This window comes from Balaenoptera musculus, chromosome 19 (assembly GCF_009873245.2).
Source record: "Balaenoptera musculus isolate JJ_BM4_2016_0621 chromosome 19, mBalMus1.pri.v3, whole genome shotgun sequence".
NCBI lineage: Eukaryota > Metazoa > Chordata > Mammalia > Artiodactyla > Balaenopteridae > Balaenoptera > Balaenoptera musculus.
In genome coordinates this window covers 40,990,716-41,131,905 of record NC_045803.1, presented here as the reverse complement: position 1 = coordinate 41,131,905, position 141,190 = coordinate 40,990,716, and the positions used below count along the sequence as shown (strand labels likewise).

The window sequence follows — 141,190 nt, the reverse complement described above, 5'->3', positions numbered from 1 at the left end:
GGCCCTATTTTTAGGAGATAATCTCTTCACTCCTGGCAGATTCTGTGGGATGGAGGCCAAGCTCAGCCAAGAGAGATGGGGCAGGCATCCTGGCTGGCCTGGGGGAGCGTGGGAAACTCAGCCTGGATCCCCAGCCCAGGGAGAGACCCTGAGGCTGATCCCAGCCGCTCTGGGCCCAGGTCCCCTCTCCCCACCCACAACCCGATCCGCCACGGGAGGCTCTGCTGACTACTGTGGTCCAAGCAGAGCTTCCTGCCCCTCTCCTAGGATCCTCTGCTTGGCCTGTACCCACTCAGAAGTCTTCAGGGTGCAAAGTTCTTCGAAAGCAGATCTCATCTAATCTTTCCGTCAACCTACGAGGGTAGGCTTATTGGCCCCATTTTCCAGTGAAGGATCTTGAAGGTCAGGGAGATTAAGGGCTGCAGCTGGGAGTCCTAGAAGCGGGGCACAAGATGAGACTGTCTGGTCAAGGTTTATCTTACCTCTCCAGCAGTGTCCACAGCCTTCAGCTGGGCTCTGCTCCCACAAGATCCCCCAGAAGGGCCTTAGAGATCACCCAGGCCAGCAACTTCTAATCAAGTTGGAAAAGTGAATCACAAAGAGGTGGGGAGACCTTCCCAAGTTCATCCAGCCGGTGGGATGCAGCACCTGAGCTGGAACCCTGGAATCATCTGCTTTCTGGGTCCTTGTTCTAGATAGATAGATAGGCTGATAGGTGGGTGAGTGGATGCATGGATGGATGGGTGGGTTGGTGGATGATGGATGGGTAGATGGGTAGATGGATGGATAGGTTGGGGGGGGTAAGTGGATGGATGTATGGATTGGTAAGCAGGTAGGTGGAACCCCAGCAAAGGAAAGGATGGATGACAGGATACCAGGGCATATTAAGGCATCTGTCCCAATTTGAGGGTTCCTTTCTTAAGCCTCCAGACCTCAGAATACTTTCTGCTTGTGGGGCTGACAACAGGGTCCATAATCCCCAGTTTTCCTGAGCATTTGTGGACATAAGCCTCTCCTGCAATCCTCAGCCCCTTCTATAGAGGAAAGTGAGGGTCATAGAGGGGCGTGGCTTCTCCTGGGTCTCAGAGGGAGAGAAACAAGAAGGTGGTGCTTGTTTGTGGGCTTGGCGGTAGGTCAGCAAGTGCTTGTTCAGATTCGCGCTAGTGAGGCGGGCCTCACTCTGCAGGCGGCGGGGCCTGGACCCTGCGAGGGCAAAGTGGGGGATAACTGGTGGCTCGGTGTGGGCAGAAGAACACGTGATTCATGCTCTGCCTCATCCTTGCTGTGTGTTCCCAGGTGAGTCTCTTTACCTCTCTGAGCCTCGGTTTACTTGTTGATAAAATGGGCCCGGCTCAGATGGAGTTGTTGAGAGGACTACGCGAGATAATCCCCCAAAAGTGTGTAGCACAATGCCGGGCACACAGCAGGAGCTCAGTCAACATGGCTTTCCCTGGTCCATGGACTGTGGGGAGGACTTACCTCAGATGCCTATAGCCACAGGCTCTCACACACTCCCCATGGGCCCCGTGGGCCCAGGCCTTTGCAGGGCGGAGTGTGGAGAGGGGCCCCAACTCCAGCTCTCACACGGCCCTGGACAAGACATCTGCCTCCAGCCTTGGCTCCTTGCCAGCTCCAAGGCTCTCTCTGGGTGACGCTGAGGGTTCTCATGGGGTTCAGACTGGTCTGGAGGCTCCCCTGGTGGGGAGCTCATGGTCTCCCTCTCCCAGACTCCTTCCAGAGGCACAGGGCCAGATCAAAGGGACCCAGCGCTGAGGATTGGGAGGCGGGCTTGGAAAGAATGTAAACATGAGGATATTTTTAAACTTTTTCCAGCTCCAGAGATTAGGGCTCTTGAAGCAAGAGGCCCAGAGGTCAGTCCGGCCCTTGCTCACAAAGGAAGAAACAGTCTTGGGACCTCAGAGACCCCCACCCCACTCACATCCACCAATACCCCTCCTAAGACTCTAGCTTGGGCCTCAAGGCAGGAGTTCTTCCTCTGATCTCACCTCCAGACGTCCTGCTGCTGCGGGGTAACGTGTTTCTAATGAGGGGGCCTCGGGGACATGTGAGGACCCAAAGGGTTGAGGGGTTTTGGGGGCCTACCTGAGAGCTAGTGCTAAGAGACTGAGCCTGGAGACCCCATGGCAGCCCTGTCTCTCCATCAGGTGTGCGTGTGTGCCTGTGTGCACACGCATGTGTCTATGGGTGTGTAAGTGTGCGTTAATCTCTAATCTGCGTGATGTAAGCATGCGAGGAACCCATCCCAGCCCCTTCCTTCTTCCCCCTCCCTAGCAACCCTGGCCCCTTCCCCCTGGGACTCCTTGGGTCAGTGGGGGACATGGGGGGGCGGGCAGGAAGTAAGCTTGAGGGCCAAGGAGAAGAGAACAGGGAAGATGAGGAGAGCAAGCGTGCTGGGAGGGGTGAGGAGGCTGGGGGAGGAGCTGGGTCCAGGTCTGAGCCATGCAGTGAGTCAGGCTGTGAGAGCTTCAGGGACCACTGAACTGGGGACTGGAGAACTCAGCCTCATCTCCCTTAATTACCCCCAGGTGTCACAGTGACTCAGGAACTTAGATGCAAGCCTCCTTAGATCTCCCTGCTTCAGATGTCGTGGTGACGCTCATCCTGGGTTCCATGACAACAGCCTCTTCCCTCAGAGTGATGCAGCCACCCTTGCACACCCATGTGACGCAGTGGAGCACACACAGGAGTGTCACAGGGAGACTCATACAGGGGACTCAGCCACAACATGTGCCATATCCCAGGGACTCCCATACCCTTACCCCATCCACATCCCCACTGACCAGGAAGTCAAAGGGTCAGAGTTCACATGGGCACTCAGGAGACGCCAGGCAGCAGGTAGAAGGACAAGGGCCCCTAGCATGTGGAGAGGCCTTGCTGGCCATTTTCCATGCTTCAGGGGGCTGCTGTGCTACCTTACCCTGCTTAGCGGCCCAGAGAGGGACAGTGTCCGGCTCCAGGTCACACAGCTCGTCAGTGGAGGACAGGGCTCAGGCCCCAGGCCAGGATCCACAAGGCAGTGTGCTTCCCTCCATGTCCCTTCCACTGAGGCAGCAGGGGAAGAGGATGAGGCTTGGTGCTTTATCATAAGGTGTGGTGGGACTTAAGGACAATGGATGGGAGGTGGCAAATGAGTCTGATGGGAAGAGGGACCTGGAGACTTGTCCTCAATCTGAGGGCCAGAGCTGCCTGCCTGAAGCTGTTGCTGTGTTGTCCCTGTGTACATGCCCACTCAGCAGGGCTGTTGCTATTCTTACCCATTTGGTGGTGGCAGCAGGGTCAGAGATAGTGGCTAGGTGGGAGCGAGTCATGAGCACCAGTCCCTTATCGGACACGTTCCCTGGAAACTTGGCAGGGGCTGCCAGGCTCTGGGAGCCTGGGCAGGGCAGGTGAGGTGGTCACAGGGACAGGGTGGGGGGATGGGCTCACTCGGAACAAGGTCCTGTGCCAGTTCAGCTGTCTCTCCTACAGCTAGGCAAGTTCCTATCAGAACTGGCCAGGGGTTTCCAGTGGAATTTCTTCCCATGTGGTCATTAAGACCCTCAAGTCTTCCTTAGCTTCCTACCCAGTCCACCCCAGAATGGACCACCTCTGAGCTTTCAATGCCCGAGAAGGTAAGGTGTTGGTTTCCCCAGCGAGGCTGTAGGCAGGGGCCACATTTACAGGGAGAGCACTGTACTGTGAGCCACAGGGGCCCAGGCTGACCGCTGTCCTGCCCACTTTCTAGCTGTGTGACCTTGGGTAAGTCACTTCCCTTCTCTGAGCTTCTGTTTCCTTACCATTTCCGGGGCTGTTGTAGGGATGACAAAGTCCAACAGTCCGGAAGGTGGACTGAGGGCTGCAAATACGTGTGTGTCTCTGAACACGGCCAGGATGGGGAGAGGGAGACACGTGGGTTCCCCACCTTGGAGACTCCCGCCCCATGGATTTTCCACTGGCACGTCGGCACCCTCTCCCCAAAATAGTCCCTACGAGCCGTATGCGACAGAGCCCAGACTGAGGGGACTTTTTTTAGCTGCCCTTTGATTGTCAGCTCTCGAGCGGCCGCTATTTTGAGCCCCAACGCCTGAAGGAGTAGGGCCAAGTGAGGGCTGGGGTCAGCTCAGTGGGTCTGGCTGGCTCCCGGAAGGCATCCCCGAGGGGGCCAGCCATGCCCTCTCAGGCCCAGCACTGCTGGCAAGGAGAGCACAGCATCCCCTGTGTATTGGGCCTGAGGGCTCAGTAGTCCACCTCCAGGGAAGCTGCAGACCTGGCAAAAACCATCCTCATTTATGGCGCTCACCCCACAGGCCACTGGCCATGGCCCCCAAGAGAAGAGCACGTTGCGGGGATTAACTGAGATAACACAAGCAAAACCCTTACTTAGCACAGGAGCTGACACATAATTGGCCCTCAAAAAATGGGAATAGCTAGTATTATTATTGTCATCACAGCTACAGTCGTTCTTGGTTTTGTTGTTACAGTAACATTTTTATCAGGTTTCCTTCTAGCCTTTTTTCTGTGCATTTATCTTATGTCACTGAGTTCAGGTCACAAAACTCCTCCCCCCTCCACACACTTGATTTCAGCAGAAAGGAGCCCTTAAGTCTGCTGGGGTACCTCTCTCTGCATCTCTGGGCCCCACTCCCAGGGATCACCCCTCTATAAATAGCCTTTGGGGTCCATGACCCCTAAGACTGTACTTGACCTTCCAGAGTGTCTATGGTATGCCCACAGCTTCTGTCATCTCCTCAAATGTCTGCCCCATAGGATTCCAGGGCTCCAGAATCTGAAAGTTGAGTTTAGGAGCTGGTTTCCCAGATGGCCCCTGCACCTGGATTCTAGAACTCTCTGGCTAACACCTAAGGAAATGGGGCTTGTTTCCACAGATAGATGTGAGAAAGAATTTTCTGGCTGTTCAGGTGCATAAGATTAAGCAATGGATCATGAGGACAAATGATCCATTTGTCAGTTTCCTAGTCTTTGTCTGGGTCGGGGGAGGGTGTGGGCTGCCAGGAAGAAAGGATGGGGGTAGGAAGCCAGATTCCGGAATGTGGCTGGGCAGGGCAAGAAAGGGAGCGTGGCTGAGCCAGGCCTCCGCCTTCCCCACTGGGGTCATTTCCCAGCAGGGAGCAAGGTCAGCTGGGACTGGGGAGTCATACGTTTTATCCTCACCCCAAGGGGTTACTGCACAAGGTGAGACTTCCTTGTTACCCGAAGGACACAAATAGATCCCAGGTGATGGTCAGTGATCCATGCCCAGAACCACCAAGGTTACCCTGAGAGTGGCAGCACAGGGCCAGCCCAGCCTCGGTCAAGTGGGACTGAGCTGGAAGTGGCATCGTCAGCCTGCAGGCCATCCCTGCCACTTTGGGAATCCTGAATGGGGTGGGAGGACTGGAGCCATAAGCAGGCCGACCCTCAATAGGTGGGCCTAGATAGAATTCTGACTTGGCCATGTGACCTTGGGCAAGCCACTTGGTATCTCCCAGCATCGGCTTCCTCGTCAAACGATGGGGACCTTGATCCCTGCTTCTCAGGGTGGCTGAGAGAACCCTGTGAAGCTGACAGATGGTGCTCAATAAATGCATGAATCTCCACTTCATCTGTCCTAGAATCCAGAGACGGGACTTCCCTGGCGGTCCGGTGGTTAGGACTCCGCACTTCTACTGCAGGGGGCATGAGTTCGATCCCTGGTCGGGGAACTAAGATCCCACATGCCATGTGGCGCGGCTAAAAAAAAAAAAAAAGAATCCAGTGAAGACAAGGGCCTTGCCTGTGTAACTCCGCCACCAAAATGCCCCTTCCCCGCCAATCTGAAGGAACCGGAGTCAGGCACAAAAGCACGTTTCTGGAAGGGCCAGTGGGGATTTTCCAGGAACAACTCCATCCAGCTGGAGAATTCCATTTCTGGCCCTGCTGCCCAGGGCTCAGGCTAAGGAGGGGATGCTCTGGCTCATTCCAGTTCTGCCCAGTTCCTGCTCCTCGCCTGCAAAGCCCAGATCAGGATGTCCCACACTGTATTCTCTTGCTGTTGGCTCTGGAGTGTGAGGGGCCTGAGGTTCTGAGGTCCCCCTTGGAGCCCTGACACAGAACAGTGCTGGGCATGCAACTGGTCCTCTCCTGACCCCCCACCCCTTCCTGGGGTCCTCCCTTTCCTTCATCCAACACGTCTTAGCGTTTTCCATGGAGCCAGCCCCTGACCTCGGGGTCACCCCCGATGAACACGGACAAGCCAATACGATGGACACTGACCTGGGGGACAGATGGCACCTGACCCAGCTCAGGGGTGGAGGTGACCCAGGCAGCTGGAGTGGGGAAGTGTAGCCAGTTTGGGACAGCTGCCTGGGCAGAGGCTCAGAGGGTTAAGACTTACTGGGATGTTTCCGTGAAGCATGTTTCCGTGAAGGAGAACAGGTTTGAGGGAGTCTCGTGGGCATTGAGGTCCAGGTGGAAGCTGAACTGAACTCATTTATTTACTGAGCTGGAACGGGACCCCAGTCCCCTTCCCAGTCCAGGCCTCTCCCCTCCACAGCTACCCGCACGAGGGTTTTCCCTGGGTTTGGTGAGAAACGGGGGGAGTCCTCTCAGGGGAAGGCCAGACTGGCAAGTAGGAATCTCAAGACATAACAGGGCATTAGAGCTGGGCCTAAGGGGACACAGCTCAGCTCACCACAAGGGATATTCCACCCTCTAGGATATTCCTGCACCCACAAAATGCACTTTCTGCCCACAAAGGTCCCTGTGGAGTGACAGGACACTCAGATCTGCTGGGATCAAAGCTCTTGTAGGGTCCCAACTGGGCCTCATGGACCCCTAGACCCATTCTGCCATTTTATCGCAACTTCAGCCCAGCACCTGTGCCGTATCCAGCTTCGGCCACCGCTCCGCCCCTCGGGACGGGACGGGGAACACGGCCCCCCTCCACCCTGTAGGCTGGCGCCAAGGTTTATGATCCAGCACAAAAGACGCTGAGAGCCACAAGGGTGGAAAAAGTTAGCCGATTCTAAATCAGCCAGTCTTTGGGTGATCTCATCCCCTTCCCAATATAGCCGCAGTCCCCTCCCCCATGGACCAGCCCCTGGCCAATGCAGTTAGTCACAAGGGAGCTGGTGGAGGGGCAGACAGCGTGTGTGTGTGTGTGTGTGTGTGTGTGTGTGTGTGTGTGTGTGTGTGTGTGTGAGTTCTGGGGGGAGGGATTTCAACTTGGGGTTGTACTGTACATTCTGTTTTGCAATCTGATTTCCTGCCCCCTCATTTACAGAATTTACATTTAGTAGTTTTCCTGTCAAATAATAAAGATCTTCCATCATCACTTTCACTTTTAAAGTCCACCAGGATGGATGTGCTAGAATCTCTTTGTCCAGTATGTAGAGAAAGGACATGTCAGCGGTGTCCAGTTTCTCTTTCTTACAAATACCAGTGCTATGACCATTTTTGTTCACACCCCTTTGTACAGTTGCCTGATCCTCCCTCCCTCTCTCCCTCCCTCCCTCCCTCCCTCCCTCCCTCTCTGTCTGTCTGTCTCTCTCTTTCGGATAAATTCTAACAGGTGCTGGGTGAGAGAACAGGCTTCACTGTATGACTGATGAGTTCTGAGCCCTCCCCTAAGCCAGAGGTGCCAGGCCCAGGGCAGGGAGGGGATCCAAGACCAGTCCAGGGCCACGGGGTCAGGGGAACAGGGCAGGCTGTGGTCTGCTGGTCCCTCCTGCTGCTCAAGGCCAGCCTCCACCCCTAGCTTCCACCTGCTCTTGCCTTCCCAACCCCATAGGCCAGACTGACTGGGGACGCAGGGAAAAGCCATATACGAGGTCTGTCCTGTGTTGTATTCACATAGTCCCACCCCAGGCACAAGAGGACCCCACAGTCCATCCAGTTCTCGTCTTGCCGAGTACTCCCCGCAGCTTCTGCTAGAATGCTTCCACGGGCCAAGAGCTTAGTCCATCCTGCCAGGCTTTTGGGGAGCAGACAGGGCATTTTTAAAAAAATCAGATGAGTAGATATTCAACAGAATTGCATGATCTCTTAGCAAATGCACGAAAGCTACAAGGAAGCTTTGGAGACAAGCACCAGGGTTTGAAACTCAGCTCTGCATTTACTAGTTTTATGACCTTGGGCACATAATTTTACCCCTCCAGGTTCAGTTTCATCATCTGTAAAATGGGTTCATAATACTTGCTTCATATGGTTGCGAGGACAAGGGATTGGCTCTTATGATTATGGAGGTTAAGTCCCACCATCTGCTGTGCAAGCTGGAGGCTCAGGAAAGCCAGTGGTGTGGTTCCAGTCCAAATCCAAAGGCCTACGAACCAGAGGAGCCAAGGATATAAGTCCCAGTCAGAGTCCAAAGGCCTGCGATGTCCGAGGTCAGAAGATGGATGTCCCAGCTCAACAGAGAGCAACTTTCCTCTTCCTTCCACGTTTTTGTTCTATCCCAGCCCTCAATGGATTGGATGATGTCTACCCACTTCTTTACTCAGTCTACTGATTAAAATGCTAATCTCTTCTGGAAACACCCTCACAGATGTGGGCCTTAAAACCCTTACCTTAAACCACAGCCAGGAATAAGAGGTGGAGGGTTCCAGGCTATATCCCAGAGGTGACAGGGCGCTGGCCTGACCCTTAGAAGAGGTGACTCCAGCTTGTGGGGTAAGACAAAGACCGCTTTCTCTTTTCTCAGTCCTTCCTCTATGTGTGACTGTCGTGCCCGCACACCTGGGGAGGAGGATTCTGAGCTTTCCCCCAAGGGTGATGGTTTGGAGCAGAGAAGTGACACGGTCAGATTTGAGTCTGACCAAGACGGCTCTGATAGCTGTATGCTGGGAGGAGTTGACCAGAGGGGGCATCTATTGTTTGGGAGTGGAGGAGGGTAAAGGTGGTTTGGACCATTCTTGGGGCTGGGACAGGTGGTGGGCAGGAGGGAGTGAACCCCAGAGCTGCTGGGGGGCACTGTGGGACTGGCTGCAGGGAGCGGAGTGTGGAGGTGGGAAGGGTTCAGAGGTGTGGGGCAGTCCCCAGAAAGGAGCACCCACACTGGGGGAGACCAGAAAAGGTGGCAGCCACCCCCTCGCCTCTCTTGGGATCCCTGCAGCACCTTCCCCACAAGGCACGGTTGAGTGACCGCAGGCCAGGGTCCTTCCCCTCCTACCACCCACTCGTTCAAGCCCCAAGGACATCCAGGGTCAGGTGAGGCTCCCGGAAGGGTGTTCCAGGCTGCAGTCCCCGGAGACCCTGCTCCACCTGGGCGTGAGCCTCAGGGCCTCGTTTTCTCTGGAACACTTTCCTCCCACTCCTGCTGCAGCTGACACCAACGTGGCTCGATGGTGACATCTAGAGGCAGCCACCCGCCTCATGTTGCTTGACCACAGCATCCCACAGCAAAGGCCTGTGCCACCAGGGCTCCACGCTGGTGTTCCTGTGATGCCATCCTCAGATTTAGAGACCAAGCCACCAGGCAGAGCTCTGAAGAGGTCCAGCTCCTCCACCTTTCCCTGCCAAAGCCCAGTGTGTGGTCAGCAGGGCCCCTGGAACCCCAAGTCAGCCCGTGGACACCCTCCCCTTCCACAACCAAGGAGCATCTTGGCTTATTGATGACATTCCCCTGTCCCCCCACCCACTGCTCTGCTTTGTTTCAGAGGAAGGGTCATCCCAGCAGCTCAGCTCTCACAAAGCCAACTTCTCATCTCTACCTCACTGTCTAGGCCCATCTTGTGTCCTGAGTCCCACGTGAGAATACCCAATGGCCCTCATCTTTCCTTAGTGATCTTTTTAGCTAATTGTTCATTTTCATCCATCCACGCCCACGGTCTTTTCTGGGTCTGGACACTCCTCACCCGCCTCTCCTCACTTCTATGCCACCCACTCATAGTTTTCCTCCTACTTCTCTGGTCTCTCTTTTGCTGGTTCCTCTCTATCTGCTCCTCCCTTGATCATCCATTCATCCATCCATCCAGTCATCCATCCATCCATCCATCCATCCATCCACCCATCCATCCACCCATCTGCCCCCCATCCCTCCTTATTCATTGTACAATCAGTAGGACAGGGGGCTAAGCCTGACATTACAGGGATGAGTGGGGAGGAGAAAAACAAGGACAAATGCCCAGCAGCACCTGGTGGTAACACCGCACGGAAAGTGGGGGAATTGAGGTGAGACTTTCTGCGTTGCCCCCACCCCACTCCGTGCTGATGAAGAGCAAGCCATGTCCTCTCTGAGGTCGCTGCGTGGCCTTGTCCACTCCCCCATCCCCAGAGATCACCTGAGGGGCTCCTTCTTGCCCACTCAGCCACTTTTGGCCAGCTCCCCCTCAACCTTCACTACAACTCTTGCCCCTACTTCCACAATATCCCCAGAGCCCGTCCCAGACCCCCAGGCTGGCCCTTCCCCGTCCCCATTGTGCCCAGAGTCATGAGCCAATCCCTGGACAGCTCAGCATGCCTGGCGCCGGGGCCACACAAGGTGTTTGCAGGTGGATTGGACAGAGCAGCAGCTCATGGCAGACATTCCTTCTATTGATCTGCTGCAAGGAGAATGGCGCTGTGAAGCCGCACACCTCAGATGGGACTCGCTCCCACGATCTTCCAACTGAAAACCACAACTCGTCTCAGGACTTAATGGAACTCAGGTTCTTTATGTCTCGGCGCAGAAGTAATTCAGCAAGAGGCAAAGTGACAGGTAAGAAGTAAATTTATTAATATCCTTTGTAAAGAGGTTGCAGGAAGATGGGGCCTGAGAGGATGGTCACGTCCCAGGTCTCTGTCGAGTTCCTGGGACGGGCTGCCAAGTGAGGGTCCTTGGCTTCATGCGGGAGAGAATTCAAGAGCTAGCGAGCCATAGTAAAGTGAAAGCAGAGATACACATTTCCATAGGCAGAGGTGAGGGGGTCCCGAAATATGGGGTGGTTAGTTGTTTGGGTTTTGGTTTTTTTTAATTTATTTTATTTATTATTTATTTTTGGCTGCGTTGGGTCTTCGTTGCTGCGCGCGGGCTTTCTCTAGTTGCCGTGAGCAGGGGCTTCTCTTCACTGCGGTGCGCAGGCTGCTCATTGCGGTGGCTTCTCTTGTTGCCGAGCACAGGCTCTAGGCGCGTGGGCTTCAGTAGTTGCGGCACGCGGGCTCAGTAGTTGTGGCTCGCGGGCTCCAGAGTTCAGGCTCAGTAGTTGTGGCGCACGGGCTTAGTTGCTCCACGGCATGTGGGATCTTCCCGGACCAGGGTTCAAACCCATGTCCCCTACATTGGTGGGCAGATTCTTAACCACTGTACCACCAGGGAAGTCCCTAGGTGGTTAGTTTTTATGGGCTGGGTAATTTCATAGGCTAATAAGTGGGAGGATTATTCCAACTATTTTGGGGAAAGGGCAGGGATTTCCAGGGTGATGTCTTGGTAATCTCAATCATCCGCCTTCTGGTTCCAACCAGTCTGAGGTCCACAGTGCGTGTGGTCAGCACGCAGTCACCGTCGTCCACCTGGGCTTGGGGGGTGGGGTTTAGTTCCTTCAGAGCAACTCAAAGCTAAGTGTCAGATTGTTATGCATTCCCCTTGAGGAGGAACTGTTTTATCCATGAGCTATTGTCATTACTTTTCTTGTTTAACTGCTTTTCCTTTGTTTCTGAATTCCCTCACTTCCCTAATTAGTAACTCTTGTGCTGGCTCTTTGGAACTCTGGGAAAGCCTAGGGCCTTTTCTACAAATAAAAAACAGGAGACAGGAGGGGGGGGAGGGGGGGCAGCTTTTGTATCCAGGAGGGCCCCACAGGGTCCTGTTCAGTTTCACTTATTCCCTCGCCAGTGAAAGTCGAAAGTGGAACTCTGGCCCCCTTAATCCCCGCTTGCTCCTCCCAGCCAGGAACAGGTAAGGTCAGGGGTCAATGGAACAAAGACACTATGACCGATGGAGGTCCAGTAGAGGTTCACCCATCCATCCCAGAGGGAGCTGCTTGGAGTGCCAGCTACCCAGATACAGAGGGTCACTAGCCTGGGAACTACTTAAGGCCATTGAGTAGCATCAAGTAAAATGGAAGCAAAAACTCTAGAGGTGAAAAGAACAGTATAAATTGACTTCCCCCTCTAGTTAAAGAGCTCAAAGTTTAAAATTTAATTCTCCCTGTTTCCCCTCTATTTTTATCAAGTTCCAAATGATGGGATATTGGAATGCATGGGTTATCCATCTAGCTTCTGGTCAGCACGCCCTACTTCTCCACCCACCCACCCTGTGCCAAAAATGGGCCATGAGATTTTTCCTGCATTATTATCCCTTTCTGAAAGCCCAGTATTGGGACATGTGCACAGCACAGTGGACTTGGTTCAAATTCCTGCCCTACTACAGTGTCAGGGGCAAGTTTTCAAGCCTCTGGGCCTGCTTTTACCATGTTATAAAGAAGGAAACAGCTCCTCCATTACGCTTAGCACACCTCAGACAGTCCCTTTTCCACCTTTCCCTCCCCCAAATCTGCTCCTCAAGGCCCAGTTTAACGACCCTAGCCCATACTAAATTTAAAAACTTAATAGTTGTATTTGCATTTTAAGAAGCACCCATTGGAGCTGTCCTTATGAGGGGTATCACTCAGAGGCAATGAGATAAAACTCAGTCAGTGGGGGTGGGATGGAGTGGGGTCTTCAACTCTATCTAGGTAGCTGCCTAGACATTTTCCCCAAAGCTGGCTCTGAATTTAAGATGAACAAAGAAGCTGGTTTTACAAGGCCAGTTAAATAATGTGAAATCCCAGCAGGCCTTGGCCTTGAGTGTGTGGAGACCCTCACAACAAAAGCCTTCACACTTCCTTTTCATTCTTTTCAGCTTCCCACACACTGTTAACATTAAGCAAGGACTTCCTGTGTGCTCAGCAGTCACCGAAAAATTGCAAAGAAAATTTCTCTTTTGGGTGGACTATTGAACAGACCAGATAAAGGTGGTGAAACAAAGGCTGGCCTAATCTAGTACCCTAAGGACCTTAAAAATATGAATATTCAAAAACAAAAGAAACCAAATCTCATTTTTCCTCTTTTATTTACAAGTTTCATTTAAATATCTCTCATGGTTAGAAAATCAATGTCAAAAAAACATTGGTATACAGTTTACAGTACAAATGTCAGTAAATATTAAAGAACATGGTTAATAATTTTTCCAAGTAAATGTTTGATAAATATTTTCCAGGAGGCCAGTTAAACTAAACGTCAGGTGCCCAAGGCATCGGGAACAGAGCCTCAGCCTGCTCAGGAGACGGTCGCACTGCAGTCCCTGTGTGTTTTCCACTTGTTAACACACGTGGCAACTCACAGGAAAAAGCGGTGCCACCAGCCTTTATTCCCCAGCCTCAAAGCCACACCAAGGTGTTCTCCGCTATGGGAGTCATGTTCAGAGACAAATGAACCACTAACAATGAAACTAGGATAGCTCAGTTCCAGGATATCCTGATTTAACCTGGGAAGTTAAGGTTTCCCCAAAATTGTCAAACGAAAAATAGGTCACTAGGGGCTGATGGATGAAAGAGTCAAGCTAGACTCATTCTGAATACATTGTCGTGTTCTATACAATGAATTATTCTATTCTTTAATTCAAGTTTGAGCTGTTTCTATTTCCCTCATATAAAAGGTGTCAGCTCAGTTGTGTCTAACCTAAGTCTTAACCCACTCGATCTTTTAGGCCAATCGTACTTCTGGGAAAAATATGTTTATATATTAACATACCTCAAAGTTTACACTTTCATTATAATAAATTAGTTTTAATGTTACAAATAACATCTCAGAAAACTGAATAAGTAACTTGACCTAGCATACTAACTTGAATTTAGAACTTCTCTATCCATTTTGACCAATCCCCAGAATCAGCAGAACTGTATTATTTACATATAAAACAATATCTAAAATATGCCAATATTACCATTTCTTACCTAAAACAGTAAATATGCTGTTTACAGCACCAAAGCGTACTTTAGTCAAAAGTGACATCCTAAACATTAAAGATTCAATCTCATTTTTTTAGTTCATTTCAGAAGTCTCAGTATCAGAATCTTTACATAAAAGGAATGATAAGTGTTTCGGAAGACCTGACAAGTACCACCAACCCCCTCTCAAATCCCAGTGTCCTCAAGTGGTAGCCCATGTGCCTCAGGAAGGTCAGTGACAGCAGAACTGTGGTCAGGGAATCAGACATGCTGGGGTTTAACCAGGAGGTGCTCCTTGGAGCATTCATGGCAAGAGCAGACAGAGTTCACAATGGAAAAAGGCAGACAAGAAACCAGCCTTTCCTCTCTCTCAATATACCAATTAGAAAGCAGGAAATCTATTAGGCTGAGAAAAAACACAGATACCCTTGAAGGAACAGGTGGGAAGTCTGTATTCTCTCAGCTGTCCCACAGGTTACTTAATCAGATATATTTACGACCCAAGCTAGGCTCCAAAACAGGATTCAGACACTGTAATCCAGGTAAATGAGAGAGTGCACCAGGGTTTAGCTGGCATAAAGAACAAGGATGTCAGACAGGCAGTCTTCGGCTCTAGTAACAAACTGTCATGCAAGCTGAATGATAGGGATTCACATTTTATTTCTGAGTTAAGATCTAGGAGATCAGAAGGAATATTAATAGTTTCAGAATAAAAGGACCAAGGCTTAAGCACTCAAAGGAGAATTTCTTAGATGAAGCCGTATCAGTAAACGTACAGGGAAATATCCGCAGGCTAGAAGTTTCTCAACACTTGAATGTCCTGAATGTGAACAAAAATGTGGAAGTCAAACCTAGCTATTTGCTTTCCTTTCATTACGAAAGGGGGTGAGGAAAGCAATCAATGAAGATAGTGCAGGAACATAAAAAGTGTCAGTTTTGTGGGATTATATTTGTGTTTCCATTTAGGGACACATTTCCTGCTGTTTAAATGCTACAGCAATTCAGAACATGAAATTCATCCCCCCAGAAAGGATCTACATGGTTTAATTTCCAAATAAACACAAACTGTGCAGCCCACAGAAGCCAGTACAGGTTACATATGTTTTTGCCCCAACTCCTGTACTAAATAAGGCCTAGTTCCTGAGGAGTAGCAATGACCATTTACCCCACAGCCTACGGGCGAGTGTCCCATCTGAAAAATCTCACTCCTCCCTCTTCCCCACTGCCCCTCGGGATGCAGCTAGGGAGACTTACTGACTGTTCTCAGGTCCTTCATGTTTTTACCTCTCCAGATTCAGGCTGAATTTTAAGTCTAGAATCCACTGTATAAGCAGTCCTGCCTAAACTGTCTGTCACAATTACCACATGCAATCTTGAATTTTCTCCTTCCCTGCAACCATGTGAAGTGGGAGCATTCTTTCTAGACAGTATTGCACAGTCAGCAGCAGGGTGAGGGAGTTCAGCATAGCAGAGGGGGAAGGAACATCAGGTGGAATTAGAAGAATGTTTGAGGGGTATAATCAGAAAGGAAAAGTGCTATGAGTAAATCTGCAGAGATTTACTAAACCCTGGAGGAAATTTTATTAATGCAGGAAAGGAGTTAAGGCTCAGACAGAAGTAACCTCCTAGCATGGCTCAAAGGTTCAGGGGGTGGGACTCAGTGGAAAGGCCCGAAAGCTGCACAGATAAATTCAGCTGGTCCAGAGGCCTGGCCACCTTCACCCTCAGCTGAAAACCAAGAAAACTCATTCCAAGCATGCTCGCTTAGAGCAGGCCTGTTTGCAAGTTTGAGGACTCAATTTTAAAATAAACTAAATCGGAACTTGAATGCAGCATTACAAAATGTTTTCACAAGTAAAATCACACACACAAAAATGTTAGAATATTGCATAGAAAAGTGTCCTGTAATATGCTTTGTAAACCTAGGTCTTTAGGAACTTCAAAATAAAAAACAAACAAAACCTCCCTTCATAGTCTAGAAGGCCATGATTACGAATTGAGAATTACCAATTTTGCAGATTTTGTATCAAGACCTCAGAAGATCCTGAACTTCTTCATATTCTTAGAATCATGATTAATTTTACCCTTCGCAGGCTCAGGCTGACACAGTTTAACAACAGTGTCTTTATAAAAGGACTTGGGTTACACGAGCCCCAGCCAAGTCTACGGTCTCTGTGTTCCACCCTTTCTGCGTAGAAGAGGTGAGCAAAACATGCAGGGGCATAAAATCACTACTATTGTTTTTAATCCTAGGCTGTTTTTTCTCTCACGTTAGTCTATTATTAAGCAAGCTACATCTGCCTGCCCTTTAACAACAAGGTCTAAATAGTCAGTTTAAGAGTAAGTGAAAATGTCTTAGAAGAGCATTTAAGTTAACCTTGGCAACAGGATGGGAGACTCTTAACTCCCCTTGTAAGATGCACCAATCGAGTCTGAGTTAAAATACACCACAGTGACAGAGATATCATCCCTGTACATCCTTGCCAAGTCCTCCGGCAACGTCAGCATCGCCGACAGCCGCTCGGGCTCCATCTCCCCGTACTCGTTGTTCCCTATGGCGTATCTGATCAGACGTGTGGCTGCGTTTTGGTCGGTGGCGTGGAGCCCCTGGGCTTTCCTCTGCAGCAGCAGGCTCTGCATGAGTCCCAGGTTGGCAGGTCTCTGGGCCAGGTCTGGCTTGTGCCGACACACTTCAGCCAGGTGCTCCACCACCAGCCTCACCACATCCTCATTGCCCAGCACATCCCACAGGCCGTCAGAGGCCAGCACAAGGAACTTATCCTGGGGCCTCAGCCTGTGGTATGTGACCTCAGGCCTGGCTGTCAGGTAAGGTGGAGTGTAGTAGTTTGGGGGGGTGAACTGGTAAATGTTGAGGGCCTCGGTGTCAAAGCCCCGCTCCAGGACACTGCGCTGCAGCTCTTTACTCCACTTCAGCTGGACGTCCCCGAAGGCCCTGCAGGGCATGAGGACACCCAGCAGCCTGTTGTCCATGATGACTGTCCTGTGCTCTGACTCAGGATGCTCCCTCGTTAGCCGTGACAGCTCGGTTGGGTTCCAGGCATTGTGGTCCCGGGTGAGGGGCAGACAAGACCACATGCCATTGTCTTCCTGGACACCAAGGATGGCCCGGCAGTCACCAGCGTTTGCCACATGCAAGTGAACTCCATCGACATGGGCCATGCAAGCTGTTGCCCCTGAGAAAGCAACCTGGAGTGAAAGGTTCCTGGTCATCTCATCTTCCAGGGCGGCCTGGATCTCTAGCGAGATGTCAGAATCCAGCCTCTGGAAGGAGTACATTAATGCTTCCTCAATGTTCAGCCCCATTTCCATGTGCAGGTTCAGCAGCTCCTGCCAGTAGACACGGAGGTGATCAAGGTGCACTGACGTGACATCCTTGTAGATACTGTCCCCTGGGTGCTTGAGCCACTGCAGAATGGGCAGCAGGGGCTTCATGCTTTCCATCGCCCCCTCCATCTGCTCCAGCGTCTGCTGGGACATCAGTGACACTGCCACATAGTAGAAGAGCCTCTCGCTCACTGCTTGAGCACATGCGTGGCCACCATGTCCATCGAAGACACCAAACATCAGCCCATTGGTCTGCAGGCAGGCGGCTACACCTCCCCGGTCCTCCACTGGGAAATTGGCAGCCAGCTGGTTGCTCTCAAACCGCAACACCGAACTTGGGACTCCACTGACAAGGTCAAGAATCTTGTGGGCCGACTCACCGGCTCGCAGCACTTCATTTACCTGCTCAGGGCTGAGTGGCAAGTGGAAATCATCTTCCTCTGTTGATGTGTGTCTATAGGCTTTCTGCAGAGCAATGCCACCACATGAGGCATTGTTTTTTAGGGTGACTGGCCCCTGGGGAAAGAGCCTCCATTTTGATTTAATCCTATTTGAGGCATACCTTGAATATAAACGTTGTCCCCCTTGTAATGTGGCAATGCTGTTTCTTGCAGAATTGAAAATCCAGTAGGACACAGTACTTGACATTCTGAAACTGTATGAGCAAATGTGTTCCTTCAGCAAAAAGGGTTTTTTTTAAACCTGAAAATTTACGAGTTTAAGAAAGTTTTAAATTTAATTTTTTAAAAATGACTTCTGAAAACAATCTCAAAATACTTAAGCAAGTCTCCATACCTCCCATTATAATATATAATCACATTTCAGAAAATGGGTTTTTAAACACTCTCTGATCTTAAAGAGTCACTGAAGGCTACCCCGAGGGGCCACCTTTTCCTCCTTCCCAAATCCTTTCCCTTGCCAGGGCCCAGTGCCCAGCTCCCATGTTCACTCTCCCCAGTAGGCTTTAAGTGTTCATTTAAATATAAGCTCTTTCTTGCTCCCCAGCTATCTTGGTGGCTGCTCTCTGTTGGACGGCATCCAGCACCTAAACCAGGAAGATGGTGGCAGCAAAGAAGACGGAAAAGTCCCCGGAGTCAGATCAATTCTAGGCTCCAGCTGGTTATGGTAAGTGGAAAGCATGTGCTGGGGTACAAGCAGACTCTGAAGATGATCAGACAAGGCAAAGTGAACCTGGTCCTCCTCGCCAACAACGGCCCAGCCTTGAGGAAATCTGAACTAGAGTACTACACCATGTTGGCCAAAACTGGTGTCCGTCACTACAGCGGCAATAATATTGAATTGGGCACAGTGTGAGGAAAATACTACAGAGTATGCACACTGATCCAGGTGATGATTAGAAGCAAGACAGAAGAAACTGGTGAAAAGTAAATCATGCAAAATTTTTCTTTAATAAAACTGGCCAGAGCTTGTTCTACATGTATATAAATGAATGCCTCAAACATTGGCTAAACATGGCAATTTCAGAGGCCCAAAAGCACACTAGGTATGATACTAGCTGTCTAGCAGCAGACACACTACTTCACTTGCCTGAGTTCCAGTTGTCCATCGTGGAATGGAAATACTAGTTTCATAAGGTTTTGTGACAGTTTAAAGAAATATAACCCTTTGGCTCCAAAAAAGGTATTATTACTTTTATCATTAGGTGTATCATTGGGGATTAGAGGTTGTTTCCACAGTCTCTCTACTGATAAAATACCAAACTGCAATGCCTAACACCTCAACCTTTCCCCTACTTAGGTTTTAACCTACTTATTTCCCAAGGCTGGCATCAGTAGGTCAAAGGGTGGAGACTCATATTGCCAAACTGAGTTCCAAAAGGTTCACATCTGCCTCCACAAGGGCATGAAGGAAGCAGTTTCCTAGCACTTTCAACAGCCTCTGGTGGTATTTTTCCTCAGACAAAAAAAAAGCTGCTCTATTTTCTATTTTCTCTGGTGACCCGGGAGGAGAGTTTCCACGTGTTTTCAGATTTCGTTTCTTAATCCTGCCCTCCTCAAGTTTGTCTGTTGGGGTGTGGAGAGCGCCCACACTTGAGGACCGCCCCCTCTCCCCAGCCCACCCCGCCGAACTACGGACTGGAGCGGTCGGGCAGGGCGCGCAGAGGGCGCCTCCCCGCGCCCCCCATCCCCACCCCCAGCCCTGCAGAGAAGCCAGGCGGCGATGCCCGACGCAAGGCGATCTGCCGCAGACCGGACCCAAACAATTTCGCGTATCTAAAGAAAACAGATCCCAAAGTCAAGCCTCACAGATAAGAAAGAGCGCGGCCTCCGAAGTCCAACAAGCCCTATCTCCCTCAAACCCTGGCGCGGCCACGTCCCTGAGCCCCAGCTTCCGGGTCTATATAAAAGGGGAATTCAGTTGAGATGCTGAGCTCACAGAGGGTACTCCGAGGGCTAAAACAGCTACTGCGGAAGTCCCGGTACGCAGCCAAAGGCCCTGCGCAAGGCCGCGAGCCCACGTGGCGCGTGCGCGCGAGAGGGGTGACCGTAGCTGTGACCAAGACTCTTCCCCGTCCGCCGCGGGCCCGCCCCCTCACCTCACCTCACCTCCACTCTCCGCCCCATCACGTGAGCCGATGCTGCGGGCCGGAGCGGACCCGGCGAGGTTAGAGGCTTTCACATCCCGGGCTCACCCCCTTCCCTCCATCGCACCCTGGTCCTCCTCTCACCCGCTTGCGCCAAAGCCGCCGGGTCCGTCAGTCAATTCTGCGCCAGCCTACGGTGCCGCGGCTGCCCCCACCCCGGACTCACCTCCCTGAAGGGACCTCTTGTGCTGATCCAGCTAGAGAAGGAAGTAGCCTCTCGCCACCCTTTATTGGTTCATCTGTGGAGGCGGGCTCCTGACGGACAGCGTAATTGCCCAATGGCTGAGGAGGGCGAGGGGGCGGGATCCAGAGGGGCCCAATCCAGTTCCTCCCCCTCCCCCGCCCATCCTACCCAACCTTTACCCCCACCTCCCTCAGGGTCTGACCTTGGGTAGGCTCGGCGCTGGGCTTTGGGACCAGGCAGTCTTGTGGCTGAGCACCCCCACCAGGTGACAACCCCCCTCCCCGTTCTGCGCACCCCAAACCGAGCAACCTCTCCCATTCCTCACTGTTGTTAATAATACCCCAACGGCTTCCTCTCCATTTCTGTGCTGACCAGTTCAGACCCCTCTCCCAGGCGCCACACCCTTCTATGTCCACTTGGAGGCCTCCCTCTGGAGGCCCTATGTACACGTTAAACATAGCTTGTCTGGAACTCATCTTTCTGCCAGACCTGCTCTTCCTCTCCTCCCCTAACCCAGTAACGGCCCCATCATCTGCTCAGAGACCCAAGCCCCAAGCCTGGGAGTCATTTTGACTCCTCCTCCCTCACCCCGACCCGTCTCCTGTCAGTTATCTAATCCTGTTCATCTCACCTCCTAAATATCTCTCCAATCCAAATATTTGCCTCCAGCTACCCTCCCACTCCACTGCAACCTTCTCATCTGGTCTCCCTACCTGTGACTTCAACTTAGCCCTAGTTGCTCTGCTTCTACAGATCAGGTAGGGTGACCCTTCTACAGCTCAAATTGCTGCTGTAAAGTCTTCATTGGCTCCCCACCAACCACTGGGCCTTGGACTGACAATTACATTGGCATGGCCACGGATGGTTACCACAATAGTTAGTGGTTGGTAGGTTGAGAAAGGCTGAGAACCAGGACACCAGATATTTCCTCAGTCCCTTCCATTGTGGAATTCCAGTTATGGCCTGCTGGAATTGCTTTAATAGAACTCGTCTATTACCTCTGATAAGTCAAGGGCACTCTTGCCTGGAGGCAGAGAAAAATAGGAGACGACCACAAAAGGCCACTTAGAGCCCTGAAAAGGTGGTGTTCTGGAAGGAAGACACACTGGCTTACCTGGGGAGCCTGGCCAGCCCACCTGGATCCAAGGACATGGCTGCCATAAAACAGCTCCTGTCAGACTTGCCTCTGATATGATATTCATACCGCCACTCACCCTTGGCCCTTTCCGGAAGTTCTACCAGTAAGTCAGAATTTGCAATATCTCTCTTCCTGGATATTAAGACAGCTGTTTCGGACTTAAACTAAAAATAACTCCAAGGGATTCTAAATAAATGGGTACAATTATGATTATTTTGTATAGATAGTCCATTTGGGGTTATAGAGGGTTATCCTTCAGGACAGAGGCAGCACAGCTTATGGGTGCCTGCGATATGTCAGGCCCTGGGCCGACTACAGGGGACACACAGATGGCTGCCCTCACCACACTTTCCTGAGAATATTACATCACTCTGCTGTCTGAAACCGCTGAGTTTCTAAGTTACCACACACACACCACTTCCAAAGTAAAAATGCACCCTTGAGGATTTTGTGTGCACTGGAACTTTTGTTTAAAGGCTATAACCAGCTCAGTTACCCTATACATGATGGCTAGCCCAAGGACCCTATCCAGTCTCCCAAGGCTTCCTTGTCACAAGGTCTTATTAGAAAAAAAATGAAGGAAAAGGACTTATCTCTGCCTTGAGAAAGGGAAAGCAGCTCAGCTGTCATTTTCCAAGAAAATATGTAAAAATACTCTGTCTCACTCAAAACCAAGCAAATGTGAATTAAAATGAGATACTGATTTTTGTCAGTCAACCTGACAAACATTAAAACATGATTAATACCTAATGTTGGTGAGTGGGCATTGCCATCTTGGCAGGTGGGAGTGTAATTTGAGGCTGTCCAAGGGACAGATCTTTGACCCACTAATTCTACTTCTTCTAATTTATCCTACAGAGGCAGTCAAAAGCAAACCTTACAAATTTTCTACAATAAATGCACATTACCCCATCTGTATAATATCTTGTATAATCAGAAAAAAAAAAGGAGCAAAATTGCATTTTAAAAACAGAGGAGTGGCGGGGGTAGGGAGATAGATTTCTTAGATGATTCTGGCCAAGTCCCCTGATTCCTTAGCAATGCAGATAGGACCATCTATGGAATGTTAGGAAAGCTGGATTTGAGCATGATCTTGTGTCAGGAGGAATTGAGATGGTGGCAGAAGGTTTTTGTCTAACTGTCAAAACCATATCTGGCCTGATATCTGGGAGAGTTTATAAAAAACCTCAGATGTCTTCTTTGCCAACATGAGCTTGCCCTTGCAATGTTTCTGTGGCATCATTGCTGCCCAAGGTAGCTGAATAAGCCCAGAAAAGCCTTCTTGCTCATCTGAGCACATTTGTGCTCTGAGACAATTGTCCCAGAGACCAGTGCCATCCTAAATCAAGTGATTTAACCTCACCACCTTTTAACCAAGCAGGTGGCGTTCCCCGGCACTGTCCTCTCCCAAACTGATCACACACGGGCACATACACACATACACACACACACACACACACACACACACACACACCCCACCTCCCTTTCCTTTAGAGGGAATGGTTACCAATCCCTGCAGAGCAGCAAACTCAGGGACATATTTAGCAAGTCTTGAGGATGCTCGTGACAAAGGCTTGGGAATTTTTGAAAAATACAAGTCCTGCCTCAGCCCTCTTAAACCTGTTCTGAAGCAACAGCACTGACAGACTTGCCAGGTTACCAGGAGGCCTCAAAATGGTTATGTTAGGCTCCTAGCTTCTAGAGGCAAGCTAAGATTGCCCTTCAGTAGAAGATGGGCAGAGCCTTTGAGGGGAAATACGACCTGTGTTTCTGTCTCTTTAAGGCTTCTCCAAACACAAGTCAATCTTTTTCAGCTGCCTGATGGAACAGCTGCAGCCAGGGCTGTGATGACCTAGACCAGGGGGCAGCTTCTTCTGTGACACTCAACTAATCATTCCCTTTGCCACCATCATCCCACACCCATTCTCACTCAGGCCATATTAACTGGCAAGCTCAGAATTTTCCATCACCCTGGAGTCCCAAGCCTGAGGCCCAGCTCTGCCACCTACTTGCTATGTGATCCTGGGCCAGTCATTTCCTCTCTTGGAGTCTCTGTAGAACTACTTGGAGAGGGCAGTTGTGTGGCCCTTGGAGTTGTCATTTGTACTCTAGGTTGCCAATGACGTATCCCTTCTTGAAAGTAAATCTGGAGAGGAGTAGAAGAACAGCAATAGGGGCCTAGTGTGGGGAAGAGGAAGCAAGAGGAAGTTGGGAGACGACCTGGAGCCCCCCAGAAGCACACTTCCTGTTCTTTCCCTTGCAGCCTTGCTACCCTGTGAAACAATAGTCCTCCGGGCAACTTTGAATTCTCTCTCGCCACTTCTGTGGAGGCCACGCCCTGAGCTCCCAGGGCGCCCCTTTCAGGCAGGGTCGGAGGTGGAATGTCAGCACCTTGGCCTGAGCATGCCCCCAGCGCCCAACAGGAAGCCAAGAGTCAGGTTGGAAAGTCCAGGAGGGAGCTATTGACCAGGACAGAACTCAGATGGAAAAACCAGATTACAACAAAGAAGAGAAGGCATTTGATAGTAACAGCAATTATTTCTGCGTCTCTCCCCACCCCCGCTTTCTCTTCGCACATGCCTTTGCGGGCAAAGAAAAGATTAGTAGGACACATGCCAGAAGTTAACAATGCTTATCTCTGTAGGAACTTTGACATTCTTTGCCAGTCCATTTATTTCTTTATTTCCTTTTTAAAAAATGTTTTTAACAGGCAGCATGTATTTAGTAATCAGAAAAACCCCAATAATGTCTATCCTAGATAATTACACATGGGAGTGGGAAGGAAGAAGGCACAGCACAGGCTGGGTAGGGGCTGTTCAGGGGCAAGAGAGGCAGCTGGGGATAGGACAGGGTCCTGGAGGAGCCTGATGTTTTAGATGGGGAATCAGGAAGCTTTATCTGATAAGATAAGCTTTGGACAGACATCTGAAGGAAGTTAGGGAGTGAGGCTGGCAGTATCTGGGAGAAAGCATTTGATGGAGAGAAAATAGCAGGGACAAAGGTCCTGGCCTTGCCAACTAAGGGAAGGGCTTGAATTTTATGGCCAGGGCTTCCTGTCTCATCTCCAGCCCTTTGGCCAGGGCTGGGAAGAACGTGAAGGAGCATCTCACCCATGCTCTCCTAAAGTGTGCTCCATGGAACATAGTCCCAGAAAATATTCTGAGAGAAAAGGACCACATCCATACTACCCTGCACTGGAAGAGATTTCACAGTGAACAATGGCTTAGCCAAGGCGCTGAAAAATTGTGCAGTAAAAGTAATTCATCCAACTTCATAGCAGCAATTCAAAACAGTTCACCATGAGCCTCCTTTTTGCTGTAAAATCTAGTCATGTCTGGCAGAACCCATATACTTTGTGAGATGCCCGTATATCCATTCTTGGAAGAGCAAAATAGAGTCCGAAGACCTGAACTGACTTCCCCAGGTTCTCCTTTAAGCTTGTGGCTGAGAGGAGTCTGGGCCTTGCTCTCTGAACTCTCAGCCAAGCCACATTCCTAGAAGTTTCTTATCTATATTTGATAGCCTGAGGGACCAGTTTAGGCTTCTCCAAAGCCAGAGGGAGAGCCCCTGTACACTGTACAGGGTACCCTCTCACCATGCTGTGTTTTTGTTTAGCCATCTTTAGGTAAAGACTATAACTTAATAGGAACTTCATCTTCATGGATGCTAACAATGTATGCGTCTTTTCTGAACCTGGTCCTCCAGTGGGCAATGCAGGGCTGGTGCATTTCAATCACACTCATGAAAAATCAAATATAATTTAATCAGGCAATAGCGACAATTGAAGCCTCTATCTGAACACCCCACTTCTTGTAGAAGGCTGGGAGTCTGTGGACTGGGTTTTTTTTTTTTTTTTTCTATAGGATTTTTTAAAAATTGAAGAATAGAAAAAAAAAAATGAAGAATAGTTGATTTACCATGTTGTGTTAATTTCTGCTGTAAAGCAAAGTGATTCAGTTATACATATATATCCATTCTTTTTTAATATTCTTTTCTATTACGGTTTATCATAGGGTATTGAATATATTTAGTTCTCTGTGCTATACAGTAGGACCTTGTTGTTTATCCATTCTATATATAATAGCTTACATCTGCTAACCTCAACCTCCCACTCCATCCCTCCTCCAACCCTCTCCCCCTTGGCAACCACAGGTCTGTTCTCTATGTCCATGAGTCTGTTTCTGTTTTGTAGATAGGTTCATTTGTGTCATATTTTAAATTACACTATAAATGATATCATATGGTATTTGTCTTTCTCTTTCTGACTTACTTCACTTAGTATGATAATCTCTAGTTGCATCCATGTTGCTGCAAATGGCATTATTTTGTTCTTTTTTATGGTTGAGTAGTATTCCATTGTATATCTGTACCACATCTTCTTTATCCATTCACTTATTGATGGACATTTAGGTTGTTTCCATCTCTTGGCTATTGTGAATGGGGTGCATGTATCTTTTTTTTTTTAATTTTAAATTTTATTTATTTTTTATACAGCAGGTTCTTATTAGTTATCTATTTTATACATATTAGTGTATACATGTCAATCCCAATCTCCCAATTCATCCCACCACCACCACCACCCCCCTGCCACTTTCCCCCCTTGGTGTCCATACGTTTGTTCTCTACATCTGTGTCTCTATTTGTGCCCTGCAAACCGGTTCATCTGCACTATTTTTCTAGGTTCCACATATATGCGTTAATATACGATATTTGTTCTTCTCTTTCTGACTTACTTCACTCTGTATGACAGTCTCTAGGTCCATCCACGTCTCTACAAATGACCCAATTTCGTTCCTTTTTATGGCTGAGTAATATTCCATTGTACATATATACCACATCTTCTTTACCCATTTGTCTGTTGATGGACATTTAGGTTGCTTCCATGACCTGGCTATTGTAAATAGTGCTGCAGTGAACATTGGGGTACATGTGTCTTTTTGAATTGTGGTTTTCTCTGGGTGTATGCCCAGTGGTGGGATTGCTGGGTCATATTGTATCTTTTTGAATTAGAGTTTTGTCTGGATACATGCCCAGGAGTGGGATTGCTGGATCATATGGTAATTCTATTTTTAGTTTTCTGAGGAACCTCCATACTGTCTTCCATAGTGGCTGCACCAACTTACATTACTTACTTACCAACAGTGCCGTGGACTGGGTATTTTTTCTTCCCTGCTGAGAACCAGTGTGGCACTGTGGCCTTGGGACTCATTTATGAAGTGCCAAGCCCCTCAGTACTTTTTACACCTGCCTTCCCAGAAGACAAGAGCCTCTTTTGCCTCTGAAAGGGCACCCTGTGTAATGTGGTTTCAGAGGCTGGGCCTAGGGTTGGGCAGACACGAGAACCCCAGCTCTGCCATTGACTGGATACATGACTTGGGTAAGGGGCCTCGGGTGAATTTCGAGCCTCTGTTTAGAGGCTCAGCCATCTGCTGAACAGGGGCAGCCATTCCCATGTATGTTGTCGGGGTGACCCCCCCAGGTGTGTTGTGACTACAGAATGGGGGCAGGGGACAGTATGGCGGGGTGTTGAAGCAGAGCTGTCCTCCTTTTCTTGGCTCTGGAAATATTTCTGTCTAAAGAACTAGGACCTGTCACTGTAATCAGGGCACCCCCGCCCCCAGACTCTGCTGGAGACTGGGTCAAATTTAATTCAGCTTTTTTCCATGCTCACCTTCAGTTCCATGTAACTACCTCCAGGCCTTTGTCCCTATTGTTCCCCTGCCTAGAATGCCCTCCTCTATCCTCCATACCTTTGGGGAACAGTGGGGCCACTGTCTCAGACTTTCACGCATGCCCTCTCCCCAGTAGCCCAGTGGTCTCGGGGGCACTGACCAGCTGCCTACTCCACCCAGGGCTGGACCCCCTGGGCAGCAGAGGAAGCAAGAGCTTAGGATGCTAGTGAAGCAGGAGCACAAACAACAGCAAAAAATATTTTAAATATTTTGACAAGTAGTAACCTGCTGGGCAAGGTTGTTTCCCAGCACAGCTGGGCTGGGCCCCCGCTAGTGATCACTGGCTGGGATGGAGCAAAGACCAAGCTACACATGGCCACCAGGGGGCGTAAACACACTGCGGGAAGCACCTGAGAGTGTGTGTGTGTGTGTGTACATCCCTTCACAGTGCTTAGTGCCAGGAACTGACAGTCAGTGGTGGAGAGGCTGAATGCCTTTTAAGGGGCTTGGAGAGTGGTGGCTCAGTCTTGGCTCTGAATGTTATCCAATGCTGGTCCCAGCAATGCCCGCTCTGTGACCCAGAGCAAGTGTCTTAGTCAGTCTTATCCTCAATATCTCATCTGCCAAATGGGAATAAGAATGGTGCCCACCTCAAAAGGTATTGGGTTTAATTAAATGAGTCAGTCCATGGATTGTGTTCACTGGTTGGTCATACCGCAGGCTCATGGAGCACGTTCTCAGGGTCACCAAAGGAAGGTGCTTTAAAATAATTTTTTATTTAATATTTTATTAAAATAAAAACATAATGGGAGAAATCAGAACTATGTTTAACTTCTTTATAGTTACCTGTCAGTTTAGTATCATATTGTATTGTTTTTATATCTGATTACACAGGTGAGGGTCCTATAATCCTTTTGGTGTTTGGCTTGACTGGCTTTTCAGCCCAGAGAGGTCCCCAGAGGAGCTACAGATGATGGGGCCCCCTATGTCTGTTGGGGATGCACTTCCTGAGAGATCCAGAGCAGTTGAGCAGATGTCCATGCAGGGCCCAGGAAAGTAGGTCCTGGTGGCATCCTCTGAGGGAGGAGTTGGGGGATGGGTAGCAAGGTCCACATAGGGTCCCCAATCCTCCAGGCCCAGAGACCAGCCTGCTACCCAGGAGCTGGCCATGGGGAGGCCCCACCTTAGAAACCCCATCAGTGCTCTCATCCACGCCCCCTCCTCCTTCAGGTCATGCCCAACCTTCTACCCTACGCCCCCCCAGGTGCCCCCCCTGTGGTTCTCTGACCCCCAGATGACCTCCCCATTTGTCCCCTAGACTTGTGGTACCACCTCAGAAAGCATTTGGAGAATCTGGGGTCAGTTGTCACATGGCTGAGGAGACCCTGGCATTTGGGGTGGTCAGGGTGCTAGGAGTCCTACAGGATAGATTCACACAACAGAGGATTGTCTGAGTCCTGCCCCACCTTCAGACATCTCACCTGGATGTTCAGACAGGTGAAGAATCTGTTTATCTCCATGGGAGTCTACAACCTTGTTCCATTTTATTTGGAAGCACAAAGTAATGCCTGCACAGGTTTAATATGTAGCAAATTATCATACTTTGTGTCATTTGGAATTTTACCAGGAGTTGTTCACCAAATAGGAAAGTCTCACCATGATGGCAACAATACTCGTGCTCCTCTGCCTGGAATGCATTCGTAGCTGCCATGTTATGGGACTTCTGAGTATGGGCGCAAACACAGGAAGACTTCATTACATCCTTGCGCCCCAGCATTTACATACTGCCACACATATCACTTTATTGAAAATAACATTATTTTTATATATAAATATACCTTATTTTGCATTATAAATGACTGTCCTTTATATTACAACTAAAGTGTTACACTGATTTTTTGAAATTATGTGTCGAGATAAGTTATATTTTCCTCAGTTTTCATTGTAGGCTCATAATGGGAGGTATGGCGTTTATTATTATAAAAAGGAGGCTCTGAGAATCTCACAAACATACTATGAGCAAAAAATCCAGAAACCAAGGATGTTTCTGAAATAAATACTTTCATTTAGTTGAAGTTCGAAACCAGACAAATGTAATTTATGCTATTAAAAGTCAGGTCAGTGGTTACTTTGGGGAGGTAGGAACGTAATGAGGACTTGGGGGGTATGGAGTGCTGGAAACATGCTTTTGGTGATCTGGGTGCTGGTTGCACATGTGGGTTCAGATTGTGAAAGTTCATTGGCTATGTGTACTTTTCTGTATATATGTTATGCTTCCATTTAAAAACAACAACAAAAAACAAAGTTAACATCACCAGTAATGGGGCAAATCAATATCATGTGCTGAAGACAACATGGGATTGTTTTGTGATATTCCCACAAAAAGTACATAACCTGAGTCTCTTCATGAGAAAACACCTGACAAACCCAATTGAGGGACATCCTACTACATCACTGGCCTGTGCTCTCCAACCATATCAAGGCTGTGAAAGACAAAGACACACTGAGGAACTGTCTAGAGAAAAGGAGACTTAAGGGACTGGACAACTGAATGCAGTGCATGGTCTGGGAATTTTGGGGGTTTACAGAGACACTATGGGGACAGTAAGCAAAATCTGAATAAGGTACATTGATTAGATAATAGCAATGTAACAACGTTAATTTCCTGATTTTGATTCTTTTTTTTTTTTTTTTTTTTCTATTTTTTTAAATTAATTTATTTGTTTATGGCTGTGTTAGGTCTTCACTTCTGTGCGAGGGCTTTCTCCAGCTGCGGCAAGCGGGGGCCACTCTTCATCGCGGTGCGCAGGCCTCTCACTATCGCGGCCCCTCCCGCTGCGGAGCACAGGCTCCAGACGCGCAGGCTCAGCAATTGCGGCTCACGAGCCCAGCTGCTCCGTGGCATGCGGGATCCTCCCAGACCAGGGCTCGAACCCGTGTCCCCTGCATTGGCAGGCAGACTCTCAACCACTGCGCCACCAGGGAAGCCCCTGATTTTGATTCTTGTACTGTGGTTATGTAAGAGAATGTCTTTGTTTTTAGGAAAAACCACTGAAGTATTTAGAGGTGAAAGGGTATCATGGCTGCAACTTATTCTCAAAGAGTTAAAAAAAATGTATATATGAAGAAAGAGAATGGAAGAGAGCAAAAGTGATAAAATGGGGAGCCTGGGTGGCCAGTCTATGGGTATTCATTGTATTTTTTCAACTTTTCCATAAATCTTAAAATATGCTATAGTAAAACATTGGGATTTAGGGGCTCCGGGTCTGATAGTGGAACCCTAAACGTTGGCTCTTCCTTTTTCTGTTCCCACGGCCACAACCCCAGTTCTCCTGGGTGTCAGTGTGAAGAGGGACAGGAAAAGAAGGAAGTAAAGCCTGGCATTTCCTGACATGGTGGCAAGGTCTTGTGTGGGCACTGAGGGCCCATCTCTAAGCGTCTTTTTTTTTTTTTTTTTTTTTTGTCCGAGGTTTATTGAAAATATTACAGCACAGCAGAAAGATTCAAACGGCTCCACGTGGTGTTTTGAAATTCATCCCAACTGTAGGCTGAGTGACCTGCAGCTTGGACAGACTGCCAAAGTCCAAGAGCTTCAGCATTTCCTTAGTGTCAGGATCTACTTCAATGATTTCCTGATCCAGGGCTGAGACCTCAGGCACGTAATTATCTCTCCTCTCTCTCTCCTCCTCCTGCAGCTTGATGGAGATACCTCTCACTGGGCCTCTCTGAATCCGCTTCATCAGATGTGTGACATAGCCTGCGATCTTGTTGCGGAGCTTCTTGCTGGGAATGATGGCGATCTCCTCGCACATGCGCTTGTTGGTGTGGAAGTCGTTGCCCAGGCGCGTGTAGTACTTCTCAGTGATGACCCGGGCTGCCTTCTTCACGGTTTTGGTGCGAACGCGGCCCATGTCAGCGGGTCCTTGGTAAAAGAGCTAAGCGTCTTAACTTACAGCAAGGCTTAGTGAAGTTGGCTGGGGTTGGTAGCTCTTGCCAGCTGCCTGACACCTGACTTTCTTTCCTCAGCATGACCTCTGACCTCAGGCAGCACTGGGATCAAAGCAGGTGCCGCAAAGACTGTAGAGCTGGCTGCTGTGTCCTGACCCGGGCTCCCAGAGTTGCCGGAACTGCCACTGGCGCCAGCTAAAGCAACCAGTTTGGTGCTTAGCGTTCCACCCCCAGCCCAGGGTCAAAGGACGCATGTGAGCAACTCTGTACCTGGCTGATCTGAGCTGCAAGGGGTAAGGGCCCCCCCAGTCCCCTCTGCTGCCCCCAGAAACCACAGGCTTCTGGATTTAGTGCTGGGGCCAAGGCTTTGAAGGCTTGGCTGCCCCCAAAATATCTTTTCAGTTCACCTGCCCCTGCCTGAAATTATGCCATTTGAGCTCTTCTCTCCTAGGAGAGACCATTTCCAAACACTGAGTTCTCCTAAAGTACAGACCTCGTGTTGCAGGGGTCATAGTTCATGGACTTGGGTAAACATATTAAATGCCTTCATTTTCTGTAAATCAGTTGAATCTAGCTCTGAGCCCCCATTACATTGGGCTGGGAGGAAATTCATCCCAGGTATTCTCCCGTCACATTGATGGGCAAGGTCCTGGGGGTCATGGGAGGCTGTTCTGGTCATCTGTCCCTGCAGTTTTTTTTTTTGTTTATTTTGTTTTTTTAAATTTATTTATTTTTATTTTTGGCTGCGTTGGGTCTTCATTGCTGCATGCGGCTTTCTCTAGTTGCAGCAAGCGGGGGCTACTCTTCGTTGTGGTGTGCAGGCTTATCATTGCGGTGGCTTCTCTTGTTGCGGAGCACGGGCTCAGGTGCGTGGGCTTCAGTAGTTGTGGCACATGGGCTCAGTAGTGGTGGCTCGCAGGCTCTAGAGCACAGGCTCAGGAGTTGTGGCGCACGGGCTTAGTTGCTCCGTGGCATGTGGGATCTTCCTGGCCCAGGGAACGAACCTGTGTCCCCTGCATTGGCAGGTGGATTCTTAACCACTGCGCCACCAGACTTTGCTCTGGGCCTACAGGCCTGGGGCGCCTGTGTCCCCATGCCTTCCCTGCAATTCCTGTCCCAGGAGGGCAGCTCAGTGGGAATAAAGAGCCACCAGCTCACCCTCACATGCCCCTGAAGACAGCATTTGGGTTGCAGCTGGAGGGATTTAGATTAGACTCACAGACTGCCAAACCAGGAACTGCCAGGGCACGGGCATGAGTCCATTCAGCGGGGCCAGGGAGGGGCAGCAGGAGGAGCTTATGAACTGCACCTGCCAAAATTTGCACTTGAGCCCCAAGTTAGAAGGTGAATTCAGGCCAAGATGCCCAGCACTTTCTGAGCCTCAGGGAGAGTTTTCTTCCTCCAATCTGGGAGGCTTTTAGCCCCTGCTCTAGTCCTCCAGTGGCTCCTCATGGTCCCTGGATGTACAGGCAAACTCCTGCCTGGCATTTGAGGCCTCCAGAGCCTGGGGACCCCTGTGTCCCCAGCCACACATCTCCTCTTTGTCGATACATGCTGAGCAAGAGCCAGGCCTCCCTCCTCTCTGTCTGGTAAATGTTCACTGCTGCTGAGGCTTTTGTGCCTCCGCTGGGTTGCCAACGACTTTGCTCTGGGCCCCTCTTCCAGAAAGACCTCCCAGATTAGTCAATTCTCCTCAACCAAGCCAGGATCCTTCTCAGGGACACTACCACCTCCCCCAACTCTTGACAGTCTCTTGCGATCAGTTCCTTCCTGAGGGTCTTGGCCTTTTTCCCAGTGGAACAGCAAAGGTCCTTCAGGGTGGCCTGGGACAGGGCCAGCCAGGCTGGAGGAAGGTGGGGAGTAGGGAGGTTTCCTGGAGGAGGGAGGCCCTGACAGAGGGAGCCAAGTTGGTATCAAATGTTCTGAGACTGCCCTTGTCGAAGACAGAGGCTTGAAGCAGATCTGACTCATTCCTGCCATCGCGTTGTCTGGTTCTGGGCCTGGCCAGAGGGCCTGCTTGGACCCCTCGCTAGCAGATGGCCTTGCAAAGAGTGACATCCGTTTTGGGCTATGCTGTCCAATACGGTAGCCACTGGCCACATGTGTTCTTGGGCACTTGAAATGTGGCTAATTTGAGTTGAGATGTGCAGTGAGCGTGAAATACTCACTGGATTTCAAAAATTTAGCCCCCAAAATAATGTAAAATATCTCATTAATTTTTCATATTGATGATATGTTAAAATGGTAAGATATTTTGGATATAATTGAGTCAACTAAAATATATTCTTCAAATGAAATATACTTTTTTCTTTTATATAAAATTTTTATTATTTTTAAATTTTATTTTTGTTTTTTTCTTCCAGTTTTATTGAGCTATAATTGACATACAGCACTGTATAAATTTAAGAGGTACAGCATAATGATTTGACTTAACATACATCATGAAATGATTGTCACAATAAGTCTAGTGAACAGCCATCATCCTGTATGGATAAGAAATTAAAGAAATAGAAAAATTTTCCTTGTGACGAGAACTCTTAGGATTTACCCCTTAACAACTTTCATGTATAACTTACAGCAGTGTTCATTATATTTATCATGTTGTACATTACATCCCTAGTACTAATTTATCTTATAACTGGTTTGTGCCTTTTGACTGCCTTCATCCAATCCCCCCTACCCACACACCCCCGCCTCTGGTAACTACAAATTTGATTTCTTTTTCTATGAGCTTGTTTGTTTGTTTTTGAAGTATGATTGACCTACATCACTATGTTAGTTTCTGGCACACAACATAGTGATTCGATATCTCTATACATTTCAAAATGATCCCTGCTCTAAGTCTAGTTACAGTCTGTCACCATACAAAGATATTACATAATTCTTGACTATGTTCTTCACATTGTACATCTCGTACCTGTGATTCATTTATTTTGCAACTGGAACTTTGTACCTCTTGATCTCCCACATCTATTAATTTCCTCCACCACCCCTTCCCCTGGGCCCTCCAGTCCAGATCTCTTAGAGGGTCACCTGGCTGCCCTGGGAGGGCCTCTCTGGGATCTTGGGAGCGAGCAGAGCCCACCTTGTCTTGGGTACCCCAAATGTGCCCAGCATTGGCTCCAGGAAGCAATCTTGCCATGGATGAGGATTCAGGACCCAGTCCTGGGTCCCTTGAGGTTGGCCATCCCTATTGGATGTAATAGGGTCAAACCTTGCACTGTACTTATAAGAGAAGGAGGCCACTGTGGTTTTAAAATAGTTTTAAAATTTAAAAAATGGGGCTTCCCTGGTGGCGCAGTGGTTAAGAATCCGCCTGCCAATGCAGGGGACACGGGTTCGAGCCCTGGTCCGGGAAGATCCCACATGCCGCGGAGCAACTAAGCCCATGAGCCACAACTACTGAGCCCGTGTGCCACAACCAATGAAGCCCACGAACCTGGGGCCCGTGCTCCACAACAGGAGAAGCCACCGCAACGAGAGGCCCACACACTGCAGTGAAGAGTGGCCCCCACTCGCTGCAACTAGAGAAAGCCCGTGCGTAGCAACGAAGACCCAAGGCAGCCAAAGATAATAAATAAATAAATAAATAAAATTAAAAACAAAACAATAAATGAATTAAGTGGAAGGATGTAAGGAATGAGGAATCTTGGCAGCCTTGGGATAATTATTTTAAAATCAGCTCCCATTTCTCAAGTCCTCTGCAGCTCCAGGACTGTGGTGCCACCATCCCTGGGAGGTGGCGGTGGGGTGCTAAGATCCCTGGCAGGGCCAGTAGTATTAGGCCTATTTGGTCACCACTATGCTCAGTGCTCTGGCGTAGAGCAGGAGAGTTAGCAGACAGATCCAGCTTCAAATTTTGCTTGGCCATTTGCCTATTTAACCTCCCCCAGCCTCATCTTCCTCATCTGTAACATGGGGGTGATGACAGTTCTTAGATCATAGGGAGAGAGTCAGACATCTGCCCCAGGCCCTTTACCTGCCGTCAGGGGCAGCATTACTAGCGTTGCTTCCCTGCGGCCACCTGCCCCCAGGCTGAGCAAACACTGTCCTCCAGACGCTATCCTTTTCACCATCTCCTGAAACATGGAGAGAGAAAATGGCCCCCAGATTGGGCCAGGGGTGCCAGCCGGGCTGAAACTGTCTGGCCCTGTGCTGGAGCAGCACTTGATGAGGGGCCCTGCCCCTCCTGTGCCCCAATGCACTCTGGGGACAGGTTTGCCCTGAGCATGAGAATGGAAGGGGGGAGTCAACAGAGCAAGCCTCTCCCTTACCTGCCTCCCTGGTCTCGAAGCTAGAAGTCTAAGGCCTAATTCTACCCTCTCCTCATGGCCTCACCCAAAACCCAGAAGTATCCCATGACCCTGGAGTGCCCTTCTGGTATAGTGACTATGACAGGAGCTGTGGCCAAAGTGAGTAGACCGATGTGCCCCCAGCCCCGCTGGGACCTGCAGCTTGGCCTCCTTCCCAAGGATGTTCAGACACGCCATCGGCCCCATCTTTCCAAAAGCCTCGACCCTGTGCCCCCTCAGCTATCACTTTCTTCCCCTTCACAACCACACGTATACATTTGCTGTCCCGGTTTCACTTCCCCTCACTCCTCAGCCCCCTCACTGTCCACCATCTGCCCCTGTCCTGGCTCGTGGGGCACAGTGATGGCTGGGTCTCTAAACCTTCTGGACTTGGGCTGGGACTAGGGTGAGTCCAGCGAGGCACTTACAGTGCACATTTAAGGAGACACGCACTCTCAGCGTCATACAAGTGCAGGCTCGGGGCCTGAGGGTGTGTGCCTCCTTAAATTTTGCACCCTGAGAGATCACTTGCCTCACCCCAGCCCCAGCCCTGCCTCAGACTCCTCAGCAGCCCCCAATGCCCCTTTCCAAACTCTCTCACCTAGGTATCTCGGACCCCACTCTGTGGCTTTCCCTCTCAGCAGCCCCTCCTCAGGGTTGTGCGCTGGTTCTGTGCTAGATCCTGGGTCCCTTCTCTCGCTGAGCACCCTCCCCCTCCCTCCCCTCGGCCTCACCCACCACCTTGAGTGAAGATGCTCCAAAGCAGCCCCCTCTACCCTCCACCTCTCTCCTCGGCTCAGACCCCAACACCCCAGCGCTTCCTAGCACTCCTCTCAGGGCCCCACAAACGCTGTGTGTCCATCCTGGTCTGCTGCTGCCCAGGCTTTCCTGTCCTCTCTCTCCACCCAGGGACACACCCTGCACTCCCCTCCACCCTCACAGATAGCCAAATGCTACCTTTGGGCTCCACCTCCTAAATCGCTCTCATCCAGCCCCCTGCTCCCGGCCTCCACCACCCTGTATTCTTTCTCCTGGCCGCTGGCCACGACCTTCTCCTGCTGCCAGTCCTGCCTGCCCGCTCACACTCCACAGGGATCTCCCAGCCTTTGCACATCTGCCCCTGCCCCTCCTCTACTCCAGATCCTTCCTGACTCCCATTAGCCTTGGGAGAGAGTCCCAGGCCCTCCCCCAGGGCTCCAGCCCCACTCGTTCTTCTCTGTTCCACAAACACCCTGGGTTCTCACCTGGGAGCTGGCACACCTGCTCTTCCCTGAGCTCAAACATGCTGCTCCCTTCTCTCTGCCTTGGAATACTGGTTGGAATTTAATTTCTTCACCAGATGAAGACATCACAGTGTGAGCTCAGGGTGGGGGAAGTAGGTTCCCCCTTTTCTCTGCCTCCATGGCCCCTGCCCTGCCCTCTGTATCACCCTCACCTGTTCGGTGCCCATGGCCCTCTCAACATCCTGTGCTTGACTTATCACCATGGCCTCCCCGATGCCTGGAACAGCACTTGACAGAACACAGGCACTCAACGGGTATTTGTTGCATGAATGAATGAATTTATTAATCAGTGCATGGATGGATTGTCATGTAGGTGGCTTTGGTGGCTGGGTGGGGATGAAGGGAGATACTACATAAGCTGTAGCCAGTGCCTGCCTATGGCAGCAGGTGGCTGGAGGGAGAAGGCCATGTCACCTCCAGCAGGCTGGGTCCTGACTTTAATGGCCTGGCAGTGAGGTGCGTGCATGGCGGAGGCCTGCAGAAGAGGTAACACCGAGAGGGCAGCTCTGCCCACTTCTAATTATTGCTTGAGTCTTTCTGGCAACACCAGCTGCCTGCCCTGGAGAGTTTGGTCTCATCCATCACAGTGTGAGCTCAGGGTGGGGCTGCTGCCATTGCCAGTGGGGAAGACAAGAGGAGGTTCCCAGGGGCCTTTGGGTCTTGGAGAGCAGAGGCAGCGTTAGGCTCGGACCGTGCTCAGCTTCTGTCCTTCCTGTCCCCAGGGCAGCTGAAAGGTGTCCCCCGACTTGAGGGTCCCATCGAGAAGCCTCCAGGTGGCCAAGGAGCAAGCCAGCTGAAGTGGGGTCCACAGCAGCCCTAGGCAGGGAGCCTTGGATGGTTTGGTGTCTGCTGACATGGAAGCCCTTGGGAAGATGGTGCTTCAGTGGCCGGCTGGGCAGGTAGGTAGCTCAGGCCCTGAAGGAGGCCTTGACCACACGGCCCTTCAGTGGCTGTGGCGGCCGGAAGTTGTTCACCATGTGGATCCTCTCATCATCCTCTGCGGTGAAAAGCAGGCTCCGGAATTTCTCCATCTTAAGGCAGAAGAGATACTCAGGGCAGAATGGGGGCGTTGTGGTCCTCTCTGATCCCAGACACGACATCTGGCATACCCTGCCCAGCCAGTTCTGCCCCTCTCTCCTCTTGCCCCTAGGGCTTGTCCCTACTTCTCCCCACTCATTTCCTCTTTGGGAGCCCAACCTCAGTTACTTACTCACTAAAGATCCTCTGAACCTGGACCCTGCTCCACCTAGTTCCAGTTCCTGTCTAGCTAAGAATCATCAGCAAATGCAGCATTCAGATTCTAGCACGCTAGGGGTGGTCCCAGGATCCAGGGGGCTCCCCTTCTAGTCTGTGTCCAGGTCCTAATAACTAACAACCAAGCTGACTCCCACCCAAGAATGTAAACATTTATTAGCGAAAGACGGGAGCCTTGATGGTGGGACCACCGGCTGTGGGCTGCTGGTTGGGAGAGTCACACTGCCCGGGTGTGCCTGAGTGCCGCATCCTTCCATCTGGTACTCTGGGAGGACTCACCTGCCTCTCAGAGATGCTGATGGGCTCCCGGAGCACAATCCAGGTGACGCTCTCGCTCAGTGGGGGTGTTGTCAGGGAGCCGGGGTAGGTCCAGTAGTGCTGGCTGGCAGGCAGGAGGTACTTGGGGTTGAAGCAGCTGAACTGGGCCTTGGTGCCCTGGGGCAGGGTGAGGGACCCAGGAGTCAGCAAAGACCTCCCAACAGGATGAGACCAACACCCTCCCCACCCATTTCTGTCAATAGGATTTAGGCTTCTCCTTGGCCCACTGATGCAGATTGTGGCCAAATGTCTGTGATCCCAGAGGCTATTTTCCAGCCTGGCCGGCCCTCTCCACCCATTCCCTTGTATGTAAAAGCTGTGGTTCCTAAAGCTCTTTTGGGCACCATGTTCTCTCCCTTGCCTTCAACAGAACTTAATGGCGCTGCTGGTCAGAGTACCATTAATGTGACAGGCATCTTATCAATCCTATGCCCAACCAGACTTCACACTGGGCATTCAGTGGGGCCATGGACCCTGATGGCGAGGAGTCAGTTGCAGGGCACCACAGGTGCTGACCTGCACCCTTCACCTCTGCCAGGATTTGCTGCCAGGATGGAGGAGTGGATGGGCCCACTCCATGATCTGGCCTCTTCCTTCCTCCCCACCAGGCTGCTGTGGATCAAGAGCACGGACCCCTGGTCTCACCTTAAACCGAACCATGTAGAGTGCATCTGTCAGACGGTTCATGCTGGGGTGCTCGTCCCCCGTCTGTCAGGGAGAAGTAGTGTGAGCCCAGATCTCACTGTGTTCTGGAACTAGGGGTGGTACCAGGCCTCCCACGGCCTTCTGGGCCCAGGTAACCCCCTCACCTCCAGGAAGACACCAACCACAGCCAGGCCATCGGGTGCTGAGGCCGCCTCCCCAAAGGTGCTGTACTTCTTGGCATTCCAATGAACCAGGTGCAGCTACAGGGGCAACGACAGGCCAGGCCAGTGCTTAGTGCCTCCCAGGGGCCATGGGAGCTCGGAGCCAGGCTTCCCTCACTCCCACCGGACTCCTGGCCCCTCTGCAGGAGGGGCGGGCCACAGATAGCATTTACCCTGTTCTGGGCCTGACCCTTTCCTGAGCCCCAAGGGACCAAAGAGATCAGGCCCTGCCCTCCGTGAACTGTGAAACAGATAATGACTATCCAGTGTGACACCTCCCTGAAGAAGTGAAGCCTGCAGCTGAGTCCAAAGAATAAGAAGGGGGTTACAGGATGGAACTCTTGGGGCAAGGTATTCCAGGCAGAGAGAACAGCAGCCTGGAGATATGACAGAGCCAACTGTGGGCAGGGGATTCATCACATGCAGGTCAGTATGGGAAGAGGTCAAGGGAGATGAGGCCAGGCAAGGCCAGTTCATGCAGGGCCTTGAATGCCAGGCTTAACCCTTGAAGGGTTGTTAGTAAGGCTGTGGTGGGACTGGATTTGGCCATCATAAAATTCCTTCTGGACACACAGATCGGGACAACAGTAGGCAGAGTTCAGGTGGAAGACCTGAACTTCAGGTGAAGGGCGTCTCTCCCAAAGGTCCCTGAGTGACCTCACTCTCTCCAGTGCCTCACACCAGGCACCTGTCAAGACCCTGACTCCCCAGTCCCCAACTCCTTCCCCAAGTGGTAAAGGGATTCAGGTAGAGGAGGGTCTTACTTCGCTGGGGAATGACTTGCCATCCACCGTGTGCTCTGAGCCCTCACTGTGCTTCTTGCCCCAGTGGAAATGGAGCTGCTTGAGCCGGTAGGGCCCATCCAGGGGGCCCCCAGTCACCACTGCGGGGAGAAGGGGTGTGTGTAGCAATTGCTGTGAAAGAGCCCACACCGCCTGCAGGCAGCAGTGCCAGTATCAGGGCAGTGCTCAGGAGAGGGATAAACTTTTCATTTGCAACATTCCTTGTGCTAAGTGGACTTGGATCAGTCCCCGCCCAGTTCCCTATGCCCTTAGCTGGGCCAGGGCAGAAACCCTGGAGCCCTGTATGTGACAGAGGAGTCTGGTACAGAGTGGGTATATTTCTCCATCTGGATCCTCCCCACTCTTGCCCAGTTTCGAGTGGAAGCTGGGACTTGCCTCTCACGCCCCGATTATCACTAACAATAGACCTCCCATGTCTGGAGGAGCCCTGACCCAGAGCTGGGTCAGAAAGATTCTTTTCTTTAGTCCTCATAGTAGCTCATGAAAATCAAAACCTATTATTATTTCTATTTTATAAAGGAGGAACAGAGAGGGCAAGGCATTTGCCCAAGGTCACACAGCAAGGCACTGAGCTAGGATATAAGCCTGCATCTACTTCATATAAGTCCAGAGCCCAAAGCCCTAATCACCAGGCCATGCTGCCTCCCCAGAACCTGGAGGCTCCCCAGGACCTGATGTCTGAGGCCAGCTCCTAAGGGTCCCCACTCTGATGGTCAGTCCCAGGTACCTCCAATGTCCCTCCTTCACGCCCTCTTTGGCAGGCCCCACTTATGCTGGTTTTGTGAATTTCCCACTCTGATACCTGGAGAGCTGGGGCCACTCACAAGGCCTCCTGGGACTGATTGAATTTCCAGCTGAAAGAGATCTGGCAGTGGAGGGAGCCCCAGCCAGGCCAGAATGTGAGCTCCTGGATCAGGTGACGGCCCTGGGCTCAGAGTTCCACTAGGCCCCTCCAGGACCGGTGACCAGGGCAGGGCCTTGCCCCATGTGGGCCCTTCAAGGAGGAGGACCATGGGACAGCCCAGAGGCCCCTTCTTGCTGTCCTGCCTCATCTGAGGAGCAGGGCCTGTCCGTGGCAATGCTGGGTGGTTGACTGAGCCTGGGGGTGATGGCTGTGGGCCAGGGCCCAGTCAGGCTGCTCCATCCTGGGGAGGCAGGAATAGCCAGGCCTGCAGGCTGAGCTCCCTGATATGGGCTGGGAGGGCCCACTCTTCTGAGCATGACCCACCTGGGACTCCACAGTGCAGTCTCTTAGGGAGTGAACTGCCTCCCTAACCCTTGAGCTTGGCTCCCTTAGCCTCCTCTCTCCATCCTGACCATAGAACACACTGCCATTCACTGTGTACTTCCTATGTGTTCAGCAGTCTGCAGACATTAATCCCCACAGTGACCTAGAGGGGGACACATTGTTACCCCCTTGGCCAGACGTGGGACTGAGGCTCAGAAAGGTAGGTATCCTGCCCAAGGTCACACAGCTGGGGAGTGGCAGAGACCCAACTGTCTCACTCCCAAGCCTACTTTCTTCCCACTGGTCCCCTACCCCTCAGGCCTGGGCATTCTGATAGGGGAGGGAACCCAAACCAGGCCGGAAAGTGAGCCCCTGGATCAGTGGTCCAGAGGAATGTTCCCTTGGGCCTTTCCCTGCCAAGAGTGGCCTTCACTGAGCTACTGATGTCTGAATTGAGCCCTCAGTGCCCTCTGAAGGCTGTTTAGAAGATCCAACCATTTGAAAACTGCTCCTTCATAAACTGTGATCTAAGGTCATCAGGAGCTCCATGTCCCTCCCCAAAGTTCTGGGTGGGAGGCTTTTCTTAGAATTCAGTACCAAGAATGCTGTGTCTCTCTTCTGAGGATCTGTTGGATTTCCTACCTTCTGCAACAAGAACTATAACTGATCCTCTTTCCCTTTTTCCCTAGCCTACCAGGGAACTCAGAGTTAAGCAACTAAGATGATTCCTATCTGGCTTTCCTCCTCTTCTCTGCCCTTTGATTTTCTATTTGAAACTTAAGTTTCCCTGAGTGCTTTCATTGTGCGTATGGGGGGTTGGGGGAGGCGACAGAGGGGCAAAGTACCAGTCACTTCCTTACATAAGAAACTTTAGCAGGTTCCCTCCTTACCCCACTTCATCCCTCACAGGCCTGGTCATAAGGACAAAAATCCCTTTACTAAGGAGCACTCCCGAGGCTTCTGTCCAAGAATTTATCATGAAGGAACCCGAACTCTAATCCCAGGGCAAAGAGACCTTGGAAGGAGCTGTTACAAGTTCCCACTGGCCTCTCTTTGGCCCAGGATGGTTGGGATCTTGAGGCTGTAGGTGGGTTGGAGAAAAGACCTTTGGAGTGGGACCAGGCTGGTTCTGGCCCTCCCCAGCTCACTGAGTCTCTACTTGCCCATCTTAGAGGTAGGTTCTTGAGAAGAATAAAAGAACTGCCTGTGACCTTAGCAAGGGGTATGGCACGCAGAACATTTTAGCTCCGTTCTCTCTGCTGGGCTTGGCCAGATCACACAGAGAGGAGGGTTTGGCCTTAGGCCACACAGCAGCTCAGTGATGGGGCAGGGAGTGAAAACAAACCTGACCTAAAGCACTAACTGAAAGAGAAGAAAGAGAATTAGCGTTTCTTGAGCATCTGCTATATGCCAGCACTACAAACATCACTTCAGTTTTTCATTTCTCCTCTCTATGACCCTAGGGAGGAAAATAGGGTCTTAATGCTCCCATCGTATGCATCAGGAGACTGAGGCTCAGCCTAAGGCTTCACAGCTGGTGAGAAGTGGAGCCTTCCTTCCCTACCACAGCATGCTGCCCCTCCTGAGCCTGCCCAAAACAGGTTAGGATCCCAGGGGGAAGGGTACCAGGGTCCGGCAGGGCCACTTACCAGTTCGGTCATCACTGTCATTGAAGTCCACTTGGACAGAGTGGCCATTGTTGGCGATGCTGAGGGACATGCAGGACTCATAGGAAAGCTCTAGTGGCTTCAGGCTGGGCGAGTACACGGCCTGGCTGGATACAATATTGATTGGTGACTGGCGGTCTCCCTGGGCAATGGGATACAGCTTGTGCCAGTGTGAGGGGCCTGCAGACGGGGAGAGGGCAAGGACTCAGGCCAGCCTGAATCTCTGGGCTGCAGACTGAGGGCACCTGCAGGGGATGGTCTCCGTGCTATCCTTTCAGAGATTAGCCCCTGCTTTGGAGCCATGAAGTCTGGAGCTCCAATCCCAGCTCTGTCACTTCCCCTCTCAGCCTCCATTTCCTTGTCTGCGAAATGGCCTCACTAAAACTCTCCACCCAGAGCTGATAGGAGGCCCAGAGAGGTAATGCATGGAAGGGAGCACAAAAAAGCTACAGGCTCAGGGGCAGTTTGGGGTCGTGGGTCCTCCCCAACAGGCAGTATTGCTTAGAGGGGTCCCCGGGCTCCCGAACTCCCTGACCTGACCCTACCAGGTATCTGGCCTCTTCCTGCACTTTGGCCAAGTTCGAGTTGGTGTTTGTGATAATGATAACAAAAGTCCACATCAACCTCGCTTTGGCTCTGTGACATGAATTTGCTCCTCATACCAGCCTCGTGAAGTAGAAACGAGCATGATCCCCATTTCACAGATGAAGGAACTGAGGGCCGCTTGCACATGTGCGCGCACACACTTGGGCACTGGTATAAATACACAGTGTGTGCATGCATTGCCCCCAGCTGCCCTCCCCAGGCATGTGCAGGTCCGGAGAGATTTTCACGTGCGCACACATATATGCACAGTGACCTGAGCTCACTGCACCCAGAGCCGTCAGGCCCAGTAACACATGTGTACAAACACATAGCCCTGCCAACTACCTCTGATACACACATATGCACCCTCACACACAGCCATCCCCTGTTGCAAACCCAGGTCTGCACTAAGAGACTACAGCAAAACACATGCTCGTGCACACGCACACACACCTGCATGCACACCCACGAGCACCCACCACCTGCCTCCCAGAGACTCCATCTGCAGCCGAGAGGCTCGGCATCTCCCCGGGGAACATCCTGAGATGCAGCCTATTTTTAGAGCTATTGCCGGCTGGTGCTTCTCCCCGTTTTTGGCTTCTTAAGTTTTCCTGAGAAAACAGCAGCAGGTGCTGACAAAGCTGTGTCCCCAGTGGATGACTCAGAATCGTGGCCCAGACCCACTGGGTTATTTTTGAAGTCCTGTGAGCATGCTGCATGCCGGCACCTCCATCCTCTGTCTTTCCCTCCCTAATTGCACCTAGACTGGATGGCCCAGGACTGGGCGAGGGGCAGCAGCTTCAGGGTGGCCAGCTATGGGGCAGGCCTATTGGGATACTGGACACAGTGCTGGTGGGCAGGACCAGCAAGAAGGCTGGAGTCAGGGGGAAGCACCCTGAAGCTGGTTGGGAGCAGGTGCTCTGGGGGAAGAGGATCTTCTACAGGTCGTGTCAACCTGCCCCTTCTCTGCCTCTCTCTACATCTCTGCTGATCTCTGTTGCCTTTTTCTGAAAGTCTCTTTCTAGCTTTTGCATGTCCAGATTTGGGGTTCTCCCCTCCAAAATATTCTCCTGTGTGCTTGGGGTCCCAGAGGGGCCAGAGACACCACAGCACCTCCCTAACTCTTTCTGGCCCATTGTAACCTCCAAACCCCCAGACTTTGTAGCCTAGGACCCCCGCCCACCCTCACAGAGTGCCTGTCTCTCCTCAGATGAGTGGGAACGGGGGTGCTCCTCCCACCAGCACTTCCCCTTCTCCCCACTCCCACCTGCCTTGCCTGGGTTTCGTCTTGGCAGCCTGGATCTTGGCTCCTCATTGTTCCTCTCGGGAAAAGCAAGAAACCCTTATCCCACACCCCGACCCCAATTTGGTAAGAAATAGCCCAAAAGGAACTGACTTGCCCCAGTCCCACACTCAAGCCTTCTGGCTCTCACCGTCTGCCTCTTCTCCCTTCCTCTGCATCTTAAGGAAGCTGAGTTAGGACCGAGGAGCTATTCTCCCGGTCAGACCAGGAGGCTGCTGTGGGCCACGGGCTCCCATGCCTCACACCTGGACCTGCTCAAACACCCTGCCCGAGGCAGACACCCAGACACGTCCGTGACCCCCAGATGCTCCCTTCCTTCACATACCTGCCGACTCGAAAGCTCGGGCGCTTCGACGGGGAAACTCTGCGCAGGACACCGCGCCCTTGCCCACGGGGAGCCCAGCTCGCCGGAGGTCCCGGCACACACGCGTGCGCGCTCCCCGCACAGACACCGCGCACAGCGCTCCGCCGGGACCGCCCCCCGCTGCCCTGGGCTACCTTCACCCGCTGCGCACTCCGACGATAAGTGAGTGTCCCGGCCCGGGTCAGAGCGAGCGGGGCCGTCAGGGACTGCGCGGAGGAGGCGGCTGGACGCGCTCGGCCGCGGGGTGGCTCGCTGGCGGCGGGGCCGGCCGGGGTGCAGCGCGGACTTTGCGCCAGGTGCGGGGGGAGCCAGGGCTCGGGCCGGGCGGGTGGGCCGGGTTCTGGGGGACGGATGGGAGAGGGATCCCGGTCCGCCTAGAGGATAGGGGGCTTGAGGGTCCCGCAAACCCGGCTGGGCGCGAGGGTCAGGAGCGAGTCCCAGCGGGTGGGGGCCGGCTGGGGTCTGCGCCTACCGTCGTTGTGGCCGTAGCCCCAGCCGTGGTGGCCGGTCATGCTGTTGCAGTCCCCGCAGCCGTGCACCTGCCTGCTCGGCTCAGTTCTGCTCGCTCGGACTGCGGCTCCGGCCCCGCTCGCTGCCGCGGAGCAGCCTCTTAAAGCGGCGGCAGGCAGGAGGAGCAGTTCCCAGGCGACCCGCCCCCCACCCCCCCAGCAGGGCGAGAGGGGCCGGCCCTGCCCCGCCCTCGCCCACCCGCCCTCAGGCCAGTTGAGCCCCGAGTTGAGGTGCGAGATGCGGGGGGTGGGTGGGGGGCGGTCAAGGGGACCTAAACCCCAGCCCCATCCCCACCCTGGCCCTGGCCGGAGCACTCTCCCTCCTTCCCTCCAGCACGTGTACAGGCTCTGGGGCAGGAGAAACGGCCAATGCTGAGGGCGGCCTCTGTTTCTCCACGTCCTGTCTATTCCCCAGGCTTGTCACTGGGCAGTAAATCCCACCACCGGAGACCTGGGCTCTGGGCCCTGAGTCCTCTTGGACTGGGACCCTTTTAAACTGCAGATTGCACTGACCCTCAGGTGTCCAGAACTGGAGCTTCCCCTGTTTGCCAGACGCTGGCAGGTTCTGGGCCAAGCTTTGGGTCCTTCCTGTCATCTAACCCTCTCAGCTTCCCTACAACAATGGGTGGTCCTTCCATTAGCCCTATTTCACAGAACAGGAGACTGAGGCCCAGAGAGGTGAAGTGACTTGCCCGAGGTCATCTAGCCAGAGAGTGAGGGATTTACTCTTAGTTTGTCTCACTCCTAGGCTCTTGTGCTCTTTACTACTTCCCCTTGGTGCTGGGGGCAAAGGGGTCCTGTGGTTGTGGGGATCTGGGAGCCCTGGGCTAGGAGGAGGCCTCAGGCAGAACCAGAGCCTCACAGGGGGAGTGGGGAGTTTGGGCTCTAACCACTGGGCATTAAGACAGACAGACCCACAGACACCAGCTGGCTTTCCCATGGAACTAAGTCTGAGGCCTTGCCTCCACCCTCTCCTTCTCTTCCTGGCTTCCTCCTCTGTCCGGGTCTCTTTGCCTATTCCTCTACAGCCTGCTGTTTGTCCCTCCTTTCCTTGCCTCTCCATGACCTTTAGCACACCTGCTGGGAGCTCAGGGCCTCCACCCCGCACTCAATCTCAGTATCTGCCTTGGCCCAACATTTTCCTACCCACAAGGCCTGGTCCTTGCTGTGCCCTCCACCTGGGACGTCCTCTGTCTTCCACCCACTGGCTCCAGCCGGCCCAATCCGACTCATCTGAGGATGTGGCCTTATGCCAAGGATAGGGCTTGTCTCTGGCTAGGCCGCAGCAGGCAGTTTTGGGAAGACAAACAGATGAGTGGATAGAAGGACAGACAACTGATCCCACCCAGGGGCTTGTACCCAACCAGAGTTGAAGGGCCATTTGTGGAATGTCTGCTGGTCTGACCTCTACCAGAGGAGACTATTTTAGGCCCTGTTGTTGGCTGACCTTGTGAAGGAATCTGCCATCTTGTCTGCCAGGCTCCCCTATATCTGTGTGGCTGTCTTGGTTTCCCTCTCCCAGGCCCTGAACCCCTCAGGTCCCCAAGTAGAGTTGTGGAGATCAAGGGACAACTGGTTGGCTGGGCCAAGGTCAGTCAGTGACTTCCCAACACTGCCTAGATGCTCCTCCCTGACCCAAGAGCTGGAAGGGGCCCTTAATAGAAATCTGACCCTAGGGCAGGGGGGCAGGGCATCATAATAAACATGTAGAGGGTGGCCCCCAAGACTGGCATGTGACAGGGAATGCAACCTTGTCAAGGTCCCAGGTCTCCAAACCAGAAATGTCATCTTTAGACCAAGAAGACAAAGACTAGCTTCAGAGTGAGGACTGCAGCCTCTGTTCATCTCCCAGAAGAGCCAGCCACTCTTCTCCTGGGGGAGTTGCAACACTTTCAGGGCCTGGGGATGGGCCCAAATGTGTCTACTTCATTGACCTACTTCCCCCTCACTGTGACCCAGAAGACACTTCCATGTTTATTTATAGTGCTAAAAAAGTTGGAATTACTTAGTTTTGAATCCAGTTTCATCCACACAGCAACCCCACTTTACAGATGAGGAAAGCAAGGCTCAGAGAAGTTGAGTTAGGCTGTACAGTGAGCAACTGAGCAAGAATGAAAACCCAGGGCTGCTGAGTCCCTTATTCAGCATGTCTAAAATCACCAGGAGTGGGGAGGAAGTGGATTTTAAATTTGATTGTCATTTGTGTATATATGCAAGACTCTCTTCACAATGACTTAAGAGAAGCTAGGGAGAGTGTTTGCCTCCAGGGTGGAGACTGGGAGCCCGGAAGGGTGGGGGAGGGTGCGGAATGGGGGTGGGAGGGACACTCTTTACTGCCTACTCCTTTTGAAAGAATTAAAGTATTGCCTCTTTAACAACCAAATAAAAGTTGATCCAGTTCTTTCCTTCCTCTATCCTGTCTTTGGCAATTTTCTCTGGGTGCTGGAAAACTGGGAACTCAGGTAGGTAAGAGGAGCCAATGGAGTCTGCCTGTCTCAGGTGAAGCTCCAGTTTCCCTGCAGCCCACTCAGGTCGACTTGGGAAAGACTGTGCCCCCATTCAGGCACCTCCTGTCTCAATTACGTGCCGTCTTTAAAGCTGAATTGATTTCACTGTTCTGGAGTTTACTCTTTGGTCTCACTGGCATCAGTGGCCTCCTGGATTTTGCTGTTTCTGGCGGAGAGGGAGGGTAGGGATGTGTGAGCTATGAGGAAGGGCTGGGGAAGGAGGGCAGGAGCAGATTGCACAGCCACACCTCGTTCATTGCGACCTTGACCGGATCTCACTTCCTTGACCGGATCTCACTTCCCCTCTCAAAGTTACAAGTCTCTCTTCTCTATAACAATGAGGTGATTAGGGCATCATCCCAGCCCTGACCACCTCATGGGATCCCTGTGAACATTGGTCGAGACAACAGTTGTCCAGTGCTGCACCAACAGGCAGAATCATGCCTGCTCTTCACTGTGTGTTGTGCACAGGGCCAACGGGCCAGACCGAAGACTTAGAGACTCTAAGATCAAAATTACAGCTTATTGTGGGTGTTTGTTTTTTTAATTAATTAATTAATTTATTTTTGGCTGCATTGGGTCTTCATTGCTGCACGTGGGCTTTCTCTAGCTGTGGAGAGCAGGGGCTACTCTTCATTGGGGTGCACGGGCTTCGCATTGCGGTGGCTTCTCTTGTTGTGGAGCACGTGCTCTAGGTGCGCGGGCTTCAGTAGTTGTGGCTCGCAGGCTCTAGAGCACAGGCTCAGTAGTTGTGTGTGGCGCACGGGCTTAGTTGCTCCGCGGCATGTGGGATCTTCCCAGACTAGGGATCGAACCCATGTCCCCTGCATTGGCAGGTGGATTCTCAACCACTGCACCACCAGGGAAATCCTGAGCCTGTTTTCCGATCTATCAGATGGGAATAGAGAATCGAGAGGGCTAATAGGATGGTCAGGTGAGGTGATATCTGTGAGAGTCCTGGAACCAAGTAGGTACTCTCAGACCTCTGTTCTTTCCCCTTCTCCTTAGCTTGTTTGGGCACATTTAAACCAAACATTCCTTTTCCAGTTACAGTAGTGGCACCTATTTACTGTAGAAAATTTGGGAGAATCAGAAAAGCATAGTAAAGAAAATTAAAATCACTGGTCATGTTACCAGCCAGGAATCACCACTGTTAACATTGTAGTGACCATACTGCCAGGCTTTTTCAATATGTATTAGTAGTACTTAAAAGACAATCGGAATCATATGTGGAGCTTTGGGACCAGTTTTTTTTTTTTTTTTTTTTCACTTCTTGCCCTATGATAAGCATTTCCCTGTGTCATCAGTCTTGGAGGACTTGACACTTAATAATTGCACAGTGCTCTAGTATGTGGATTATTTCCAGTTTTCACTATTGTAAATGCACTGCAGTGGACATCCTTATTTATACGTCTTTGTGTATGTGTCTGATGATTTCCCTGGGAAAGTGGTATAACCAAATAAGATGAGGTACACATTGTGGGTAAGGCATTTTAAAATGTAGAAGGTATGGCGGAAATAGTTTTAGAAATTTATTCTTTCGGTCAAAGCATTTATTGAAGACTTATTAGATGCGAAGGGCTGAGCCAGGCATGGGTGATACAATTGTGAACATTACAGACCCACAGTTTTCTCAGGCGAGGGGTGGGGGCAAGAGGCAAGAGATTGGCCAATGAGCACTAGGATAAGAAGGGCTGGGATAGGTAAGGTCAGGTAAGGAGGGCTAGTGGCTAAGGCCTGGGAGTGTGTTCTAGGTTGTGATTCATTCTTCCTGGCTGGTTTCCCACAGATTATAACCTCTTCCAGGGCAGAGGTAGCCCCAAACTTCCTGGAAGCCCAAGTAGCCTGTCTCCTCCAGCTGAGACCAACCAGGATGGGTAAAATAATAGACCTAAGCTGGGTCTGGCTAGATCTGTAGCTGTGTTTGTTTCTAATCCCTGTGCCACCTTTTAATAGCTGTGAGAATTTGGAATTTTATTCACCTCTCCAAGTCTCTGCTCTCTTGGGTATAAAATGGGGTAAGCAGTAGTATCTATTGCATTGGGTGAGTACAATGAGCACAAAATGATGATGCATATCAAGGGCCTGCCTGACATATGAGTACTCAGTAAACAGGGGTAGTATAGGGATTTGGGGGCTCAGTTTTCCCACCTGTTCAGTGGGAGATTGGCCTAGGTTGGTGGTTCTCAAACTTGAGCATGCATCAGAATCACCAGGAGGGCTTCTTAAAAGTTTCCCAGGCCTCACTCGAGAGTTTCTGATTCAGCAGGTCTGGAATGGGGCCTGAGAATTTGCACTTCTTACAAGTTCCCAGGTGATGTTGATGCTTCTGGTCCAGGACCTCACTTAGAAAACCAATGGTCTAAATGAATGCAGCCTTTGTTTCCTGGTCTGATACCTTTGATTCCCTGTCTTCTATAATAGGAAGAACTTGTGAGGTGCCCTGAGTTCCCAGATGGCAGGGTTTGTGTCTGGTCAACCGCCACGGCTCCATCACAGGCACCTTTACATGCTGTTATGGGTTGAATTAGATCCCCCAAAAGTTGTTGAAGTCCTAACCCCCAGGACCTTCGAATGTAATCTTATTTGGAAATATGGTTTTTGTAGATATAATCAAGTTAAGATGAGGTCATTAGGGCGGGCCCTGATCCAATGTGACTTATAAGAAGAGAAGAAATACAGAGACATGAGGGGAGAATATCTATGATGATGCAGGCAGAGACTGAAGTGCTACATACAGCTGTAAGCCAAGGATTACTAGCAAACCACCAGAAGCTAGGAAGGCCAGGACAGATTCTTCCCTTTAAGCTTCAGAGGGAGCATACTGCACACACTTTAATTTTGGACTTCCACCTTTCAGAACTGTGAGACAATGAATTTCTATAGTTTGTACCAGTCTGTGGTACTTTGTTACAGCCGCTTTAGGAAAATAATACACTGAAGTATCTTTTTTTTTTTTTTTTAAATATGACACTGTCTTTTTTTTTTTATATATAAATTTATTTATTTATTTTTGGCTGTGTTGGGTCTTCGTTGCTGCGCGCAGGCTTTTTCTAGTTGTGGCGAGCGGGGGCTACTCTTCGTTGCAGTGCACGGGCTTCTCACTGCGGTGGCTTCTCTTGTTGTGGAGCACAGGCTCTAGGCACGCAGGCTTCAGTAGTTGCGGCACACGGGCTCAGTAGTTGTGGCTCACAGGCTCTAGAGCACAGGCTCAGTAGTTATGGCACATGGGTTTAGCTGCTCTGCGGCATGTGGGATCTTCCCGGACCAGGGCTCGAACCCGTGTCCCCTGCATTGGCAGGCGGATTCTCAACCACTGCGCCGCCAGGGAAGCCCTGAAGTATCTTTTTTATGGGAAACCACCAACACAAACCTTTTTCAAAATCTTATATTTCTTCATAGGCAGTATGACTCCCCTCTGCCAAATTTGGGGATGTTTTCATTCATGCAGTCCATGATTGCACTGAACTCTCACCTGTCGCCTTTTGACCTTCCCACATTCCATGGGTGTATTTTATTATCCCTTATATTTCACTTTCCAATTGGAGGATTTGTGACAGCATAAGCACATGACAAAGTGGGAAAGTCTCATGCCTCTGTTTCCCATCAGTTGTGTTCCATGGGTGCTATGTAGGGGTCAGGGAAGTCATGAGTGGGTGTGCCCCCACCTGATCCTGGAGACAGCACCTAGGGGGAATTACATCCATCATCGCTGCATCATTACTCTCAAACTGTGCCCCTTTCCTGCTCCCATTCCAGGGTGGGTTGGGGTGGAGATCTGTGCCCATTTTCACCTTATTTCAGGTAATTATTAACCTGAAGATGCCTGTAGAGTCTGGGAGATAGAGAGGAAGGAATCTTCATGTCCCTCCAGTCTCCTCTCTCTCCCCCTTCCTCATGGGGTAATCCCCTTCCTTGGCACCCATCCCCAAAGGGATGTTTCTTTTCAGGAAGTGGAGGGCTTTAAATTCCACCTTGCTTTTATGTTCTCAGTCCTCGTGACCTGGCCCCTGCTGTCCCTCAAACTTCCCCTGACCACTCCCTACCCTTCACCTAACTCCACACCACACCAAACTTTAGTGCCTCAGCCTGTCATGCCTTCTCTGCCTCCCAGGGATGACACCTGCTGTTCCTTCTGCTTAAAACATTCTACCTTGCCCACAACACGTGAAACATTCCTGGAGAGGGGGAGTGGGTGGGGTTCCTCTGCCCACCTCTCAGCTCCCCAGCTTCACATTGTCTAGTGAGTACTCGTTTACTGTCCCTCTCCTGTCTTGGGACAATGAACTCCCCTAGAACAGAGCCCAGGACTTATTCCTCTTTGCATCTGCATCCAGGAGCAGCTAGCTTTGTGATTGGAAACCTGCCCTAGTGTGAGCTTGTTGAATGACAGGATGGAAGAGATGGGTGAATAATAATGATCATAATAATGAAAGTTATTATTCAGACATGATTTTTTGTGAGTCTTGTTCTGTGTATTCAAAATCTCATTTAAGAATAATAGAACTCTGTGAAGGAGGCTCATTTATCCCCATTGCACAGAGGAACAAACTGAGGATATGAGCGGTAAAGAGCAGATCTCACAACCAGTAAGTGGTTAAAATCTAAATCTGCCTGATTCCAAAGCTCGAGTTCCCCACAGCTACTGCGTACATAGTCTCGGACTGGCAGACTAGAGGGGCTGGTGCACTGGGGAGGACTAGATCACCAGCCCCCAGTCTGAGCTTTGGCCGCACACGCCTGGCGTACAGGCGACGCGTGCGCAGTGAAGTGGCGGCGCCCCCTGCGGGCAGCGCGCAGGAGGCAGCTGCAGCGAAAGGGGGCTTAGTGCGCCTGCGTGCTCGTGGAAGTGGTGGCCGTTCGCTGTAGTGGCCCAGCGGTTCTACGCGCGGCGGGCGCGGCCATGGCGCAGCCCGGGAAGCTGCTTAAGGAGCAGAAGTACGACCGGCAGCTGAGGTGAGCCAGGGCTCACCGAGTCGGGCGGGCCAGCGGGTTCCTCTGCGTCCGGGCCGGGGCTAAGCGAGCGGGCGGCGTGGTTGGGCCTCCCTCAGGCCTCCCACCGGGCTGGGCCGGGCCGTGCGGCCGGCGCTCAGGGTTCCGGCCTGGGGCCGGCGGTGCTTCTCGAGGGCCGGGACTCGCCTTCCCCGAGGGGCGCGCCCGCCCGCTCGCCACGCGGTGTGCAGGTCGAGGTGCACCGTACCAGCGTCAGCCGGGTCACCGGGGCGGCTGCCAGTTCCACCTCGCTGTGCTCAGGCTTCTCGTTTTGCAGAATGAGGGGATCGGGAATACCCCATCCCGGCCGCAGAGAGCAGCACCGAGTGTTAGGTATTGTTCTAAGCCGGAGCTGTCCACTAGAAATACAATGCTAGTCTCATGTAAACCACCTGTGTAGTTATATATATATTTTGGTAGCCACATTAAGAAAGGAAAAATAAACAGGTGAAAATAATTTTATCATGCAGTTTATTTTATTTAACCCAATATATCCAAAGTGTTACCATTTCAACACATAATCAGTATAAAAAGTTATTAGAGATGTTTAACATTTTTTTCCATTCTGTCCTTGAAATCCAGCATTTTACACTTCTAGCACATGTCAGTTTGGACTAGCCTTATTTCTAGTGCCCAGTAGCCACATGTGGCTAATGGCTACCTTAATGGACACTGCAGGTCTAAGCCATCGGGCTGGTTCTTGACTACTTCCTCTCCCATGCCTTTTCTCGTAACGCTCCCCATTCCTTATTTATTGATCATCTTCTGTGTGTTAAGGCAGCAGAAGTAACACAAATGTTTGGCCCCCTTCCTTTCTGGAGCCCCCAAGCCAGAAGTTACAGTGTGTCCCTAAGGACTGGAACCCATTTGTACCTACAGCTTAGTGCTGTGTTAGGGGCTTTATGCACTCAATTCTGAGAGCAGCCTTGAAGGTAGATATTCTCTCTGCTTTATAGATGGGGAAACTGAGTCTTAGAGAAGTTCGGTAACCTGCCCAGTCTCCCATGTATTTGAACCAGGATGTAAACTCAGGTCCTTTTGGCTTTTTCAGAGCTGGTACTATCTGCTCCTGAGCTTCTGGGGAAAGAAGCAAGGTGGCAGAGCCCTTGTAACCAACTTGTGTTCTCTTGTAAATTCTTGGAGGTCCTTGTGTTTTGAGTGCAGATGTAACCATACATGACAGAGCTGAGAATATATTTTAGATTACTAAGTAACTGTGACAAAAAAGAATTTTTGCTGAGTCCAGTCCATTTAAGGGCCAAACTTTACCTTTCATCGTGAGAACTGTTTATTGGCTTTGAAGTGTCAGAGGGAAGCAGTTACAAGCAAAGCTGTTCAGCCAGCTAGCAGTCAACAGGCCCTGCTTTCCTTAGGCCAGCAAGAGAATAGAGAGGATTGATTTCTTGTGTGGGCCGTTTCTTGAAATATATTACCTAGAGATGCACCAGTATTCTTTTAGGCTTACTTTCCAACTACCCGGGTATCCATCAACCAAATATGTCAGGTGTCTTCTGTGTGCTCTACTTTCACAGAAAAAAACAGACATTTCCAGTCTGTCTGGTTCTTCTAGGCTATTCCTCTATGCATTTGACAGCTATTCAGTGATCACTTATCCTGGGCAGGGCACTATCGGGCATTGGGGTTCCAGTGGTGAACAGAGGGAGTGGTCTGGACCCTTATGGAGCTTAGAGTGGAATGGAGAGATGGCTGTTCAGCAAATAAAAGACCAAATGAGGGCTTCCCTGGTGGCGCAGTGGTTAAGAATCTACCTGCCAATGCAGGGCACACGGGTTCGATCCCTGGTCTGGGAAGATCCCACATGCTGCGGAGTAACTAAGCCCGTGCGCCACAACTACTGAGCCTGCACTCTGGAGCCCACGAGCCACAACTGCTGAAGCCCGTGCACCTAGAGCCCGTGCTCTGCAACAAGAGAAGCCACCGCACCACAACGAAGAGTAGCCCCGCTCACTGCAACTAGAGAGAGCCCAGGCACAACAACGAAGACCAAACACAGCCAAAATTAAATAAATTAAATAAATTAAATAAATAAATAAATAAATAAAAACCCAAATGAGGCAGTTACAGTTGTGATATGCTCTGGAGGACATATGGGCTACATAAAAAGAGGGAATCTGCTTTAGATCAGGTGACAGGGAAGGCACCTTAAAGTCTATCAGTCCTCCAGGCTATGAAATTTTTCTAATGATTTGGGCTCCCCCTATACTAGTTCCTATACTGACAAGAAAAGATACATTAGTTAATAGGCTTTCTGGGTGAAGGTAACCAGGTTGGATCAGCTGTCATGATGCTTATTTGATCATGTACCTTGCCATGTTGATGATATGCTGATGTGACAGGATATAACATATATTTCAGGTTATAACATATATTTCTAATCCTTATTACATCTTTCTGTTTGTTAATGTATGCATTTATTAATCATGCTATTAGAATGTTCATTGGGAATTACATTTTAAAGCACTCTTATTGAAGTCAGTGTGAAGGCTTTTCAGATGATAATTCAGTTTTCTTGGTAAAGCTTTTCTCACTCTTGCAGATGTCTTGGTGATAAGTCCTATGTCAAGATCTTAAATATTTTGGATCTCTATAACTTAAGGAGAAATGAAATTGAGAATAATAGGTTTTAAATCTAAGGTACTTCTCAGGACTTTCCTGGCGGTCCAGTGGTTAAAATTCCACACTTCCACTGCAGGGGGCGCAGGTTCAATCCCTGGGAGGAGAACCAAGATCCCACGTGGCCCACATGCCGCGTGACACGGCCAAAAAAAAGAATAATAATAATAAATAAATAAATCTAAGATTCTTCTCTAATGTTAATGACTACAAAGACTTTCTGTTCTGTAAGTTATCTGGCTTGAAAAGAGTAATGGACTAGGAGCTGGAAGACCAGATTTTTAGTTCTGATTTAACCCCCCCTTTAACCATGCCGGGCATCAACCTGTTTGAGTCTCAGGTTAGTCAGCTATATAACCCCCGTAACAACTCCTGCTGTTCCTGTCTCACATATTTGCCATGGTTGTCACATCAGTTATTCTATACAAGAACACTTTAAAGATCAAAGATCACGATTCAAATAAAGTTGTATTTTCATGAAAGTTTTTAAAATGTTAAATTTGTGTATTCTTTTGTAGGTTGTGGGGTGATCATGGGCAAGAGGCTTTAGAATCTGCTCATGTTTGCCTAATAAATGCAACAGCTACAGGAACTGAAATTCTTAAAAACTTGGTACTACCAGGTATTATAGTTTTGTGGTTGTAAATTTACTTCTTTAAGGTTTTGAGCTAGAAATATATATTCTTGACTGACTCTGTTTTGTCTCCCAGGTATTGGTTCATTTACAATTATTGATGGAAATCAGGTCAGCGGAGAAGATGCTGGAAATAAGTATGTTCTGTTCTTTTCAAATACCTGCATGTTAGGGAAGGCAGTGCATTGTCATGGGAGAGCAAGGCCTAAATCCCAGCTTCAACTCCTCAATCAGGGTGACTTAACTTCCAGGTGGAAATAGTCCCTATGCTTAGGAGCATGGCAAGGATGAAGTGAGTTAATATAGGTAAAGTGCTAGCACAGTGTCTGGCAAATAGGCCTTTAGTAAAAGATACCCATCATTACTGTCTTTATTCTTGTTATTAATGAAAAAGGGTAGTCATTATTACTTTATTTGTGAAATCCGGATCCTTCCTGAGTCCTTATATTGATTGCTAGATGTTAGTATATAATTAACAATAATTGTATTTTTGGATTATAAGATAGTAAAAGCTACCTTTTGTTTGTGGTGTCTTCTAGGCTTAGTCCAGGTATGTCTCTTTCTACACTACACTGTCTGTAAAAATGCTGTTTGTTTTGGTTTTTTTTATAAATTTATTTATTTAATTTATTTTATTTTTTTGGCTGTGTTGGGTCTTCGTTGCTGTGCGCAGGTTTTCTTTAGTTGCGGCGAGCAGGGGTTACTCTTTGTTGCGGTGTGCAGGCTTCTCACTGCGGTGGCTTCTTTTGTTGCGCAGCACGGGCTCTAGGTGTGCGGGCTTCACTAGTTGCGGCACACGGGCTCTAGAGCGCAGGCTCAGTAGTTGTGGTGCACAGGCTTAGTTGCTCTGCAGCATGTGGGATCTTCCCGGGCCAGGGCTCAAACCCGTGTCCCCTGCATTGGCAGGTGGATTCTTAACCACTGCGCCACCAGGGAAGCCCTAAAAATGTTGTTTTAAAGATGGCCTGTATATCATTCTTTAAAGATGATCATATTTAGACTTTCAGAGCATTCCCCAACTTGGATTTCATGCTTGCCTTTTCAGGGACTTGGAGTCTGGAATCTCTCACTATATTTGTCAGTAAACAACAACAATGAGTAAATAGAAGGGAAATCAGAATTTGGTTCATACTGAGCTTTGTTATCTTTTCTCTGGGTGGTAATACAAGTTTCACTACCACAACACCCTTTTATTGATATCTATAAAGAGAAAGTCCTTTTATCTTTGCTTACTTGGTTGGTTAGAACAGGGTGTAGTAAGAATGAGGTTTCTTTCTCTTGTGGAGCTGCTGAGCTTGTGCTCCAAGGGTACGTTGACTCTGATCAGCAGACTCAGATCTGGACCTTGGGGCACAACAAGGGTATGTGTGGGAGGAAGCCTGAATAAATCTGTTATAGTTACCTGCAAAAGCAGACTGTTGAATGCAGCATTTCCCAAGTGTGGTCAGTAGCTGTTAAATGGGCAAATGGATTCCATGGTCAAATGAGTTTGGGAAATGGGTCAAATGAAACTAAATATTTCTTTAGTGTAAGACTTTAATATCATGCGTATTACGTATATTATGAATTTCCAAGAGAGAATATAACATATGGTGTTTCCCACACTTTTTAAAGCCCGGGAACCCTTTTCTCTCAGAGCATTTTGTGAAATTCATGTTCTGTGGTACATACTTTGGGAAACATTGATTTATTAGCCTGTCTTTGGTTACAAGTTTCATCCAGCTTTCTTCCTCCAGGAAGGCTGTTAACAGTCTGAAATTAAAATATAGTTTGTTTTAAACTATGAATGAAATGCACCTGGTATTACAAATAACCTTTCCTTTATAGTCAGAGAAGCCATTAAATTTGTTTTTATTCTATTTTAGTTTTTTCCTTCAGAGAAGCAGTATTGGCAAGGTAAAAAATCAGTTTGTTATAGAATATAGTTGTATTTGAACATCTAGTGATGCCACTATGTTTTGATTGTTTGAAAAGCTTTACTTTAAAAGAGCTTATTATTCCTCTGAGAAAAAAGCTAATTATCTCATTTTTTTCTGATCTCGTATATCTTTATATGCTTGGTAGTTTAAGAACTTAGAAGTACTGTTCGTGTTTTTATACTGTATCCTGTATTAAAACTAAATATTCAGTGATGTTAATGTTCAGAGGTTGGAGTATTTTGGTTAAGAAGATTTTTTTTTACCAAGAGTTAGTCAGAATGTGTCTTATTTTTGTATTTCATATTAAAAATCTTACAAAACCATATGGGTCAACTTAGTATAGTATTCTGAATAGAAATGACTGTTTCTTTAATGACTAATCTCTCATGTGCAGGACTGTAAATGTGGGAGGTTAGAGTAAGTCTCAACTTGACTCAGAATCTCCCTGCCTGCTCTCCAGGGTTTTCTGGTCATTTGCCTAATCAGAAAAGTAGAGTGCAAGTAATGTAAGCATTTAAGAATTCTGAATAATGATGGTTTAGCTCTGTTTTAAGTAATACTCTGGTTTAGTCCCAGGTTAAACACTATGAAAAGCAGAGTTGTCATATCTATGTATGGAATTTGGGTTGTTTTACAGTGTTTTTGCCTGATCTGTAAATTAGGGGGTTACATTTTAACCAAATTGTTTTCTAATTCAAGTAAAATGTTTTGTTTTTATAAAGAACCGAGCTCAAGCCGCCATGGAATTCTTACAAGAATTAAATAACGATGTCTCTGGGAGTTTTGTGGAAGAGGTATATATATATATATATATACACATTATTATTTCTGGTCAGAAATTTAATTTTTTAGTAATTCAGAGTCCTAGGAATTTAGAATTTTGAATCTTTGTATATTTATGTTGAGAGTTGAATTATTTTAACATTGGAGTCTAGCATTTACCTCACTTGTTCTAAAGTAGCTTAACTGTTTCTGTCATCTTTAATATGATTGTGAAATTGTTGGATTTTCTTTCCCCTGTCCTATTTAGAGTCCAGAAAACCTTCTAGACAATGATCCTTCATTTTTCTGTAGGTTTACCATTGTGGTTGCAACTCAGCTTCCTGAAAGGTAAATTTTTAAGTTAATTTGTTTTTATTTTAATCTCTTATTAGATTTGCATAGTTTTGTTTTCTCTGCAGAGTCTGTGGTCTTTAAAATTCTTAAACTCCATAGAAACCTTTAATTAGAAGTGCTTATAGATCTCCAGCACTAAAAAGATAGGGAAGAGAAAAATACTGAGATGTGAAACTTTAAAAAAAAATATATTTAGAACAGTTAAATTGAACATTGGTTATTTTTTTAGTGAAAAAAAAAAAAACTAGTTAGAATTACTTATAGGGAGTGCTTGGCGCTGTATACAAAGGTTTTATAAATATTTTCTTCTTTATTATGGAAATGTTTAGGAGATGTCTTTCAGTAGCATTCTCCCTAATACAAAGGACTAGGTTTTCATATCTCTCTAGTCCAAAAGATATACTTTCTTTGAGACTGCAGCCTTGTGGAATTGCTTGCTTTTCAGCATATCTTTATGTAAATATGCTGTTTATGTAAATGCAATAGAATATATCTTTGCATTTATTATTTAGTAAGAAAGTTGCTTTATTTTAAAGCATTTTCACATTTGGCATGTTTCCATTTGCTTATGTTCTTATCTTTTGTGCCTTCTTTTACAGTACATTACTAAATTTAGCAGATGTCCTCTGGAATTCCCAAATCCCTCTTTTGATCTGTAGGACATATGGACTAGTTGGTTATATGAGGATCATTATAAAAGAACATCCAGGTAACATTGTTGCACATATGGGGCTTCCTATTGGTTGCTTTAGCTATAATTTTAGGAACTTGACAATTTAGAAAGTCAATTTTAAATCACAGAGTAAATTTGTAGCAGCTCAACTCTGGTTACACGTTCAAAGTGGCAGTCAGAATCAGTAGGCTTTAATCTTTGTATTTCCTTTACTTAGCATTATAGAAGGATACAAAGCAGGAGATACAACAGGTGCAGCTTCTTCATCTTATTAGGAGGCCCAGCAGCTATGCAAATACCTAGCTTTTTTTGCCTCCTAACCTACATAGGGCATGTATGTCTGTCACAGGTAAGAGCCAAGGTATGTGGGTTACACTGACACAGAAAGGATATGCCACCTTTTCCCCCACCAGTTTTCTGTTCCATTCTCATAGAGGCCTTAGGCTTCCCCAGTTCAGGTGTAATTGCACACAGCAAGCAAGGCATTTACCTAACTACTGTTCCAAGGAAACAGTGTTAATAGGAGACTGAACTCATCCATAGGCAGGCTTGCATCAGCTCAAGTCCCTTTATTTGGAAAATTTTAATCTTAAATCATCATAAAGTTTTCGTTCAGAACTCCTGCATTGCTCTGAGCCAGGTACTCTACTAGTGTAATGACAGTCATTGGCATTGGTAGCATCACTGAAAAGTGGTATCTGCTTGGGCAGCTAAGGAGTGGCTTTTGAGGATAAGTTTTTGGCAGTGGTGCTGGATCATTTAAAAGTTGTAAGTAGGAAAGTGACGAGGTAAACATTTTGTTTTAAACCGGTCACTCTGAAACCCGGTGGAGAATGAATGGATTTGAAGGGGCAAAGATTAGAGACAAGGGTTGCTTTTAGGACATTTTCAGTTGTCTAGGTGAGAGAAAGAGACAGAGAGAGAGCCCCTGACTGAGGGCAGATGTTATAAGGATAGGGAAGAGGGGGTAGATGGTAATGAAGGTTAACATTGCTATTTGTGGGCTTCCCTGGTGGCACAGTGGTTGAGAATCTGCCTGCCAATGCAGGGGACACGGGTTCGAGCCCTGGTCTGGGAAGATCCCACAATGCCGCGGAGCAGCTGGGCCCGTGAGCCACAATTACTGAGCCTGCGCGTCTGGAGCCCGTGCTCCGCAACAGGAGAGGCCGTGATAATGAGAGGCCCGTGCACCGCGATGAAGAGTGGCCCCCACTCGCCACAACTAGAGAAAGCCCTCACACAGAAACGAAGACCCAACACAGCCGTAAATAAATAAATAAATAAAATTAAAAAAAAAAAAAAGTATCCCTTGCTTAAAAAAAAAAAACAAAAAAAACAAAAAAAAAAACATTGCTAGTTGTGTGCCTGCCTTTATGTGGATTATTTCACTTAATCTTTCCAAAATCCTTGTAAGGCAGATACTGTTTTACCTGCTTTTTACAGACAAGGATGCTGAGGCATAGAGAGATTAAGTTATTTGCCTAAGGTCACACAGCTAGCAAGTGACAGAATGGAGCCTAGCTCTAAACACTCACTGAAATTGCACACTTTCTCATGCTCCCCTATGTGGAGAGCTGTGTAGGAAGTGACATCAGGATGTGTGGGGAGTGACTGATACTGGCCCAAGGAAGCTCGAAGTCAGGGAAGACCATCACATTTCTAGGGAAGAGGTCTAGGTAGATGGTGATGCTGTCTGTTAGAGACCACAGGCAGAGGAAGGGTAGGTTGTTGGGTGCTACCGGAACACAAATTTTACCTATTTTGATCTTTTCCGATTGTAATAACAAGAAAATTCTTCACTAAAGGAATCTTGATTTTACTTTTATTAAAACTATAGTCCACTTAACATTTGTGCATTTAGTAAAATATAAATTTATATGTATATGTAAATTTAACTCAGTAATGAACAAAACAATGAGAAAAACCTGTAGGCCCTATGTCCATTTAAAACTTACAGATTTCCTAAGTTCCTATAATGTATGTACTGCCAGCAGTATTGCTAAAGAAGTAAGTCTTTTGGAATTATTTGTTTCACAGTAATAGAATCTCATCCAGATAATGCATTAGAGGATCTACGACTGGATAAGCCATTTCCTGAACTGAGAGAACATTTTCAGTCTTATGATTTGGATCATATGGAGAAAAAGGTTGGTAGTGTGTGTGACCTTCCATTTATAGGTATACTTAAAACTTTGTTTTTAACCTAAGGTTTTTGAATTACAAAGTGAGGAAATATTATAAACCTCCATAGTCCTGTCATCCAGGTCACATAATAACAACATTGTACCTAATTTGTTTTAAATAAATCTATCTTTCCCCAAAATTTAAAAACTTTTTTATTGAAGAAAAGTGCATTAACTGAACATATCTGTGTAATCAACACCCAGGTCAAGAAATTGGACATTAACATATCCCAGAAGCCCTCTTCATGGTTCTTTCCTAAACAAATAGATGTACTTTTTAAAACAGTTTGAATTTGGGGTGGTGTTTGTTGAAATTGACACCTCTTAAAACTTATTTTTAGTGTTTGAGAATTACCAAGGCAACTGCATATTTCATTATAGAAATAATGATATTTATAACAGGCCATGTAATTTAAGGCATATATATATATATATATATATATATTTTTTTTTTTTTTTTCCTGACTACACGTTAATTAAATGCAGGTATTTGGTTCATCAGAAAACACAGAAAGGATCCCTTTTCCTTAGTCTAGGTTTGGTATCTGAAATCAAGATACTTGAGCTTTGTTTTTGGGTGGCAGTCCCTGAGACAGTTTTCTTAATGGTAAAATGGGGACAATCATAGTATATACCTGCCTGATTAGAATTAAATTGGACACTGCCTTCAAAATCTTTGTAAAGCAATTTTTGTTAACCCAGTTCATTTTCCTTCGCTCATTATTCCACATATACTGAGAGATGTAAACATTGTTGAGTAATTGAATTTAATAAATATTGTTGAATTTGTTGAAAATGATATGGTATAGTGAAAAATAATGTTAACTAATACTGATATTTCCTTTGATTCTTTTATTTTTAGGACCATAGCCACACTCCATGGATTGTGATCATAGCTAAATATTTAGCACAGTGGTATAGTGAAGTATGTCCTTTCTTGAAAAAAGAAATTCCATATGTGACTGTATTTTTTCAGTTTATTATAAAGAATTTCATTGGGGGGGTGGGACATTGATTTTTTTTCCTTATGTGGTTATAGGGCAGCTGATTTAAACTGCTAATTTAAATCTAGCAGTTTCTCTTTTGATACTGACATTTTTATTAACAAAATGAAGTTTGAACAAATGTCATTCTGAAACTGGCAGTGGGGAATGAATGTAGAGAAATGGCCCACAGTTTCTGTTTTCTATCAAGTCAGCTGATTTCACCGAGGTATAGATTTGCTGATGAAATCTCATATGGATAGGGGGAAACTGGACTTTCAATTTCCATATTTTGAGTTTTTACAACTAGATTAAAAATTTTTTTAACCCAATTTAGACAAATGGACGAATACCTAAAACGTATAAAGAAAAAGAAGACTTCAGAGATTTGATTAGACAAGGTAATATGGGATGTGATTAAATGTATAAAGTTTGAAAAGCATATTGCTTGAAGCTAATGTTTATTGGATTTCTGTCAACACCTTTGTCAGATGATGCCATCATGAGCTTTTTTTTTTTTTTTTTTTAATTTATTTTTGGCTGCATTGGGTCTTCATTGCTGCACATGGGCTTTCTTTACTTGCGGCGAGCGGAGGCTACTCTTCGCTGCGGTGCGCGGGCTTCTCATTGCGGTGGCTTCTCTTGTTGAGGAGCACGGGCTCTAGGTGCGTGGGCTTCAGTAGTCGTGGCTCGTGCACTCTAGAGCACAGGCTCAGTAGTTGTGGCGCATGGACTTAGTTGCTCCGCAGCATGTGGGATCTTCCCGGACCAGGGCTTGAACCCGTGTCTCATGCATTGGCAGGTGGATTCTTAACCACTGCGCCACCAGGGAAACCCCCATCATGAGCTTTTATTTTATTTTCCTCGGGAGGTTAAGGAGCCACTCCTTGTGTAGTTTTAAGAATGAGTAGTGATTAGCCATATTTCTTCTTAAGGTTCAGTATCCAATCCTCCCTTCAGAATCTGACAAGGTTATCTCCATAATGCTGGGGGGAGAGAAAGAATGAAAAGAAAAGGGCCGTTGTTTGCTAATCAATTTCTATTTTAATAGGAATTCTAAAGAATGAAAATGGGGCTCCGGAAGATGAAGAGAATTTTGAAGAAGCTATTAAAAATGTTAACACAGCACTAAATACAACTCAGGTATTAAGAGCTGCTGCGGTATTCACAAATGAAAGGTGTTTTCTGAAGTCCTCATATGTGAAATAGTTGATTTTAGATTTAATTTAATATTTCTCAAATTGTAGAGTTGGTTAGAAATTAATATCTATAATACAGCTTGAATATTCTTTTAATAAGATTCTGTATTGTCCTTGTTAAAATGGATCTCAGTGCTTCAGCATATAATTTGATACAGTGATTTATATAAATTAATTGTTTGAAGTACATGATTTGTGAATAGTAAGTGTTTGGGGGTAGGACTTATATAATGAAGGTGGTATTTTGCTGGTCCAAAATAGTGTTGCCTGAAAAGTTAAATCTTACCCTACTTTGCTTTTGACAGTAATTATTTGGATATATTGGAAGATGTTCTTAATGACATTGTATACCTTAAAAATTACTTGGAGGATAACCTAGTTTAGATGCTCTTTGTTTTGTTGTTGTTTTGTTTTTGAATTCTGGCCAGTGAGTTTTTTGGGGAACTTTGGAATAACACAACTGGTAGTATAAGTTAGAATTTTATTATTATTTTTTTAATCTTTTTTTTTTTTTTTTTTTTAATCTTTTTTTGGCTGCACCACACAGATTGTGGGATCTTAGTTCCCTGACAGGGATTGAACCCGGGCCCTCAGCAGTGAGAGTGTGGAGTCCTAACCACTGGACCACCAGGGAATTCCCAGAATTTTCTTATAATTTAAAACAGGAAAAAATGCTACCTTTCAAGTTAGGAGAGCACTCAAGGTGTCATTACATACTTTTTGGAGACAATGAGGTAGTGTTGCTGAGTGATTAAAAATGTGTGCTCTGTGACTCACACAGTTTTCTGGGGTGATGAAAATTTTCTGTGTCTCAGTTGGGGTGATGGTTAGAAGTATGTGTATAGTTCTCAAAAAACATTGAATTGTACATTTTGCTGAATGTAAAATTTACCCCAATTAAAAAAAAACAAGGTTCTCATGGTTGGGGGACAGTGAACTAAGCAAACAGACAAATGTACCAGGTGCTGTGAACAAAATTAGAGTAGAACAAAGGGGTAGAGCGTGATAGGAGGTCTGGGATCAGGAGGAGCCAGGGAGACTCTCAAAGAGATGTGTTTAAGCAGAAGCCTAAGTGAAGTGTCATGCAGAGGTCTGGAGGAAGAGCTTTTCAGGCCAAGGAAGCACATGTGCAAAGGCCCAGAAGTGGGATGATGCTTGGCATTTGTTCAAGGATCAGTATGAAAGCCACTGTGATTGGAATGAAGTAAACAAGGGGGAAAGAGGTGGGAGGGATTTAAGTTTGGAGAGGCAGAAAGGGCCTGATCATAAAGGCACTGCAGGCCACTAAAGTGTTTTGAGCAGGGGAATGGAGTGACCTGATTTATATTTCTAAAAAAATTATTCTGGCTCTTGTGAGGACAAAAGACTGTAGGGGACTGGGAATGGAAGCAGAACAGTTAGGAATTACCAGTAAGAAAGTTCTTTTTTCCACACAACAGTAGAATCAAAGCCTAAGATTTCTATAGTTTTTATTAATGTATGATGTTCTTGCTAGCATTAAAAGTCCTTAATTTAACTATCTCGTTTTTGTCAGAGTGGTTGTCTCTTTCAGCAGTCACTAATTAGGATGTAAGGGTTTCAGATTTTTGCCAAGATGGAAAAACATGAAGGACTACAAATCTAGCTTGGTATTAATGTCTGTTATCTTTGTTCTGTCTTCAAATATGACTATAAAAAGATTTACTTAGGTTCCTTCTTTATGATGTAAGAGAATAGGTCAGTCTTTAACGCTAACAGCAGTGGGCAGGAGGGGACTTTCTTCCATTCGCTCTTTCCCCAAAAATCTCCATCTGGTGGTGATTCTGAATAAAAGTCTAAGTTTGTATTTGAACTTGTTTGGAAAATTGCAGTGAAAGTTAAAGTGGGCAGTGAAAATAAAAGTGAACTTATATTAATTCTTAGTATAAGTAAATGTTTCATGTTCCTTTGTTAGATCCCAAGCAGTATTGAAGATATATTTAATGATGATCGCTGCATAAATATCACCAAACAGGTAACAATAACAAAAAAAGTAAAAATAGTGCCACCTTAACCTTTGGGTCAAATTCAGATGTCACTTAATATTAATTTTTTTTGCTTCTTTTAGACTCCGACATTTTGGATTTTAGCTCGTGCCTTAAAGGAATTTGTGGCCAAAGAGGGTCAAGGAAATTTACCTGTTCGAGGCACAATTCCTGATATGATTGCAGATTCAGGCAAATATATAAAACTGCAAAATGTGTAAGTCACCTGTTTTCAAACTATGTAGTAGAAAAATCAATCTGTTTATATTAGAGATGAACATATTTTATCAGTCTACCAGAAATCAGAAATCAAATGGAAACCTGTTATAATCTTATCACTTTAAAAATAATCTAAGGGACTTCCCTAGTGGCGTAGTGGTTAAGAATCCGATCCCTGCCAATGCGGGGACACAGGTTCTATCCCTGGTCCGGGAAGATTCCACATGCCGCAGAGTAACTAAGCCCGTGCGCCACAACTACTGAGCCTGTGCTCTAGAGCCTGCGAACCACAGCTACGGAAGCCTGCACGCCTAGAGCCCGTGCTCCACAACAAGAGAAGCCACTGCAATGAGAAGCCCGCACACCGCAACGAAGAGTAGCCTCCACTCGCCACAACTAGAGAAAGCCCGCGTGCAACAACGAAGACCCAATGCAGCCAAAAATAAATAAATAAATTTATAAAAATAAGCTAAAAAACTTAGGGGGCAGATTTTTTTTTAATATATTTTATTTTTAAGAATAGTTTAAGTTCACAGCAAACTTGAGCAGAAAGTATAGAGTTCCCACATATCCCCTGAGGGGTCAGATATTGTTTTTCATATTTCAAGATAAAACCTAATATTTGAGCACTTAACTCTGTGCTATCAACTGTTCTATGTATTAACTAATTTAATATTCACAACAGCCCTATGAGAGAGATACTATTATTGTCCCAGTTTTACAGGTGAGAAAACTAAGACATAGAAGAGGTAATTTTTTCAGGGTCTGACAACTGGGAAATGGCAAAACCAAGACCTGAATCTATGAAACTCACCTCTGTACTCTTAACTATGGCCCTATACTCTCTTTTATCTGTAATTTAAAACTTTGAAGTCTTTAGTTTTGATGAATTTTTTGTCATTAATTTTCATAATTTAAAGAGTTCATGACTATAGATAGACACCTGCTATCCAGGTATCACTAGCCTGAACCCAGGTAGATTGTCATAAGGACAGGTCTCAATGGATATTACCCTTGTGTACTTCGGGCATGGTGCTGATGAATCCAGGGCCACCGGCCTTGTTTCTTCAGGGGCCAGATAATGACACACAGAGGTCTCCGTTCCCTAGACAGATTGTACTCTTCATCTCAGTCATTCTCTAACACATCTTTATTGCCCTAGCCTAAAAGTTCAACTACCTAAAACTTGGGAAAAGTCAGTTGAGGACAAAAGAATTATGACCTCATATCAGAGGTAGTCAGCTTAACACATCATCTCTAGAGGTGAAAATGTAAATAGACTTAAAGAAAAGTTTTACATGAATTTGTAGATGGACAGTTTTGAAGTATTTAACTTTCCTTGGACTTGACTTCAAGGAGATTGTATTCTTTTGCAACATATTTTGTTAGGTCCTCTGTCAGAGAAGCATGGATCATGGATCTGTCTAGGAGGGCAGTTTTTAAGTTAGGTGCTGTTAATTATTGAGGGAGCCTAGGTTATTAGTGGAGTCCAAGAATCCATCACCAACCACTAACAGGTGCTGGTAGCATTTCCATGGCATTGTCACATTCCATGTGTTTTCAGATCAGTATTTTTTCATGAAAGGGAAAGACATTTTTTGTTTGATTCATGGTGATATTTAAATTTGGTAATTAATTAATTAATTAATTAATTATATTTGGCTGCTTTGGGTCTTTGTTGCTGCGCACAGGCTTTCTCCAGTTGTGCCAAGTGGGGGCTACTCTTTGTTGCGGTGCGCGGTCTTCTCATTGCCATGGCTTCTCTTGTTGCGGAGCATGGGCTCTAGGCACGTGGGCTTCAGTAGTTGTGGCACGTGGGCTCAGTAGTTGTGGCTCATGGGCTCTAGAGCTCAGGCTCAGTAGTTGTGGCACACGGGCTTAGTTGCTCCGCGGCATGTGGGATCTTCCCAGCCCAGGGCTCGAACCCGTGTCCCCTGCACTGGCAGGCAGATTCTTAACCACTGTGCCACCAGGGAAGTCCCCAAATTTGGTAATTTAAATATTCGTTAATAGTAGCTTTTTGTTGTTCTTTTCCAGTTACCGTGAAAAAGCAAAGAAAGATGCTGCTGCTGTGGGTAATCACGTTGCCAAATTGCTTCAGTCTATAGGCCAGGTAAGCTGCTGGGCACACTGCCTTTGATGGACAGTACAGCTGCATATAGGCCTGATTGCATCATGTAACTCCAGCCAGAAAAGGCTTAGAGAGAAGGTGTGGCACTGGCTCAAAGCTTCTTTAGAGGGGTCCTCACTTGCCTGCTAATGAGAAGTCCTGTCATAGTGATGGGCTTTGTGCTGCACCCTCTGTTAATCTGCTTTTATACTGGAGCAAAATCTGCATTTATCTCTTTACAGGCACCAGAGTCCATTTCAGAGAAAGAATTAAAATTACTCTGTAAGTCACCTTGACTTAATTTCCTTATTTTGTTTGATAAAAATGTGCCATGGGAAATGTTCCCAGCAATTTTAAATGGTTGAAATTAAAAATTTTCCATGGTCTCAGTGGTATTGACATAGGTAATTATTGGGTAAGGTTTTTTTTTCTTACAATAAATGGAGAGGGTATTCTAAGACTGGTCAGAGGTAGAGCATATTTATCTAATGCTAAAAAGACATGAAGATCAATTAATTGAAAATTATCAGTAATACAGAATTATTTTCAGCTTACTAATTTTAAATAACTTGGGAAAGTTTTATCTGAAGACTTTGGGTGTGAAGTCTTGAGTCACATGTACATTGACAGTATTGGTTTAAATAGTAACTTTGATCAGTTTTAAAGGACTGTGATAGAATTAAGAATTTTGCCATCTAGTTTCAGAGTGGCTAGGCTCCTGGGGTCTTCTTGATAACTCCTGAGTAGGCCCAGAGAATTTAAGAGTTAGTTTAAGAGTAATAAAAATCTGTTTTACATGCCATCTGAGGATTTTTCCCTGTAGCTATGACCCCTAGTTTCTGCAAAAGTCTATATTTTGTATGTTACCCATCCTTAAAATTATTTATCCAAATTATTCATTTTAAGACTCTCCAACATGTTTGTTTAGGCTTAGTTTCAATGTTTTGTTCCACTACTAATCTTACACCGTGTTTATGCATTAGTGTTTGTGCTACTAGATTATATGATACCAGCTTAAAAGCTGGATGTGTTGGGTATTTGAGAGTTTATTATTCTGGCCTCTATTGGGATATGTTTGAAAATTTCCATAATACAAAGTTTTTTGCTTTTTTTTTTTTTTTTTAAAGCCTTACGTATACTCAGAGCACAGTATGTATAACACTCTCCTTCAGTACTGCTTGTCCATAATAATGATAAAAAACTACTATTCGTTGAGCCCTATCAGGTATTCTGCTTGGTATGTACTGTACACAGTTACACTTTTGATCCACAGAACAGCTCAAAGGTAAACAATATATCTCCATTTTACAAGTGAAAACTGAGGCTCAGAGAAGTGCCATCATCTATGTGGTCAGTGCTGAACTGGTTGTAATGCCAAGGACATGAATTTAAGATAACTTGTGTTCTGATGCCGTCTCTGCTAACTATTAGAACCTTTTCTTCATACTTCCATGTCTGTAAAGAGGATACACAGAATTTCCTGTTCTTAATCGGGATAGTCATGTATCTTAACCATTTACTTCCATAATGTCTTTTCTGTGTTCAGGCAGCAATTCTGCATTTCTTCGAGTGGTGAGATGTCGATCCTTAGCTGAAGAATATGGCTTGCATACAGTTAACAAGGATGAAATTAGTAAGTAATAACCTTTTGATGCTAGGTTATTAATTAATTCTAAGGATGTAAATATTTTGTGTATAACAGAATGTATAGTAGAGTGTATGGTGATAACATAAAGGATAATGTAAATATTTATACTCTAAATTTTATTCTATAAACCTGTCCAAGAACTCGTAATTTCAAATATAAAACTTAATATATACATACATGAAATCCTATTTAGGTCACTGAGTAAGTTGTGTGATATGTAGAAGAGCTAAAGTCAGCATAATACTACCTTAGTAGAGGTTATGTGACCATAGCTAATAGTCCATAAGACCATTGAGTTTTATCTCAATAACGTATCTCCCTTTATTTTATAATTATTTATCATTTTCTATTTTATTGTCACAAAATATTTAAATTTTATGATAGAATTGCCTTGTATTCTGAAACTTGAGTATATAGTAAATTCAGTCCTTCCTTGTTTTTATGTCATGAATTACACAAATTATACTGAAATTTTTTTCCTTTCAGTTTCCAGCATGGACAATCCAGATAATGAGATAGTATTATACTTAATGTTACGGGCTGTTGATAGATTTCATAAACAACATGGTAGATATCCAGGTAAGAATAGCAATCAAATTATCAAATACAATAAAATCTTTTTTTTTGGCCACACAGCATGGCTTGTGGGATCTTAGTTCCCTGACCAGGGATTGAACCCAGGCCACAGCAGTGAAAGCTCTAAGTCCTAACCACTGGACCACCAGGGAATTCCCAATGAAATCTTTTTTTTTTTTTTTTTAATTTATTTATTTTTGTCTGCGTTGGGTCTTTGTTGCTGCACGCAGGCTTTCTCTAGTTGTGGTGAGCGGGGGCTACTTTTCTTGCAGTGTGCGGGCTTCTCATTGCGGTGGCTTGTCTGTGTTGCAGAGCATGGGCTCTAGGTGCACGGGTTTCAGTCGTTGTGGCATATGGCTCAGTAGTTGTGGCACACGAGCTTAGTTGCTCTGCGGCATGTGGGATCTTCCTGGACCAGGGCTCGAACCCATGACTCCTGCATTGGCAGGCAGATTCTTAACCACTGTGCCGCTAGGGAAGTCCCCAATAAAATCTTAAATAAATACTTAAATAGAATGAAATCTTAAAGGATTCTTGGGGTGTTTGCAGTAGTGATGCTTGAAGTCACACTGTAAACAATTTACACCTGGTTCGTCTCAGTGAGGAAATACCATTTGTTTTTTAAGTGTAACCAGTTGCAAGTAGTGTTTGATTCAACACAGGGGACTGTTTGTTGATTGCATATAGGATAAAATTTTTTCCTGTCAGTTTGTACAGTTTACTCCTAAGACTCACACTGAATTTGATATAGTGGAATGAGAAAGCCACAAGAAGTATGCCTGTGATTTCTGAGCTCAGAACTCTGAAGAAGTTTCTTTGCTCAGTATCTATTTTTTGTTATCTGTAAATGTAGTAATTGGGGAATTGGCATATGCTCAAAGGTCTTCAGTTGCCCAGGATATCTTTATTAAGATGATAATTTTAATTGTGCAGGATTATTGCATAGCAGCACCTTCTGGGTGTGTCATAAAACCTGTTGCCCCAACTGATGTAGTATACCCACTGAGTTATAATCTTAATGACAAGCTTACCAGAAAAGGAAAAGGAATAAACACCAAATATGTATTGCTTTATTTGTATTGTTTGCTTAGAATGTATTTTTGGTTATCTCTTGCACAACCAACCATCCCCAAATTTAGTAGTTTAAAACAATCAGTTTTTCTGTCTCATTACTTTGTGGATTGGCTGGGCTCGGTTAGGCAGTTCTCACTGGGGGAAGGGGATCTCACGGAGTTGCATGACGCCTGGGGCTGGAGTCATCCAAGAAGACATGCTCACTCACATGTGTGGCACTTTAGTTGGGATATCCGGAACTGCTGTGGGGGGAGCGGGCGGGTGCTGGTCAGGCCTCTCTCTCCACATGGCTACTTGGGGCTTCCTTTTAGCATGGGAGTCCTAGATTTCTTACATAGTGGCTGCCTTCCCCAGAGTTAACATTCCAGAAGACCCAGGTGGAAGGTACAAGGCTTTTTACGACTTGGCCTTGGAAGTCACAGCATCACTTATGTCATGTTCTGTTGGCTTCACAGGGTCACATTAGATTAAGAGCGGAAGGGGGACCACACAAGGGCACGAAGAGGTGTTCACTGGGGAGCCATCATGGGAGATTAGCTATTACATAGAGCACAGGCTTTGGAGTTAAACCTAGGTTCAAATCCAAGTTCTATCACTTATCGCTTGATCTCGGGTGAGTCACTATTTCCCTCCAAGTCTCAGTTCTCTCAGTATGGAAAGGTGATAATAATAACTACTCTATTAGATAGTAAGGGTTAGATACGTGATATATGAAAATCACTTAACATACTGCTTAGCTTTTTTTAAGTACTCAATAAAGGGTAGATGCTACTATTTTGAGAAGGAGTGATAGGTTTTTTTTTTTATTAATTAGTTTATTTTTATTTTTGGCTGCGTTGGGTCTTCATTGCTGCACAGGGGCTTTCTCTAGTTGCGGCGAGTGGGGGGCTACTCTTTATTGCGGTGCACGGGCTTCTCATCATGGTGGCTTCTCTTGTTGCAGAGCACGGGCTCTAGGTGTGCAGGCTTCAGTAGTTGTGGCATGCGGGATTAGTAGTTGTGGCTCGCAGGCTCTAGAGCACAGGCTCAGTAGTTGTGGCGCATGGGCTTAGTTGCTCCGCGGCATGTGGGATCTTCCCAGACCAGGGCTCAAACCCGTGTCCCCTGCGTTGGCAGGTGGATTCTTAACCACTGCGCCACCAGGGAAGTCCCGATGATAGTTTTTAAACTAGAGGGGTTAAAAAATAAAATAAACTAGAGGGATTTAGTAATACCTGGATATTATGGCAATTACATTTTTCCTTCCAGTAGTAATAATAATAATAGCTTACCTTTGGAGACATTATAGTTTAATCATTAAGAACTGCTTGGGCTCATATCGCAGTTTTCCTACTTATGAGCTAAGTAACTCGGGCAAATAACTTAATCTGTCTGTGCCTCAGTTTCCTTATCTGTAAAATGAAGATAATAATAGTGCCTACTTCATAGGGTTGCTATAAGGATTAAATGAATTAATATTTTAGATGGTGTTTAGAACAATGTCCAGCATCTATTAATGCTCCATAAGTGTTACCTATTATTATAGTTTTATATGTGTCATTTAATCTCCTGGAAATGGGTAATAAACGCTATAATTTTTTTTTAATTTATTTATTTATGGCTGTGTTGGGTCTTCATTTCTGTGCGAGGGCTTTGTCTAGTTGTGGCAAGTGGGGGCCACTCTTCATCGCGGTGTGCGGGCCTCTCACTATCGCGGCCTCTCTTGTTGCGGAGCACAGGCTCCAGACGCGCAGGCTCAGTAATTGTGGCTCACGGGCCCAGTTGCTCCACGGCATGTGGGATCTTCCCAGACCAGGGCTCGAACCCGTGTCCCCTGCATTGGCAGGCAGATTCTCAACCACTGCGCCACTATAATTTTTATAAAGGGTATAAATAGGACATTACTTTCTCATTCATTCAGTTCTATCAAATAATTATTGAGCACCACTATGTGTCAGATACTCTTCTAGATACTGGGTAAGGAGCACTGAACAAAGCAGATTTGTCAAACTCAAATTTTTAATAGATTTTAGATGGTTTCTTTGATTGTTATAGATTTGTGATAGTTGCAAATATTAGTCTCAATTTTACATTATTTTTGTTCTTATTTCAGTTTTACACCTTAATGTTTGGACTAGAACACCTAAAACTGGATTAAATAAAGGAGATAGCCAATAATTTTGAGTCACATATTTATTTTAATGAAAATTAATTTACATATATATATTTTAGGGGTATCTAACTATCAAGTTGAAGAAGATACAGGCAAGTTGAAGTCTTGTCTCACTGGCTTCCTTCAGGAATATGGATTATCCATAATGGTGAAAGATGATTATGTCCATGAATTGTGAGTATTTTTTTAGGGAATGCAAGAGACAATACTGTCCTGTCATAAGGCTAATCTATGTTCATGTCTCCATCCTTTCCTGTAGTTGCCGATATGGAGCTGCTGAACCACACACCATTGCTGCATTCTTAGGGGGTGAGTTCCAGAGATGAGAAGACTGTCACCTGTTGTTATATAGTACAGTTATGAAGTTTTGTTTTCCCAGCTGTTTTAACTAGGGAGGTCAGTGAAGCACAATGTTATATTGAGTTTAGATTATTTTGGTAGCCCCCAAACTGGTCTCCCTGCTTTCCATCTCTCCCACTGCTGTCCATTTTAAACTCCTGAAGAGTAATCAATCTTTCTAAAGCATAGCTCTGATTGTGTCTCTCACTTAACTAACCCTCTGACCTGGCAGTACACACATATACACTACAGTAGTCCTCGGAAAATAAATCCAGAGTCTTTCATTTGACATTTAAAACATTCTGTGTTCTGGTTTTACCCAGCCTTTCTGGCCTTGGTTTTTTCAAGTTACTTGCTTTTCCCCTAGACATGCCCTTTGATTTCCTGCTCCTTGAATCTTTACCCCACTCTGGGCCCATTTGCCTTAAGTCTCCCTGTTGCCTGCATGTCTAAAATCTACCTGTTCTTCAGGACCCAACTCAACAATACCACCTCTTAAAAAAACTCCTTGGAGCCTGGAAGTTTGAGGTCAGGGCCAGCATAGTTGGTTTCTGGTGAGGCCTCTCTTCGTGGCTTGTAGGCAGTCACCATCTTGCTGTGTGCCATAACCTCTTCTTTGTGCAGGAAGGTGAGGAGGCTCTCTGGTGTCTCTTCTTATAAGTATACTAATTCCCATCATGAGGGCCCCACCCCCATGACCTCAATTACCTAATTACCTCCCAAAAACTCCAACTCCATCTCCAAATATGGTAACATTGGGGGTTAAGGCTTTAACATATGAATTTTGGGGGACATGCATTCAGTCTATAACATGTGCATTCTATAATCATTCTGCACAAGTCATTTCTTTCAGGTCTTTGTTTAAGTATTATCTTCCCTGTGAGGCCATCCCTGATTCCCTGATTTAAAACAGTCCCTCCTCTTGCATCATATCCCCCTTCCTTGCTTTTTCTCCTTAGCACTTAGTCACTTGACATTTTACTTATTTGTAAATTCTCTCTCCCTCACTACTGAAAAGTAAGATCCATGAGGATAAGGATTTTTGTCTTTTGTTCCCTGCTGTATCCCTAGTGCCTAGGACAGTATCTGGTACACTAGAGTCTCAAATTTTATTGAATCAGTGAATGTGAAAGCAGAAGCTTCAGATTATAAAAGATGAAAACTTGTTTTCTTGGTAGTTGTTTTTTTTTTTCTGTTGTTTTGTTTTGAATAGTAACTTTAAAACTTGTTACTGTTACTATATACTCAGACTGTTACTGAGTATAGCAGTCTTGGTATCTAATATAGATCCTTTCCAAATTACAGATATTCCTTTACCCCCCCTTTTTAAAAAAAATTTATTTATTTTATTTATTTTTGGCTGCATTGGGTCTTTGTTGCTGCACGCAAGCTTTCTCTAGTTGCGGTGTGCGGGCTTCTCACTGTGGTGGCTTCTCTTGTTGCAGAGCACGGGCTCTAGGCGCCCGGGCTTCAGGAGTGTGGCTCGCGGGCTCTGGAGCACAGGCTCAGTAGTTGTGGCACACGGGCTTAGTTGCTCCGCGGCATGTGGGATCTTCCTGGACCAGGGCTCAAACCCGTGTCCCCTGCATTGGCAGGCGGATTCTTAACCACTGCACCACCAGGGAAGCCCCTTTACCCCCTTTTTATTATAAAACATGCTTAGGGTAAAATTCAAATGCAACAGAAGGCTATCCTTTGAGAATCCTTTCTGCCTATATTTAGCCTTTAAAAAAAGTGCAGTCATGCATACTACTGTTTTGACTTTTTCTTGCTTAATATATTTTGCCAGTCTTTTTAAACCACCATAATTTAAAATTCTTCTTTCTTTTAAACTATGGCATAATACCCCAGGGTGTGAATGTATAGAACAAAATTTTTATTTCCTTTAATAACATAGTTATAAAAAATTGTCCTTTGTTTTGATATGACTCAGTAAGTTATGTCTGTTTTGGATTACTTTTAAACATCTTTGGTTTTGGAAAGGAAAGGTTTTCTTTACAGAATTGAATATTTTTATAGAACTCTTGAAATTTACCTTTTTCAAAGATTTGTTTTCTCCTTTTTCCTTGCAGGAGCTGCTGCTCAAGAGGTTATCAAAGTAATCACCAAACAATTTGTAATTTTTAATAATACTTACATTTATAGTGGCATGTCACAAACTTCAGCAACTTTCCAGTTGTAGAATAAGTACCCTATAGTGTGTTAATGACTGAAACTGTAATTGTCTTCAGGTTGTGCTCTAGTCTGTAAAGTTCTGCTAAGGGAGAACTGTTGTTTCCTTAATAAATATTTTTCTCATTTGTAATAATGTAGTCTTGTTCTTTGGGGAGCTGAGGTGGAGGGAGGAAGGAAACAGTGTTCTCAGAGAATAAAAGCTATCCATTTCTAACTGAGTTCATTATTTCTGGCTTGCTATTTCAAAGTTACTTATCATAGAAATGTCTTGTATGGACTTCCCTGGTGGTGCAGTGGATAAGAATCCGTCTGCCAATGCAGGGGACATGGGTTCGATCCCTGGTCTGGGAAGATCCCACATGCCGTGGAGCAACTAAGCCCGTGCGCCACAACTACTGAGCCTGCACTCTAGAGCTTGTGAGCGACAACTACTGAGCCCGCGTGCCACAACTACTGAAGCCCACGCGCCTAGAGCCTGTGCTCTGCAACAAGAGAAGCCACCGCAATGAGAAGCCCGCACAGCCCGCACACCACAACGAAGAGTAGCCCCCGCTCACCACAACTAGAGAAAAGCCCACACACAGCAATGAAGACCCAATGCAGCCAAAAATAAATTAAAAATTTAAAAAAAAAAGGTCTTGTGTTACATTAGAAATAGCTTAAAATATTTTTTCTTATAATCTTAAATAATTTCAGGCACGTGCAGATTTTAGCTGTGGACATCTTAATACCATCACTGTTTGTAAAAATACAATTTAAAAGGGGCTTACCCCAGGACATGGCAGCAACCTCAGTGTCCATCGACAGATGAATGGATAAAGAATATGTGGCACATATATACAATGGAATATTAGCCATAAAAAGAAATTATCTGTAGTGAGGTGGATGGACCTAGAGACTGTCATACAGAGTAAAGTAAGTCAGAAAGAGAGAAACAAATACTGTATGCTAACACATAAATATGGAACCTTAAAAAAAAAAAACGGTTCTGAAGAACCTAGGGGCAGAACGGGAATAAAGACGCAGACATAGAGAATGCATTTGAGGACACGGGGAGGGGGAAGGGTAAGCTGGGAAGAAGTGAGAGAGTAGCATTGACATATATATACACTACCAAATGTAAAATAGATAGCTAGTGGGAAGCAGCCACATAGCACAGGGAGATCAGCTCAGTGCTTTGTGTCCACCTAAAGGGGTGGGATAGGGAGGGTGGGAGGAAGACGCCAAGAGGGAGGGGATATGGGGATATATGTATATATATATAGCTGATTCACTTTGTTAAACAGCAGCAACTAACACAACATTGTAAAGCAATTATACTCCAATAAAGATGTTAAAAAAAAAAAAGGGGCTTCCCTGGTGGCGCAGTGGTTAAGAATCCACCTGCCAATGAAGGGGACACGGGTTCGAGCCCTGCTCCAGAAGATCCCACATGCTGCAGAGCAACTAAGCCCGTGTGCCACAAGCTACTGAGCCTGCGCTCTAGAGCCCGCAAGCCACAACTACTGGGCCCGTGTGCCACAACTACTGAAGCCTGTGCACCTAGAGCCCACGCTCTGCAACAAGAGAAGCCACTACAGTGAGAAGCCCACGCACTGCAACGAAGAGTAGCCACAACTAGACAGAGCCCACACACGGCCAAAAATAAATAAATTTTTAAAAATACAATTTAAAAAAGACAAATATTTCAGATGTATAGTTTTATCAGAAAACAAGAACAGGATACAAAGGGGAGGGAAGTTTGGAAAAGACTAATGATGGCAGCGCTTGGGGCTCAGCCAGCCTCCTCCCCACGCCTGCGCACACCTACCCGAGGCCACGACGCCGGCCTCAGCGACCCCAGAGCCCGTTCTCCTAACTCCTTCGGGCGAACGCCCCTCCGAGCAAAGAAAGCCCTTTACACAGGGAGCAGTGAGATTACAGGATTTCCCCTTCATATTGTGACTTTCCACTACTTAAACAGGCGCACACTTGCTATCCGCTGCCCTTTGGAAAGTGGGTGAGTAGCGGCCGGCGAGAAACTCCGCGTGGGGGCGGGGCGGCCGGAAGTCCCGCCCCACCGAAGTGCGCCAGGTCTTCTCGGCGGGAAACCAGGTCGGGCGTCGTGCTAGGCGGGCGGCAAGGGAAAAAGGGCGAATCCCAGGGCGCTGCGACTTAAGGGTAAAAGGCACGGCCTCCATTCCCTGCGCGTTCGGGTCCTGCCTCAGCCCCGCCTCGGAACCCGCCCGTCGCCTCCTGTGGAAGGTCTGGGATGCAGAACGCCCCGCTCTAACCTTCTTAACCGACCCACATGAGGGGATGGGGTGATGAGGCCGGATGGGTCCTGAGGAGGCGGTCGCCCCGGGCTGAGGCCCGCACAGGGAAAAAGAGAATTGTCACGTACCATTTAGGCGGCTAGAGCCTGGCCGATTGTACTTCAGAATACTCGGGCACCTCCCCAGGTGATTCTGATGTATGAAGGGGGTGGGCGCTGCTGGGGCAGTTGTTTCTCAGATCGGGGGTGGGACCCTGTGTTCCGCATCACCTGAAGGGGAGGGCACGTTAACGGGACTGACTTTCAGACCCACCCGCTGCCCTGCCGGTGAATCGCCTGTGGTGGAGCCGGCCTCGGGTCGCTAACCAGCGGCCCCGTCCCTGCAGGAGTTGGAGAACCCTGGTCTAAGAGGGAAGGACCCGAGGGACCACATATGCTCTTCAAAAGGAGGTCCTCCAGCTGTTTAGGTGAGCCAGGCCGTGGTGTTAATGAGCGCAAATTGACGAAACAGGGTGGAGTTAGTCTTCTCTCCTGGGAAAGATGTCTATCGGTTATCTGTGGAAACTGGGATGAGGTGATGAGGATGAATGCGGAACGGCTGCTCCAGTCTCCTGAGACCAGGAGTGTTGATGTTGTAGTGAAATGGCTCCTGGTACCCTCAGACTGTTTCTGGACCTGATCGACTGTTTTTTCTCAATATAAACTATTCTAACAGAAAGTTTACATTACATTACTTGCATCTTGGCCGTTTCTCCCTTGCCTCTCCTACTTTAGGGAAAAGTTTCCGCTTGGTATGAGCCCAAGCTGAGGATCCACTGTCAACAACTCAGTGGTGGCAGATATGGTGGGATTTTCAGCCCTGCCAGCCTTATGCATAGAAAGATGTCATTTATCTTTCAGATATTTTGGGGAGTGCTATTTAGATTTCAAAAGGCTTTTCCTGTTAACATTTTCTAGGCCACGTAAAAGAGGAATGTTCAGTTCATTTTCTTGCTTAAATTTGAATTTAACAGTACTATTTTGGGGAATTGATTGAGTGCAACCTGTAAGTAGGGTAGTTTCTTCCTGTTACCTGGAAAAAAATCCCTTTTTCCCCCTGTGAGAATACAGTAAATAATTTTGAAATCTCGTTCGTGGCAGTTTGCATCTATTCACTAAGTTACTGAAAATACTTAATAATATGCTTTATTGGGCAGATGATTTTGTTCTTGGGATTATACTATATTTTATACTTTTAAATATAATTTTATAGTTATCCCTCCCTTGGAAGTTATAACTTGTCCTTTGCTGTGAATGTTTTTAAGCATGTAGCAGGTAAATAGATGACTTGTATTAATGCTACTAGATATTTGGCACACTTTATCTTATTTTACTGTGCAAAGTAACCATTTATTAGAAAACAGTATAAGAAAGACAGACAAAGGGGAGCAGAAGGTAGTTTGTGTTGTCAGCTTCAATTTAAAACATATCCCTCTTTAAATATGAAAATTATATTAAAAAGCAGAATAGATTGACTAATTAAAACTAAGGAAATAGTCCTTAAACTCCCTCACAAAGCAAAAACCTCCATGTGTGATACGTCTCTTTTTTTTAACAGGCTGTTTTTCAATCTAGTCTTTTTCCAAATCCTAACCCATTTGCTCAAAGATAATGCAACCTTTAAAAAAGGATGTAAATTTTCCTGTAAATTTTCATTTATATATAGTATGTCTGTTTATAATATGTCTCCAAATTATATGTAGGAGACAGTATAACAGGATAAGAGTGTAGCCCTTGCCTCAGATTTTCTTGGTTCCCATTCTAGCTCTGGCGCTTACTAGCTGTTTGAACTTGAGCAAATTGTTTACTTTCTCCTCATCTATCTTTATCCTTATAGCTCCCTTGCAGGGTTGTTGTAAAGACTAAAAAGATAGTATTTATAAGGTTTATAGGGGTTTATAGAGCCTGGCCTATCATTGGGCTTGCTGAACATTAGAAGCTTCTATTATAAAACTTGTGAAAAATGAAAAACAGTGAAATAAAACACCACCAGCTAAAGACAACTAGTGTTAATATTGTTGCTATTTTCCATCTAGTTTTATTTTATGTTTGCCTCTACATAATTGGGGTCATACTGTAGATAAAATTTTGAGTCTTGCTCTTTTGATTACATTGTAACATAAGCATTTTCCATACTGTCAAACATTTCAAGTAAATGTCAATATTCTTGTAACAATATCCTATCCTGTGGATATACTGTGATGTACCTACCCATTCCTTTTTAAATGGAATATTTAGGTTAAAAAAATGACAAAACTAGTAAATATTTGTATATTACTTTGTAAAAGATTCTCATATTTATCATTAAATTTTTTGTTTGGGAATTTTCAGTTTGAGAGTTAAAATGAAAGAAAGGATAATTAACTATCTCTCTTTAACCACCCAGTGCTGGAGTAAATAAGAATTTTAGAGTTCTGTGAGTCCTGATTTATTGCTCTAAGAAATTAATTGGACTCTGATGTATTTTTCTAAAAAATCAGTTTAGCATTTTAAAGAATGTGAGAGGCTGTATTAGGGTTGCAAGTTATTTTTTAAATTCGTCTAATGAATATAAACAGAGGTTTAAGCTTGAAAATAACCATGATTTATTAGAAAAAATTTTAGTATTAAGCTAAGCTTGTGAAGAGAAATGCACATCTAAAGAGTGTGTGCTTATTTGTGTTTTAAACCTCTGATTCATGGAGGAGTGCCCAATCTGAAATGATGGGATAAAAATTTACAGAAAAGAAAATAAGGAAGGAGAACCAGAAGTGGAGCAGCTAGATTCAGTCAACCAATCATTCGTGTGTTTGTTTAATAAAATGTGTTGAATGCCTGTAGTACTTAAGAGTGCGAGGTGCATTTATGTATGTTTTCAAATTTAATTCTTATAACAACTCTATGAAGTTGGAAATTTATATTTTACAGATGAGGAAACTGAGCCTCAGAGAACTTAAGCATACCTAATACCACACACCTAATAAGTTTCAGATTCAATCTTTGCTCTTCTGGTTTGAGAAAACTATTCTTTTCCTACCCCTTTGCATATATAATTCTGGAATTCTCAAAATTGATTTAAATTGAGAAAATACCTTTATCTTATAGATGAAATATAAGGTAAAAGAATGCAGACAAGCATGGAAAGTGAGGACACAAAGAAAATACAAGGTGAGAAATTTATAGATCATGTATCTGGAATTTGTTTTATAGTGTATTTGTGGGATATACTGCAGATTATCTGACAGGCTCCAGGAAATGAAAGAATTGTTCAGCAATTTACATGAATATTTATTAAGCATCTACTCTGTGCCTGTCACACTGACTTCAGGAAACTGACATTCTAATGGGAGATGGCATGTTGATAATTAGAATACCATATGATAGCTGATTTAATGGAGGTATATATAAGAACAGTGGAAACCTGAGAGGACCACCATCAAATTTCAGAGCTGTCCTCAGAAAAATAGAAATTTAATTCATGGGCATAAAGGAGGTTAACCAGAGAGGAAATATTAAAATAGAAAAGGATGGGGAATAGTATTCCCTAATGCACCCCATCACATCAGGGTTTGGCTGAGGAAGAGGACCCTCAAAAAAAGACCGAGAAAAACATTTCAGAAAGGTCAGGAATGTGGTATTTTGGAAATCACCCTTAGGAGAATGCTTTGAGAAAGATTACCCAAGTGCCTCAGTGTTAAATATCACAGATAAAGACTGAAGTATCCACTGGATTTTTCATTTAGGAGGTCTTTTGTTTTATTAATAGTAAATTCAATAGATTTCAGCCAGATTGCAGTATATTGAGGTCTGGGTGGGAAATAGTCTGGAGACAGTATGAATAGCTTACTCTTCTTAAAAGCTTGTCTGGGGCTTCCCTGGTGGCGCAGTGGTTGAGAATCTGCCTGCCAATGCAGGGGACACGGGTTCAAGCCCTGGTCTGGGAAGATCCCACATGCCACGGAGCAACTGGGCCCGTGAGCCACAACTACTGAGCCTGCGCGTCTGGAGCCTGTGCTCCGCAACAAGAGAGGCCGCGATGGTGAGAGGCCCGCGCACCGCGATGAAGAGTGGTCCCCACTTGCCGCAACTAGAGAAAGCCCTCGCACAGAAACGAAGACTCAACACAGTCATAAATAAATAAATAAATAAATAAATAAAAGAACGTGAATTTCTTAAAAAAAAAAAAGCTTCTCTGAAGATATATGGCATTAACTAGAGGGAGGATGTAATGTTAAGGAGTCTTATAAGAGGTATAGAGATAAGAGAATATGTGAAAAGGGAATGGGGATTATGGAGAGGGAGAAATTGAAGAAACTGGAAAGACGGGATAATTGCTGGAGATGCTCCTCTCAGATCATTTATCACACTATGGGAATTACTTACATCCTCTTCTGTCTCTATCACCAGATTGTGAGTTCCTTGGAATCAGAATCCCTATCTGATACAGAGTGGATGCATAGTAGACATTCTATAAAGATTTGTTAAATGAATATATTTTAAAGAAGGTCATAGGCCTGTAATAGTGCCTTTTGAGTTGTATGCGAGAGAAATCCAACTCAAACTAGTTGAAGAAAAAAAAGGAAACGTGTCAGTTCATACAACTGGGAAACTCAGAGTTGTGAGGAAGTGTTCTCCGAAGGAACCACAAGAAGGAAGAGGGAAATCATTCTGGGCAAGAAAAACACTATAGTACAGTTGAACCTTGAACAACATGGGTTTGAACTGTGTGGGTCCACTTATTTTCAGATTTTTTTTTTGATAGTACTACATGATCTGAGGTTGGTTGAATAGGAGGATGTAGAAATATGGAGGGCGGATTACAAATTATATGTGGGTTTTCAACTGAGTGGAGGGTCGGTGCCCTTAATCCCCGTGTTGTTCATGGGCCAGCTGTAGTTGTAGTCACTGCAGGATCCCAAAACACAGGTGAATGTGTTAACCATGAACAGGATGGGAGCTGGATCCTGGTGTGATATTGTAGAGGAAGAGGTAAGAATGGGTGTGGCTGCAGATATTTTTGTAGGAATTCTGTGTTGTGGAAAGTGTTCTGGGAATTCTGTGAAGCCTAACATCTGTGTCTTTTTGACTGAGAGTTTATTATAGCGTTTATAACCTGCTTTGCCCAGAGAGCAAGGCAGAGCCAGAGATGCCAAATAATTAATGGCTTATTCTCTGGAATCAGCCCTAAACAACTGACGGGAGCTGATGGATAAATACTCTTCACACTTCGACCGGGATGACTCTGAGACACATGGCTCTACCCTAGCTCCCAGAGTTTCCTGGTGGGGTTGCTTGTGTCTACCTTCCCTTTCTGTTTCATCTTTTCAAAACAGTACTTGCACTCAAATTTTTGTTTCATGGTCTACTTCTGGGGGGCCCGAAATTAAAACATGAAGTGGAAGAGAAAGAGATGAGGTTTGAAGAGAGCTGAAGATTTGGAGTAGCCATTGAGGAAAATGGGAGAAACAACAGAAGAGAATTGGAGATGGAGCTGACCATGGATGGGGTTGCTGAGTAGAGTTGGGGAGTGTAACCTGGAATGCATACCGAATATTTGCAATGGTATAACTGCTGAATTTTTTTTTTTTCCTTTTAGCAGTGCCCAAATTTGAGCTGAAAGAGCAGAGAAAAGAAACTGTTTTGAGTCACAATTAGGATTATAAAACATGTTTGGTAGAAGGACAAGGGGTCAAAGAAATCCTAGCAAGATAATGGTTGAGGTGATGAACCATGGGATCTGGGATGAAGAGGGAAGGAAATGAAACCAAGTCTCTGAGAACACGAGTAAAGGAAGTAGAGATCATAGGGGTCAAGGAGTAGATATAAGAATAAGGAAGTAAGACAGTTGAAAGAATTAGGAGTAATATTCAGAAAATGAAATAATGGAGTTGAAAATATCAGTGGTAGAGCTGTTCTGACTAATGACAAGGGTCCAGATTTGGCCTTGGAAGTGAATAGCCAAACTTACATACAGTTTGAGACTTGCAAAGGAGAGAGACTGTCTCTTTCCCAGCATCCATATCAATCACCCAAAAGAACTGTGATTGGGGCTACTTCAGTCATTAGGTCAACTGCAGAGCATACCAGTAATTAAAAATATATATATATGTATACCTATAAATTTATTAAGATGTAATTGACATACCACATAATTTACTCATTTAAAATATACAGTTCACTTGTTTTCATATATTCACAGTGTTGCACAACCATCACCACAATCAATTTTAGAACATTTTCGTCACCCTCAAAGAAACCTGTACCCTTTAGCAGTCACATCCCCCCCCACACACACCCCTGTTAACCCTAGACAACCACTAATCTGTTTTATGTCTCTAAATTTGCCTAGTCAGGATATTTTATATAAATGGAATCATATAATATGTGGGCCTTTTTAACTAGCTTCTTTCACTTAGCATAATGTTTTCAAGGATCATCCATGTTGTCTCAGTATCTTCATTCCTCTTTTTTGTGGAATGATTCCATTGAATGGATATATCATATATTATTTATCCATTCAAGAGTTGATGGACATTTGGGTCTCCATTGTTTGGCTATTATGAATAGCGCCGCTATGAATATCCATGTATAAGTTTTGGGGTAGACATATGTTTTCATTTCTTTTGGGTATATACCCAGGAGTGGAATTGCTGAATCTATGGTAAATTTATGTTTAACCTTTTGAGGAATTGCTAGACTGTTTACGAAAGCAGCTGTACCATTTTACATTCCCACAGCAATGTATAAGGGTTCCAATTTCTCCAAATCCTTGGTCAGAATGTTAGACTATTTTTGATTATAGCCATCCTAGTGGATGTGAAGTGGTACCTAATTGTGGCTTTAGTTTGCACTTCCCTAAGAACTAATGATATTGAGCATCTTTTCATATACTTATTGACCATTTGTATATGTTCTTTGGAGAAATGTCTATTTAAATCCTTTGCATGCTTTTTAATTGGGTTGTCTTTTACTGTTGAGTTTTAGGAGTTCCTTATGTATTCTGAACACGAACCCCTTATTGGATATATCTGATTTGCAGATATTTTCTTTCAGTCTGTGAGTTGTCTTTTTACATTCTTAATGATACCTTTTGAAGCTCAGAAATTTTCAGTTTTAAGTCCAATTTATTGAATTTTCTTTTATTGCTTGTGGTTTTGGTATTGTATACACTTCAGTTTTTGTTTGCTTGTTTATTGTCTTCAGGAATTATTGAAGGAGCTAGCTTGCATAGCCTGGAGAAGATAAAAACCCAGTTGTAGATATCAGTAGGTGCTTTGTCTGGGAAGGGAGGGATTATGATAGGAAATATTAAAGTACGAAAAAGAAGTACAGAAGGAATTAAGAAAAGTACATAAAAAGTTTCTGTGCCTAGAATTGAAAATCACCATGCCCCATCAAAAAATCCTCTTTGGCATGTTATTGATGATGAATGGCTTATTGATATCTATACAGTCACACTAACCTTCTTATGGTTTCTATTAATGTAGAACATGATCAATAAAAGTTTGCTGTTACTCCAAGACAACTCAGTGATAACCTTTGTACTATGATATTTTACTAACAAATTGAGTCATGAATTATTTCATTGAACTAAATTGCCAGTTGAATTTCTGTCAAGGGGAAGACTAATTGATTCACAGTAGATCTTAGTTGTTTTTTTTTAGTGTGCTTCTCTATATTTTTTTCCTCCCTTCATCCTATATCTTTGAAAACTTTAAATATTAATTCAAGCATTATGTCAATCTATGTACAATTTTATTTAAATCCTTAAAACCAAGAGAAGAAATTGTTTAAAGGCTATTGTAAAGAATTTTATAGGAAAATGATTGTCTATTGTTTCCTTTTAGTTGTAAATAAATATTTAAATTTTGTATGTTGATAAATTTTAACATATGTATATACCCAGCATTGTGTAAACATCAGCACAATCATTATAGTGAACATAGCCTCGTGTCCCTTTGTAATACCTCCCTTCTGTCCCTTCCTGGACCTCCTTTCCCCAAGCAACCACTGATGTGCCTTCCGTTACTGTAGACTAGTTTGTGTTTTTTCAATATATGGAATTGTACAGTATACTATCGTATACTCTTTTTTGTGTGTAGTTTATTTCACTCAGCATAAGTATTTTGAGATTTATCCATGTGGTTGTATGTATGAATAGTTAATTCCTTTTTATCGCTAAATAGTATTCCATTGTATGGTTATACCACAACTTCTTTATCCATTCATCTGCTGATGGACATTTCAGTTGTTTACAATTTTGGTTATTACATATAATGTCACCATGAACATTTGTGTACAAGTCTTTGTATGTACATATATCTCCTTTTATTTTGAGTAAGTACTTAGGAGTAGAATGACTGCATCAAATTTTAGGTGTATGTTTAACAATTTATGAAACTGCTAAACTTTCAAAGTGGTTGTACTATTTTATGTGTCCACCAGCAGTATATGAGAGTTATAGTTCCTTTGTATCCTTGTCAAAATATGTTGTGGTCAGTCTTTTAAATTTTAGTCATTCTAGTGGGCATGTAATAATGTCTCCTTATGGTTTTAATTTGCATTTTCCTAATGATTAATGATGTTGAGCAGCTTTTCATGTGCTTATTTGCTATCTGTATATCTTTTTTGTCTGTTCAAATCTTTTGCTCGTTGTTTTGTTGGGTGGTTTGCTCTCGTTGTTGAGTTTTGAAAGGTCTATATGTTTTCTGGATATGTTTTTATCAGATATGTGCTTTACAAGTATTTTCTCCATTTGTGGCTTATCTTTTCTACACTTCAGAAAACACTATTTTTATTTTAAAGGTATTTTTAAAATTTATTTATTGTATTTATTTTTGGCTGCATTGGGTCTTTGTTGCTGTGCGTGGGCTTTCTCTAGTTGCGGTGAGTGGGGGCTACTCTTCGTTGTGGTGCATGGGCTTCTCATTGCGGTGGCTTCTCTTGTTGCAGAGCATGGGCTCTAGGCGCCCAGGCTTCAGGGGTTGTGGCTCGCAGGCTCTGGAGAGCAGGCTCAGGAGTTGTGGCACACGGGCTTTGTTGCTTCGTGGCATGTGGGATCTTCCTGAGCCAGGGATCGAACCCATGTCCCCTGCATTGGCAGGCGGATTCCTAACCACTGTGCCACCAGGGAAGCCCCTAATATGGTGTATTTTCATTTTCATTCAGTTCACTCTAAATAGCAGATATTTAAACCAATGTGGCTTTAATTAAAGAAAATAATATTTGGATTTTCTTTTCCTATATTTCATGCAAAGGGAAAATCAAATAATTATAAGAAGTTCATTTCAAGTTATATTATCTAAGGAACATCTTTCTTTTACATATCTTTATTGCTTATTAGATTTTAAAAAGTAATACATATTTAAAAAGCAAATACAAAGATATGTATTTAGAGATTGAAATTTAAATGGTTAGTTTTTGAAAGGAAATGTTTGGTTTAAAATAATGAAATTTTTGTTCTTTAGAAATGAAGACTGACCTGAACTTATTATTGGAGTGTCTGAAGTATCAAATGGACAATGCTTTTTCGCAAAAGGAAGCTCTTGTCACTATTCATTCAATTTGCCAACAAAACAGTAAGACATGATAGTGAATTTTTATTTGTGATTCTAGTTGTTTAATATTGTGATATATGAAATAAGCATAGTTCTTTCTCGTCTACTCAGTTACTTTACATATTATGTTACTAGGTTCATGTGACTTATTGTCCTTAAAATAATAATTATAATAAATATTCTTCTTTGTTTTGTCTGCGCACTCTACAGGTAATGCAAGTCTTTATTTTCGGGAAATTGGTGGTTTGATGTTTGTAAAAAATCTTGCAAAGTCAAGTGAACATAGTATGGTAAAAGAAGCAGCATTATATACATTAGGAGCTGTTGCAGAACAAAATGGTAAAATATGAAAACTTTATTTCACTATCCTTTAATCATTGTGTTATACTTTAACAAACTACTAAAAAATAATTTTAGAATTCAATTCCTTTTTTACATGTCTGGATAGTTTTATCCAGGTATTTTATTTAAATTAATGCATACCAAAGATTTTATTTATCTTATTAACTAATGAGGGAACGAGTAAAATGTTACAACTGTTTCAAAAGTAATGGCAAAAAACAATACTATAGGCATTTGGGAAAGCTGAAATTTAGGAATAAGCACATGACTGGTCAGTGTCTGCAGGTCAAAAATCAATTATGTTCTACTGGTGGAAATGTTTTGCATTTCTGTGGACAAGAATAACTTGCGCTAATATCAGTTTTCTGCAATTTACAGAGTTATAAAATAGCCCGAAGACAGTAAAAGACACAAATAATCTAGAAGGGTGTGCTAGACAGGACATTCAGTAGTTGTTATCATCCATTTCAAAATCTTTCACAATTTTTCTTGCCATTAGTTGGAAACATTTTTTTTACTTTGTCTTTTACTATGCTTATCTTTTTTTTTTTTTTTGCCATACGAATGTTTTTTATTTTTATAAAAATAAAATTCATCATTCTTTCTCTTTTTTGCTTTTGGATTTTGAATCACAGGAAATTTTTCCATACTCCCAGATTATAGGGGAATCCATCCATGTTTTCTTTTGGTACTTGTGTGATTTTTATTTTTTAGTTATACATGTTTTATTCTTTTTGAATTTTCCTGGGATATGATGTGATGAATGGTTCCAGTTTTATCTTTTTCTTAATATGGCAATCCAGCTATCCCAACACTTCTTATTAAAAGTAGATCTTTTTCACATTGATTTGAGATGCTACCATTATCACTTAATGAGTCTATTTCTAGTTTTCCTATTCTGTTCATTATCTATATATCCAGGTACTTGAATCAAAATATGAAGATAACTTACAGCCATCTTGTATGTGGATAAATATGCTTTCTGTATGGCCAACAAAAAACATTTTTCTGTAGCATACCTGAAATGAGGTTAAATCTAAACTATCAGTTTGTCAAATAACTTTATATTCTTATATTTTCAACCGTTAAATATTTCTTCACCACTTGTTGAGAACCAAGCTGTGTGCTAGGCATTGGGGATAAATAAGACATTGCCTTTGCCTTTGAGAGTGTCTAAAAGCTGTTCTAGACACTGGATATATGTGTTCAAATTATTTTTTAAAAATTCTGCTTATTGCATGATTATCACCAAAAAACCTCTCCTGTCATGTAGGTATCATTTTTGTCTTTGGGAAAGATATTTTTATATCTAGAAAACTCTCTTTAAAAATACCACAAGTATCATTTGTCCCTCTTTTCTAAAGCAGGTTTCTGAATTTTCTTAAATTTTTCTTTGGCTATGTTTTGTTACTTATCCTCAATATTTTGGTCATGTTTTATTTTAAATTTTTGTTCAGTTAGGCTTTTATTGGAAATTCTATGAGATTGCAGTACATGTTTTAGAACCTAGATCAAGTACTTCTGATTAAAATATTGCTTCTTTGGTCTGTTAATTGAGTAAACACATAAGATTGTCAGAATTTGTTGTATGACTAATAAATGTCAGTGAAATGAGATCTGGTTGAGAATCATCCATATGGCAATTTTATATTTTGTTCAGCATATTTTAAAACTTGTCTGTGCTAATACATAGAAATTAAAATTATATTTTCATATTTCAGTTTACTGTCAGCAGACTTTGTGCACTTCAGAATTGTTTGAAGACTTAACTTGGTTCTTATCCAACAATGATTCAAACACAAATTTGAAAAGAATGTCTGTCTATGTTATTTTGGTTCTAGTTTCAAACAATAGTAAGTACATTCTCTTATGTTATGGAAATATTTTAAAAAATAATAAATTAGAACAGTCATTATTAGTCCTTTTTTTCTAGTCTTTATGTCAGTACCTTTTTTAATCTTACTAACTTCTGAGAACTACGGCTTTAAAGAAAGGAGAATTAATAGCATGCATTTAATTGTTTGATATTTATTAATTTAGTATTTAAAAAAATACTAAAGTGATTTGCATTATTTAATTAACATTGAAAAGAAACAGCTTTAAAAGCAAAAGAGAAGCATTTAATGAATTAGTTTGGTTGATTTTCCACTGAATTGGCCATTTAATTATCATTGTATTTAAGGTCATTTTATCAGTCAGCAATGGCGTTAAATTTCATGTAGCTCTTGGCTAAAGTTTTGCTTTGTTTTTGTTGTTGTTTTAGTTTTTATTTTGGAACAATCTTAGATTTACAGAAAAGTTGCAAGGGTAGTGTATAGAGTGTTCCTGTATACCTATTGCCCAGGCTAAGGTTATTTTTTTAACATTGCTTATTTAAATCTTCAAATTGTTAGAAATTTTATATGCATTTTAAATGCTTCTAGATTTTATTTTTTCTGTTTTTATATTTTGAATTAATTTTTTTTCTATTTTGGAACATATTTTGGTATTGTAACACAGAACCATGCAAAATAAGTGTTTTGCAATTTTTAGAGGAAATTTGAATACTATCATTCTCTAAGCGTAAGTAATGTATTTTCTGTAATAATCTTGATTACAGATTTTTACCTACTGTAATTCTGTATTGTACTTTATAATACTTTAAAGTGACTGAAAGTTATTTATTAAAAATACTACTTAAAAAAATACTACTTAAATGTTGCTCTCCATTTCCACAAAATTATTTTCTAAACAGAAGTCATATTCATGTAATATATGGCTATTTTTTTAAGGGACTGGACAGACGCTTGTGAGAGAAACAGGTTGTATTTCAGTTCTATCACAGTTGTTCAAGTAAGTAAATATACATTTCTTGTTATTAATTATTCATTTCTTAAGACCTTAACACATTTGTATTAATTACTTCCTTTTCTATTTAACCTAATAGGACAGTTCTTTCAAAATATGAGTTGAATTTGTCAGATGGAAATGTTTTCCAGAGTTATCAGTTGTGGTCTTCAGTGTGTAGTACTCTGTGTGTCTGTGTCAACAATCCTCAAAATGGTAATTATCTCAAATATTTATATATAAAAATAAAGATAAAAACAAATAAAAAACTGATATTTTCCAAGTATATTAAAATATGATTGCCTTTTTCTCCTTTCAGATGAAAATCAAATGCTTTGCTCTTCACTTTTTCCACATGCTAATGACTGGCTAATAAATTGCATGAAACCTGAGATAATTCGCCCTATTTGCTCATTTATTGGACTCACTCTTGCAAATAACAGTAAGTATTCATTATTCTCTAGGTTATACTTGAAAAAACATACTTTAAAGCATAACAAAAACCTATTGAATTAATGAATTCCAGTAAGTTGTGTCATTTTGGATGCATTTATGCTATTGTATAAGTTGAAATCTTATACATAGAAAATCTTAAAAATAGATATTGTTATGAAGATATGGGAAGATGGTGGTGGGAGCATAGTTTTGAATCTTCCCATATATCCTCACAAAACAGAACACCTAGACAGCAAAACTGTAAAAACCCACAGAGAGTGTTCTCTGACCACATAGAATTAAATTAGAAATTAATAAAAGTAAAACATCTATGCAGTGTGTGTGTGTGAAAAAAAAAACAAAAAAAAAATCTAGAAAAGTCCCTAATATCTAGAAATTAAGCAACACAGTACTAAAAAAACCCACATCAAAATAAAAATACAAACCTATGAATCACAAAATAAATCATAAAGGAAATTAGAAATGTTTTTAACTTAATGGTAATGAAAACACAAAATTAAACAGTGGGATGCTGCAAAATCAGTGTTTAGATGGAAATTTATAGCAATAAGGCTTGCATAGGAAAGAAGGAAGGTCTCAAATCAATTATATTAGTTTCCACCTAAGAAACTAGAAAACAGAGCAAGTTAAACTCAAAGTAAGCATAACAAAGGAAATAACAAAGAGAAGATTAGCAATCAATGAAATAGAAAAAGAACAGAGTAGAGAAATCAATTAAACCAAAAGCTAGTTCTTTGAAAAGATCACTAAAATGGATCCTTTATCCAGACTAACCACGAAATAGAAGACCCAAATTATAAGGAATGAGAGATGATATCACTATATCTTAACAGATATTAACAGGATAACAAAGGAATAGTAGAAACAACTTTATACCATTAAATTTGATAACTTAAATGAACTGGACAAATTCTCTGAAAGACACAAACTACAAAAGCTTACTCAAGAAGAAAGAGATAACCTGAATATTCCTATATCTGATAGCGAAATTGAATTTGTAGTTTAAAACCTTAACACAGAGGAAATTCCAGGTGATAAAGGCTTCACTGGGGCTTCCCTGGTGGCACAGTGGTTAAGAATCCGCCTGCCAATGCAGGGGACATGGGTTCGAGGCCTGGTCCGGGAAGATCCCACATGCCTCAGAGCAGCTAAGCCCGTGCGCCACAACTACTGAAGCCTGTGCTCTAGAGCCCACGAGCCACAACTATGAGCCTGCGAGCCACAACTATGAGCCCGCGCGCCACAACTACTGAAGCCCATGTGCCTAGAACTTGTGCTCCACAACAAGAGAAGCCACCACAATGAGAAGCCCGCGCACTGCAACAAAAAGTAGCCCCCCCTCGCCACAACTAGAGAAAGCCCGCACACAGCAACGAAGACCAAACGCAGCCAAAAATAAATAAAAGAAAATAAAAGAAAAAAGAAAAAAGGCTTCACTGGTGCATTCTACCAAACATTTAAGGAAAAAAATTTCTACATAAATTATTCCAGGAAATACAAGTAGAAGAAACACTTCCCAACAAACTTTTAAGGGCAAACATCCGTAACAAAATATTAACAAATCAATCCAGCAATATATAGAAAGGATAATATATTCTGACCAAGTGGCATTCACTTTAGGAATGCAAGATTGGTTTAACATTAGGAAATTCACCATATACATGGACTAGAAAAGAAAAACTATATGATCTCCAAAGATGCAGGAAAAGCTTTTCACATAATTCAACATACATTCATGACAAAAGATTTTGGTAAACCAGGAATAGAAGGGAACTTCCTCAATGTGATGAAGGGCTTCTACAAAGTACTACAGCTAACATACTTAAATGGTGAAAGACTTAATGCTTTCCCCCTAAGATTGGAAAAAAGACAAGGATGGCCACTCTCATTATTTGACTGGACATCCAAGTCAGTGCAGTAAGGCAAGAAAATGAAATAAAAGGCATAGAGATTGAAAAGGAAGAAGAAAATATAGTATTTATTCATAGATGACATGATTGTCCGAAGAATCTACAAAAAGCTACAGAACTAATAAGTGATTTTAGCAAGGTTGCGGGATACAAGGTCATATATGGAAATACTAGCAACACTTGGGAACTTAAAGTAACTGTCATTTACAATAATATAAAAAAACCAAAATACTTAGGGATACATTTAGTGATTTCATCTGCAATGTCTATCTGCAATGTCTATATGCTGAAAACTATAAAACATTGCTGAGATAAAGAAAACCTTAAATTAATGGGAGAGATATCATATTCATGGATTGTAAGATTCAATATTGTTATAATGTCACTTCTCAAATTCATCTCTAGATTCATGGCACTCCCCATCAAAATCTCAACAGGCTTTTCTGCAGAAATTGACAAGCTGATTCTAAAAGTTACATGGAAATGCAAAGGGGCTAGGATAGTCAAAATTATTTTGAAAAAGGACAAAATTGTAGGATTTATATTAATTACCTGATTTCAATACTTACTATACAGTAATCAAGAGTGTAGCATTGGTGTAAGTGTAGACATAGATCAATGGAAAAAGTAGAGAACCTAGAAATAGACATATATATATGATTGATTTTCTACAAATGTTGGTTTTCTATAAAGGTGCCACAGTAACTCTGTGTTGGAAAAGGTAGAAACAAATGGTGCTGGAAAAAGTATTTATCTGTCTGTGAAATATGAAGCTCAACCTTTACCTTACACGGTATACACAAATTAACTTGAAATGATCCCTACACCTCAGTGTAAGAACTAAAACTATAAAACTTCTAGACAAAAACATAGGAGCAAATCTTTATAATTTGGGAGTAGACAGAGATTTCTTAGGACACAAAAAGCATGAGCCACTAAAGAAAAGATTATAAATTGGACTGCACTGAAATTAAAATCTTTTGCTCTTCAAAAGGTCCTGTTAAGGTGAAAAGGCAAGCCATAGACTGGTAGAAAATATTTGTGAAATGTACATCTGATAAAGAACTTGTACCCAGGAAAACCCCAAGGAGATAGCCCCTATACACCCACTAGCATGGCTAAAAGTAGAAAGGCTAGTGATATTAAATATTGATGAGGATGTGGAACAACTAGAACCTTCTCACACGTTGCTGGTGTGTATCTATATTCAGATGTTTAAAGCAAATAGTCATGTTTCACATGCAAAGGAGCATATCTCTATAATTTCAAAAATTGAAATCTATTTCCATGATGCTTTGACATTTCCTCTTTCTTTAAGTACCAACTTAGATGAGTAATACTGCTGTGTCCTCCTTATAGGACCTTATTACTCTGAGCAAACTGACATGAAATAGATTAGAGGTAATTTGAAATATTCAGTGTACAGGTGTAGACTAGGATGTTCTTCTGCTTATAAGCCTGAATTTTCATTACATAAGCTATAACTGAAAATCTTTGTGGTAACATAGTGCCCAATTTCATCTAAGAATTTTAAGATACTTCCTTTTTTAAAGATTTTTTTAATGAAAATACTTTGTAGTAAAGAAGCCTATTTTGGAGTCTCCATAATATTGAAAATGTTTGCTTATCCCTAAATAACATTTCCTAACAGTTCTGTTCCCAGATGTAGAAATTTTTGAACATGATGTTTTTAGATTAAGATTTTTGTGTTTTATTGAACAATACAAAAAGTAATTTTTGTGTTTAAATCATCCTGGCTCAATTTGTGGTACTAGGGTAGACTGGGAAGAAGGTTTGTGACAGAATTATAATCACTAGCCCATATATCCTTTTGTTATATGCCCATTGCTGGGATAGGGGCTGTTGAATGCACAGACCTGTGGGGTACTTTCCCATCAGAATCATTTCCTACAGGGGAACAAAAGACTAAAGGCTTTTAAAAAATGTATCTGTCATCCAATCTTTGCTTGGAATAGTTGTTATGACTTTCAACAATATGTTATACTTTTATGCTCCAAGAAGTAAAAGAATTAGGCTTAAATAAGACAGATGAAATATGTGGTTTTTTGGAAACAGTTAAATTACTTTGCCCTTTGTTGATTCAGATTTGAGGAATGAGTTATGTTGGAATTCAGAAAATAGGCAGCTTGCTAATTGTAATACCAAGCTAAATGAATGAATCTATTCTTTATAGCTCTTGAAGGACTTGAATTTAATAATGTCATTCTTGCAAAATATACCAGTTGTTGCTAAATGAAACAAGATATCTAACATACAAGAAAGAAGTACTGTACTGTACATGTAGTTGTACTATGTCAAAGTGAGTTTCTTATGTAAGTAAATAAAATTAATCTTGTGATTATGTATATGCACAGGTAAAGATTGGATTTTTCATTTTTTAATTTTGGGAGTTTTAGTAAATATTTTAAAAAGTCAAGTTAATGTTATATTTAGTGCAAATTAATTTAATGAAACCATATACTTGTCTTGTTTGAAGTATAATAGTTCTGCTACTTTATTCCTTAAGCATATGTGCAGAAATACTTTATATCTGTGGGTGGACTGGATGTATTGTCTCAAGTTCTTGTGCAGTTGGAATCTGATTCACACAAGACTCTTTCCAGTGCTAAGCTTGCAGTGGTGGTGACAAAGACAGTGGATGCATGTATTGCTGATAATCGTGAGTGAAAACGCTTAGTAATTTTTCTGCAATTGCATTTTGCTTCAATTCAGCATGGTGAATGTTGAAATGATAGATTGAACGCTAACATGGATTGGACTTCCAGTTTCTCATAAGTGGGAGAGAAACTTGGAAATTTCCTGGTCCAACTCCTTAATTTCTCATGGAGGTTATGACTTTCCTAAGAATTCAAATCTAGGTCTTCTGACTTCAGGTTTGATGATAGAATCAAGATAAGAGTCTGTCAGTCCTAAACCTTTGTTTCACTTAAAAAGCTGCACTAAATGAAAAAGTTTAGATGAGAAATCAAGGGACATTTTGGAGACATAGGGAATGGAAAGCCCAATTTATAGATTTTAAAAAGTGAGGTAAAGAATTAAGGTATGCCTCTATCTGATAAGCGTGAGATAGACTTACCCTGCTGTAACCAGTGAGTAACAGAACCAAACTTGAACTCATGGCTGCTTCTCACATGTACAGATACTGAGGAATGATAGTCTATAAATCTCTGTAATAAGCAACTCTCGACATTCACAAATAACTGAAAAAAGTAGATCATTTTAAAAAAAAATCAGTTATTTAGGGCCTGCTATGTGCTGGACTCTATGTGAGCTCTAGAGATACAAAAATTATTAAGATGTAGTCTGCTGAGGAATTCACAACCTTTTTCTTGCTGTCCGTAGTTAGACTCTGAACTCTGTTAAAAAAAACAAAACACCACACATACACACGAAGAACAAAACCGTGAGAAGTGTAGCTTAAGTTGGTGGACTTCTTGAATTTTTCACATCTCAGTATCGCTTCGGTATGCTTCACTGCATCATTAACGTCAGTAGAACCGTGGCCAGTTAATAGTGTATTTCAATGACAGGCAGGAATCGATTTCATAGGAAGGTCTTTACTGTCAATCTAGATAAGACGAGGTATGTAAGGTGAGAGTAAGTAGCTTTTAGGAAGGTAGTATTATTACTTCATATTCACAACATTATGCAGGACAACTTAGAAGAAAGCATTCTTCAAATAACTTGCTTTAGCATAATGTCTTTAGTATGGGAAGAGGAATTAATGAGGGCTATATAAGCCACCATTTTATTACAATGAATTTGTTTATAGTCACACATATATGTACATATATATTAGATATTATATGAGATGTGAATTTTAGATATTATGTAGATATATAATGTCATTCTCCCAGGATAAGATCTGAAAAATAGTATAATGTAATATCTGGAAAATACTATATGTATAGTTATACGTTTTAAGTTTGTACTTGTTCTTTTTTTCCTTTTTTAGCTACTTTTGGGGTAGTACTATCCAAGTACCACATTGTTTCAAAACTTCTGGCATTACTGCTTCATGAAAGTCTGGATTCAGGAGAAAAATTTAGTATCATACTTACTGTTGGTCATTGTACAGAGGATTGTGGTAAGTATTGGATTTATTTAGTGTGTTTATTAAAACGGTGGAGTGGAAATACACTATTCCTCCCCACCCACCCAGCTTAAAAGTATTGCCTTTCTCCTAGTCCCCAAACCAGTCATTTTGCTCCTCATCCTTCTTCAGCCATGGTATTCAGTCAGTCCCTAAGACCTGTGGCTCTACTTCTGTTTACCCCTCCTTATCCCCTTCTGCTCAATTCTAGTGCTATTTTCCCCATTTAAGCCCTCAGCCCCTCAACATCTTTCACCAGTGTTATTGCAATAGAGTCCTCCCTGTGTCCTCTTCCTTCTATCTCCATTTTTCAATCCACTCTTCACACTGCTGCACAGATACGATCCTGTTCTCCCTTGTTGAAAACCTTAGAAAGTTCTATCTTTCTTTCTCTACTTATCATTCTCTCCTCTCTCTCTTTTTTCTCTTCCCCTTCCGTTTTCTCCTTCTCTCCACTTTCCTGCCATTCTTCCTCTTTCCACTCTCCTCCTTTCCAACCCTCTTCACTTTCCTCTCTCCTTTCTGTCTTCCTCCAATCTCCTCTCTCTCCTCCTCCCACTTTTCCACTTCCCTCTTTTTATTCTCTCTTGCTTCTTCTGCTTTCTCTTCCCTCATTTTCCATTCTCTCCATTCGTTTATTTCTCTATACTTTCTCTTCACCTCTGTATAATTTAGGATTCACTATACCTTTAAAATTTTTAATTTAATTTTTATTTTTTTATTGAGGTATAATTGACAGTGAAACCTTTTTTTAAACTAAGTGAGGGCAGTTTGTTTACTCTTATGAGGTGTGACACTGCTCCGTGGCTATGTTTCAGAGATTATCACTTATGAGACTTAGGTATCTTATATAAGTAGATTATTTTCTAAATTGAAAATACCTTTGAAACTTTGTTTTTCTGTATTTTAAAATTTGAACTATGTTCATAATTATCACAAGGAAGAATTATGACTTCATGCATATAGTTTAAGATAAAATAACTATTGGGAATTCCCTGGTGGTCCAGCGGCTAGGACTCCGCGCTTTCACTGCCAGGGCCGGGGTTCAATCTCTGGTCGGGGAACTAAGATCCTGCAAGCCGCGCAGTGTGGCCAAAAAATAAATAAATAAATAAATAAAGTAACTATCTTCTGCTTTAATCTTTGATGTGTTTTCCAGAGGAAAATCAGTATGACCTTTTTAAAAGCAATGGGCTTCCACTCATGATACAAGTCTTAACTGAATCTCAGAACGAGGAACTAAACAAAGCTGCCACTTTTGTGCTTCACAACTGCAAAAAAATTAGTAAGTTTACTATTACTTTAAAAAAATACCAACCAAAGTTTATGCAAGAGAATTATATCTGCTTTGATGAACCAAGCCCCTTTAGCTCCCAAGCTCTTCTTACATTTGAAAAGCAGATTATATAATTTTGATGTGACAACTAGAGTACTACAGCGTGTAAAAAACTTATAAGGAAGAGAACAACAGTATAGATAATTCTCTTATTTAATGCAGTGTGGGCAGATGTAGCTGTAGGACTTAAATTTGAGAGCTATAAGTGACTTATGATTAAATCATAACATAAAGTACCTTCGTTTATTTATTTAAAAAATGTTTGAGTGTCTCTTATTTGCCAAGCACTGTGCTAGGCGTTAGGGATACAGTGATAAGATACAACAGTCTATGTGTTTACAGAACTTAGTGTAACTAGAGAAATAGGTAGTAATTGAATAATCCCAAAAATGAATGTGTCATTATAAATTAATGTACAGGTTAAGAATGGATGGAGCACAGATCTTAACCTGTAACAAGGACTGTGACCTAGACTTGGAGCAGAAAAGGCTTTGGGAGGAAGTGATTCTTCAGCTGAGATCTGAATGTAGAGAGTTAATTAGGTGAAAAGAAGGGAGTTTGTTATGGTCCAGTGTCTCAGGCATACGCAACAGTGAGGCACAAATGTCCTGTGAGAGCAGGGAGCCTGGTGCATTGAAGGAATTGATGGCTGGAGCATAGAAGAAGTGGCCATGAAAAGGATTTTGGTCTTTTGGAAGAAAACTGCTGCCACAATATGTAAAAAGAGAATTTAAAAGAATATAGCAAGGAACCACTTTATGGAAACTGTGTTAAAAAAAAAACTACTTTAAAACCAGTAGCCATAAACCTGAGGGTGTTTATATGCCTAGCATAACATGTTTTCTTGCCATTTTTTTTCCCTGTAATTCTGAAGAGTAAAGTCTAATTTATGACTCTTTGTGTCCTCAGCCTCTGCCAAGCACTTGCTTTCCACTTATTTTCAGTACCACTTAGGCAGTTAAGATGGTTTGGATGTGCAAAATTTAGAGAAGGGGGTATGGGGTATGAGTTTGTCCTTATTTAAAGTGTTAAAATAACATTTCTAGTAATGGATAAACTCACTATTTTTTCCCATATTATAAAGCTGAGAAATTATCTCTAAGTCTAGGAGAATATTCTTTTGATGAAAATGAAGAACAATTAAAGGATGTACATATGAAAGAGAAGAATCTTGAAGATTACTGGAAGAAAGCGAAGGAAATTCTACACAGAATAGAACAGCTTGAAAGAGAAGGAAATGAGGTTGGCTTCTTTGTTTCAAAGAATGTAGAACTTTTTTCAAATATTTTTTAATAATACAGGTTGGAGGGTAAAATATTTTTCTTGCCAAGTTACTTTTTATTTTAATGGTTTTAAATTTAAAATTCATTAGTAATACTTGAGGAATCATCCTTGAACACAGAAAAAAATATTTTTAAAAAGTGGAAATGATGACTGATAAAATAAGAGACATGGAAGATAGAGCCAAGAGATCTATCATTTGTATAATAAGGGTTCAAGAAGGAGAAAGAATGGAGAAGTAATAATCTCTCTCTCTCTTTCTCTCTCTCTCTCTCTCTCTCTCTATATATATATACACACACACACACACATACAGTTCACCCTTGAACAACGGGTGTTTGAACTGCTTGAATCCACTCATACATGGATTTTTTTCAATGAATATGTACTACAGTATTACACAGTCTCAGGGTCTCAGGTTGGTTGATTCAATGGATATGGAACTGTGGATATGAAGGGCTGACTGTAAAGTTATATGTGGATTTTCGACTGCCCCATGTTGTTCAAGGGTCAACTGTATATATACACATGTTTATGTATGTATATATACACATACACACATTTCCATATTTTAAAAAAATTTATTTATTTATTTATTTATTTTTGGCTGCATTGGGTCTTTGTTGCTGCCTGCAGGGTTTCTTTAGTTGAGGTGAGCGGGGGCTACTCTTCGTTGCCGCGTGTGGGCTTCTCATTGCAGTGGCTTCTCTTGTTGCCGAGCATGGGCTCTAGGCACGTGGGCTTCAGTAGTTGTGGCACGTGGGCTCAATAGTTGTGGCTCGCGGGCTCTAGAGTGCAGGCTCCGTAGTTGTGGCTCACAGGCCCAGTTGCTCCATGGCATGTGGGATCTTCCAGACCAGGGCTCAAACCCGTGTCCCCTGCATTGGCAGGCGGATTCTTAACCACTGAGCCACCAGGGAAGCCCCATTTCTATATTTTTACTATGTATGTATGCTTTGTGTCTTTGTATGTGCATGCATTTTAAAAAATAAAAACACAGTATCCAATTTAGTATAGTAATTTTATTCTTTTAAATGACTGAGTAGTATTCAATATCATAGATTACCATATTTGATTTAACTAGTCTTTTATTGATGGACATTTAGAAAATATTTAATCTCTCACCAGTGTAACCAACTCTAGAGTAAGTATCCTGCTACAACTGGGCCCGTGAGCCACAATTACTGAGCCTGCGCGTCTGTAGCCTGTGCTCCGCAACAAGAGGGGCAGCGATAGTGAGAGGCCTGCGCACCGCGATGAAGAGTGGCCCCCGCTTGCCGCAACTAGAGAAAGCCCTCGCACAGAAACGAAGACCCAACACAGCCATAAATAAATAAATAAACAAATACTTAAAAAAAAAAAAAAGTAAAAGTATCCTGCTACATATATATCTTTATAAGAGCTTTATTGAGATATAAACCACATTCCATACAATTGACCCAGTTGAAGTATACATTTCATTGGTTTTTAGTATACTCACAGAATTGTGTGACCATTACCACATTCAATTTTAAAACATTTTTATCACCCCAAAAAAGAAACTCCATACCATTTAGCAGTCACCCTCTGTATTCCCCCATCCATCCTCCCCTAACCCTAGGCAACCACTGATCTATTTTTTGTCTCTCTGTATTTGCCTATTCTGGACTTTTTATATAAATTGAATTATATAATACGTGGTCTTTTGTGACTGACTTCTTTCATTTAGCACATTTGCAAGGTTCATCCATGTTGTAGTATATATCAGTACTTTTTTCCTTTCTTAAAAAAATAGCTTTATTGAGATGTAATTCATATACCATTTGCCTATTTAAAGTGTACAGTTCAGTAGTTTTTATTCACAGATATGTGCAATAATCACCAAAGTCAACTTTAGAATATTTTTATTCCTTCAAAAAGAAACTCTGTACCCTTTAGCTATTTCCCTGAACACTCCGGTCCGCAGCCATAAGCAACCACCAATCTTCTATCTAACTCTATAGATTTGCCTATTCTGGGTATTTCATAAGAATGGAATCACATAATATGTGGTCTTTTGTGACTGGCTTCTTTCACTTAGCATGTTTTCAAGGCTCATTCATCTTTCAGCATGTATCAGTATTTCATTGCTTTTTATGGCCAAAGAGTTTTCCATTGTGTATACTACATTTTACTTATCCATTTATCAGTTGATGGACATACTCTTCTTTTTTTAATTTATTTTTTATTTATTTATTTTTGGCTACATTGGATCTTCGTTGCTGTGCATGGGCTTTCTCTAGTTGCGGCGAGCAGGGGCTACTCTTTGTTGCAGTGCGCAGGCTTCTCATTGCGGTGGCTTCTCTTGTTGCAGAGCACAGGCTCTAGACACGGGGGTTTCAGTAGTTGTGGCTCGTGGGCTCTAGAGCACAGTCTCAGTAGTTGTGGTGCACGGGCTTAGTTGCTCCGCAGCATGTGGGATCTTCCCGGACCAGGGATTGAACCCATATCCCCTGCATTGGCAGGTGAATACTTAACTACTGCGCCACCAGGGAAGTCCCTGGACATACTCTTTTACCTATAGCCTATGTCTTTATAGTTAACATGGGTTTCAGTATATACTTTGGTCTTTATTATCCTGTGTATTTCTGCTTTTTAATTGATGTGATCATTCCATTTCCATTTAATGTAATTACTAATATGTTTGGGTTTAAGTCTACCATATTGCTATTTGCTTCCTATTTGTCCCATTTGTTCTTTGTTCCTTTTATTCCTGCTCTCCTGCCTTCTTTTATATTATTTTTAAATATTCTATTATATCTCATGTTAGATTATTGGCTAAACATTCTTGGTTTTTTAAGGGATTGCTTTAGGATTTATAATACACATCTTTAACTCATCATGGTCTATATTCAGATAATATCATTCCACTCATGTAATATTGTAAGACCTTTGCAATAGTGTGCTTACATTTCCATTTGTTCTTTGTGCTATTGCCATACGTTTTACTGCTACATTGTTATAAACTGCCCAGTAATGTTATTATTTTTGCTTTAAACAGCTATCTTTTTTCTAAAATATTTTATTATTTAATAAAATAATATTTACATACAATGGTAATCACACATTTTAAGCATTCAGTTTGACTTATGATAATTTTTTTTTATTCCACAAGAGATAATCTTTTAAGTTTTATTTATTTATTTATTTTGAATTTTAGAATTTTATTTATTTTTTTATACAGCAGGTTCTTTTTTTTATTTTTTATTTTTTTATACAGCAGGTTCTTATTAGTTATCCATTTTATACATATTAGTGTATACATGTCAATCCCAATCTCCCAATTTATCCCACCACCACCACCACCCCCGCCACTTTCCCCCCTTGGTGTCCATACGTTTGTTCTCTACATCTGTGTCTCTATTTCTGCCCTGAAAACTGGTTCATCTGTACCATTTTTCTAGGTTCCACATAGATGCATTAATATATGATATTTGTTTTTCTCTTTCTGACTTACTTCACTCTGTATGACAGTCTCTAGGTCCATCCATGTCTCTACAAATGACCCAATTTCGTTCCTTTTTATGGCTGAGTAATATTCCATTGTATATATGTACCACATCTTCTTTATCCATTTGTCTGTCAGTGGGCATTTAGGTTGCTTCCATGACCTGGCTATTGTAAATAGTGCTGCAATGAACACTGGGGTGCATGTGTCTTTTTGAATTATGGTTTTCTCTGGGTATATGCCCAGTAGTGGGATTACTGGGTCATATGGTAATTCTATTTTTAGTTTTTTAAGGAACCTCCATACTGTTCTCCATAGTGGCTGTATCAATTTACATTCCCACCAACAGTGCAAGAGGGTTCCCTTTTCTCCACACCCTCTCCAGCATTTGTTGTTTGTAGATTTTCTGATGATGCCCATTCTAACTGGTGTGAGGTGATACCTCATTGTAGTTTTGATTTGCATTTCTCTAATAATTAGTGGTGTTGAGCAGCTTTTCATGTGCTTCTTGGCCATCTGTATGTCTTTGGAGAAACGTCTATTTAGGTCTTCTGCCCATTTTTGGATTGGGTTGTTTGGTTTTTTAATATTGAGCTGCATGAGCTGTTTATATATTTTGGAGATTAATCCTTTGTCTGTTGATTCGTTTGCAAATATTTTCTCCCATTCTGAGCGTTGTCTTTTCATCTTGTTTGTAGTTTCCCTTGCTTTGCAAAAGCTTTTAAGTTTCATCAGGTCCCATTTGTTTATTTTTGTTTTTATTTCCATTACTCTAGGAGGTGAATCAAAAAAGATCTTGATGTGATTTATGTCAAAGAGTGTTCTTCCTATGTTTTCCTCTAAGAGTTTTATAGTGTCCAGTCTTACATTTAAGTCTTTAATCCATTTTGAGTTTATTTTTATGTATGGTGTTAGGGAGTGTTCTAATTTTGTTCTTTTATATGTAGCTGTCCAGTTTTCCCAGCACCACTTATTGAAGAGACTGTCTTTTCCCCATTGTATATCCTTGCCTCCTTTGTCATAGATTAGTTGACCACAGGAGCGTGGGTTTATCTCTGGGCTTTCTATCCTGTTCCATTGATCTATATTTCTGTTTTTGTGCCAGTACCATATTGTCTTGATTACTGTAGCTTTGTAGTATAGTCTGAAGTCAGGGAGTCTGATTCCTCCAGCTCCATTTTTTTCCCTCAAGACTGCTTTGGCTATTTGGGGTCTTTCGTGTCTCCATACGAATTTTAAGATTTTTTGTTCTAGTTCTGTAAAAAATGCCATTGGTAATTTGATAGGGATTGCATTGAATCTGTAGATTGCTTTGGGTAGTATAGTCATTTTCACAATATTGATTCTTTCAATCCAAGAACATTGTATATCTCTCCATCTGTTTGTATCATCTTTAATTTCTTTCATCAGTGTCTTATAGTTTTCTGCATACAGGTCTTTTGTCTTCCAAGGTAGGTTTATTCCTAGGTATTTTATTCTTTTTGTTGCAGTGGTAAATAGGAGTGTTTCCTTAATTTCTCTTTCAGATTTTTCATCATTAGTGTATAGGAGTGCAAGAGATTTCTGTGCATTAATTTTGTATCCTGCAACTTTACCAAATTTATTGATTAGCTCTAGTAGTTTTCTGGTGGCATCTTTAGGATTCTCTATAGTATCATGTCATCTGCAAACAGTGACAGTTTTACTTCTTCTTTTCCAGTTGTATTCCTTTTCTTTCTTTTTCTTCTCTGATTGCCATGGCTAGGACTTCCAAAACTATGTTGAATAATAGTGGCGAGAGTGGACATCTTTGTCTTCTTCCTGATCTTAGAGGCAATGCTTTCAGTTTTTCACCATTGAGAATGATGTTTGCTGTGCATTTGTCATATATGGCCTTTATTATGTTGACATAGGTTCCCTCTATGCCCACTTTCTGGAGAGTTTTTTATCATAAATGGTGTTGAATTTTGTCAAAAGCTTTTTCTGCATCTATTGAGACGATCATATGGTTTTTATTCTTCAATTTGTTAATATCGTGTATCATATTGATTGATTTGCGTATATTGAAGAATCCTTGCATCCCTGGGGTAAATCCCACTTGATCATGGTGTATGATCCTTGTAATGTGTTGTTGGATTCTGTTTGCTAGTATTTTGTTGAGGATTTTTGCATCTATATTCATCAGTGATATTGGTCTGTAATTTTCTTTTTTTTGTAGTATCTTTGTCTGGTTTTCGTATCAGGGTGATGATGGCCTCATAGAATGAGTTTGGGAGTGTTCCTTCCTTTGCAATTTTTTGGAAGAGTTTGAGAAGGATGGGTGTTAGCTCTTCTGTAAATGTTTGATGGAATTCACCTGTGATGCCTTCTGGTCCTGGACTTTTGCTTGTTGGAAGATTTTAAATCACAGTTTCAATTTCATTGCTTGTGATTGTTCTGTTCATATTTCTATTTCTTATTTATTTTTTTTGATGTGGACCATTTTTAAAGTCTTTATTGGATTTGTTACAATATTGCTTCTATTTTATGTCTTGGTTTTTTGGCTGTGAGGCATATGGGATCTTAGCTTCCCAACCAGGGATCAAACCCGTACCCCCTGCACTGGAAGGCAAAGTCTTAACCACTGGACTGCCAGGGAAGTCCCCGAGTTATGATAATTTTTTACAGTTGTGTAACTATCAGGACAGTCAAGATATAGAACAGTCCACTCACCCTAAAATGTTTCCTTGTGTCCCTTTATAGACAGGCCCATTCACCATCCTCAGGCCTAGGCAATTCACTGATCTGCTTTCTGTCATTAGTTTCCGTTTCTATAATTTCATGTAAATGGAATCATATATTATATAATATTTTGTGTTTGATTTATTTCACTTAATATACAATGTTTTTTAGATTCACCAATGTCGTTTTATTAATATTTTGTTCCTTTTTACTGCTGAGTAACATTCCATAGTATGGACACACCACAACTTGTGTATCCATTCACCAACTGATAGACATTTGGGTTGCTTCTAGATCTTGGCTACTAGGAATAATGTTATGTGAACATTGGTGTACACTTCTGTGCCTGTAGTGTACATTTTCATTTCTCTTCGATAAATACATAAGAGCAGAATCACTGGACAATTATATTTTAAAGAAATTATGAACCCCTTTTTTTTTTTTCCTTTTGGGCCACACTGTGCGACATGCAGGATCTTAGTTCCCCCACCAGGGATCAAACTCATGCCGCCTGCAGTGGAAGCGTGGAGTCTTAACCACTGGACCTCCAGGGAAGTCCCAGAAATTACGAACCTCTTTTAACATTTCCTACAGTACAAGTCTACCTCCACTTGCCACCACTCAAAACAACACGACACCAAAAGAAGAAAAAGTCCCTTCTTTTTCTTCCATCCTTGTGTTGCCCCTCTAGCACATTCTGATGTCAGAGTGTAACACTGGCTAGCCCTAGAATAGTGGTCTATAGAGTCTAGTTTAAGTTTTACAATGCAGGACAAAGGAGGATAGGTTTGGAGTTGAGGAGCAATAAATTAAGAACTGGTACATCCTTTATGTCATGTACACAGCCGTTACCCTGGGATACTCCTTTACCATCATCTTAATGATTCTCTTTGTATCTTTCCTTGATTCCTGATTTCCTGGATCCTATGTCATTCTCTCTTTTTTGGTTTAGTTTCCCATTTTGATGGGGTACATTCTTCTGTAGCTTTCTGAAAAAGGGTACATAGGATGTAATTTTTTTGAGACCTTGTAAATATGAAAATAATTTTATTTTGCCTTCAGAATTAATTGATAGTTTGGTTGGACAAAATATTCTAGATTGGAAATCACCTCAGTATATTAAACGTGTTGCTCCATAGTCTTGTAGTTTCCAGTGTTACTCTTGAGGTCCAAAGCCATTCTGATCCTTTGGTGTGACCTGTGTTCTCCTTCTGGAAGCTTATATAATCTTTATCCCCAATGCTTTAAAATTTTACAGTGAGGTACATTGGTGTCAGTCTCTTTTCATTCATTGTGTTATACACATAGTGGGCCCTTTCAATCTGTTGACTTATGTCCTTCAGTTCTGGGAAAGTTTATAGCATAATACTGTGATGATTGCTTCCCTGTTTTCTCTTTCCTTGTTTTCTGAAACTCCTATTATTTATTTGTTGGACTTCTTGAGCTGGTCTTCCTTCTTATCATTTCTCTCTTATTTTCTTCTCTTTTTTGTTCTACATTCTGGGAAATGTTCTCATATTTACTTTTTAAACTAACCTATTGAGTTTTTCACTTCTGCTATTATATTTTTAGTTACCAAAGCCTCTTTTTTACTCCTTTTCAATTATCTTATTCTCATTTCATGCACTTAAGACTTAACAGGCATTCTTCTTTTAAATATATCAATGACAATTCTAATTTTTTCTCCTGGTTTTCCCAAAGAGTTTATTGGGCAGACCTGGGGATGGGGAGGCCCTGCATCTAAAACAAGGTGTTGGACCTCTTGGTGGTGAAGTGCGGCTTGTGCTGCTGACACAGGACCCAGTGGGGCAGTGGTGATCTTGGAGTTGTGGAACTGGTTGATTGCTGGTTGGTGGCACTTGCTGGCTGCCATCTCCTCCACCTTCCTGATCTGCATAGAGTTGGGCCTAGGTGTGAGGCTGGGCGCCCATGTCTCGGTAGCACTGGGTGATGGCACCTGCTGCAGTCAAGTCCTGGTACTCCTGGTACATGTTGTGGGTGCCACTGCGAGAGTCATAGTGCAGCCAGATGCTAGAGTTCCTCACCTGAAGGGGAGATTTCTCTAACACTCGTCCACAATAGACAATTTTCCCTGAAGACTTCTTCATCTTCTTCAGCTGAGACACAAAGTACCAGAAGTGGGACTTGGAAACAACATGATTAGGCACAAAGATTCTCATGTGATAGAGGGGTAGCATGCAGTATTTGGGGGTGGGCAGCAGCGCCCCACCACCTTGTACTCTCGCAGTATGCCTGAGGCCTTCATGGCGCTCTGTGTGCGCTCGATGCCTCCTGTGAAAAGGCACAATTCTCATTTTTAAAGTTTTTTTTTTCTAATCCATATTTCATCTTACTCCTCAGAGGTGTTTTTTGGTTGTTGATGTTTGCTTGTTTTTTTCTTTCCTGGTCTCTAGCTTTCTTCAGATTTCTGGTGATCTTTGGTTGCTACTAATATGTAAGAGTCATATGCTAAAAGCCTTCCTGGAAATTTTTTTTTTTTGAGTGTTTAATTCAAACCTATATTTGCAGTTCCTAAAATGCTGATCCACAGACCACTCTCTTGTTACACATTTGCACCAACAGAAAAGCAAAGAGAGCTCCAGTGTCCCTACGAGAGGAAGAGCTTCTCTTCCAACAGTCTTTAAAAGGCTACATGTACAGTCCCTGCACCCATCCAGGTGGCCATGCAATAAATACACAGCTTGTCCTGCTCGCCTCACTCCAGCCAGGCCTGCCACTACCTGTTGTAGGCCTGCTCCTTTTTGGACTTCTCCAGGGCCTTGTCCATGGTCTTCTCATTCTCCCCTCAACATTTGGGGCAGTACCACTTGCCCTTGGGTTTATGGTTCAGCCCCACGCAGGAGAAGTGGAACCACTCGGGGCACTCGTCATTGTCACAGCCGATCATCTCTCCATAGGAGACCAGATTGCACAGACAGTACGTGGGCTCGTTTGGCTCAATGGGAAGGTCTGCAGGGGATGCTTCCCTCACGGCTTTGGCCTTGGAGCGTTTCTTCTTCTTGGAGGCCTTTGCCTTCTTCTCCTTAGGCATTCCGGAGGTGATGTCATCATGGTCATGATTATTAGCTGCGTTGTTGCACTGTCGCTGGGACCACTTGTTGTTGGGCTTTTCTGCCTGCGTGATTGTCTCATTTTTTGACTTACCCTGGCCAGCTTTGCTGTGGCCAGTGGTGTCACTGACCTCTTGATGTGCCTCAAAGAGTTCCACGTGACTGTCCACCTGCCTGGCCCAGTTCTCCACCAGCTCCACCATCTGACTCACGATCTGGATCTTCTCGTCGCCCAGCTCCTGGCTCCGAATCAGGGCCCTCTGAATGCAGTGCAGCACTCTCCTCCTCTGGGCGCCGTCCGTCTCCCGCTTGAACTTATCATGATACTCATCCAGTTCCTACAGGATTTCTTGGTATTTCGCGTCAATCTCCTGCATCAGAGAGACGTTTCTCTGCAGATCGAAAGGCAGAGACTCGATGGAGTCCAGGTAGTCCTCCACGTAGTTCACCAGGTGGATCTGCTCCCCGTTGGGAGGCTCAACATGGTTTACCGAGGTCCCCGGTGACTCTGCGCGGCTTGCGGCTTTCCGCTTCCTGCGGCCCGCGACCCCTTGGAGCCCAGCGCTGCAAAATGCAAGGCTCCCGCCCGCCAGTGCCACTCATCTGGCCGACCCCGCGCCGCTACATCTGCGAGCCACACCGCCTGGGCCCGGGGACCGGCACCTGGCGGCGCGCTGTGCGGCCTCAGGCGCATGGAGGGCGCGGGCGGGCGTGCGGGCGAGCACCCCGCCGCCGGGGCCGGGGCCAGGGCCGAGTTGGCGCGGGAAGGGGCCCGCGCCGCCCGCTGCCGCCTTTCCTGGAAATTTTTTGACTGTGGATTCTTGTAGAATTAATTTGGTGGGTCATTTTTTGGAGAACCTCCAATGTCTAATCTCCTGCCTGGAAATTATGAGCCAATATTCTGGAGTCAAAATGGGGAAAGATAGCTTGGGAGTCTTAGTGTTCAGTATGTAAATATTTTCTTAGTCTTTGTTTTGCAATAGTATTCTGCCTTCAGCTTTGCTTGGTGTCCTCCAGTGTAGAGACTGTTTTATCCCCCTCAGAGATTAAACTTGGATCTTTGGGGAGGGAGGGGACCTTCTGGTGTCCGTCAGCTGCCTGCTGAGTGTGTGTATGTGGGGGTCAGGATCTAGCAATCCAACTACTTGAACTTTCATCCAACCTTCCTGTTTTTAACCCCACTTTCACCCTACCTCCAGTTCATAAGTCTTTTGAGAGTTTGGCAGCATATTTTAGTTCCTTGGCTTTTCCCATTGTCAGCTTACAAGTCTGCTTTATTTTTATTTATTTTTAATAAATTTATTTATTTTTGGCTGTGTTGGGTCTTCGTTGCTGTGTGCGGGCTTTCTTTAGTTGCAGCGAGCGGGGGCTACTCTTCGTTGCAGTGCGCGGGCTTCTCATTGTGGTGGCTGCTCTCATTGTGGAGCACAGGCTCTAGGCGTGTGGGCTTCAGTAGTTGCGGCACGTGGGCTCAGTAGTTGTGGCTCACGGGCTCTAGAGCACAGGCTCAGTAGTTGTGGCGCACGGGCTTAGTTGCTCCGTGGCATGTGGGATCTTCCCGGACCAGGGATCGAACCTGTGTCCCCTGCATTGGCAGGCGGATTCCTAACCATTGCGCCACCAGGGAAGCCCTGCTTTATTTATTTAAATTCAACTTTATCAAGTCTGCTAAACAGGCTGTCATTCACCTATCTGCTTTCCAATTCCAAAATTTTGTTGCATTTGTATCTTCTTCCATTTCTCCTTGTGGGTTTATGCCTTTTTTTTTTTTTTGGCTGCGTTGTGTCTTCGTTGCTGCACACGGACTTTTCTCTAGTTGCGGCAGGTGGGAGCTACTCTTCATTACAGTGCGTGGGCTTCTCATTGCAGTGGCTTCTTTTGTCGCAGAGCACCGGCTCTAGGAGCACGCGGGCTCAGTAGTTGTGGCTCGCGGGCTCTAGAACGCAGCCTCAGTAGTTGTGGCACATGGGCTTAGTTGCTCCACGGTGTGTGGGATCTTCCCGGACCAGAGATAAAACCCATGTCCCCTGCCTTGGCAGGCGGATTCTTAACCACTGTGCCACCAGGGAAATCCCTATGCCTTTTTATTTTTTATTTATTTATTTTAATAAATTTGTTTATTTATTTATTTTTGGCTGTGTTGGGTCTTCATTGCTGTGCCACCAGGGAGGTCCACCTATGCCTTTTTTTTTTTTTTTTTTTTCACCTATGCCTTTTTAAGAACTGTTGTTCTAATTGTTTTTTTGGAAGGAACGAAAATAAATATGGGTGTTAAAGTCATCATCTGTACCTGGAAGCCCTGTCTATCTATCTGTCTACCTATCTATCTTACAATTGCAGAGTATTCCACTGATGGATATGCTAGTTCCCCTTGAGACGAACTTTCAGGTTCCAACTTTTAGCTATTACAAACCATACTGCAGTTAATAACATTAACATTTTGCACATGTAAAAGTATATCTATAGGATTTTTAAAAAAGATATACACAGTGTTTTGTTTGTTTGTTTGTTTTGTGCTGTGTTGGGTCTTCATTGCTGCACGTGGGCTTTTTTCGCTCTAGTTGTGACCAGCAGGGGCTACTCTTCGTTGCAGTACGTGGGCTTCTCATTTCGATGGTTTCTCTTGTTGCGGAGCATGGGCTCTAGGTGCACGGGCTTCAGTAGTTGTAGCACGTGGGCTCAGTAGTTACGGCACATGGGCCCTAGAGCGCACGGGCTTCAGTATTTGTAGCACGTGGGCTCAGTAGTTACGGCACGTGGGCCCTAGAGCGCACGGACTTCAGTAGTTGTGGCTCACGGGCTCTAGAGCTCAGGCTCAGTAGTTGTGGCACACAGGCTTAGTTGCTCCGTGGCACGTGGGATCTTCTCAGACCAGGGATCAAACTGGTGTCCCCTGCATTGGCAGGCGGATTCTTAACCACTGTGCCACCAGGGAAGTCCCACAGTTTTTATTATGAAAGATACTGTCAAATTGTTTCTCCATAGAGATGTATCAGTTTACACTCTCCCCCATAATGTACAGAATGTTTCCCTATACCCTTTTGATCTTTGCCAAAGTCATAGATGAAGAAAGATGTCTATGGGACTTCCCTGGTGGTCCAGTGGTTAAGACTCCGCACTTCCAATGCAGGGGGCGCGGGTTTGATCCCTGGTCGGGGAACCAAGATCCCACATGCTGTGTGGTGGGGCCAAAAAGTAAAAAAAATAAAATAAAGAAAGGTATCTCATTTACCTTTAATGTTTATTTCTCTTATTAAAGTGAGATGGAGCATTTTTCATATGTGTAAGAGCTATTTATTTATATTTCCTTTCTTGTGAACTGTTCATCTCCTTTGCCTATGTTTCTACACTGTTACTGATCTTTTTCGTAGTTCATTGTAGTAGCTTTTTATAAATGTTACTAGAAAAATTCTACCGTAGCTCAAGATATGACATACATATTCTTTCTAGCTGTTTTTATTTGTATTTGATTTTGCTTTTGGCCCTTTTTTCCTCTGGGTCCCCACCCCCCAACATTGTTTTTCGTCTCTAGCAGAACTTAAAAAAAATTTTTTATGTGGTAAAGTATAGGTTTTTCTCTTATGATTTATTGATTTTTTGTAATACTTGGAAAGGTATTCCTTCCATTGAGAATATTAAAACATCATGGTTTCTTTTAGAACATATGTAATTTCATTTTTTTATATTTAAATATTTAGTTAATTTTTACTTTATTTTTGTGTAAATTGTGAGATATGTATTCAGTTTATCTTTTTCCCCAGTTGACTTCCCAATGTCCCCAAATCATTTAATGAATATTCTCCCCTTCCTTCCTAATGTAAACTACCCCTTTTATAATGTATATTCTGTTGACAATCATAAACTTTTTCTGCATTATTTAAAGGGAGTGTAAATTGAATTATAAAGCAAATGATTATTTTGAAATTATTTACTTATTTTTACATTACAGGAAAGAGTACAAAGAGAAAAATATAAGGATTATGTTTCATCTATGAACATAAATATTCAAAATACATTGAAACACCTCCACGCAGATAGCAGTGGTGGAGGTCCCAAAGCAGAAGATAAGGATAAAAGCCAGTCTACAAAGCTTCAGAGTTATAAGTCCCATGAAGTCATGTCTAAAGCATGTACAAATGATGATCAAATGAAGACCTTGTTAAAGAGTGCAAATCCAGTTAATGCTTGTTATAGGGAGAGTGGGCAAAATAAGACTTTATGTAAAGCCAATTCAAGCTGCAATCAAAACTTACGTGAAGAAACAACCTTTGAAAAAAAGAATTTTGTTTCTCAATCAAGGTATAGTTTAATAATTGTTTCTAACTTTTATTTATTTATTCAGCATTTGTGTGTGTGTGTGTAGTACTATGTGCCATACTCTTAAACACTGGGATATAGAAATGATAAGCATGGTTTTAGGAGGAGCCTAATGTAGGAAATGTTGGGAAAGGAGTTTGGATGGGCCAGTATGGGCCAGTTCATCTAGGGCCTTGCATGTAATACTCAAGATTTTCTGTTATAACTTATAGAGTATAGGGAGCCGCTGACGATTTTAGATTGAGTGACACGATCAGATTTGAATTTTAGAAGGGATACTCAGAAAACTTAAACTGAACCTCTGTAGCTGAAATAACAATGCACGTATTGATAATCCATCAGCAATTTAGCAAAAGCCAGTTTGTAAGTTTAACTTGATAAAAGGGAGTAAGGTGTGATGAAAATCTGGTTTAGGCTTGTCTTTTCATTTGTTCCCTGTACCTCACCTCCAGTATATGTCCTTTCTCACTCACGGGTAGCCTGTGGGGCTGGACCTGGAATTGCAGCTTTTCTTCCTAAAGCCTTTCTTGTGTTCTGCTCTTCTGATAGTTACTGGGCTAGGAGGGAAACTGAAGAGAATGGTGCTATGTTCTGGGGAGGCTGCAGGGTAAACTAAGTGTTAGACAGATGGATTACATCATCACACCCCCTTTTTCCTTTTCAAAACTGTTCTTCATTTAGTTTTAACCCGATTTCTCAGGGATATAGAACTGGGAAGTAGTGGGATATGCTCTTGGGCCAGCCTTCTTGCCCTCTGGCCCAATGAATTTGTTATTTCCTCTTTTTTGCTCTCCTTCCTTCCTGTTTTCCTCTTTTATAACTTTTTCTTCCATGTTTTTGCTGGCATCAGTATTATTGACCTCTGGAGTCTTGTTTAACTCCACTTTTTTTTTTTAATTGAAGTAGAGTTGATTTACAATGTTTCAGGTGTACAGCAAAGTGATTCAGTTATATATATATATACACACACACACATATATATACTTTATCAGATTCTTTTCCATTATACGTTATTACAAGATATTAAATAAAGTTCCCTGTTCTATACTATAGGTCCTTATTGTTTATCTATTTTTTATTATATATAGTAGTTAACTCCGCTTTTAGAAACAAGGCTATAACCATTGCATACCATACTTTGGCAGAATTTGGTAGATTTTGGTAGATCCTGACTCCAGCTCTTTCTGCCTGTCAAACATCAGAATCACACTACTGCTTACGGAAAGATTTGTTCACACACCAAACAATATGTTTACTTTTATTAATCTGGTGTCTATTTTCTTTTAGCGACCATATTTTTAAACATCCAACTCCTATTGCCAAAAACACAAAGCAGCAGTTACCAGTAACAGGTATGACTAAAAATGTTTCTTCTTTGATTATTCAAGAAAACATATTTAGGTGATTAATATAGCTAAAAGTAATATCTTCCCTCTAACATATAAGCCATGCCTTTGACTCTCTTTCTGGTCTAAATGCCTCAGTCACCTTTTATTGATATCCTTTCTGTATATCCACTAGGATGACTGGAAGTGTAGTACTGTGCTACAGTTTATGAAACTCCTGAGAATTAATAAATCTTATAAACGTCAGGTCCTTTTCACTAATCAAAAATATCTTGCATTTTGCAATTTTTTTCCCCAGATCCATTTACATTATGTTCAGATATAATAAATAAAGAAGTCATTGGTTTTCTAGCATCAGACAATTGTTCCAAAATATTGAAGTATAGATGCTCAGGTAAATATTTTTTTAATTGTAGTTGTTTCATAATTAAAGCTTTATATGATATTAATTAACTAGAATTTGTAATAGTTCTACCTGTGTGATTTAAAATTCATTTCCTTTGGACAAATAACAATCTGGGGTCTCATAAAACACTCAAATTAATACCTTCTATCTGCATTAGTCTGTGTTCCCAATATTTGCTCATATGAATCAATGCAGCTAATACTCTTTTTTTCTTTTTTGAATTTTATTTTATTTATTTTTTTATATAGCAGATTCTTATTAGTTATCCATTTTATACATATTAGTGTATATATGTCAATCCCAATCTCCCAGTTCATCACAGCACCACCACCCCCCTCCACCGCTTCCCCCCTTGGTGTCCATATGTTTGTTCTCTACATCTGTGTCTCAGTTTCTGCCCTGCAAACCGGTTCAGCAGCTAATACTCTTAAAAAATTACTTTATTATTCTCTTTCTGTCACCATCTATAAGTTTAACTTTACTGAGTAAGGTAAACATTTTTTATATTTTCAGTGAGCCAATAAATAGGTATATATTCTGGATTATGAATAATCCAGAATTCCACAGTGCTTATTCCATCCCTTCTTCTCCTTCATATCCCAGTATTTGCTCTTTGTTTACTCTTACTGTTGCGCCCTGCTCTTTGGAGAAAACTGAGGCTATTCCACATTAGGCTCAAAATATTACTATTCTTCTGTCTTAGATGAAGGGTTTATCTCTTTTACTCTAAAACTGATATCTAGCTATAATCCAAATCCCATCTATGTTTTCTCCCCATTTTATAATAATACTTGTGTAGGCTTTCTCTTTAGTCCTTTTCTATTCATTAACTCCATTTGTCCCACCTTAAACTATGTTCATTTCTCCTCATCTTAAAAAATACCCAAGGGACTTCCCTGGTGGTCTGGTGGTTAAGAATCCGCCTGCCAATGCAGGGGACACAGGTTCGAGCCCTGGTCTGGGAAGATCCCACATGCCGTGGAGCACCTAGCCCGTGTGCCACAACTATTGAGCCTGTGTGCTACAACTACTGAAGCCTGCGCTCCTAGAGCCTGTGCTCGGCAACAAGAGAAGCCACCGCAATGAGAAGCCCGCGCACCGCATGAAGAGTAGCCCCCGCTCGCCGCGACTAGACAAAGCCAGCGCGCAGCAACGAAGACCCAACACAGCCATAAATAAATAAATAAATAATAAAGATAAATTAATTATTTAAAATTTTTTTTTAAAAAACCCAAATACTTTGTGTGATTTGCTATCCCTTCAAGTATTCATCTATTCTTTCTTCCACCGTCTATTACCAGATTCCTGCTCTTGTTCCCTTCTCTTTCAGCATATTCTTTCCCTTCTTAACCCCCTGCAGTCTAGCTTCTTTTATTGCCATTCTACTAAATTTTAATGTTAAAGGTTACCTGAAACCTCTTTTTTAACCCCGAAACCAATGACTTTTTAAAAGATTCTTATTGTCTTTAGTATCTCTGCACTGTCAACTACCATTCCTTGAAATCCTCTCCTCTCATTTGAAAACCATAGTTCCCAAACTGTCCACCCGAGCTCCCTGGGGCTCTGCAGTGAACTCCAAGGGCACTACACAATATTTAAAAATTTATAAGTGAAACACAAAATGGTCAACATCTTTTGGACACCACGTAAACTACTAGCTCAAAGTAGTTCACAGTCTCACCATTAGATTGTACTACATCTCTTTTGATGATGTCATTTCTTTGTGGAGCTGGGTTTTCAGTGGTTGTTGTGATTTTTTTTAAATTAATTATTTATTTATTTTTGGCTGCGTTGGGTCTTTGTTGCTGCACGCGGGCTTTCTCTAGTTGTGGCGAGCTGGGGCTACTCTTCGTTGTGGTGCGCAGGCTTCTCATTTCGGTGGCTTCTATTGTTGTGGGCATCAGTAATTGTGGCACGTGGGCTCAATAGTTGTGGCTCTCGGGCTCTAGAGCGCAGGCTCAGTAGTTGTGGCACACGGGCTTAGTTGCTCTGTGGCATGTGGGATCTTCCCAGACCAGGGTTCGAACCCATGTCCCCTGCATTGGCAGGCGGATTCTTAACCATTGCGCCACCAGGGAAGTCCCAGTTGTTGTGATTTTTAAAAAGCAAGCACCACGTGAAAATCAGTGTGGAAAAGGAAATGAGGGTGGCAGTGTCCAGTCTGATTACAAGTTTTGAGAACTTGTGCTGTACCCAATTGTTGCACAAATCCCATTAGGAAATAACTGTAATTAATAAGAATGAAATACAAATATATATATATTTCAAATTTAGGTCTATTATTTTTTTAAATGGCTACCAAGTTGTTAGAACATAAATACGTATTGAGTTGTTTTGGGCCTAACAGAACATTTGGTATTTCTTTTGGCCTAAGGGTGCTGTGAAAAAATCACCAAGATCTTTTTTTTTTTTTAATTTTTTTTGGCTGTGTTGGGTCTTCATTGTTGCGCGCGGGCTTTCTCTAGTTGCAGTGAGTGGGGGCTACTCTTTGTTGCGGTGCGCGGGCTTCTCTTGCTGCAGAGCACGGGCTCTAGGTACAGGGGCTTTAGTAGTTGCGGCACGTGGGCTCAGTAGTTGTGGCTCACGGGCTTAGTTGCTTCGCGGCATGTGGGATCTTCCTGGACCAGAGATCAAACCCGTGTCTTCTGCATTGGCAGGTGGATTCTTAAGCACTGCGCCACCAGGGAAGTCCCAATCACCAAGATCTTAAAGATGCCACAGAGTGAGACAGTTGGGAACCTCTGGTCAAAAATATTCCAGTTGGTAGAATGGATGCTCTATAACTGTTAACTCCCTTTCATCCCTTAGTTTGTTTGAGATAGTTCCTTCCTAGTTGCTTTGCTCCCTCAGTGACCATTCATTCTGCAGACACTTAGGGAGTGTTTATTCTGCAGCAGGCACTGGAATCAAAGATGAATAGAACTCAGTCCTCACTTCAGGAAGTTTACAGTCTATAAAGCTCTCCATTTTATCACCTTTATTCCTTTATCTTATCTTCCTGCCAAATTTCTACAGATACTCCCCCCAATATATAGTCTACAGCACTTACTCAACTCTGCTGCAGCATTTACTTTTGTGGCATCATCTATCATTTTACCAATGATTTTCAAATCTGTATCTCCACACTTCGCGTCTACCTCGGGTTATAGCGTCATTCTTACATTTCCAGCTGTACCTAGGACATACTCACTTTAATATTTTGTTATTTCAAGCTTAATGTATTCAAAGCACAACATCTTTCTCCCTCTTAAACTGCCCCCCCTCCAGCCACTCCATTTTTATTAGTGTTGCCATTATTCTTCTGACCCCCCAGATTTCTTTCTTTTCATTAATTTATTTTTGGCTGTGTTGGGTCTTTGTTGCTGTGCACGGGCTTCCTCTAGTTGCGGTGAGCGGGGTCTACTCTTCGTTGCAGTGCGCGGGCTTCTCATTGTCGTGGCTTCTCTTGTTGCGGAGCACAGGCTCTAGGCTTGCGAGCTTCAGTAGCTGTGGGCTCAGTAGTTGTGGCTCACGGGCTCTAGAGCTCAGGCTCAGTAGTTGTGGAGCACGAGCTTAGTTGCTCCGCGGCATGTGGGATCTTCCCCGGCCAGGGCTCAAACCTGTGTCCCCTGCATTGGCAGGCAGATTCTTAACCACTGTGCCACCAGGGAAGGCCCCCCAGATTTCAAACCTTGAATCATCTATAACTATCTTTTCTCCTTACATCCCCTATTTCTAGTCTATCATATTTGGTTCTTTCTTTCTTTCCCACACAGGCCCCTTTTCCTTCATGCCTAAATTACTAGCAGTCTTTCAGTCTCAAGTCTCACCAACCCCCAAGTAACGTGTATTGCTATTAACTTCTCTTCCTCATATGTGCTTTGTATCATGTCACCATACTAAAGAACCCTCAGTGCTTCTCTGTAACTCACTAAATCGAACTCTCTGCCTGGCTTTCAGAATTGTGTGGAACTTTGTCCTGCTTCCACTTGTTAAATTTTACTGCAATTTGTTCTGTTTAAGTCCACCAGAAATGTGCCATATTTATTCCAAACTTTGCCATTCGATCCATTACAATCGAATTGTCCTAAACATCTCCCTTACCCCGACAGCTCATTATTCACCAATTTTACCTCAGAAATCTCTGCATTCTCCCTGCAAATGCTGTGTTTCAGAATCCCCTCATTTATCTGGACTGTTTAAGTTACCCCTCAACTGATCCTCTTACCTTCAGTTGAGCTTTCTGTAGACAAATCTTGTCATTTCCCTGCTTAATAAATATCCTTCAGTTCCTCCCATTGACTTGAAGATAGTAGTTAAAAATCCTTAAGATGACTTTCAAGACCGTTTTTTTTTTAAATTCATTTAAGATTAATACATTTATTTATTTATTTTTTAGCACCTTTAATTATTATTTCTTTATTTATTTTTTGGGCTGTGTTGGGACTTCGTTTCTGTGCGAGGGCTTCCTCTAGCTGCAGCAAGTGGGGGCCACTCTTCATCGCAGTGCGTGGGCCTCTCACTATCGTGGCCTCTCTTGTTGTGGAGCACAGGCTCCAGACGCACAGGCTCAGCAGTTGTGGCTCACAGGCCCAGTTGCTCCGCGGCATGTGGGATCTTCCCAGACCAGGGCTCGAACCCATGTCCCCTGCATTAGCAGGCAGACTCTCAACCACTGCGCCACCAGGGAAGCCCTCAAGACCGTTTTTGACCTGGCCCCTTGCAACCCTTACCAGCCTCAACTTTTCTCCCACAGTTCTCTCATACCTTATACTCCAGCCACACACAGTACCTGTGATTCTCTGAACACACTATGCTTTTTTACTCTTCTGTGCTTTTGCACGTGTTCTTTGTACTTGAAATGTCCTCATCCCTGCCAACTTTCTGCCTGGCTAACTTTTCCTATAGGTGACAGGTGGATAGAGAACTTTATAATGGATGGATGTGGCTAACATTACCTGAACCTACTGATCAATCAATATCATAAAAAGAGAGATAGTTAGACTTTATGTTTCTGTTAATGTGATGCAGTAAGAAGTACACAATACTACCTGTGAGGAGTTCTACTAAAAACAATTGAACCTGAATCTGATCAATCATCTAGATCTAGTTACTAGTTTCTTGGGCACACAGGAATATTTTAAAGGATGCAACTAGGATGTAATCAGCAAAACCCAGCCTTTGGGAAACTGCACATTACAAATGACCCAGGGTCTACAACAAGTAAATGACAAAGAGGAAGAGAGGAGAATTGGTAGATTAAAAGAAACTCAAGAGACATATCAGCTGAGTGTAATGGTGGACCTTGTTTGGATCATGATTCAAATAAACCAACTGTAAAGAGAAAGTTTTGAAATGATGGGGAAATTTGAACACTGACTGGATATTAGATTGTATTAAGCATAATTTTCTTAGGTGTGATAGTGGTTTTGCCATTTAAAAAAATAAAACAAAGTAAGTGTTTTTTTTTAAAAAGTTCTTATCTGTTAAGAATGCATATGAAGTATTTACAGATGAAATGATACTAGAATGCAAATTGCAGCCTTCATAGTCCAGTGTGTACATGGGGGGCAGAGCTGAGTAGGTGGGGTAGATAAAATATGACTGGCCATGAGTTAAGAATTGTTGAAGCTGGATGATGGATATGTGGTGGGTAATTATACTTTTCTCTTTATTCTCATGTGTTTGAAATGTTCCATAGTAAAACATTACAAAGAAAAAAAAGAAAAAAAAAGACGACTGGGCATAAGGGTCACTTCCTTTGGATATCTTCCCTGATAGTGACTCCTGCTCAGAATTAGGCCAAGGTAGATGCTGCTTTTCTATATCACCATAACTCTGTTCACACCGCTATGGCAACACTTATTTCACTGTATTATATTTGTTGTCTTTACTCTCTCACATGACATGACTTGGAGTTTCTTGACGTATTTATAATTAAGTTGCTGATTTCACTTCAGTTACTATCATAAAGATATTTGCTTTCATAAATTTGTTATTAGATATTTTGTAACATCTATACATCACTTTAATTTGTTTTCTTTTAGGTTGCATAGCAGTAGGAAAATCCCTGAATAGCCGAAATTTTAGCAAGCTCTTACACTCTTGCCCATACCAATGTGATCGTCACAAAGTCATTGTGGAAGCTGAAGACAAATATAAAAGTGGACTAAGGAAATCACTTATCTGTAACAAAAGTAATTAATTCAGCAGTTTTAAAACTGTAATTATAGTAAGAAAGAGAAAAACAAATACCATATGCTAGCACACATGTATATAGAATCTAAAAAAAAAAAAATGGTTCTGAAGAAACTAGGGGCAGGACAGGAATAAAGACGCAGACATAGAGAATGTACCTGAGGACACGGGGAGGGGGAAGGGTAAGCTGGAACGAAGTGAGCGAGCGGCATGGACATATATACACTACCAAATGTAAAATAGATAGCTAGTGGGAAGCAGCCGCATAGCACAGGGAGATCAGCTCGGTGCCTTGCGACCACCTAGAGGGGTGGGATAGGGAGGGTGGGAGGGAGACGCAAGAGGGAGGGGATATGGGGATATATGTATAGGTATAGCTGATTCACTTTGTTATACAGCAGCAACTAACACAACACTGTAAAGCAATTATACTCCAATAAAGATGTTAAAAAAACACAAAACTGTAATTATAACCATACCTTCTGAACTATGATCTAGAACATTAAGTATATTAAAAGATAAAGGGTAAAATAATGTTGAAAAGAAAATCTGTCTCTGAGCAGCTGTGATTTAAAATGTTCCCAGGGAGTAGATTTAGTCTCTAGTAATTTAAAAATTCATCCTAATCCACCTAAGGATTCCCATTAGAAGGGGGAAAAAGGGAATATCATACTGATGGGATTGATGTGATACTACTCAGATTGATACTCTAAGTACACTGAATGTTTTCTGTATTTTTCAGAAATTCTGCTGACCCCACGTAGAAGACGACAACTCAATAATGAATCTACTACCCCTGGAGGAATAAGTGAATATATTTAATTTTTAAATAAATATAAATTTCGTATATTCCTGAAAAAGAACAGCTGAATGATTGTTCTCAGTCACATCATTAATGGCTTTTAAATGATAACCCTTTCTTCTGATGAGGGTCATACTTCCTGACAAAAGAGGCTTCCCTCTTCCCTTTTTCATGTTGCTTGCTCATCTGTTACTTTCCAGCTGGGGAAGGGGCAGGAGAAAACTAACATTTATTAAGAACCTCCTATGTATTAGGTGTTTCATACATGTTATTTGCTTTATTTCGTATAATAACATTGTAAGATAAGCTATTATTTTATTCCCACTTTAATTTGTTTTCTTTTAGGTTGCGTAGCAGTAGGAAAATAGCCGAAATTTGCCAATGAGTTGGCAAATGGCAGAACTTAGATTCAAATGCAAGCCTGTCTTTCTCCAGAATCCCCTTTTCTATCCTCTGGATCACTTTTCTATTTTAAGAGCAAAGTTATTCTCCTATGCACAAGTGCTTCAGAAAAATTTTGCGGAAGATTTTGGTTCACATCTGTAGCACTTTGAACAATCAAAATTGAAGAGACAAATAGTATAAACCTTAGAGCCCTGTTTAAAAATTAAAATACTTCTAAACTATGAGTTAATTTACAGGAGTTTTTCTTTAACTACAGCGTTAATCACCATTTCAGGTTTATCACTATTTCAAATTTATCACAAGACTTAAAGAACATTACCATTATCTTCTGTTCATATGGAATTAGTATGTGCAGAGTAAGACTAAGCAGTTGAGTACACTACTTTTCAAAGTCACCTAGAAATTAGTAATATCTGTAGAGCCATTCTGTTATTTATTGTGAAGACATCTGGACTTGATCCATCCAGGAAACATTTTGCCACATACTTTTGTTTGGCCATTTTCACTGCCAAAACCTTGAAAGAAATTTCAAATTTACTTTTTCTAACTGGGTCTTTTTCTAGGTTAAAATTTCTGCATACAAATTAAAATTAAGCGCAGTACCACTACAGGGTAGCCCACTTTTTGAAGTAATATTTTCTGTAGAAACTGTTAGAAAATGGGTATTTTTCCATAGAAACATTACAGTTGGAAATCTTTTTGACAAGGAGTTGGCATCAAATTAATAATAGAATTTCTTGAGCAGCATGTCTTAAAAGCAAATATATAACAACTAAAAGTATTCTATAATCATTTTTCATAGTAAAATCATTTGCAGAGCATCATGAAATATACATAATTATGGTTATATATTGATTATACAGAAGGATCCTAAATACTGTTAAGTCACTTTCAGCTCGTAAATACCTACATCTTTTTTGTAGATTCCAGTTTCTTAGCTAAAATCCAATAGTTAATAAGTTGGCCTGCTTTTTTCAAATTTAGAAAGGCATCTTGAGGAGGTAGTGATTAGATTGGTCTTATATCTCTTTTACAAGCAGGCCAGGAATATTTGATGTACTGCCATTTTTCCCCCTCTTAATAAATTTCCCTTTCATACTGGAGACATTCATCACCTTTCATTTGGTTATAGGTTACACTCAAATTTGAGACTCTTCTTTTGAGAAGGGACCATTTGCAGCATCTAAGTATTTAAAGAGCCTTGGGGGCAAGGCTCTCTTTTAGGATGGATTGATAATCTTGAGAGGGTTTGAAAAATAAGAGTTTCTAGGAGGGCTTCCCTGGTGGCGCAGTGGTTGAGAATCTGCCTGCCAGTGCAGGGAACACGGGTTCGAGCCCTGGGGTTCGAGCCCTGGTCTGGAAAGATCCCACATGCCGCGGAGCGACTAGGCCCGTGAGCCACAATTGCTGAGCCTGCACGTCTGGAGCCTGTGCTCCGCAACGAGAGAGGCCACGATACTGAGAGGCCCGCGCACCGCGATGAAGAGTGGCCCCCACTTGCCGCAACTAGAGAAAGCCCTCGCACAGAAACGAAGACCCAACACAGCCATAAATAAATAAATAAATAAATTAAAAAAAATTTTTTTTTAAATGGTAAGTTTAAAAAAAAAAAAAAAAGAGTCTCTAGGACTGAGCCTTCTTGCCTATTTTTCCCTGCTTTTTTCTAATGACCAATCAGTATTAGGAGGAGCACTGAAGAAGTCACAGAAGGGAGTCTTGTGGTGTAGAGAGCTGTTTCCTTCTTCTAGGCTGCCAACTATGCTGCTGTGGTAACCTTTGAGGTATTTGGCACAGATGCTAATTTAAGCGTAAAAGTCAGTGAGATGGCAACTGCAGGGGAAAAGTGGGGATTGGCTCTAAATGAACAACCTCAGGACCCAATATCTTGAATGTTATAATAACCCATCTGGTCCTGATTATAATGAGTTCAAATCATTTAGCAAGTGAAGTTGAAATCATCTATTTCTCGGATAACCACAGTTTTCCAGTAGACCCAAGTAAGAAGTAACTTCATTGATAAGTTTTAAAACAGTTTTTACCGGTAGTAACATTTTTATGTCAACAAATATTTATTGATCACCTACTATGTGTCAGACACTGTCTTAGGCACTGGGGACACATGGTGAGTAAAACAGACAAAAATCCCAGTCTTCATGGAGCCTGCATTCTAAGGAATACCATTAAGTAATATTTAGACATTATTTTCATTGATTTCTTGGCCTTCTGCTGGTAAGATTTTTCCCTCCTGCTTTAAAAGATCTGAACTATGGCTTCTATCTCAGGATAGATGGACTAACAGTCATGACATGCAAAGGCAAGATTTTCGAAGGTTGTCCCAGCATCGCTATTCAAGGTCCTACTAAAGTAAATAGCAGCCTTAATTGGAAATACAAAAACTCTTCCTCATCAGCATCTACCCACAATGATAACGTGCATTAACAGTGAATTAAAAAGCTTAAGGGACTTCCCCGGTGGTCCAGTGGTTAAGAATCCGCCTTCCAACACAGGGGATACGGATTCTATTCTATGAAGTTATGGAGCCCTTTGGGAAGACTGTATCTGTAAGATAGGTAAGCTGTTTGTTAACTGTCCTCACAGGAATGTTGAGAGAATTAACAATCAAATGTTTATAAAATTTTGTGTTTCTTGATTGAAGGATTTTGCGAATATTATTGCAATAGGATTGTTACAATTATTGAAGAGATCACAGTGATAGCATCTAGTTTAATAGTAGGCACTCAGTTTTGTTTTGTTTTAATTGAAGTGGATTTCTATATGATGAGTAGTCCAGGCATGAAGTTTTCTCACTGTGTAATCCATATCCTTAGAATAAGTTAGGCATTTATTTGGGTCTCAAGAACTCTTTCTTCAGCAAGTACTAATATATTCTACAATTCTCATTAATTACAGAAAAAAGAAGAATTCGTAAAAACTTTACTGAAGAAGAAGTAAATTACCTTTTCAATGGAGTTAAGAAAATGGGAAATCACTGGAATTTAATTTTGTGGTCTTTCCCCTTTCAGCAAGGACGGAAGGCTGTCGACCTTGCTCACAAATACCACAAGCTGACCAAACGCCCCAAGTGTGTGGCTCCTTGACTGGAAGAAGACTTGTCAGTTTTTAGTTTGATATCTTAAAATACAGTGTGTTGAAAATATAAAATTTAAAATATTCTTACAAACTCTTATGAGACAGGAAATGTGGCAATGGGGATACTGTTTTAATTACTTTTTGTGATGCTGTAGCTCATCAAACTATTAAAATAATTTATAAAACAAATACACTTTTGGATTTCCCTGGTGGTCCAGTGGTTAAGACTCCACGCTTTCAATGCAGGGGACATGGGTTTGATTCCTGGTCGGGGAACTAAGATCCCACATGCCTCGCAGCACGGCCAAAACAACAACAATAATAACAACAACAAAAATTGTTTAAAACAACTTTTTATTGTTTGCTTTTAAGTTACTTTTCTTCTAGTTGGAAACCAAACTATTAGATCTCAAACTTCTATTTTTCTTACTCTTTTTATATTCCATCATGCTGATGCATCCTCCATTATACCTAAAATGCTGTTGCTATGGCAAAGTGATCAAGTATCAGGGCATGAAAGCTCAGTTGTGCTTATGTACTCATTGGGTCACTGCTTCATGTCATTCTTATAAATACCAAAGGGTATTTCCCTATAAGCATGTATTCTTTCACCCTTTCAGATCATGACTATGTCTACTTAGATAAAGCAGAATTTTTATTAAATATCTTTTATTCTGATCCACAATGAAAATTCCAGAGGGTTAATAAGCAGAAAAATTTTAAGCATGAGAATAATTTACAATTAGGAAAATTCTTTGCATCATTTAAAGTGTGAATGACTCTAGTCCATTATCTGTCAGTATTTCCTAAGCACTATGGGGATGATTTAAATGGTCTGCTGGGTTATTTTGATGTGTATTTCTCAAGATGTATGAATGTAGTTTTAGGTCAAGGGGGAAAACATTTTGTCTGTTGCCTCAGCCTTACTGGCAATAGTTGCTTTTTTTTTTTTTTATTGATTGGAAATTATCTATGTAACAGAAAATCAAATACTACTTACAGAGCATCCCCAAGAGTATGAAATACTGTAGCTGGGACACTGTTTTGTGTCAGTCACTGACACTATATTTAAAATAACCTATACTGCCTTCTGAAACCTTGAAATTTTATCCTAACCCTTGGCTAACTTTTGGTTAATGTGAACTGCTTTTTTCCCTCAAATGGAATTTGGTAATAAAATAAGTGAATATACATCAAAAGGAAAGCCAAAGAATGATCACATATTAGAGGACTGTTTGACTTTAGGGACTCAGACCTGGCCAGTTCAACAGGGAATAAAAAGGGATTTCAATAATGTCAGACCCTTGCAGTCGGGGCTGACCTCAATTATAGTTCCCTGCCAGAGGCATAAACTGCTGTACAACGATCTGGACATTGGCTATCTTTAGTTTTGCATATATCCTCAGGAACCTGGAATTTACTATTTCACAGGGTGATAATTGATGGTCAGTTCTTCGTTATGCTAAAATGAAATATACTTTTCTGGGGTACCTCCTGCAGAACCACAAAAGTTGAATCTCTTTTCCACATACCAGCCCTTGAGAGAGTTACAGATAGATATCTATCACTTTCCCCTCTACATCCTTTATCCTTCATGCTGATGAGCCCCAGCTACTTCCTGTTTCAGCTGAACAGTGTCATGTCCCCTTATGAGCTTAGTCACTGACCACTGGATACATTTTTGTTTATAGACTGTGTCCAGAAAGAAATGTGGCCTGACTGGCAGAGTAGGGGGATCAGCTTCTTTGCTAGGACCAAAGAGGTTTTATGGACCTTACCTAAGATACTTCTTGGCATTCTACATGATCAACTCTCTGATTATAGTTGATATAGTTAAGACTTATAATTTTTATTAATTCCTATCTTGTTCTTACACATTTATTTTTAACTCCACTACAGGACTTCAGTGGCCCCTGTTAAATTTAATCTTGTTAGAATTAGTCTGTACTCAGTTTGTCACCCAGTGTGTTAGGCCTCCCTTCCTGCTTCAGGTCATCTACAGCTTCTATGAGTGTGCTGCTGCATTCTCATCCAAGTCATGGATGGCACCCTGAACTGGCTGGGCCAGGGCAGGAGATGGGGGCAGGTCCCTAGCAGCCTCCTCTGGTGGTCCTTGCTCATCAGCCCCCTCTGGGCCTGGTCTTTAACAAGCCTCAACACTATCATCCAGCCTACATTCACTTTCTTGTCTATGATGTGCATTGGCAAATGCCCCATTGAAATCCGAATTTTCCAGGTCTGCAGCATCCTCCTACCTGCTATTCCTGCAAAATAGAAACTGTGTAAATCTGGTGCTGTCTTTTCCTTTTCCAACTGGTCACATTAGAGAATTTCACCTAGGGCTGATGAAGTTCACTGGCCTGTAGTTTTCAACTCCATCTTTTGTCCTGTGAAAATTCAGACATTGCTTACCTTTTTATGATTTACAGCACTTTTCCTGCTCTTCCTAGACTTCCAGGGTATAATTCTTAATAGGTTTTCACTCCCATTGTCTTGTTTGAACCTTACATTCAGGTTGGCAGATGATATGCCCATTTATTGGATCTGTAATTCATGCTGCCAAAATTCTGGCAGAGCCAGGATCAGAATCCTACTCATCTGAATCCCACATACATGGTTGCTTTTCTGACATATCCTACTTTCTTGTGATATTTAGAAATGCCTTGTAAAATGCCTCTGCTTCCACAGAGGCTAGCAAGAGCCCTCAGGTAGCGGCCAGACCTAAAGTGAAACTCGATAGGTGAAATGTATTTTTTCTTTCCTTTTCTTCCATTACCCTCTTCCTTCCCCTTCTCTCCCCTGTCCCTTCCCCCTTCATATCTCTTTCTTCCTTCCTTCCTTCCTTCCTTTCTTTCTTTCTTTCCCTCCCTCCCTTCCTTCCTTTCTTTCTCTTTTTCTTTCTTTTTCCTGAAGAAAGGACATTAAAGCCTCCTATTTCTGGTGTCAAATGCTGGCTCCCAGAAAATATCATTAAAAAAACCAAACACTGGGGCTTCCCTGGTGGCACAGTGGTTGAGGATCTGCCTGCCAATGCAGGGGACACGGGTTCGAGCCCTAGCCTGGGAAGATCCCACATGCCGCGGAGCAACTGGGCCCGTGAGCCACAACTACTGAGCCTACGCGTCTGGGGCCTGTGCCCCGCAGCGGGAGGGGCCGCGATAGTGAGAGGCCCGCGCACCGCGATGAAGAGTGGTCCCTGCACCACGATGAAGAGTGGCCCCCGCTTGCCGCAACTAGAGAAAGCCCTCGCACGAAACGAAGACCCAACACAGCTAAAAAAATAAAATAAATAAATAAATAAATAAATAATGTAGCTATTAAAAAAAAAAAAACCAAACACCTGTTAATAAGTAAAACCAAGCAAATTACTCACTACAGTAAAGATCACTACCTCGTGGTCTTAATAGGGTCAAGGAAGGAGGGGGTGAAAAGCAGGATATTTGTGAGCATTTGGGGGTCTAGTTTAAGGCCGGTCTTTCAATTCGTGGTTCGATTAGGATTAAGCGAAGTTCATGATAGAATAGGTTAAGATCGGTAAAATTGGAAGTACCGGGATGCTATCAGAAGATAGCCAGAAAGCACTGGGTCCTTGGTCAGGTTTCTCAAGATTTCTGAGCTTCAGGTTCCTCACCCGTAAAAGAGTTAGACAAGATTCAGTGAGATAACGTGACTCTGGCACACGGTAAGCGCTCGGTAAACGGCGCTATCCTGTACGGATCTCATCCCAAGGCCTGAGCTTTTTGCTTCAGTGCGTCGGGTGCCTCGGCCCCCGACGGCGCAGCTGGAGCGGCCAGCTGACAGAGGACCGGGAACGGGTGTCGTTGCGCCCCTCGGCCGGCAGAGGCCGCTAGCGCGCCCTCCACCCCGGTGGCTCCCGCTCGCGCCGCCGCCTCCCCGAGCAGGGCTGCCCCGGCGGCCGCCTGACCGCCTCCCATCTCCCGCCACCGCGGTGGTCTCACGACCCTGCGAGAGCCCGCGGACATTGCAAGCCCGGCGGAGCGCAGGGGGCGGCGCGGACCCTGCGGGGTGGGCGGCTGGGGGCGCGGCAGGCGCGGGCGGGCCGGCGGGGTCCTCGCGGGTCCTCGGCGGGCCCGGGGGAGGGCCCTCTTTGTGGCTGCAGTTGGCAAGATGGCGCCGGTGGGGGTGGAGAAGAAGCTGCTGCTGGGCCCTAACGGGCCCGCGGTGGCGGCCGCCGGCGACCTGACCACTGAGGAGGAGGAGGGCCAGAGCTTATGGTGAGACCGCAAGGCGGCCGGGCTGGGCTGGCCGGGCCGGGGAGGGCGCGGCCGGGCCGGACCGTCGGACAGACTAACGGGCCGTCGCGGGCCGGTCAGGTTCAGGCTGGCCCTGGGGCCGACCGCTGTGCCATTGTCCCCACAGGTCCTCGATCCTGAGCGAGGTGTCTACCCGCGCCAGGTCCAAGCTGCCGTCCGGCAAGAACATCCTGGTTTTCGGTGAGCGCCGGCGCCGGGGCGTTGCCCGGGAGGCTGGGGTGGGCGAGGCGGGCGCCCTCTCACTGGTGCCAGCCTTCCTCTCCCCTGCTGCCTGCCCGGGAGGGCCTGGAGACCCTGGCTTCACAGCCTGAGAGTGGCCAAGTCCACCACGGCCGAGGTCAGGACGTTGCCCCTTTTCGAGAGCCCAGGGATGCTGGCAAGGTTTCGTCGGCACATTCCTTAGTCTTTTGGCCGCAGCATCAGCTTTGCTTTAAATGTCCCTGACTTCCTGCGCTCATAGCCTTGAAGTTCACCGAACTGCGGGCGTAGAGAGGGGAGGGAGTAGATGAGGTTAGCGGAGGAAGCGGGCTAACGAGGTGACTGGGGGTCGTCTGGCTGTGGGGAGATGCCACAGGAGCCATTTCTCTATCTTGATGAGTGGTGCGCGGTGGGAGGGGCGCTGCAAAGAACGGCAGGCCTTGGAGTCCTCCCCAGGGACTTTTCCTACATTATTTTAGCCTTCACTGCTGGGTTACCTGGGTTAGGTCCCTCAGCGTCTCTGGTCTCCTTTCCTCGTACAAGTGAGGGAGTTTGGCTGGGTTCATTCATACAACAGACCCATTTGTTGAGTGGGTCCTTGACTGTCGGTTGGGCACTGGGACAGCACAGACATCCCTCAGACACTACACGAGAATTTCAGTTTAATGAGACACAAATAGATGTGTTGGTGATTGCACTACACCATGTTGGGCATAGATGATTCGGGGCACATCATATGGCTTGATGCTGTTTGGAGTTAGGTGTTTTGAAGGGTAGGTGTTAACGTGCAGGGGCCCAGAGGGTTAGTGTTTGCAGGAACACAGAGGTGACAAGGCGGGGGCGGGCGTTGGAAGCTACCACAGCCTCTTTGTGGAAGGTGACTGATGAGGTGAGTTCGAGGCAGATGTGGAAGGCTGAAGAGTCGATGCTTTTTCCTGAAGGCACCTGATTCTCAGGGGCCTTTTATTTTACCTCCATTCTCTGATTGTCACGGGAATCACTGTGAGGGTGGTTTTCCCACTGTTTTTGAGGGGAGTGGCTGGTCTTTAGTTGATGAGCACTGCAGCAGGTAACAGAAGACCTTTAGAGGTCTTCACGAACTGGGGGATCAAGGGCACCAGATCTGTGTTTAGAAAGGGGGTGCTGGCAGCAGAGTGGCAGGTGGCTCAAAATGAGCAGGTACTGAAGTCAGGCTGAGTGCTCACCATGTCCAGATAGGATGTGGAGGGCCTGAGTAAGGTAGTGGCATTGGGGGTGGAAAGGAGGACTTTGACCTGTGGAATGCCTTTCAGTTCTCATGTTCTGTAATTCCATATTACTAAACCCCAGGGGTGCTTAGTAGTGTTTTTTGGTGGTGGCTCTTTCTGATGTTTAAGGTTTCTTTTGGGAGGGAGAGTTGTTAGCTGGGTGGAGGGGGATGAGGAGGCGCTTGGTAATTACTAAGATAGTGCTTAAGAGTTTTGCTTAGGTCTGTAATTCTTTTCATCAGTTTTCTAGCCTTCAGGGTGCTTCTGAAAGAAATGTACTAAAATCAACAGTGAATAACAGCTTCATTCTTCATGATTATGAGGCAGGATCAGACTTTTTTAGTTCAGAGTTCCTAGGCTTTAAGGTTAATTATATTCTAAAGACTTCTTGCTTTCCTTGTGGTAAAAGTTTATTTTGTGAGAAACTAGCCCCACCTTTTACTTTCACTTTTCCAGATGCGTGTCTTATAAATTATAGGTAGGGCCTGCGACCTGCCTTCTTCCTTTCCTTGTGAGGTAAGGATGACTGCAGTAGATTGTCATTTTAGATATTGGAAATTGCTGCCTTTATCACCTCTCCCCACCCTGACCACTCTTACAGCAGGTCCTGCTTTGTTTATGAATACAGGTGAGACCTCAATAGCAAGCTCTACATGAAAGTTCCTTGTGTGAATGTCCAGACTCCCCATCCTTGCCTAGAATAAACGGTACGCTTTGTCTTCTTAACATGCATCACTTATAGGTGAAGATGGTTCTGGTAAAACAACCCTCATGACTAAACTTCAAGGAGCTGAGCATGGCAAAAAAGGAAGAGGCCTAGAGTATCTCTACCTCAGTGTCCACGACGAGGACCGAGATGGTGAGTGAAGCATTGATCCATGCAGGTCTCTGACTCCTCGGTTGCCACTCCTGCAACATGCCCAGGCATTCTCAATTTTCTCTTTAGGTCTAAGAGAATTAGTCACAGGGGAGTAGATGAAGTGTATCTCTTTGTAGGACTTCACCTACTTTTCTTTATAGAGTATGTTAGCAAAATGGGGAATGGGCCTGTTACCTGCTGCTCTGGGTAGCCCTTACTTAAAAGGAGAGACTGAGAGTAAAGTTTCAAATGCACATAAAAGTAAGAAACTGAGAAGGAAGTTTTTGGACTTCCCTGGTGGCGCAGTGGTTAAGAATCCACCTGCCAACGCAGGGGACACGGGTTCGAGCCCTGGTCCGGGAAGCTCCCACATGCTGTGGAGCAGCTAAGCCCGTGCACCACAACTACTGAAGCCTGAGCGCCTAGAGCCTGTGCTCTGCAACAGAAGCCACTGCAATGAGAAGCCAGTGCACCGCAACGAAGAGCAGCTGCCTGCTCGCCACAACTAGAGAAAGCCCGCGTGCAGCAACGAAGACCCAACACAGCCATAGATAGATAGATAGATAATATTTATTAAAAAAAAAAAATTAAGAAGTTTTTAAGTGCTTTGGACTTTTCTATGAGAGAAACACTTGGCAGACTGATCTGGGCACCATTGTTACTCTGCCTGGTTTTAGTGGAGAATCTGAAATTGATGTGGTTTAGAGTATAAAAGCTTAACAGATATTCACAAGAGAGTTTTGAGTCTTTTTGTGACAGTGTAGAAATGCTGATTGCTTGTGGGTTTTTGTGGGTTTTTGTTTTGTTTTGTTTTGTTTTGTTTTTATCCCCCAGTGGAGAGAATAGAGGCTCAGAGGTCATAATGTTCTCTTAATTTCTCATGTCTAGAATGTGGATAATAATCGTTTTCTACCTTCTGGGTAATTGAGATGGTTAAAAGTGCATGGTAAAAAAAAAAAAAGTGCACGGTAAGCTCTATTATGAGGATTAGATATCATTTAAAATTGTGATAAGTACGATTGTGAGTTGGATTGGAATAATGGTTTTTGGTTACCACTAGTCAGTAATACCTCTTTTGTAAACTTTTAGGCTTTGTGTTAGATCTTGAATGGCTCTAAAATAAATAATTATTAATGCCTACGTTTTTTTATTTGTAGAAAAGTGACCATGTAACCTAAGGATGAAATATCTTCATTAAATTACTTTCTTAAAATTGCGTTTACCCTTTTGTACAGTAAGGACCATGATGTAGGGGTGATTATATAAGGGGGAAAATCCCACCACCTCTGGTCCCCCATTTCCTTATTGCTAAAATGAAGAAGCTGAACCCAGGTCCTTCCTTGCACCTTAATTCTTCAAGCTCCAAGAATCATTTAAATAGAGGGGAAAAACCCTTTAATCTTAACTTAGTAGTCATCTTAGAACCCCAAGATTTTATTCCTGTTCCTTCTTCCCTGGCTTCCTTTGCCATGCTGAACATTCTCTGAAGGATGTGAAAGAAAGGTAGGAGGTAGACCTGGTGCTAAGGGCTCTCCTTGTATAAGGAGAGCAGAGGCTTTCCAGTGCCCACCTAGGCCCACCGGAGTTTGTGTAGGTAGGGTTGGGACTCGGGTCACTGAGCTGGGCTAAGGGGCCTCATATGTCTGAGTGTTTTGCTTCCTGTCTTTGATGATTATTGTGGAAAGAACTTGGGCTTTGGAGCCAGGCAGAACTGGTTCGGAATCCACTCCGGTAGTCACTAGTTGTGACTGACTTAACCACTCTGCACCTCAGTTTCCTCATTTGTAGTATTGGGCGATGGTACCAATTTGTAGGTTGACAGAATGAGAGGTGGCATGTGTCAAGTGTAGCTGAGTGCTTGAGACAGGTGGTAGGTCTAGTACCCTTTTGAAAGTACATGAAACATGGTGTAGATACTCTGACGTTGCTATAGGTGCTTGTTTCAAAGGGGCATAAACATTTCATGCCAAGCATCAAAGTAACTATATTCACTTACCTTTGAGTTGAAATACATGTTAATTTTTATTTCAGATTCCTTAAGGTTGCCTTAAAAACTTTGATCTCTGCATTTATGGGATTTTTTTAAGCTGCCTACTTGCAAGTTCCTCTTTGATGAAAGAGTTGCCCTTACCTGTGGTTAATTATACATCTTTTAGCCCCAGTATTTTTTATTGTGTGGTGTGACTAGGTTATAAATATACATTGTGCAGGCAATCTCCCAGGTAGAGAAAATCGGTTCTGGCTTGTCCTTGTTTTGTGGTAGGACATGGCATGTCAAAGGACCTCTGCCTTCAGGGTTGGGGGCATCCATTTAATGCCACATGTGGTATGTGTAATCTCCATGCACATGGGTGAGTTATATGTAGTGGGCAGTGGGAAGAAAGGCTAAAAAAAAAGAACCGTGTCTGGTGAGGGGCAGACATTAAAATCTGTAGACTTCAGGTACAGTGCAGTGCAGTTTGTTTTTAAGGGTTTTTTTTGGCCACGCCGTGCAGCATGCGGGAGCTTAGTTCCCCAACCAGAGATCGAACCCGTGTCCCCTGCATTGGGAGCACAAAGTCTTAACCACTGGACCGACAGGGAAGTCCCAACAGTGCAGTATTTTTTTTTAATTAGTTAATTAATTAATTAATTTTTGGCTGTGTTGGGTCTTCGTTTCTGTTCGAGGGCTTTCTCTAGTTGCGGCAAGTGGGGGCCACTCTTCATCGCGGTGCGCGGGCCTCTCACTATCGCGGCCTCTCTTGTTGCGGAGCACAGGCTCCAGACGCGCAGGCTCAGTAGTTGTGGCTCACGGGCCTAGTTGCTCCGCGGCATATGGGATCTTCCCAGACCAGGGCTCGAACCCGTGTCCCCTGCACTGGCAGGCAGATTCTCAACCACTGCGCCACCAGGGAAGCCCAGTGCAGTATTTTTGAAGGCATTGGTAGAATCCAAGTCAAAACCGCTATCTGAAATGCATTAGAGTTTTGAAAGTATATCTAGATGTAGATACCTTTGTTGTACTGTTGAAATAAAGTTATGAATATAAAATTTTTCACAGCATGTTAGTGAATTGATTATACCCAAAAAAAGATAGCTAACAGAAGACAGGTTTTTAAAGGGTAAGTTGCAATTTACTGGGGAAGAAGTTAATGAAATGATATTTTTGATAGTAGGATTTCTCCCTCATGGTGCTTTTATTAAAAAAAAAAATTCTCAAAAAGGTGTCTAAAATTTTTTTAAAAGTGTATTATTAATTTGGAGAATTATCTTCTACAGCTTGATCATCCAGCTGTAGTTTTAGAATCACATGCTTCATTAAATGTCAGCACTTGCACATTTGTCTGTATATGTTTTTAACTTTACTGTGGAAAACAGAACTACATAAAAGCATAGACTATTTTGATGAACCCCAATATATCTATCACCTGCCTTCAGGTTACAAGTTCTTGGTCAATTTTATTTCAGCTATACTCTCACCTTCTTCTCTTTTCACTCCACATTGGATGATTACAGCAAATTTCAGACATTATATCTTTTTATCTGTAACTACTTCCATATGTATGTCTAAAAGATTAGGATTTTAAAAAACATAATCATATTATCATATCAAAAGTAAGTGTAATTCCTTAATATTATCAGGCACCCCGTAATTCATATCTCAGTTTATGTAAGTAATGAGTTTATCTTGGCATTTAAATACAAAGGTCCTGTCTCTATGGCACCCTTTGTGGTATGTGAGCGCACTGTTTAGTGTGACTGACACAAGAAGAGCTTGTTTAACCACAGGCTCTTCGGCATAGCTTGCTGCCTCACAGATTGCTGATATTTTAGAAGAATGGATTATTTAGACTATGGCACAGTCGTCCAGGGAACATTTGTAGCTTTTATTAGTATCTTTTGATTCTTACTGAAAGCTAAAATGTCCTTCACAATTTACTCAGACATTGCTGGAATCTTTTTGGATGTGGACACAGTATATTATGGTTGTTAAAAAATTTTATAGTTTAGACAGTTCACAAGGCACCTTGATGAAGAGTTGCTGTCCACTGAGCACTTGGACCCTTTTCTGGTTAGGATTTCTGTCTGTTCTGTGTGGAATTCTGTGGCTGTCACCTTTAAGTTCTTCCTTATGTGGCTCTTTCAGCTGTGCTGATGGTCATTGTCAGTAACTTAGCTTCACTTCTTTTCTTAGATCACACACGCTGCAATGTGTGGATTCTGGATGGAGACTTGTATCACAAAGGCCTGCTGAAATTTGCAGTTTCTGCTGAATTCTTGCCGGAGACCCTGGTGATTTTTGTTGCAGACATGTCTAGGCCTTGGACTATGATGGAATCTCTACAGAAATGGGCTAGTGTTTTACGTGAGCACATTGATAAAATGAAAATTCCACCAGAAGAAATGAGGGAGCTGGAACGGAAGTGTAAGTAAAACAGGATTTTCTTAATTGGAAAATTCACTCGTCTCTTTGGATGGTTCGAGCCACCTTCCTTTTCACAGTGTCAAGAGGCTGCAAAGCTTCCCTTACAGAGTGTTTGTGTTTTGTTTGCACCATTTATTTCAGATTTGCTTTTGTAGATTCAGTAGTCAAAAAGTCTTCAAAGCAGTCTTTATCTCAGCTGTCACAGTTGAAGAAAATAAATCAGTATTCCTTATTATTTTCATTGGTTCTCTTTTATAATAAGGGTTCTTCCCTCACCCCCAAAATGTGATCAGTTCTGTGAGTCTTTTTGCTGTTCTGTTAACTCGTGGTCTGCTGAGTTAGTATCAGTGGGTATAGAGATTTACTGGGATCTCTGCAGCTTGAGTCCATTTCCCTGGGATTCCATTGAGATCCTATGGACCCTCTTGTTGACAAGTTTAAAGGAAGACCCACAAAAGATAAATCTTTCAGTTCCTACCTTAGTTCCTTTGGGGATCCAGCAAATATGATTTTAGTTAGAAATAGGAAATTCATTTTTTTTTTCATGAAAATGAAAGGATGTTTTAAGACTCAGGGCATCCAAGCCCTTGTGAGAACAGAGAACTTTAAAGGAAATTCTTTTTGTTTTGTTTTTTTTTTCCTTAATGTGGTTCAGAAGCTTGTTTTTCCTTTTCGTTGCTTCTGTGCAGTTACATCAGCTTCTGTTCACTTGCCAGGGAAATGGGAGGGGCAGGGGCTGGAGCTGTGGCAGCAGCAGTGCTGTCTTGGCCAGGGCAGCCTTGGCTTAGGTTAGCCTGGCTTATTTCCACGGGATGACATCATTCCCTTTAGTGAATTAATGAGGACTTCTGGAGCATGGCACACAAACTTACTGGCAGAAGGGTTCAGAAATTTTGATGTGCTTTTCAAATCAGATTTCTTGCTGTGTGTCTTCCTGTCATAACTTCACTTGCTCCTGACTACATTAGCTAAAACAGGGAGTTTAACATATAATTCTTTAGTTTGCTGTGTGCATGTGTGTTTCCTGGGACACCCACGTGTGCTGCAGTGATTGTTATGCAGCTCAGCACATCTGTCCTCAAACACTGACCTTTCTAGATAAAGCCTATTTTTCCCCTGAAATAGAGACCCTAAAGACAACTTCTGAGAATAGTTCTGAGCCTGAAGAGCTGTTCTCCTTTCACTGCGCATTTACCATCGTACCCAGAGTAGTGGGTTAATGCACAGGAGATTTCAGTTTCTGAACCTGTTTTCTTAGAGTCATAACCTTGTAAAGATTTGTTAAAACAGAAAAAAAGGAAGAGATTGAGCCAAGGATATTTTTCTTTCCCAGCTAGGGAGAGTGTCTGCCTGGTGCCAGGTCTGTTCAAGGCATTGGGGATACATACAGCAGACAAGGTGCCCGCTCCTGGGGAGCTTGTGCTCCTATGACACACTGAATTTGTTTTGTGGCCTTAGTCATTGATGTCTGTGTTGCTTAGCATTAGATTGAGCTGCATGTGACACAAACCCAAAATAACAGTGGCCTAAACAAGACTGGGTTTTATTTCTCTCTCCTGTGAATGAAATCCAGAGGTAGTTCAGGACTGGAAAGCATCTTGAGGAAGACAAGTCAAGGACCCTGGCTCCTTTGTGCTTACAGCTTTGTCATCTTTAGGGTGTGGTTCTCTTCCTCTTGGCAACCAGAGCTCCAGCCTTCACATCTGTGTTGCAGGCAACAGGAGGAAAAGCAAAGAAGGGCTGAAGAGTGTGTGCCTGCTGTCTTCCTAAGGAGACATTTCCTAAGGAAATGTAGTCTGTGTGGCCGTGTGTTCTAAGTATCAGTGCTCAGTTTGGTTGTAAGGAGGAAGAGGAGAGGACACTGGAGGGCAGCTAGCGATTGCTGGAACCACGTCCATGCCTCGTGACTCTGGTTAACCTTCTGAGAGCCTCTCTTGTGTTCACCACCTTTCCTCTGAGGTGTTTGGAATGGTACTCACACCTTTCTGTTACCCGTTGAAGGAGTGCCTTTGTTAGCTAGTTTTAGGTTACATTTTAATAAAGTGGTTGGCCATCCTCTTGCTTAGAGGACTCCCACTTTCCAGATTAATTGGACTCTAGGTATTGTATTGAACGAGCAAAGGGCTGTCACCCAACCTGCTTTCTGATCCAACACCAGTTTCCAATCTGCTGAGTTTGGAAAGCTGCTCCATGGCCAGCCAATATCTTTCCGGATTAGGTTCCTCAGTGATCCTGAATCTGTGGCAGCTGCTTGGCTGCAGGGTTTGTCTGAGGGAGAGGGCAGAGCGACCCCTAAAGCTGCCAGAAGGTGGTGCTTGTGTGTAGGTTAGTCTTGTCTTTCCTGCTTTGTGTCTGGGGCTTCACTTGCTTATCAAGTAGAGGAAAAAGATTAGGTGCAGTCTCTTGGGTCTTCTCAGAACTGTGGAACCAACCAGTGATCAATGAGGTAGAAGGGAAAAGAAGAGAAAGGCGGCGCTCTGCAGTCTCCTTCCCATAGCCACTCCCATCTGATGCTAAAGGGGAGCCCCTGGTGGGCTGATGGCTCCTGCTGTGAAATACTGGCCATCCCACCACCTAGAGAGAAACTGCTAATACTGTGGTATGTGTGTACCCTAAGGGAAATGCACATTTTATTATCCAAATTACACAGTCCTCACTATGTTTTTATCATTCCTTTTCACCACCTCCGTTATGAATATTTGCTCTGCCTTCCAACTTATTTTCTAAAATGCTGAGTTATTAAAAACACATGTGCATTTCCTACTGTTTTTGGATAGCCGTAATTAAGTCATTCCTTCAGAGAATGAATAGCCTAGCCCAGGGTTTCCCAGCCATTTTCATATCATGGCCTATGTAGAATACAGCAGTTTATACAGCATGCTGGGTCGTGGAGGTTTGTGGAGCAGACTGCTGGAGCTGCCCCATCCCCGCCTCCCTTCCCACAGTCATTTAGCTTACCTGTAACCTGTTCCGGGCTCTGCCATGCTCACTGTCTTGGAAGCCTGGTTGAGTGCCTCACGTGACCTTGGGCAATTATAGATATTACCCAAACAGTTAAGCCATTGTATTTTTCATTGACTTGAAGATTTGTTAAAATGCTTTTAAAGAGAAAGTGTGGGCTTCCCTGGTGGCGCAGTGGTTGAGAATCTGCCTGCCAATGCAGGGGACATGGGTTCGAGCCCTGGTCTGGGAAGATCCCACATGCCGCGGAGCGACTAGGCCTGTGAGCCACAATTGCTGAGCCTGCGCGTCTGGAGCCTGTGCTCCGCAACAAGAGAGGCCAATAGTGAAAGGCCCGCGCACCGTGATGAAGAGTGGCCCCCACTTGCCGCAACTAGAGAAAGCCCTCGCACAGAAACGAAGACCCAACACAGCCATAAATAAATAAATAAATAAAATTAAAAAAAAGAAAATGTGGGAAGACTAAAAAGAGTACATATTCTCAATTATATTTATATTATAAATGTAATTACATATGTAAATGTAATTACATACATATAAATTATATTTATATTATAACTCTAGAAAATGCAAACTAATCTGTATTGAAAAAAAAAGCGGATCAGTGGCTGCCTGGAGTTAGGGATGGTGTTGAGGAGAGTTGGGGAAAATAGATTACCAAAAGGTACAAGGAAACTTCTGGGGGTGATAGATAAATGCACTATCTTGATTGTGGTACTGACTCATGGGTGTATTCATATGTCAAAAATAGCAAATTTAGGGAGTTCCCTGGTGGCCTAGTGGTTAGGATTCCAGGCTCTCACTGCCGTGGCCCGGATTCAATCCCTGGTCGGGTAACTAAAATCCTGCAAGCCGTGAGGCATGCCCAAAAAAAAAAAAAAATCAGATTTACATTTTAAACATGCGCAGTTTGTTGTGTGTCGATCTTGGCTCCATAAAGCTAAAGTAAAGCAGATTTAAAAAAAAAAAAAGAGAAAATGTGGGAGCCTTTG

The 141,190-nt window shown here is 43.7% G+C and overlaps 6 protein-coding genes and 2 pseudogenes across 22 annotated transcripts in view; 3 read left to right on the top strand and 5 right to left on the bottom strand.

The window, feature by feature from the left end:
* Positions 1-12,984: 12,984 nt before the first annotated feature.
* On the bottom strand, positions 12,985-20,029 carry PDP2 (pyruvate dehyrogenase phosphatase catalytic subunit 2). 6 transcript variants are annotated; one of them, XM_036834444.1, is made up of 2 exons: positions 19,997-20,029; positions 12,985-17,927 (listed from the first exon to the last, which is right to left on the bottom strand). In XM_036834444.1, exon 2 carries the CDS (start codon positions 17,871-17,873, stop codon positions 16,281-16,283), a length of 1,593 nt encoding a protein of 530 aa, XP_036690339.1. In that variant the 5' UTR covers positions 17,874-17,927; positions 19,997-20,029; the 3' UTR covers positions 12,985-16,280. The 6 variants fall into 6 exon arrangements, with proteins under 6 accessions (XP_036690339.1, XP_036690340.1, XP_036690342.1 ...); XM_036834445.1 differs by having other exon boundaries at positions 19,915-20,021; XM_036834447.1 differs by lacking the exon at positions 19,997-20,029 and adding an exon at positions 19,793-19,917.
* Positions 20,030-30,264: 10,235 nt separating this feature from the next.
* Positions 30,265-30,779, bottom strand: LOC118885309 (40S ribosomal protein S17-like). Its single transcript, XM_036833930.1, has one exon. It carries the CDS (start codon positions 30,733-30,735, stop codon positions 30,328-30,330), a length of 408 nt encoding a protein of 135 aa, XP_036689825.1. The 5' UTR covers positions 30,736-30,779; the 3' UTR covers positions 30,265-30,327.
* Positions 30,780-36,604: 5,825 nt separating this feature from the next.
* Positions 36,605-45,328, bottom strand: CA7 (carbonic anhydrase 7). 3 transcript variants are annotated; one of them, XM_036833937.1, is made up of 7 exons: positions 45,208-45,328; positions 42,466-42,663; positions 39,550-39,668; positions 38,729-38,824; positions 38,565-38,627; positions 37,881-38,036; positions 36,605-37,378 (listed from the first exon to the last, which is right to left on the bottom strand). In XM_036833937.1, the coding sequence occupies exons 1-7, from the start codon at positions 45,245-45,247 to the stop codon at positions 37,256-37,258; spliced, it is 795 nt and encodes a 264-aa protein (XP_036689832.1). In that variant the 5' UTR covers positions 45,248-45,328; the 3' UTR covers positions 36,605-37,255. The 3 variants fall into 3 exon arrangements, with proteins under 3 accessions (XP_036689832.1, XP_036689835.1, XP_036689833.1); XM_036833940.1 differs by lacking the exon at positions 45,208-45,328 and adding an exon at positions 44,697-44,857 and having other exon boundaries at positions 36,616-37,378; XM_036833938.1 differs by lacking the exon at positions 38,565-38,627 and having other exon boundaries at positions 36,616-37,378.
* Positions 45,329-52,557: 7,229 nt separating this feature from the next.
* Positions 52,558-76,598, top strand: NAE1 (NEDD8 activating enzyme E1 subunit 1). Of its 4 annotated transcripts, none has more exons than XM_036834485.1 (20): positions 52,558-52,707; positions 55,896-55,999; positions 56,088-56,148; positions 57,877-57,907; positions 58,653-58,724; positions 58,961-59,040; positions 59,646-59,755; positions 61,757-61,866; positions 62,765-62,827; positions 63,223-63,286; positions 63,937-64,028; positions 66,018-66,077; positions 66,171-66,304; positions 68,344-68,419; positions 68,659-68,698; positions 69,963-70,049; positions 70,551-70,643; positions 73,926-74,040; positions 74,126-74,175; positions 76,278-76,598. In XM_036834485.1, the coding sequence occupies exons 1-20, from the start codon at positions 52,655-52,657 to the stop codon at positions 76,385-76,387; spliced, it is 1,605 nt and encodes a 534-aa protein (XP_036690380.1). In that variant the 5' UTR covers positions 52,558-52,654; the 3' UTR covers positions 76,388-76,598. The 4 variants fall into 4 exon arrangements, with proteins under 4 accessions (XP_036690380.1, XP_036690382.1, XP_036690381.1 ...); XM_036834487.1 differs by lacking the exon at positions 55,896-55,999 and adding an exon at positions 56,551-56,561 and having other exon boundaries at positions 52,587-52,707; positions 76,278-76,540; XM_036834486.1 differs by lacking the exon at positions 55,896-55,999 and having other exon boundaries at positions 52,587-52,707; positions 76,278-76,539.
* A 1,918-nt stretch (positions 76,599-78,516) lies between these two features.
* Positions 78,517-126,392, top strand: TERB1 (telomere repeat binding bouquet formation protein 1). Of its 6 annotated transcripts, none has more exons than XM_036832193.1 (19): positions 78,517-78,624; positions 78,942-79,101; positions 81,758-81,820; positions 88,120-88,230; positions 88,420-88,548; positions 90,273-90,404; positions 91,323-91,383; positions 91,478-91,593; positions 91,697-91,819; positions 96,271-96,423; positions 97,720-97,851; positions 99,017-99,142; positions 100,278-100,435; positions 113,661-114,010; positions 115,316-115,380; positions 115,673-115,768; positions 121,807-121,956; positions 122,700-122,765; positions 126,188-126,392. In XM_036832193.1, exons 3-19 carry the CDS (start codon positions 81,778-81,780, stop codon positions 126,286-126,288), a joined length of 2,112 nt encoding a protein of 703 aa, XP_036688088.1. In that variant the 5' UTR covers positions 78,517-78,624; positions 78,942-79,101; positions 81,758-81,777; the 3' UTR covers positions 126,289-126,392. The 6 variants fall into 6 exon arrangements, with proteins under 6 accessions (XP_036688088.1, XP_036688086.1, XP_036688087.1 ...); XM_036832191.1 differs by having other exon boundaries at positions 126,075-126,392; XM_036832192.1 differs by lacking the exon at positions 81,758-81,820 and having other exon boundaries at positions 126,075-126,392.
* On the bottom strand, positions 108,381-108,927 carry LOC118884555 (annotated as a pseudogene).
* Positions 109,378-110,405, bottom strand: LOC118885330 (annotated as a pseudogene).
* Positions 126,393-130,331: 3,939 nt separating the features above from the next.
* Positions 130,332-141,190, top strand: part of DYNC1LI2 (dynein cytoplasmic 1 light intermediate chain 2) — a 24,481-nt gene continuing 13,622 nt past the window's right edge. For both annotated transcript variants that reach the window (XM_036833708.1, XM_036833707.1), the window contains exons 1-4: positions 130,332-130,489; positions 130,635-130,708; positions 132,716-132,832; positions 137,007-137,237. In XM_036833708.1, the coding sequence (XP_036689603.1) occupies positions 130,383-130,489; positions 130,635-130,708; positions 132,716-132,832; positions 137,007-137,237 (529 nt within the window). In that variant the 5' untranslated portion in view covers positions 130,332-130,382. The remainder of the gene's footprint in view (positions 130,490-130,634; positions 130,709-132,715; positions 132,833-137,006; positions 137,238-141,190) is intronic.

Coding starts and splice junctions, on each gene's coding strand:
- PDP2 (XM_036834444.1), bottom strand. CDS start 17,873: ATGTCAAGTACTGTGTCCTACTGGATTTTCAATTCTGCAAGAAACAGC.
- CA7 (XM_036833937.1), bottom strand. CDS start 45,247: ATGACCGGCCACCACGGCTGGGGCTACGGCCACAACGACG. Junction 42,664..45,207: donor GGGCTACGGCCACAACGACG/GTAGGCGCAGAC, acceptor CCCCGTCTGCAG/GCCCCTCACACTGGCACAAG. Junction 38,628..38,728: donor TGGTTGGTGTCTTCCTGGAG/GTGAGGGGGTTA, acceptor TCTCCCTGACAG/ACGGGGGACGAGCACCCCAG.
- TERB1 (XM_036832191.1), top strand. CDS start 81,778: ATGCAGACAAGCATGGAAAGTGAGGACACAAAGAAAATACAAG. Junction 96,424..97,719: donor TGCATGTATTGCTGATAATC/GTGAGTGAAAAC, acceptor TTCCTTTTTTAG/CTACTTTTGGGGTAGTACTA. Junction 122,766..126,074: donor TACTACCCCTGGAGGAATAA/GTGAATATATTT, acceptor CATTAATTACAG/AAAAAAGAAGAATTCGTAAA.
- NAE1 (XM_036834485.1), top strand. CDS start 52,655: ATGGCGCAGCCCGGGAAGCTGCTTAAGGAGCAGAAGTACGACCGGCAG. Junction 52,708..55,895: donor AAGTACGACCGGCAGCTGAG/GTGAGCCAGGGC, acceptor ATTCTTTTGTAG/GTTGTGGGGTGATCATGGGC. Junction 74,176..76,277: donor CATTGCTGCATTCTTAGGGG/GTGAGTTCCAGA, acceptor TTTTCCTTGCAG/GAGCTGCTGCTCAAGAGGTT.
- LOC118885309 (XM_036833930.1), bottom strand. CDS start 30,735: ATGGGCCGCGTTCGCACCAAAACCGTGAAGAAGGCAGCCCGGGTCATC.